The sequence below is a fragment of the Nycticebus coucang genome, chromosome 7 (assembly GCF_027406575.1).
Source record: "Nycticebus coucang isolate mNycCou1 chromosome 7, mNycCou1.pri, whole genome shotgun sequence".
Taxonomy (NCBI): domain Eukaryota; kingdom Metazoa; phylum Chordata; class Mammalia; order Primates; family Lorisidae; genus Nycticebus; species Nycticebus coucang.
The window spans coordinates 62,634,694-62,778,872 of record NC_069786.1 but is presented as its reverse complement, the minus strand read 5'-3'; the positions used below and the strand labels follow the sequence as shown (position 1 = coordinate 62,778,872).

Sequence of the window (144,179 nt, the reverse complement as noted above, 5' to 3'; positions counted from 1 at the left end):
CTGGATTGTTCGGTTAATTGGAGAAAATACATACCATTTGGGGGCCTACTGTTATGACTCACTTATCAGTCCGTTTAGCATGGAGCCTGGGTGGAGTGAGGACTTCATAGCAGGCAAAGGCTGCAGTACAGGCTGCTTTGCGATTCAGCAATGAAAGTGGCCGTGGCAGAGACCTTGCATGGAGCATCTGGTAAATTACAACGGAATCAAAGCATAGGGATTTGAACTAAGGTCACACACTCTTCTGCACAGCTCTTACATTGCTACTGAGACTTAGTAGAAGTGGCTCACTCAAGTTATCAGTCCTTTATGATCTTGGTATTATCTCTCTGATCACTGAATGATGAAGTTGAAAATAAGCAACAGCATTCCATGTTGAATTGAAAATATTTGTTAAAAGAATAAATCAATGTTACAATTTCTCATTTTCAAACATTTCATTTCCCTTTAACAACAGCTTGTTCTGACCAACACATTTCTTTAATTAAAAGGAAAGAAAACCATCAAGAAAATTAAACTTTCTAAAGAATGTCCAGACATTCTTAAACATTAACTCATATGTTACTAAGTTGAAGAAATAGCCTTACGGCCTCACCCAATATCCAGATTGGGTGAGATATTGATATTGGGTGAGATATTGATCCAGAAAAATAACTGGGTTCCTTCATATGCTCTTTGCTATACATTTCTTCTCTTTAGTGAGAAAAGATTGCATATAGAGAATTACCTTATCTGACATATGTAGCCATTCATTCACTATTCATTTATTAATAAGTAGATAGAGATATAAGTATAAAAGCTGAATCACAAGCAGTACAGTATATTTTAAATGATTCTTTATGACATTGGGTGTATAGGCTACTTTGGGAAATGCTTATAATTATACTGATTCTCTTTCTTCATCTCTAAATAGGGATAATAAATAGGGATAATAATTCCAAAGGGAGTAAATGTTAATGTTGTTTATTCATAAGCTTAATAGATTTTATCTAAACTAAATAAGATTTTGTTCTTAAAAACTGAACAAAGTATAACTGTGTTTACTATCTTTAAGATGATTAATTGGGTTAATGATGCTTAACAAATTTTAACAATATTTAAAACTATCTAATGGAATTTATATTAATTAAAAAAATCTGAGTATGCCTTCGACCCATACTAATTTAAAAATCCAAATATGCTATCAACCATGAAGATTTTAAATGATTCCAAATTAATTAGCTTCTGATGCTTAACCAGTCTTACCTAGTGTTTTTTAATCTAAATACACAACAAAATTTTTTTATGATTTAGTTATTTTGCTACTTGGATTAAGAGGAATAACAACAATAACCCTCATTTAATGAGGCTTACCTTAATGGAGCCTGAAAATTTTAATGAAGTTTAAGTTGTAATGACAGCCCCCTTTTGATTTCAGATTTACAGATTTTACTTAATATCTGGGAACTACCACAATTCCTAAAGAAATTATAAATACAAGAAAATATGATAAATCAAAATGACTTCTAAAAGATGCAAATGCTTTTTTGGACTGGATGAGAAGGGAAAATCAGGAAACTGAAAGAGGAACATTCCAATAAAAAGCCAATAATATAATAGACTCTTAGAATTTCGAGTGTTCTTTCCTTTCTTCCTGTAAGACCTTCTATCCAAGGCAGGATCTCTGTATATACTATTTAGTTTTGGCCACAAATTCTCTCTGATTCCATGTATCTGAAAATCTCTTCATTTCACTTTCCTTTTGAGATAAGTTTTTGCTGGATAGAGAATTCTAGGTTTATATTTACTTTGTTGTTAAGGGTGGCGATAGTACTTTTTGGTTTTTGCTTTTTAATCACTTTAAAGATCTTGTAACTTCGGTATACCTTGTTTCTAATGAGAAGTCATTCACTTTGTTTCTCTGTATGTAATACGATTTTTTTCCTGTGAATGTTTTTAGGATTTATCATGATTTTCAGCAATATGACTATGATATAGCTATGTGTGACTTTCTTGCTTTATCTTTTTAGAGATTTGATATCTTAGTTTTGTGGGTTACTGTCTTTCATGAAATTTGAACGATGTTTGACTATTATTTATTCGACTATCTTCTGTTTCGTTTTGTTGCCTCTCTGCCCAGGGTCTCCAATGACAGACTGCTCAACATTAGATTGATGGGTTTGATCTGTTCTGTTTTGTTCCTTTGCTTTTCAGCCTTGCCTTCCTGGCATTTTTCTCAGCAAAACTGATGATGGTAGTGGGGCAGTGCAGATAGTTGTTAGGACAAGCAAATTATCCTTTCATTTGAATGTCCTCAGGATTATAATCGCTCCTGCCTGTCCTCATCTTGACCAGTAGCACAGCTGGTCTCTCCACAGTCAATTTCTGATGGTTTGGTGTAGGCTTTCTCCTCTGTCTGCCTAGGCAGAGCTAGAAGATGCCCCAGAACCACTCTGAGGTTTGCTGTTCACACACTCTGCATCCCTCTCTCTGGGAATCAGTTCCTCAAGACTTTCTTGTATCCACTGTTCTTTAATGACCCCCACAGACAAGTATGATTTTGCATTTTTTGTGGATTTCCCTTTGTATTATATATGGAAATGAAGGCTGTCCAGAAGGTAAATCCCCTTTCAACTGGTTCTAATGAAGCTGTAATACATGAGATTTTTCTTTTGCTACTTCTGTTCTTCTATTTTAATCTCTGCTGCTGCTCCTAAAATCAAATTGTTAGAAATTCTGTACATGACTCTTTAAGTCATATTAAACTTGTAGTTAACTACTGTTTGGATCGCATTAGTCTGTTATAACAGAGACCAAACAATCATGTTTTGGCTTACTGTTACAGTACTTACTAACCAATTGAAGGGTTCTTTTTTTTTTTTTTTCCCTAAAATAAGGGAGTACCTTTGTCAGAGAAATATTCTTAATAAATTCAGAGATTAATTTTCCTTCTAAAGAATATAAAAGTAATTAATTTATTTAACTCATTAATACATAATGCCAAAGACTGCACTTATGATCTTCAATCCACTTCTTCCTTAAAAAAAAAAGTCAGCGTTTACCAATATTTGGTCTTCTAGTACACTGTTCAATGTATGTTATATCTAAAAGATTACCAAGAATAATGTTATAGTCAAACCTTCAATGCGTAGAATCTTTCAAAATTATTTAATAGAATTATCTTAATACTAGAAATATGTACAAATTTCCTTCTGTGGCAACAACAAAAAAAGTAGTAAATTGCTGTCTCGGTCTCTCTCTTTTCCTCTCTCTCTCTACCACCCCCTCCCCCAATTTCTTTTTTTCTTTATCATTTTAAAATAGGAAGGCTTTCTTGCTCTCTATGTTCTGAATATAGCCTTAAAAGCATTCATTAACTCCTAACACCCTTTTTATTTCTGGTCTATAAATTTTTACCCTATCCCTGCATGTTGCTTTTCTTTTGCAATATTTATGAAGGCTATGTGACATAGCTTACATCATTTGAAAATGCACATTTAAAATCTGAGCCTAAAAATGTCTTTCATGAAGGCACAAATTTCAGCTTTTTCTTAGTTAAAATCTTTTAAATCTGGAACATCCAAATTTTATTTTATTTAAAAAAATTTTGATGATACAAGTGGTTTTTTGTTTTTGCTTTTTCTGTTTGTTTGTTTGTTTGTTTTACATGGAAGAATTATGTCATACTGAATTCAGGGCTTTCAGTCTACCATAACCAGAATAGTATACATTGTACCCAATAGGTAGATTTTAATCACTCACTCCCGCCCTCCCCACTTCTTAGTTTCCAGTGTTCATTACACTTCTTTGTAAACATATATATCCCAAACTGAGCTCCCACATATAAAAAATAATGGTATTTTTTTCGTTCTTGAGATACTTTGCCTAAAAAAATGATCTTGTGCTTAGACCGATACCAATACTGAGATTGAAGAAATAATAAAAAATGTTCTAACAATAAACAGCCACAGACCAGATAGCTTCACAGAATTTTATAAACTTTTAAAGAAGAGCTTGTACCAAACTGTAAAACCTATTCTTAAACATTGAGAAGGGAAGAATCTTCTCCAACACATTCTATGTAGCAAATATCACTCTGATAACAAAACCAGGAAAGGACACAACTTAAAAGGAGAAATACAAATGAATTTCTTAATGAATATTGACTTAAAAGTACTCAATAAAATCTTAGCTAATAGATTACAGTTACACATTAAAAAAATTATACATCCTGATCAAGTAGGCTTCATCCACAGAATGCAAGGCTAGTTTAACGTACACAAATCCATACATGTAATCCACCGTATCTACAGAAGAAAATACAAAGACCACAAATCCTCTTAATAGATGCAGAAGAAGCATTCGATAGAATTAAGCATCCTTTCCTAACAGTAACACTTAAAATTACAGGTATTGGTTGTACATTTCTCAAACTTATTGAAGCCACTTATGAAAAACCCACAACTAATATCACACTGACTGAAGGAAAACTGAAAGCATTTCCACTTAGAATTGGAACCAACAAGGATGTCTTCTATTGCCACTATTATTTAAGACTGTGCTGAAAGTTCTAGCCAATACAATCAGGCAAGAGAAGGATATAAAGGACATCCAATGGGGACAGAAGAGGTCAAACTCTTGCTCTTTGTTGATCATATGATCTTATACGTAGAGAACCCCAGAGACTCAACCACAAGACTCCTGGAAGTGATCAAGAAATACAATAATGTCTCAGGGTATAAAATCAATGTCCATAAATCAGTAGCCTTTGTACACTCCAGTAATAAGCAAGTCAAGAAGCTAATCAAAGACACAATTCTTCTTCAATGTAGCTTTAAAGAAAATGAAATACCTAGGAATATACCTAACAAAAAAGGTGGAGGACATCTATGAAGAGAATTATGAAACCCTAAGAAAAGAAATAGCAGAAGATATTACCCTGTTTCCCCGAAAATAAGACATCCTCCGAAAATAAGACCTACTTACAGGAAAGATAAGACATTCCCTGAAAATAAGACCTAGCGCATCTTTGGGAGCACACCTTAAAATAAGACACTGTCTTATTTTCGGGGAAACAGGGTAGCAAATGAAAAACATACCATGCTCTTGGCTGGGAAGAATCAATATTCTGAAAATGTCCATACTACCCAAAGCAATGTACAGATTCAATGCAGTTCCCATTAAAATACCTTAAAGAACTGCAAAAACTAGTTCTTCATTTTGCATGGAACCAGAAAAAACTTTGCATAGCCAAGGCAATACTTAATAATAAAAACAAAGCCAGAGGCATCACTCTACCAGACTTCAGGTAATGTTACAAAAGCCCTGGACAGGATGACTTCAAACCGGAATTGATCAAAAGTGCCTGGCATTGTCACAGATATAAACATAGAACTGAATAGAAAACCATGAGACGAAACCAGTCTCTTATATCCATCTGATTTTTGATAAACCAAACAAAAGCATTCACCAGGGAAAAGAATCCCTACTGAATAAATTGTGTTGAGAACTGGATAACCAGGTGTAAAAGACTAAAACTTGACCCACACTTTTCTCCACTCACAAAAATTCACTCGAGGTGGATAAAATTACTTTGAGATATCATCTAACTCCAGTAAGATTAGCCCACATCACAAAATCCTAAAACCAGAGATGTTGGCATGGGTGTGAAGAAAAGTGAAAACTTCTACCCTGCTGGTGGGAATACAAACTAACACTAAACATCTTTTTGGAAAGATGTTTGGAGAACACTTGGAGATCTAAAAATAGATCTGCCATTCGATCCTACAATTCCTCTACTAGGTATATATCCAGAAGACTAAAAATCACTTTACAACAAAGATATTTGTACCAGAATGTTTATTGCAGCCCAATTCATAATTGCTAAGTCATGGAAGAAGCCCAAGTGCCCATCGACCCATGAATGGTTTAATAAATTGTGGTATATGTACACCATGGAATATTATGTAGACTTAAAATAAGGAGACTTTACCTCTTTCATGTTTACATGGATGGAGCTGGAACATATTCTTCTTAGTAAAGTATCTCAAGAATGGAAGAAAAAGTGGCCCACAGCTGAACACTATTAGCTCCGTTTGGCTCAGCAGCTCAGTCTGGGGCCCTAGACAACGCCCCAAGTTCTCTGCACTCTTGCTCAAGCTCTCCCCAAGGCAGTTCAACTGAGTGCCAAGTCCAAAAACACCAAAACAGTTCACAGCCCATCCCCCTCTAAGCACCCCAGCAGCCAAAAGTGACTCTTTTAAATAAAGTCAAGGCCCGGACCTTCAGAAGAGCTGCACAGCGACCCGTGATCGCCCCCCCACCTGGACCTCCGGGAGAGTTGGCCACAACCCACGATTGCTGTGCGCTCGGACCTCGGTAAGAGCTGCGCTGCGACCCGCAACCCATGCCCACTGGGCCTCCGCAAGCCCTGACAAGGAACTCAGGGAGCCACACAACCCCGCATCCTCCCTCCTGTACCCTCCCTGACTCCACACTGGCCCGCACCTCTGGCCAGGGACTCTGGTGATCGCATGGCCCCCAGAGCTCTCCCTGCCTCTGCGCGGAGCCCTTCAACTGGCCAGAGACTGCTGGAGCCTTGTGCTCTCTGTGCCAAAGTCACTGGGTGCCAGGCACTTCCAAAACCTTGCACACCACCCCCTGCCCTGTTGCTGGATCCAGGTGTGTCACACTCCAGAGCTGCTTCCACAACTAGAACGCCCTGGCTGGGGCAGCCCCAGAGGAGCTACACAGGGTCACTCCCTACAAAAATCCAGCAATGATAGAGTGATCCTGCTGGGGTCTAATCTTAAAGAGACACCTCCCCAACTCTGAGGATGGCCAGAGGCAATGGTGAAAACAATTGTGAGGTGAAATCAAATGAAAAAATCTGGAAATATGACTAATCAGAGTAGATCAACTCCCCCAAGGATCAACAGGGCACACATAGCACAAGATCCCATGCACAAACAAATAGTTGAGATGTCAGAAATCAAATTCAGAAGCTGGATAGCAAATAAGATCGAATTAGAATTCCAAGTAGTAACGCAAAAGATATCACAATAATTCAATGAATTCAAAGACCACGTGACCAAAGATTTTGACACATTGAGACAAGAAGTTGCAGCCCTCCCAGATCTAAGAAACACAGTAGAATCCCTCAGTAACAGAATGGAGCAAGCAGAAGAAAGGATTTCTGACATTGAAGACAAAGCTTTCAAATGCTCCCAAACTCTCAAAGAGGAAGAGAAATGGACGGCAAAAACATCACTCTCTCAGAGAGCTCTGGGATAATTCGAAGAAAACCAATATTCGTATTATAGGGATCCCCAAAAGTGACGAAGTGGCTTCACAAGGCACAGAGTCTCTACTCCATTAGATTATGAAATAGAACTTTCCGGACATGCCAAGAAATTCTGAAATTCAGATAGCAGACAGTTTCAGAACTCCAGCACGACTCAACCCAAATAAGACATCCCCCAGACACATCATAATCAATTTCACTAAAGTTAATATGAAGGAGAAAATTCTGAAAGCAGCCAGATGAAAGAAAACCATCACCTACAAGGGGAAGAATATTAGAATAACTGCAGTTCTCTCTGCTGAAACCTTTCAAGCTAGAAGAGGAAGGTCATAGACTTTTAATCTCCTAAAACAAAATAACTTTCAACCCAGATCCTGTACCCACCTAAACTCAGTTTCATTTATGATGGAGAAATTATATACTTTAATGACATTCACATGTTGAAGAAATTTGCCATAACTAAACCAGCTCTCCAGGATATTCTCAGACCTATCCTCCATAAAGACCAGCGTAATCCTCCACCACAAAAGTAAACCCACACAAAAAATTTTGATCAAATTCCAACTTCCACAGTTGCAAAAGGATTAAAAATGTCCACCGGACTCTCGAAAGGTTTATAAATATTCTCAATTAATGTGGATGGTTTAAATTGAAATCTAAAGAGGCATAGGTTGGTTGACTGAATACAAAAACTGAAGCCAGACATCTTCTGCATACAAGAATCTCCTCTTACATTAAAAGATAAATATAGACTCAAGGTGAAGTGATGGTCATCTATACTCCAGGCAAATGGAAAGCAGAAAAAAGCAGGTGTTGCAATCCTATTCGCTGATGCAATGGGCTTTAAACAACCCAAAATAAGGAACGATAAGGATGGACACTTCATATTTGTTAAAGGTAATACTCAATATGATGAGATATCAATTATTAATATTTATGCACCCAACCAGAATGCACCTCAATTTATAAGAGAAAATCTAACAGACAACAGACATGAGCAACTTGATTTCCTCCAGGTCTATAGCAGTTGGAGATTTTAACACCCCTTTGGCAGTGCTGGATAGATCCTCCAAAAAGAAGCTAAGCAAAGAAATTTTAGATTTAAACTTAATCATGCAACATCTGGACTTAACAGACATCTACAGAACATTTCATCCCAACAAAACTGAATACACATTTTCTCATCAGCCCACAGAACATACCCCAAAATCAACCACATCCTAGGCCACAAATCTAACCTCAGAAAATTTAAAAAAATAGAAATTATTCTTTGCATCTTCTCAGACCACCATGGAATAAAAGTTGAACTCAATGACAACAGGAATCTGCATACCCATACAAAAACATGGAAGATAAATAAATTTATGCTTTATATATACCAATAGATGAGATTAAGAAGGAAATCACCAAATTTTTGGAACAAAACAACAATAAAGACACAAATTATCACAACCTCTGGGATACTGCAAAGGCAGTCCTAAGAGGGAAATTTATAGCACTGCAAGCCTTCCTCAAAAAAATGGAAAGAGAGGAAGTTAATAACTTCATGGGACATCTCAAGAAAATGGAGAAAGAAGAACGCACCAATCCCAAACCCAGTAGAAAAAAGAAATAACCAAAATTAGAGCAGAGTTAAATGAAATTGAAAACAAAAGAATTATACAACAGATCAATAAATCCAAAAGTTGGTTTTTTGAAAAGATCAATAAAATAGATAAACATTTGGCCAACCTAATCAGGAAAAAAAGAGTAAAATCTCTAATTTCATCAATCGGAAATGGTAAAGATGAAATAACAACAGATCCTTCAGAAATTCAAAAAATCCCTAACGAATATTATAAGAAACTTTACTCTCAGAAATATGAAAATATGAAAGAAATTGACCAATAGTTGGAATTATGCCACCTATCCAGACTTAGCCAGAACGAAGTGGAAATGTTAAACAGGCCTATCTCAAGTTCAAAAATAGCAACAACTATACATAATCTCCCTAAAAAGAAAAGCCCAGGACTGGATGGCTTTACATCAGAATTTTACCAAACCTTTAAAGAAGAACTAGTACCTATATTACTAAACCACTTCCAAAATATAGAAAAAGAAGGAATACTACACAACACATTCTACGAAGCAAACATCACCTTGATCCCTAAACCAGGGAAAGAACCAACAAGAAAAGAAAATTATAGACCAATATCACTAATGAATATTGATGCTAAAATACTCAATAAGATCCTAACAAACAGAATCCAACAACACATCAAAGAAATTATACACCATGACCACATGGGATTTATCCCAGCGTCTCAAGGCTGGTTCATATACATAAATCTGTAAATGTAATTCAGCACATAAACAAACTAAAAAATAAAGACCATATGATTCTCTCAATTGACGCAGAAAAAGCCTTTGATAATTTCCAGCATCCCTTCATGATCAGAATAATTAAGAAAATTGGTATAGAAGTGACATTTCTTAAACTAATAGAGGCCATCTACAGCAAACCCACAGCAATATCATATTGAATGGAGTTAAATTAAAATCATTTCCACTTAGATCAGGAACCAGGCAGGGTTGCCCATTGTCTCCATTGCTCTTTAACATTGTAATGGAAGTTTTAGCCATTGCAATTAGGAAAAAAAAGGCGATCAAAGGTATCCACATAGGGTCAGAAGAGATCAAACTTTCACTCTTCACAGATGATATGATTGTATATCTGGAAAAAACTAGGGATTCTACTACAAAACTTTTAGAAGTGATCAAGGAATACAGCAATGTCTCAGGCTACAAAATCAACACCCATAAATCTGTAGCCTTTATATATACCAACAATAACCAACCCGAACAAACAGTCAAGGACGCTATTCCTTTCACAGTAGCACCAAAGAAGATGAAATATTTGGGAGTATACCTAACAAAGGATGTGAAAGATCTCTATAAAGAGAACTATGAAACTTTAAGAAAAGAAATAGCTGAAGATATTAACAAATGGAAAAACATACCATGCTCATGGCTGGGAAGAATCAATGTTGTTAAAATGTCTATACTACCCATAGCAATATATAATTTTAATGCAATTCCTATTAAAGCTCCATTGTCATATTTTAAAGATCTTGAAAAAATAATACTTCATCTTATATGGAATCAGAAAAAATGTCAAATAGCCAAACATTACTCAGCAATAAAAACAAAGCAGGAGGAATCACACTACCAGACCCGAGACTGTACTATAAATTGATAGTGATCAAAACAGCATGGTACTGGCACAAAAACAGAGAAGTAGATGTCTGGAACAGAATAGAGAACCAAGAGATGAACCCAGGTACTTACCGTTGTTTGATCTTTGACAAGCCAATTAAAAACATTCAGTGGGGAAAAGATTTCCTATTTAACAAATGGTGCTGGGTAAAATGGCTGGCGATCTGTAAAAGACTGAAACTGGACCCATACCTTTCACCATTAACTAAGATAGATTCTCACTGGATAAAAGATTTAAACTTAAGACATGAAACTATAAAAATACTTGAAGAACGTGCAGGGAAAACTCTTGAAGGAATTGGCCTGGGTGAATATTTTACGAGGAGGACTTCCCATGCAATTGAAGCAGTATCAAAAATACATTACTGGGACCTGATCAAACTAAAAAGCTTCTGCATAGCCAAGAACATAGTAAGTAAAGCAAGCAGACATCCCTCAGAATGGGAGAAAATATTTGCAGGTTATATCTCTGATAAAGGTTTAATAACCAGAATCCACAGAAAACTCAAACATATTAGCAAGAAAAGAACAAGTGATCTCATCTCAGGGTGGGCAAAGGACTTGAAGAGAAACTTCTCTAAAGAAGACAGATGCACGATCTACAAACACATGAAAAAAAAGCTTATCATCCTTAATCATCAGAGAAATGCAAATCAAAACTACTTTGCGATATCACCTAACCCCAGTAAGAGTAGCCCACATAACAAAATCCCAAAACCAGAGATGTTGGCGTGGATGTGGAGAAAAGGGAACACTTCTACAGTGCTGGTGGGAATGCAAACTAATACGTTCCTTCTGGAAGATTGTTTGGAGAATACTTAGAGATCTAAAAATAGGTCTCCCATTCAATCCTATAATTCCTATACTAGGTTTATACCCAGAAGACCAAAAATAACAATATAACAAAGACATCTGTACCAGAATGTTTATTGTAGCCCAATTCACAATTGCTAAGTCACGAAAGAAGCCCAAGTGCCCATCGACCCACTAATGGACTAGCAAATTGTGGTACATGTATACCATGGAATATTATGCAGCCTTAAAGAAAGATGGAGACTTTACCTCTTTTATGTTTACATGGGTGGAGCTGGAACATATTCTTCTTAGCAAAGTATCTCAGGAATGGAAGAAAATGTATCAAATGTACTCAGCCCTACTATGAAGCTAATTTATAGCTTTCATATGAAGGCTATAACCCAACTATAGCACAAGACTATGAGGAAAGGGTCGAGGGAGGGGAAGGGAGGGGGGAGGTTAGGTGGAGTGAGAGTAATGGGTGGGGTTACACCTATGGTGCATCTTAGAATGGGTACAGGCGAAACTTACTAAATGCAGAATACAAATGTCTACATACAATAACTAGGAAAATGCCATGAAGGCTACGTTGAACAGTTTGATGAGAATATTTCAGCTTGTATATGAAACCAGCACATTGTACTCCTTGATTGCACTAATGTACACAGCTATGATTTAACAATATAAAAAAATAATAAATAAATATAAGTCAAGTTATTCACTGAACAAATCCTTTAATAGCTTGCTATTTCTGAAAATAAACACCAGCATTCTTCCTGAGGCCCATAGGACCCCACATTTTCTGAACTCTTTCAAATAAAAAAAATTCAAATGAATGAAAATAAATGAAATAAAGTCTATATTCAATAAATGAAAGAATGAAAACTTCTGTCTAGCCAAAAACATTTATCGTGGATGTTCAATGATGATGACAATGATATAAGAGGCTGTAACTAGTCTGCATAAGCTAACATAACACAATATCATGGAGTATGTGGCTTAGACAACAGAAATTGATTTTCTCATAGCACCTGAGGCTAGAAGTTCCAGGTAACCAGCATTGGTTTCTAATGAGGCCTCTCTCAACTTGTAGATGGCACAATCTTGTTATGTCTTCAGATGGCCATTCCTCTGTGTCTGTGTAAGAGAGAGAATAAGTGATCTTTGCTGTCTCTTCCTCCTCCTTATTTATCAATGATAATGCTGACTGTAAACTTTATTGTATTAAATAGACTATAAGTTAAATGCTGTAAAAAAATAAAAAAAAAAGAATGGAAGAAAAAGTATGCAATGTACTCAGCCCTACTATGAAACCAATTTATAGCTTTCATATGAAAGCTATAACCCAATTATAGCCCAAGAAGAAGGGGAACGGAGAGGGGGGAGGAAGGGGTGGAGGGAGGGTGATTGGTGGGACCACATCTATGGTGCATCTTACAAGGGTACATGTGAAATTTACTAAGTGTAGAATATAAATGTCTTAACACAATAACTAAGAAAATGCGGTGAAGGCTATGTTAACCAGTTTGATGAAAATATTTCAAATTGTATATAAAAACAGCACATTGTACCCCATTGACTGCATTAATGTACTCAGCTATGATTTAATAAAAAAAAAATAAAAATAGAAAAACTGAAAAGAAAAAAATAAATACAATAAAATAAAAAGGGAAATATTTATGAGGGTTGAAGAAACTCTTATGTGAAAACAAGAATTCCCTGGGAAAGAATTTTGGTATATTAATAAGGTGTATTAATTGTACAGTACCCTCTTTAGATACATTATAAATCACATTTAGCTCATCTTCTTCTTTTTTTTTAAATCATAGCTTTGTACATTGATATGATCATGGGGCATCATTCACTAGCTTCACAGACCGTTTCACACACTTTCATCACATTAGTTAACATAGCCTTCCTGGCATTCTCTCAGTTACTGTGCCAAGACACTTACATTCCACATTTACCAAGTTTCACATATACCCTTGTAAGATGCACCGCTGGTATAATCCCACCAATCTCCTTCCCTCTACCCACCTCCCCCCTCCTTCCCCTCCCTTTCCCCCTTTCCCCTATTCTTATGTTGTAACTGGGTTATAGCTTTCATGTGAAAACCCTAAATTAGTTTCATAGTAGGGCTGAGTACATTAGGTACTTTTTCCTCCATTCTTGAGCAGCCCTATTCATAATTGCTAAGTCATGGAAAAAGCCCACGTGCCCATCGATACACGAATGGATTAATAAATTGTGGTATATGTACACCATGGAATATTATGCAGCCTTAAAGAAAGATGGAGACTTTACCTCTTTCATGTTTACATGGATGGAGCTGGAACATATTCTTCTTAGCTCATTTTCTTCAATTGCTTTGGTCATATGGATAAGAATAAAAACATTGGCTTCACTTTACTTCAGTGAAACAAATTATTCCCCAAACCTCTCCCAAATGGACTCTATGGGTTTGAAAGATGAACAAATGAGACTTTGTATGCATATATTTTTAATCTATGTTTGTACAAAAATATTCGAGAAAAGATTTATGTTACCTGGTTCTATATTGCATCAAACATATTACTATACTGGAAAAGTATTTCAAACAACATGCCCTACTAAAAGTGGATAAAGGGCATCATTCTATTTTACACAAAATATCAACAGTACTGTCCAGAATTGAGATATAGGAATGAAATAATTGTGAAATCTGAGGACAAAAAAGTAAGTGAGACAAAAACCAAAAGATAATTACTTAGATCATTTGGAGTTATTATGTCTGATAAAATCATCCCTAAGAGAGTCCATGATATGGTATAGGTGTTGGGTCAATGGTTTTGTATGATTTTTTTGTATGTTTATTCTCCTACAAACCTGGGAGTTATGTGCTATTTGCAGCATTTTAAAAATGAAGAAAATGAGACTTAAATAATTTTGTTAAGATGATAGAGTAATTAAATGGTGAAGTCAGAATACAAATTCAGGTCTTTCTAACTCCAGAGTTTATGTTATTTTCACATTTTATTCAGATGAAGTTGGTGAGATTTGTTTCTATGTAATCAGTTTCTGACTAGGCTGTTCTTCCAGGGTAATAATAGACTTAAAAATAAGCTAAATATTGTGAAAGATGGCTTATAATTTGTAATTATAAGTTTGCTTCATTAATAGAGTGAACAAATTTGGAATTAACTAATACTTTTCTTTTTTTTTGTAAATTACTAATTGCTAAAATCTAACACAGGACTATGATCACTCAAATGCAATTTAATTTAATATTAGAATTTATTTTGATTGTGCATCATAGGGAGTAAAATATAGACAATGTCTTTAATTTTAACACTAATACCTTTTAAAGGTAACAGTGACAATGTCTGTTGAAAACATATGCACTTAGCATTCTCTAAGCCTGTCAGCCACCCATTAATATATAAATACTTTTCTGATAAATACCTGAAAAGAATCATTTATTGAAATGACTATTTATAGGAGTTTTTCAAAACTCATACTACAGATAGTTACTCCACATTTCAGTAAGTATATATCTCATTAATATTAAAATAGGTCTATTTCTCAATAATCAAAATATTCAATATAATTATAAGTACTATGCTATTTTTAGTGCAATTTTAAAATTTTATCTATTGCCAATGGTGGATATTAAATCACACTTTCCAATAAAGAGAATGACTTGAATTAATGACTCCAAGTGCATTCAATTTTCAAGTTTTATTTTTACACTATAGATCTACTAAAATAAGTTTGATTAAGCAAGTAAAATAGGTCTATTAAGAAGTATTATTTGCAATTATGCTTTTCCAGTATGTCCTCATAGAAAAAAGGGGGCACATCACTTCTAAAAGCTGTAATTATGTCATTTTTTAACTTTAAAAGTTTTGACTAACAACTAGCAGATTAAAAAATTTTCAAGAGTTTAGAAGAATAATTTTTGAAACATCATTTAGAGACTTGAATATAGTTATACATTTTAAGGCATTGAGAAAATAGTTTATTTTAAAATTTACTTTCAGTGACTTTAAAAGAATCTCCCTTATAGTTATTTATTTGTTGTTTTGGTTTCAATGGGGGAAAAAGACAAAGAGGTCACTCTGTATATCAAAAAATATTGATTATTGAAACAATTCAGAAAGAAAAAAATTTTAAAGCATAGTACTTCTCAAAAATAAGATAAACATCCAGGTTACCAGAAATAGAATCAGATGTAAAAGCATAAAAGAGAGTCAAAACTATGTCTATTGGTCTTGACTTCAGCAGTAGGCAGAGTAGCTTGGGTGTGACAGTGATTAGAATTGCGTCATGGAAGTGGACATGGAATCCAGGCTCACTGTTTGAATTCAGGCCTGTGAAAGGGCAGTGGGCACAAACAAAAGCTGTAACCTTTCCCACGGAAAAGACTTGCATAATGAGGCATTCCTAAGGATGTGGGAAAAAATAGAAAAATCTTCCCACTGAGAACTAGTATTGAGCTGCTTATTTGGCCATGCTTTGACCTGAGAAAGCCCCAATATCCCTGGGCGATTAAAGTGTTACACTGACAATATTAGATCTCACTACTTTATAGGGGACTATAAAAGCCAAATTGAAACACTCAAAACTAAAGACAAGGGACATAGGGTAGGGCTGTGGGGAGGGGAGACACAGAGAGAGAAATGTCATAGCTGATTCTGAAAGCCAAATTCTGAAACACATGAGGAAGTGAAGACTAATAACAGCAGCAGAAGAAATCAAAATTTGAGAGATTGTCACTTCAGGTACAGTATAAAATAACAAATCATAAATGACTTTAAAATGAATAGGTTGCAGACTATCAAACTCATATGAAAAAAAGAAGCTATGATTAAGGATGATGAGCATTTTTTCATATGTCTGTAGGCTGTGCACCTGTCTTCTTCAGAGAAGTTTCTCTTCAAGTCTCTTGCCCAGCCTGAGATGGGATCACTTGTTCTTTTCCTGCTTATACATTTAAGTTCTCTGTGGATTCTGGTTATTAAACCTTTGCCAGAGACATAACCTGCAAATATCTTCTCCCATTCTGAGCGCTGTCTGCTTGCTTTATTTACTGTGTTCTTGGCTGTGAAGAAGCTTTTTAGTTTGATCAGGTCCCAGTAGTGTATCTTTGAAGCTGCTTCAAATTGCCCAGGGGGGTGGGGGGGGAGGGTCCTCCTCATAAAATATTCACTCAGACTGATTTCTTCAAGAGTTTTCCCTGCACTTTCTTCTAGTATTTTTATAGTTTTCACCATGGAATATTATGTAGCCTTAAAGAAAGATGGAGACTTTACCTCTTTCATGTTTACATGGATGGAGCTGGAACATATTCTTCTTAGTAAAGTATCTCAAGAATGGAAGAAAAAGTATCCAATATACTCAGCCCTACTATGAAACTAATTTATGGCTTTCATATGAAAGCTATAACCCAGTTATAACCTAAGAATATGGGGAAGGGGAAGAGGGAGGGGAGGGGGGGAGGATGGGCGGAGGGAGGGTTATTGGTGGGATTACACCTACAGTGCATCTTACAAGGGTACATGTGAACCTTATTAAATGTAGAATATAAATGTCTTAACACAATAACTAAGAAAATGCCAGGAAGGCTACGTTTACCAGTGTGATCAAAATATGTCAAATGCTATATAAATCCAGTGTATGGTGCCCCATAATCACATTAATGTACACAGCTATGATTTAATACAAAAAATGAATTAAAAATAAAAGAAAAAAGAAGCTATGAAACACCAGAGCAGGGCAATATAAAATAGAACTAGTTTCAAATGCTAGGTATTAAAAATATACTCAGTGAAATTAAGTACTTAAGAGAGTGTTCAGGTTGAAAATGAATATAGTCAAAGAAAAGATTAAAATGTTTGCTTATCATGTAAAGAATGCCCATCCATAAACCACAGAATAGATCATTGAAAAGAAGTTCAGAGCCAGAGGTCAAAAGATAGAGAATTTAATTTATCTGTAATAGTGAATGCAGGAGAAAAGACAATGAAGTAAGTATTGGACAAACAATACCCAAAGAATTAAGGCTGAGGGATATTTAGTATGGATGGAATGGATCTTCTGACAGAAAGCACACGGGAAACAACCCGCAGGATGAGCAAGAAGTAATCAGTGTGCAAATGCGTCAGCGTGAAACAGTGGGGCCGGTGGAGTCACCAACTAATAACAACAAACGACTGGAGTAAGAATAAGCAACAAAATAGAATTTCGTATTTAGAAATGTCAAGGGAGACTTCCTTCTCTTTAATATGTCCCAATTAATTAAACTGCTCACTTTGTTCCTTTTAAAATGTAGTATTAAATATAATGTTCAGAACTCCAGGTAGCAAACATCAGATACTAGGGTTTTATTTCCTGCCTTTCTTTGATTTTCTTTTCCCTTTCATTTGTTTTTCTGCTAGAGCTCAGTCTCAAAGATTTAGTTAATCACACTTTTAAATTAAAGAATACATTACCATAATCTATCTCTGTCTGTCATCCTTTTATTTTTGCCTTTCTTTCATGATCACTATTCTTATTCTCTCACCCAAAAGCTATGGTGCATGATCTATGCCCATAAATACAATTTTATAATATACGATGTGTTTATGGAAATATATATTTCATCTTATCCAGAAAGTGTAAATCTCATACTGTTTTCTACTTTATCTTACTCAAAGCTCCGATTAGAGATCTTTCAGTGTTACTGAAAACATGTTTGTTTATTTTTAGTATTTCGGTGAAACATAGTGAACATCTACTTTATTTCAATGTCCATCACCTTCATAGAACAGACTCTGAGATTACTTCCAACTGGCTGTCCCCACAACCAATACCACAATGAATATACGTTTTTTTCATTTAACTATAGATGTTTCTGAGAACTTCCCTACAGTCTATACACACCGTCACATATTTAATAATTTGAAAAAAATTCTTTCAGAATACTTTTCACTGCAAGTGACTGAAAACATTCCGTGTAAATTCACTAACACTTGATATTTTTATCATTATTAATTATAGTCTCTCTGATAAAAGCAATGTCTCACTGTCTTAATTTGCATTTCAATGATTATGACTAAGAAGTGTCTTTGTGTAGTATTTAGATATGCAAAAGTCTGATCTGAGATAGTTTATCTCTGTCATTGGTTCTTTTTCAATTTGAGTTTCTGTCTTTTCCTTGATTAACAATAGTTATTTTTATTTTCCAGATAGCAATCTATCATTAGTTTTAAATTTAGCAAAAGATTCCCAAATAATCGATGTTATCCTTCAGTGAAGAAAAAATACTTATTATTTTTTCTTTAATATTGATAACATCATAACAATCAGCTTCTTGATATTATGGTGTATACTTTTGTGTTATGCAGAAAGTCATTGTTACCCACTTTCCACAAAATTTTTCTGATCTTCTTCTCTTTGTCTATGTGCAAATGTCACATGCTTTGTCTAGAACATATTTAAAATCTGCTTTTCTATTGGGCATAAGAAAGGCCTAAGGGTAGGCTTATTTTTCTTCTTTAGAGAGGAAGTTTGCCTAGATTCTTCTAATCACTGATTTGTTGTGCAAGCTTCATAATATATAAAGATCCCATAAATGAATGCATTTATTTCTAAAGTTTCTGTCCTACTTCCTTTATATACTTGTCACTTCATACATAAAGATAATATGGGTTTTATAACTATATTTTTATAGAATGTCTTACTACTTAGTCAGTGTTGTCATTTATTTTCATACTTAAAGCAACACTGGGAAGCTGTAAATGCTAGTCTTCAATATAAAATTGGGTTCTTACACCATATTTTCAGCATAGTGTTTTAAGATTATATTTAATTTCCAAACTAATTGAGAGAAAATCTATAATTTTTACACATTTACTATACTAGGTCATACTAAGCACAAATTTTATATAGATTCATGTTATATAAATGTTACATACATATACATATCAACAGTCACATTTGTATGAGACCATTCATATGCAGTTCATAAAATAAAGCATATTAGCAGTTTAGTTTCAGGTTGAGCTTTCAAGTGAAACCCCTCGGGTTGAAATCCTGCTGTAATCACCAATGTGATCTATCAGCAGACTACTTATCCCTTGAGTCTCAGGTTTTCATCTATAAAGTGGGGGGAAAATGCCCCTTTTTGGCTAACATGAAATACTCTAAGGGAACCAATATATATGATGTATATGACCTACCAATAGTGATTATTAAGCGTATACTTTAAATTTTATTAATTTAATCATAGTAAACATAAAATCCTGGTCAACATAATCTAACATTTAGGAAACGAACATGTTGAAAGGAAATGTCTAAGAACATGCCCTGTGAGGATGGCTGAAAATACTGGGAGAACAGGCAGGTCCAATACAGTCTACCTCAAGGGCTCAGCAAGTCTTTTCAAACAAAGGTAAGTAAAAAAACTTCATTGAAAATTTGGCCACATTACTTAATAAATAAAATGAGAATGAACTTTAAATAGAACTATTTTTAGAGCATTTCGTCTCCAAATCACCAGATTTTTTAAAAAATAGAATTTAAACTTTGTAAATAAGTTGAGCTAGCAATGTGTAAATGCTGAAGCTAAAAGAATGTTTTTTTAAAATCCTGTGTAAGGGCAGTGCCTGTGGCTCAAAGGAGTAGGGTGCCAGCCCCATGTGCCAGAGGTGGCGGGTTCAAACCCAGCCAAAAACTGCAAAAAAAAAAAGAAATCCTACATAAAAGTGTAGCAGTTCCTCCATGAGTATGGATGAATTTGTGTTTGCATCCTTGTATGCAATTCCATTTTAAATGTTCCAGTAAAAAGGTAAAATGAGGAAAAGTATACGCTAGGAAAATAATGTTCATCCAGTGCATAACAATGGGGGGATCTCTGATACCTTCTCCCAACATCTCTTGGCTGTTAATATGAAGTAACGCATATTAGAAGTTAAGACCTTGAGCTTGAGCTTTTGAGTCAAACCTATCCAGATTGAAATCCTGGCTGTAATCAGGAGGCTCATCATCAGCAAGTTACTGAATCCCTTAAGTCTCAGTGTTTCAATCTGTAAAGTGGGGGAAATATGCTCCACGTTCATCTCAAATGAAATACTGTGAAGTAACCAATATATATGATGTGTGACCTGCCAAAATTGACAAAGAATGCACTTTATATTTTTATAATTTTAATCATAGTAAACATAAAATCATGGTAACCATAGAATCATGGTAGTTATAACATTTCTTATTTAGAGACTTGAGCATAAAGGAAGTGAACATTTTGATTTTCTGATCAAAGTCTGAACATATTGATTTCCTGAACCCCCCGCCCCATTTGTATGCCATTAATATGAGGTACAGGAAAAAAACGATTTCCTGAACACCCCCATTTGTATGCAGCCATTAATATGAAGTACAGGAAATAAACCATATTAGAAGTTAAGAGCGTGAGCTTGACCTTTTGAGTCAAACCTATCCACATTGAAATCCTGGCTGTAATCACCCATGTGAGCTTCAGCATCCTGCTAAATCCCTTGAGACTCAGTTTTTTCATCTATAAAAATGTCCCTTGGGTAGGGGAATGTCCCTTGTTTGGCTAATATGAAATACTCGTAAGAAACCAATATATATGATGTGTGACCTACCAATAGTGACTATTAAGCATTGTACTTTGTATTTCTATTAATTTAATCATGGTAAACATAAAATCATGGTCCTCATAACATAACATTTCTTGTTTAGAGACTTGACTTGAGCATAAAGGAGTAACATATTGATTTCCTGAAACATCTAAGAAAATATCCTGTTTGGATGGCTGAAAATATTGGGAAAACAGACAGGTCTACTATAGTCTTCCTCCAGGCTTCAGCCACTATTTCCCAACTAATGCCAATACATAAGCTTCATCAAAGATTAAACCACATTAGTCTAGTAAATAAAATTAGAATAAACTTTGGCCCTAGAACCATTTTGGGGGACATTTACTCTCCAAATGCCAATTTTTTTTTTAATAGACTTTCGACTTTGCAAATAACTTCATCTAGCCATGTGTAAATGTGGAAGCCCAAAGAATGTTTCTGAGAAACCTGATGTCCCAGTGTAGGAGTTCCTCCATGAGTATGAATAAATTGTATGTTTGCTTCCTTGTATGCAATTTCATTTTAAATGCTCCGGCAAAAAACTTAAAAAACAAGTAAATGTATTCTTTGAGAAAATTAGCAGTTAAGAGGTTGAGCTTGAACCTTTTGAGTCAAACCTATCCAGATTGAAATTGTGGCTGTAATCACCTGTATGATCACAACAGGCTAGTGAATCCCTTGAGTCATAGTTTTTCATCTCTAATGTGAGGGGAAAGGCCTCTGTTAGACTGAAATGAAATATTATGCAGGAAGCAAATGATGTGACGTGTGGCTTACCAAGAGTGATTGTTAAGCATGCAGTTTAAATTTTTATTATTTTAATCATGGCAAATGTAATATCATAGTAACCATAAAATCATGGTCATTATAACATAGCAATTTTTTCTAGATACTTGAATTGAGGATAAAGAAGGTCAACATATTGATTTACTGAACCAAAGGCAAATGTCTAAGGAAGTGTCCTGAGTTAATGGTTGAAAATATTGGGAGAGTATGGAGGTCTAACATAGTCTGCATCTAGAGCTCAGTAACTATTTCCAAACTAAGATAAGTAAATAAACTTCACTGAAGACTAATCACATTCCTTTAATAAATAAATAATCACATTCCTTTAATAAATAAAATGAGAATAAACTTTAGTCCCTATACCGTTCTTTGGGATACTGTTGCTCCAAATCACTGAATTGTTTTTTTTGTAATAGACTTCCAATTTTGCAAATAAATTGAGCTAGCAATGTGTAAATATTGAAGCTAAAAGAATGTTTTATGAAAAACCTGATGTAAAAGTAGGAGTCTCTCTATGAGTATGGACAAATTGCATGTCTGTATCCTTGTGTGCAATTTCATTTTGAATGCTTCAGTAAAATGTAAAAGAAAAAAATGACAAAAAAGTATACTTTGGAAAATTATATTCAACCAGTGATGAAAACATTGGAAAAATTCATTGAATCGTGTCACAATTGTTGGCTGATTGTAACAAGCGTAACAGACCAAGAAAACATCAACAGAGAAACAGGACAATGTTAACTGAAAATCTTGGCATGAGAAAGGTTTGCGCAAAAATGGACCTAAAGGAACTCACTGATGAATAAAAACAAAGGAGAGTTGAACTTTCCCAAGAGCTTTTGGAGATCCAGATAATATTCGGGGCACTATTACTACCGGTGATAAAACATGAGTATCCCAATACTCATGACACCCTGAAACGGTGTCAAAGTGCACAATGGAAGTCAGCCAATTCTTCAGGACCGAAAAAGTTCTGTCAGTCTAAATCAAGAGTCAAATGACATTGCTAAACTTTTTTGATATCAGAGGGATTGTTCATTACGAATTTGTCCCAGCTGGACAAATGGTTAACCAAGTTGACTATTTAGAAGTGCTGAAAGGCTTCCTGGAAAAGTTAGATGAAAACACACTGCACTTTTTGCCAACTCATGTCTCTTCCATCACAACAATGCACGAGCTCACGTGGCACCTTCTATGAGGAAGTTTTAGCCAGTAAACACCTGTATTGTAGCATCCTCCCTCCTCAACTGATTTGGCCACAACGACTTTTTTCTTTACCAAAAGATTAAGGAAATATTGAAAGAAAAACATTTTGATGACATTTAGGACAACATCAAGGGTAATATTCTCTTGGCCATTCCAGAAAATGAACTCCAAAATTACTTGGAAGGGTGGACGAGGCATTGCCATCAGTGCATGGCTTCCCCAGGGGAGAACTTTGAAGGCGACCATACTGATATTCGGAAATAAAGTACGTAGCATTTTTTTCCTAAGACGAGTTTGCAAACCTAATTGTCAGATACATGTATTAATTTATTATGCCTGTCATTTAATTAGTGAGTTGATCCAAGTAGAATTTTTTTTTTTTTGAGACAGTCTCACTCCGTCACCCTTGGTTGAGTGCTATGGCGTCACAGCTCACAGCAACCTCCAACTCTTGGGCTTAAGCGATTCTCTTGCCTTAGCCTCCTGAGTAGCTGGGACTACAGGCACTTGCCACAATGGCCTGACTATTTTTTGTTGCAGTTTGGCCAGGGCCACATTTGAACCCTCCACCCTCGGTATATGGGGCCAGTGCCCTACGCATTGAGCCACAGGCACCACCCAATCCAAGTAGAATTTTTTAAAAGCTACTTTACATTAGTTAAAATATAGTTACTCTGCAGTAGTATTCACAATATTGCTATGAACTAAATTGAGCCTTCTCCTTAGAATTCACATATTGAAGCCCTAACCTCCAGTGTGATTGATTATATTTGGAAATGAGATCTTTGGGAGGTAATTAAATTTGATGAGGCCAGGAGGGTGGGGCTCTTATGATGGGATTGGTGACTTTATAAGAACGGTCACCCATGCTTCCTGTTTGTCTTGTTGTCATGTGAGGACCGAGTGAGAAAGTGGTCATCTGCAAACAGAAAAAAAGGCCTTCGAGGGACTCAAATGGAAAGGCATCTTGTTCTTGGACTTCCAGACCTACAGAACCTTGAGAAATAAATTTCAGTTGTCGATGGTATTTTGTTATAGCAACCCAATCTGACTAAAACAGGCACTTTTCCAAGTTACTTTGCACGTTTTATTTATAACTTTTATTTCTTTTTTATTTTCCTGCCCTGCACTTTACAGATCAAATCTCCTTAGACTATTTTCAATTCATGCATTCTTTTTAAATCTTTTCTGGTTCATACCTCTTCCTTCAATTTTACTTTTTAAAAATTTTGCCAATAATATCTTTCTGACAAAAAGGGTAGACACAATACATTCTATTTTCTTGTGGTCCCTCAGCCTTCTCACAGCCTCTTCCCTTACCAAGTTCTTTCTTTTTCTTAGACTTTAAAGAAATGCATTTCAGTTGAAATACTTATTTATGAAATAAATGAACTTTAAAATTTTATGGAAATACCAGCAGACTTTATGATTTCACATGGGTAAAATATCTTTAAACCGTATTCCCTCTGAAAATGTGAGTAATTCTGAGTTTTTCACTGTGCTAGATAAGCAATGACCAAGTACCTATGGAGTCTTTTGAAATTTGGATGACTAATTCTAAAAGAATCAAATAAGTTTTACCCAGAGAGAAATCATCCCTTATTTTTGCAAATTTCTAAATCATTCTGAGAGTAGAGATCTGGAGACTAATAAGAAAATCCCAAACTTCATCTGAAGTTAATTTATATGCTGTAGAAATCAGATTCCTGGTCCCAGTTACACCAAAGCAGTATATGGGCAAAGAAGCATGAAAACTCAACTTTGTAATTTTCCTTGCACGTATATGGTTTTTGTAACATGAAACTTATAATGTATTAAAAATCACTGTGCAGGGCGGCGCCTGTGGCTCAGTGAGTAGGGCGCCGGCCCCATATGCCGAGGGTGGCGGGTTCAAATCCAGCCCCGGCCAAACTGCAACCAAAAAATAGCCGGGCGTTGTGGCGGGTGCCTGTAGTCCCAGCTACTTGGGAGGCTGAGGCAGGAGAATTGCCTTAAGCCCAGGAGCTGGAGGTTGCTGTGAGCCGTGTGACGCCACGGCACTCTACCCAAGGGCGGTACAGTGAGACTCTGTCTCTACAAAAAAAAAAAAAATCACTGTGCATATGTGCCTCAAGAAAGAGGCACAGAAAAAGAGAAAGATAAAGAAAAGAAAGGAAAAGAAAAGAAAAGGCAAACAACATACAACCTATGAGTTTGTTGTTGATTTGGGAGAAAACCCAGTCAGTGGCCAGTAGGAGAATCATTATGTGAGATTTTGGCCCCACCTAGCGTCCAATAATGGGATAATTTCTTTGAAGTGAAAACTCATACATCCCGGCAAAGACTGAGAACAGGCAACTAGGTTAAGACTGAACCTACTGATTCAAAGCAGGTATAGTCAAGGGGATGTTGCCCTGTGTCTTTGTCAACAGTTACATCCAAGAAAAGTCCTTCTTAGATCTAATAAATTAGCCAAGAATTTTTACAAGGTCATTCAATACAAGCACTAATTCATTTATCAACTTTAAAAATAGGAAGGTTTGAGATGATAGAGACTCTGATTTGGTGGAGTCAGAACAAGAAAGGTCACACACAACAAAGGGTAATGTATGTGTGTATGAATAAGGTCATAGTGTGCTTTTTTGTTGTTGTTGTTAGCTCAAGTGTAAGATTTAAGTGTATTTATTTGAAATTGAGATTGTATACAAAAAATGAGTAGGAACATAGAGACTATGAAAAATGAAGTTAATATATTTGATAACATAACTCTGGCCATTTATTGAGAGAGAGAAAGAGAAAAAGAATGTGTTAAATTCGCCAAATAGAGAATAAACATTATTGTATTTCTATAGATTATTTACAAAAGTTAAACATGTACTTAGCAAAAGTGAGTATCTAACTATTAAAAAAGGAAAGTGGCTATTCATTACATCCTAAAAATATAGTAAAAATAGAGAAAAAGAATACAAATGTAGAGTAATTATTTGGAAATTAAGAAGCACACATTTAATAAACTTTGAATCAAAACCAACATCAAAAACAAACAACAACAACAAAAAAGAAATTATAAACTGAAAAACAAGCAGGAGAATAATTTATAACAAAATCCATAAGATACAGAAAAAGTATAACTGAATGCTGTTATTAAATTAATAAATTTTAATAAATAATAATTAAAAAATAAAGGTCAAAAATGAGGGTATTGGTGTTTATTTTAAGATCCTAGAAAAAGAATGACAGACCCAAAGAAATGAGGAGAAAGAATTACTGAAGATGAAAATAGACTCATTTGCTTTAAAATATTTTATTAAGAAAGAATGATATAAAACAAAATTCTGCCTATTTATGTTTATTTGGGGGGTCAAAAGGTCAGATTATTTCAAAGTCATCCCAGCAAATTTTCCAAAGTCTGATTGACTCATAAACCCAAATTAGGAGGAATTTAACATTGTATCACAAGCTTTTTCAAAATGTATTGATACTCCATCTGATTTTGAGTTGCATACGTGTTTCTTACCACTCAAGTTGGGACATATGGATATCTCACCGACGTGCACAGAGGTTAGGAGGAGTTAGGAGAAATTTTTCTGTTCAGGGCCCAAAAGTAAACATCTCAGGCTTTGTGAGGCACATGGTATCTGGTGTCCCAACTACTCAATGCTGCCACTTAATGTTAAAAGCAGCTATAGACAATATATTAACAAATGAAAGCAGCTGTCTTTCAGTAAAAATTTGTTTATATGTTAAAATACAAATTACTATGAGAGCTAACATTTTAGTGAGGTCTTTCAATAGATCAGGCACTTCTTTATACAAGGCCTTCCGTGTAATAGTGTAATATCCACATCAATCCTTCCACTACTAATACCCTTTCCAGATGAAGAAACTAGGGTATGGATGCTAGATATTTATCCAAAGTTATAGTCAGGTAGAAGTATGGAATATAAAGTCAGATCTAAAGTCCTAAAGTTCTAAAAAGCTCTTAGAAAAATACTTGGAGGTCCAGGGTGACATATTTGACTGCATTTTTACAGGTACCAGGGGCTATTTCTCTTGCCCATTTTTCTATGGACGTTCCCCCACTCCACTTCCCAGGAAGGAACACTCTCCCACCCTCCTGCTGACCTTGTCTCAGCATTAAGTTCTCCCCCATGGTAAAAGAAGTCATAATCTGATCAAGAGTTTGCCATTCTTTGAATCATTTACCGAGTGTAGGATTTAATAATAAATAATAATCCAAACAGTATGGACCAATTCTCTCTTGTGCTTTGGAGGAAACCATGTTTAGAGAAAAATCTTGCTCTTGTAAATTCCATGGAGTAAATTAAAGAACAGGGTCTCTTTTAGAACCGCTATCCCCATCTGCAGTGTGCCAGACAGGTTAGAGATTTGAGGGTGTCAAGTTCTAGGTCAAAAAGAGAAGTAGCAAGATTCAGATATAAGCTTCAATACAGCTTTATTCGACAGAATTTGGAGACTAATTATTATCATATCATACTTAACGGCTCTTTGTCAGACATCAATTGGTTAAGTTTGAAAGACAGAAAGGGTGATTAATTAAACTCAGTCAAACTTTCTGACTACAGGGACCAGAGAAATTGTATCCTGAGGCTACATGAAAGCAAGTCCAGATCATTTCTGGAATGTTACCATCTGTCCAGAGGGTACCCAAAAGCTGAGTAATTCAAAACATGTTGGTTACTCCACTATTTGACAACTCTTAAGAGGGCTTCCTTAATGGTTGGCTATAATGAAGTTAATGGAAGACTAGCAAATTACAGTCTGACCATGAAATGGGCTGGAATTGCACCTAATGAGACAAAGGGAAATTACAAGGGACGAGGAGGAAGGAATGAATTACAAGCGGGTCAGTGGCAGTCACTACTTAAATGGATGGTTTGACATAATAAAGTCCAATTACAAAGTGATGACTGATGCAAGAACAAGAATGTAAAGGGAGGATAATCACCAACTCTGTTGTTTTCATCCAATGTCCATGTTCCTCTATACATACAAAGACTTTAACTCACGCACAAAACTACTGAAAGAATAGTGGCAGTAGGTGACTAAGAAGAGGAAAAACTCCCATTTATCTCAGATATTTTCAACAGCTGCCTGACCCTCCTATTAGATTTTAAATTCTGGGATCTTGCTTAAATACTTGCCTGGAGACGCTCAAAAGGCCTATGCTTTCCAACAATTGGCAGGAATAAGAGATTCTCTTGGCATCATCAGTTTCCTCTCCGCAGCTCTGGGAAAGCAAAAGATTTGAGTTGTGAGAATTCTCCTTGAGTGAGTGTAACAGAGGTGCGATGGCTGTCTGGCAGGCAGAATGTTCTTTCTTTAATTACTTGAAGTATTAAATTTGGAAATCACACATCATATAACAAGTACACTCAGAGGCTACTTTGGAATTATTTTCATTTTATTTATATAGCGTCAACAATAATACATAAAGAATACAGATTTTTCCAGTCTATCATATTTGTATATAAGATTATACCAAAACCTAAAATCATATATATATGTATATATATATAAAATACTAGGTATTTATCCAAAGTTTTATATATATAAACCAGATAGTTAGATAAATAGATAGATATAAAATTGGCTTTGAAACGTTTTGATCAGCAGATACAGAGATTAGTTGTACAAAAAGAAAATGAGAAGAAATCTGGGTGACATGGCTTATGGCTGTAATCTCATTATTTTGGAAGGCCAAGGGAGGGGAATTGCTTGAGGCCAGAACTTTGAGACCAGCCTGAGCAACATAGCTAGATCTACTATCTACCAAAAATAAAAAAAATAGCTGGGTGTGTTAGTGCATGCCTTGTAGTCTCAGCTACTTGAGAGGCTGAGTTTCAAGTTTCAGGTCAGAGTGAGCCGTGATTGTGCTACTGTTCTCAAGTCTGAGCAACAGAGTGGGACACTGTCTTTAAAAAATGATATTTTTTTAAAATGGGAAAAGATAAACATGTATCAATTGGATGTGAAAAATTCAATATTTATATCGCAAGTAGATATGATTGGAAAATATTTTCAAGTGCATATCCTAGTTTAAAATCGCATAAAGAGGAGTAATTAATATAGAGGACCCTGTAAATAATGCTTCTAGTTTACTAGAATAGTTTGGTTTGAATAATATGACTCTAGGATGCCTTTTTAAATTGTTTTAAATTTCAGGTTAATGTGGTGGTACAAAGAACTAGGTTACGATATTGGCATTTGTTGCGTAAAGTCCTCTTTTAGTTGTTTCCCACACCCAAAAAGTGTGCCATGTACTTACTTTGAGCCCATTAAGTGGGAGCACACCAAACCCCCTAGCTCCTCCCCTTGCCCCCCCAATTTGAATTGAATTGAGTTTTTCTCCTATGTGGGTGGGTATTAGATAATCTACTGGCTGCATGTTAGGATTGAGCACATAGAATACTTGCTTTTCCCTTCTTATGATACTTTACTAACAAGAATGTGTTTCAACTCCATCCAGGTTAATACAAAAGAGGTAAGGTCTGTATCGGGTTTTTTATGGCTGAACAGTATTCCATGGTATACATATACTGTGGTTTGTTAATCTACTCCTGGATTGATGGGCATTTAGGTTATTTCCACATTTTGGTGATTATAAATCATGATGCAATAAACAACCTAGTATAAATGTCCTTATGCTAAAATGATTTTTTTTCATCTATGTAGATTCCTAGTAATGGAATTGCAGGATCAAATGGGAGGTCTAGTTTGAGTTCTTTGAGGATGCTCCATACTTCTTTCCAAAGTGCCTGTATTAGTTTACGGAGTCCCACCAACAGTGTAAAAGTGTTCCCCTATCTCCGCATTGACACCAGCATCTGCAAATTTGGGACTTTCTGCAACTTTGGGACTTTTTGATGTGGGCTATTCCTCACTGGGGTTAGGTGACATATCAGGGTGGTTTTGATTTGCATTTCTCTGATGATTAGGAATGATGACCATCTTTTCATATGTTTGTTAGCCATTCATCTGTCTTCCTTAGAGAAGGTTCTGTTCATGTCTCTCGCCAAGTGATAGCAGGGATTGTTTGCTCTTTTCGGTGATTAATTTGAGTTCTCTATAGATTCTAATTATCAATCTGGATTCATAACCTGCAAATATCTTTTCCCACTCTGAAGGTTATCTATTTGTTAATTTTTGTTGTTGTTGCAAATGTCACTGAACTCGTATTCCTAACAACTTTCCCCAGGCCAATCTTCAGAAGAGTATTTCCCACACTTTCTTCTAGGAATTTTATCACTTCATGTCTTATATTTAAATATTTTATCCATCTTGAGCCAATTTTTCCACATGGTGAAAGGTGTGAGTCATTTCAGTCTTTTACATGTGGTTATCCAGTTCTCCCAGCATCATTTGTTGAATAGGGATTCGTTTCCCCAGTGAATGCTTTCTTTGGTTTATCAAGGTCAGGCTGGCTATAACGGACTGGTTTCATCTCCTGGTTTTCTATTCAGTTCCACATGTCTATGTCTCCATTTTTGTGTTAATACCATGCTGTTTTGATCACTGTGGACTTGTAATATATACTGAAATCTGATAGGGTGATGCCTCTGACTTTGTTTTTTATTTTTTATTTTGAGACAGCGTCTCAGTATGTTGCCCTCAGTAGAGTGCTGTGGCATCACAGCTCACAGCAACCTCCAACTCTTGGGCTTAAGTGATTCTCTTGTATCAGCCTCCCAAGTAGCTAGGACTACAGCCTCCAACTTTGTTTTTATTACTAAAAATTGACTTGGCTATATAGGTTTTTTTCTGGATTCATATGAAACAAAGAACTATTTTTTTCCATTTCTTCAAATTATGATATTGATCTTTTTTATTTATTTATTTTTTTTTGCAGTTTTTGGCTGGGTTTGAACCCGCCACCTCCGGGATATGGGGCTAGCGCCCTACCCCTTTGAGCCACAGGTGTGGCCTGATATTAGTCTTTTAATGATGATTGCATTGAACCTGTACATTGCTTTGGGTTGGGAAATTGTTTTTTATTTCTTTTCATCAGACTATTAAAAGTATAAATGTTTTGGCTATATGAATTGTTTTTGTACAGTTTGGTTCAAAGTAATAAGTATGCTCCTTCCTTGGATAGTGTACATGGTACCGTTAGGTGTGAAATTACTACCTTTTCTGCCCCCTTCCACCTGCTTGCTTTCTGTTGAGTTTTACAACCAAATGTCCACCTGAGTGTTGATTGATTAGTTCAAACTTAATAGTGATTATATGTGGTGTTTGCTTTTTCATTCTTGCAAAACTTCACTTAGAAGTTTAGTCTAAGAATGGTCTTCATTTCCATCCATGTTGTTACCAAAGATTTTATTTCAGCATTTGTTTTTTATGGCTAAGTAGTACTTCATGGTATACGCATGCCACATTTAATTAACCCTTTCACATATTGATGGCCACATGATGGGCACTTTTGCTCATTTTAAAGTTGAGAGATAACTAATACTTTTCCTTTATTTATTTATTCACCACATTATTAATGAGCCAAAATCATCATTCATATTCTGTGCTAGGTACCTGAAATATTCATGAGGAATAAATCATTTGGGATCTGTCTGTATTTTGTTTTGTTTTTGTTCAGGGAGAGCAAAAAACATCGATTGCATAATCAGCCATATCCAGATTAACCTATTACTGTGGTAACTGCTATAGTTGAAAAAGTAGGGGAGTTCGATCTACTCAGGATGGTCAACAAAGCTTCCCTGGGCTCTGAGAGATGCAGTAGGGAGGTAACACAGATCATTATAGGAATTGCAGGAAGCGGTATGGCTGAGATGTAGTCAGCAAGGGGTGTTATGGAGTAAAAGAAACTAAATGGGTAGAAAAAAGTCAAATCATGCAAATTGCATCAAAAATTTTGGTCTTTACATTTATGAAAAATGGATTGGTATATTCAGTGTCATAGGTATTGTGAAAATATTTTTCCTCAGAGACTATTTATAGTAAAGGAAGATATATGATGTACCTGTAAGAAGGGCCTTGCATTAGTAGAGGCAAAAGTTGATAATAGCAAGGAGGAGGGTAGTGATGTTGCAAATGTGGAATAATAGATGGACTTAAAAGCTATTTAAGTATTAAATCAGTAGGTTCCATTAGTAATAATGGAATAGATGTTAGATCAAAGATAAGAAAGGGCAGCAATGATTTCTAAGTTTCTGGCTCAAGTAACTAATTGGTTAAGTAGCAGCTCTATTCCTGGAAAGATAATTGAGAAGACTGGAGGGCCTGGAAATTGGTTTTAGACTTTTATTTTATTTTATTTTTTTTGAGTCCATGACAAATTTGTTTTCAAAATGCTTTTTTCAAAAGCAGATTTTTTCTAGGATTAAAATCCTCACTGTAAAGATAAGGTAACCATGAACATAAGATGCTGAGATTTACTATTGAAAAGCATGCAAGCTGATTAGACTTGACTTGTAATTTGGGAGAAAATGTTGTTTATCAAGATAAAAACATAAAATATTCTATAGTTTTTTTTTGTTGTTTTTGTTTCTTTCCTTGTTTTTTATTACATACAGAAGGCCACCAAACGGAAACTTCTTGGTAAACCTGCAAACTAAACAATATTTTCAATCTACTCAGAAACCTAATTTCTAAAGCAGTAGGAACTTTCTTGGCTAGAAGGAGAAGGTCAATACTAAATATGTCTGGATGGATTTAAAACCATCTTACTGTCCTGCTGTCTAAGATTGGATACCTGAAGACTGCCGGCAGCTGTATGGAATTTGAATATAGTTTGTGCTTCCCTCTACTGAGACTGAAGAAATTTGTAGTTAATTCTGTGCAAAGAAAAGGATAAAAGAAATTTGGGTTAAGAGAACAACATGCTCATGTAACTGAAAAGAGATGTAAAATGTTGAAAAAGCACAAAAATGCTGCCACTTAGATGGTCAGACAATGTTAGATGGTGTTCAAGCAAAAGATGCCCTTAACACACCAAAGGTAGTGCAGTAGCAAAATTTATAACAACTCCTTAAACAAGAAGAGTAGAAATAGCCTATTAGTTGCAGGGGTGGCCAATCTTTTTTCTTGTCTGGCACATTGGAAGAGAGAGAGTTGCCTTGAGCCATGTCGGTGTCGCTCGGCCGCCGGCCAGCAGGGACGAACACACCAACACAGACAGCTTTCAGCAAGTTTATTATCGGGGGCAAGCAGCTTGTCCGGGGAGAGCAGGATGGAAAAGCTCTAACCTTGTCCGGGGAGAGCAGGATGGAAAAACCCTCTCTCTCACCTTGTTTACAGCACTCTGTATATATACTCTAGGACACATCCTGTTATTGCGGTTTCTTGACCTAGATATCTCTCCAATGAGCGCAAAGGGCACGGGCGGCAAGGTACGCCTCCGCCATCCTGTTTTTGTGCCTGATCGATACATTGTATAAGGGCCCTCCACATCTCCCCCTTTTTATTTATTTATTGCGAGTTGTGACCATGCCTGTCTTAGGTTGTCCCCCTTTCCGAGTATAGTCTTACCCGTCATGGAGGGTACAGGCAGCAGTGGCCTGTCCTCTGTCTTAGGTTGATCTACATCGGGGGGGATCTTACCCGTCATTGGCTACTGGTCCAGCATGCTAATCCAGATTTGGGGGGAACCTCCTGCTTGGAGGGCGAGGAGGGCCTGCTGGACGATGATGCAGTCTTGTTGTTGTCTTTGGCGGAGGGTAAGGAGAAGTAGAAGTATAATACTTAAAGCCGCGGTGCCGGCCCAATTGCGGGCATGGGAGAACAAACTAGTTACTTTTCCTAGAATATCGCAAGCGGTAATTACTTGTACTGGAGTGCTATTGATACTAACAATATGATTCAACATTTGGCAGGTGAGGTTTTCAAATTCCGCATCCCAGCTCCCCAGAAGGTAATGGAATAGTTGCAAGGAAGCATTACGCAGGGTACCATTAGGTTCAAAAATTGTGGGGGTAACACACAAGGAACTAAACAACCAAAGGAGAGGCATCTCTCCACATCATCCACCCGCTGCTGCAAAATGTCCACTCCCTAATCAACCAACAACAGTCCCGCGCGAAGGCGTCCGGCTGCGGCGGCCCGGGTGCGCAGGGCCTCCGCAACTGAGGCGGACAATTGGTTGACAGCAGTAGCGGTGGGGACCGCGGTGGCAAGGGCTGCAGTGCGGTGGCGGCGGCTGCGACGGCTGTGGCGATGGCCGTGACAAGGGCCGCCGTGACTCCGAAGTCGTGCTTAGATGTGGCTCCATGGGCGCGGCTTCATCGTGTGAAGGGTTCACTGGACGGGTGAGTCTTTCCGGGACCCACACCGGGGAGCTCTGGTCCTGTGGAGAAACACAAACTGCACCTCGGTTCCAGATGAGAACCGGGTCTGGGCCACGCCATTGGCTGGTAAGGACATCCTTCCAGCGCACTTGCACTGGGGAGCTGGTTTGGTGACCAAGGCAGTGGCAGTCTGCTGCTATTTGCCCTTTGGCATCCAAAGTTAAAAAATTAAAAATGAAGAAAATTGTGTTGAACGAGGACAGGCAACGAACTGCTGTTCTCACTCAGACTCAAGACAAATACAACAAAAGGGGTCACAAACACCAGACAGTACACACACTTAACAAAAGACTAACACCCGCCACTATGGTCGTGGCCAATGACCCGTGTACACAATCCCCCGCTCTGATCGCGGGCCCTCGCTTTTGTCGCGAGCTGGATCCCTTTTCCTGGATCCCTTTTCCTCCCCCGCTTTGAACGCGGGCCCTCGCTTTTGTCGCGAGCCGGATCCCTTCTCCTCCCTTGCAAGCTCTGCAGCTACCGCAGAAGTCTCCCCCACCACTTATCTACCTGGTGGGGCTACCCGGACAAACCCGGCACGGGGGGCGGCTTACCTGTCAGCTGAAAGCAGTCTCGAGAGGGGATCCTGAAGTTCCCGGGTTTCGGCACCAGTTGTCGGTGTCGCTCGGCCGCCGGCCAGCAGGGACGAACACACCAACACAGACAGCTTTCAGCAAGTTTATTATCGGGGGCAAGCAGCTTGTCCGGGGAGAGCAGGATGGAAAAGCTCTAACCTTGTCCGGGGAGAGCAGGATGGAAAAACCCTCTCTCTCACCTTGTTTACAGCACTCTGTATATATACTCTAGGACACATCCTGTTATTGCGGTTTCTTGACCTAGATATCTCTCCAATGAGCGCAAAGGGCACGGGCGGCAAGGTTGTTGCCAGGGCCAGCCTGCAAGCAGGTTTCCTAAAGTACGCCTCCGCCATCCTGTTTTTGTGCCTGATCGATACATTGTATAAGGGCCCTCCACAGAGCCACACATTAAATACAGAAACACTAACAAAAGCTGATGAGCCCCTCACTCCAAAAAAAGTCCCTGTATACCTTTCAGGATACCTGTGCTTCACCATAGGTAAGCAAAGCAGACCTCAAATAGTTAGCATGTGGCCATGGGCTGCAGGTCGGAGACATTTATTTCTATTCCAAGTCCCAAGTCAAGGAGATGGTATTCTGAAACACGGTTAAAAGCTAAAACTAAGACGTAGAACATTATTTCTTATTTATTAATCACATTTTTATATCAGATTCACAGTAAATTATTATGTATAAACACATCTATATATGTTGGAACTTTCTATTCTAATGTATTTGGAGAAAATTGATATATATTTAAAATGCAGAAGCTTTACACTTACATCAAAAACTAAGGTGACCTCAAATCAACAAACTGACTTTATAATTTAAGGAAATAGGAAAATAAAAACAAAATAAACACAAAACTACCAGAAAAAATGAAACAATTAAAATTAAAATTAGAGCAGAGATAAAAATGAAATAGCAAACAGAAAATCAATAGAGAAAAAACAAAAAAAATCAAAAGTTGGATGCTTGAACCATTTGCTACATGCACTAAGAAAAAACAGGGAAAGATTAAAATTACTAAAATTAGACATAAAACAGGAGATATCAGTACCAATTTTACAGAACCAAAAAAGGATTATAAAAAAGTGCTATGAACAACTGCACACAAAATAATTGTAGATAAAGTGAAAAATTCCCAAGACAAAACCTACCAAGACTAAATCACAAAGAACTAGAAAATATGAATAGATCTATAAAAACTAAGGAGATTGAATCAGTAATAAAAAAGCTTTAAAGAAAAGCCCTGGACCTGATGGCTTTACTAGAGAATTCTAGCAAACATTTGAAAAGGAAATAACATCAATACTTCTCAAACTTTTCTGGAACATTAAAGAGGAGAGAAAACTTGTTAAATCATTCTGTGAGGCCAGCATTACCCTGATACCAAAGCCAGAGAAAGACACTGCAAGAAAAGAAAACTACAAAAAATATCTCTTATGAATATTGATACAAAATCCTCAACGAAATAGTAGCAAACTAAAGTCAGTAACATGTTAAAAGTATACACACTGACCAGGTGACAATTATCCCTGAAATGCAAGGATATTTCAACTGACAAAAAACTGATCATATTAACAGAATGAAGGAAAATAGACACATGATCAATTGGTATGGAAAGAAAAACACTTGTTCATGATTAAGACACTCAACAAACTAAGAGTAGAAAAACACTACTTCAACATAACAAGAGAAATATATGAAAAATCCACAGTGAATCATACTGATAAATCTAAGTATATCCTGTAACTATGTTACCAAATCTATTATTGGTTATTTAAAACAATAATAGTAATATTTACAAGTAAAATACATGATGAAGATAGCTCAACTTTGAGAATACAGCAAGAACACTTAAAGTGTTATGAGAAATTTGTACTACTTGTGAGTAACTAAAATAGACTCAATAAATCAAAAAATACAAAATGTAATATAATCTCTAAGAAATTCATTTCCCCCTCATACTAACAAAATCTATAGTTAAGTTAATGCAGGAAACATGGAAATATTAAAAATATATTTGATTTATAATAAGTAAAGAAAAAGGAAATAGGAACAAAAGGGAAAGATAGGTAAAAGAGTAAGCTGATATATCTAGATCCAAATATACCAGTGATAGAATTAAAAGATGAAGATTTTCAGTCTGGATGAAAAAAAGCCTAGATGCTGATTATAATAACCACACATTAAATATAAGAAAGAATGAAAAGAAAAGGATTCAAAATGATAAGCCATGCAAATTAACCAAAAATAAATAAGTAAATAACTTAAATAACTTTAAATAAGCAAATAACATTAAAATCATACCCAAAAAATCTAAGCAGGAAGCATCACCAGAAATAAAAATGACATTTCATAATAAGGGTACTCAAAATATAACTTCAAAATATACAGCCAATATTGACAAAATTGAATAAAATACACACTTCCACAATCATATTGTTTTGCAAACCTTTTTAAGGTATTCATTACCCAGATAACGTACATTGAACCCATTAAGTAATTTCAGTAACTCATTTAAAAAGACACAAAGACACCAAGAAGAATAAAATATTTCAACAACACCGTTATCAAAATGATCTCATTGTCATAAAGAACATCTCACACAATAATAGCATACACCTTTTTTCTCCAAGGTCCATGAAACTTTTAACAAAATAGTCTATGTTGTAGGTCATAAAACCCAAGGTTTGAAAATCATATGGAATATTTCCCTGACCACGTGGAATTGAGCTAGTTATAAAAAGGAATAACTGCACAACAAAAGGCAATTTCCAACTGTATAGTAATTATATAATTTACTTCTAAATAGACCATTGGACAAACAAATCATCAAAGAAATAAGAATATTTTCAGCAAAATGAAAATAAAAGAGACTACATAAAGCAGCCAAAGCAATGCTCAGTGAAATTTATAATTAAATGCATATTGTAGAAAGAACACATTCTGAATATTAAAAATTAAAGAATCAATCTCCAGAAGCTAAGAAAGTATTAGCAAATCAAGCAGAATTAAAGAAAAGAAAATAATAAAGAAAAAATTCACAAATAATAAGATAGAAAACGAATGAACAATAGAGGACTCTGAAATATTGATAAAATTTAGTTCTTAAAATTAAAAAAGGAAATAAAACTGATCAAGAAGAAAAATTATCAAAGCAAGAAATGAAAATGAGACAACACTACCTAGTCTATAGGCACAAGATGATAACGAGAGGTTATTACAGGCAAATTTATTCCAATATGTGAAGATTTTTATGAAATGGAAAATTTCTTTAAAATATAATTTTCAAAATTTGGCATGGGAGAAAATGGAAAATATGAATAGTTCTATACCTACTTAAGAAATGAAATAGGACATTAAATCATTACCCCAAAGAAATGCAGGTCTACATGAATTCACATGTGAATTTTTTAACATATACATTAATTCTTTTAGAAAAATAGACAAATTACTCAAATTATTTTTATACAGTCAGCATAAAGATGAATTCAGTATCTGACAAAAGTATTATAAAAAAGACAAATTATGTGCCAATGTCTCTCCTTGTCATGGATGCCAAAAACACTAAGCAAAATGTAGTATATCAAATCCAACATACACAAAAGGATAACAAACCACAGTCAAATTGGTGTATTTGCAAGAATACGAAGACGATGTGATGTCGGTAATAGAGTTCATGCTAGACTCCGTTTCCCGGGCCAGTCTTGCTGTCAATTGAATTCTGAACCATTCACCTCTTTCAGTTCATGATTTCTCAACTTCACTTTTTTATATTATTGTGTCTATTTTCCCCCTTGGCTTTTGAAAGTCTTCCTAGTCTCAAACTGGGGTAACTCACCACAATTCCAAATCTCCTTCTAACAGTACTCTTAAGTAAACAGTGTTGGGCATACAACTGTCCCAATTGGACCAGTTTCTGAGCTCTCTAGATCCACTTTCTCTGGTAAAATATATTCTGTATGGCCTTCCACGCTTCCTACAGTGGGACCTGAACAAACTCATGCACACATTGAAACTTGTGTCAAGACTGAAATGATGTTATTACATTACAGACAACCACATTGTCTTGGGTAGAATTACATGGAAATTGAACCGGAAGTGAAAGCTTATAAGCTTGATTTTTATTGAGATTATACCCCTATGGGAACAGTCTGAAGGATTATAATCGCCAGTAAAGCACAGGCTACTAAGCTTCTGCCGCAGGTTCTGATTTCTATAAACAAAGGAAGAACAGATTTACAAGAGTGCATTACTGAAGTGCCCGTAGCTTTGTAGCAAAGATTAGCTTTTACTTTTTCTGACTGCATATAGAGGGTGCCAAAATATGTATATACATTTTAAGAAAGGAAAAAAACTGTGTTAAAATTGTCATACGCAAGTTACTTTTGACTTTTACTATTAACAAGAAACCATATATAATATTAACAAATGTTACTGGTATATATTGAGTATGACAATTTTAACAGCTTTTTCACATTTCTTAAAATGTGTATACATTTTTTGCACCCTCTTTATTGAAATGAAAACATAAAAGATGGAACTACCGCATCTGAAATATTCCAAACCAGGAGGACATTGAGAGGGAGTTTAATCTGTTTACCTTTGGACTCGTGTGCCTCATTGATCCGTTTTTCCCATGGATATTCAACTTTCACTTCCACATGTCTCACCTCTTGTGTCTCTAATGAAGCCAAATCTCTCCAACTGCAATATAGAACTTTCTCTGGGTTAATGGTGGTGGTGGGAGGACCAAGGGTCATAAAATTTTGCATTAGTTAGTGCTAGTACAGTTAGAACAAAGTTTGTGTAAAGATGGTAGATTGACAGCAGTTAGGGCAATAGAATTGATCTTGGAAAAACAGATGACTTTCAGAACATCTCAGGAGACAATTAAGTGACACCAATTATATGCACATAGACCAAATTTGCCTGTTAAACTCTGGGAATAATCCCACGCTTTTACAATGTTGCCTTTCTAATGCGCAAAATTATTTGCTGGTTTTTAACTTGGTACCCAATTAACAGTGTTAGTTTAAATTCCTGACTTTTTATTGTAAATTCAACATCACTAATTTTTTTTTTTGCAGTTTTTTTTTTTTTGGCTGGGGCTGGGTTTGAACCTGCCACCTCCGGCATATGGGGCCGGCACCCCACTCCGTAAATTTTTAACGACATTGGTACACTTTCACGTATCCTAGAAGAACATACCAACCAAGTTAGGCTCCAAGATAATTTATCTTTCAGAAAATAAATTATAAATTTAAATTGTGGATATATTAAGAAAACCAGTGCTACTGTCAAACTTTATCAAAGCCAATGAGTTTACCCACTTTTTCATATTTTTTATGGCATGTGCTATTTTATTTTGTTAACATTTCTTGGGTGTACTATGAACTTCTCAGACATTATAAAACTTGATGTATTCATTAAAATTTCGTTCTATTTAGATGGTTATAAATGATACTCACTGTAAAATAAATTTAGAAATCAATGAAAGTAGGGAGCAGATGGTTAGAAATAAGAAATAAAAACGACCAATATACTAATTGGTTTAACAAGTTGTTTACACATTATATTCAAGCTATAATACTGGGAATTTTTTTTTTTTTTTTTGCCAGAAAAGATGGCTCCTTCCTTTGGTATTTTCATTTAATCATGTTCAAATGGATTCAAATTTAACTTGCCCTCATGACTCTTAGTAAAGCTTGGAAAGAGCTGCTTTTCAAGTCTCCACTCAGCAATCCCAGTGGGCCTGACAGGAGTATTTGTTCTTCTGAGTCCTGGCATAACATTCTAAGAAGACGCCAGTGCTAAGCCAAGGAAGTTACATTAGGAACAATGTGTGTGTGAAAGAAGATGGGCAGCCTTCTTGCATGAGTCCCTAGGAAGGTGACTGGCTGGTGCAGGGCAGACATACAGGGAGGCAGCCCCTGAAGGATGGGGTATAAGCAAAGGAGCTGACTTCTGTAACTACTAGTAAGCAAATAATGTAGGTTCCCAGCACAGAGATTTACTCATGATCCTCACCAGACCAGTAGAGCATGATACTTCAGTGTGGCTAAACTTGGGATCTTTGATGTAAAGTGTAGATGCCTGAGCCCCACTCCATATCTATTAGATTTTTGAATAAGTTCTTTAAGCTTTTTAATAAATTAATAATTTTATTATTAATTATTAATAACTAATAAATTAAAACCTCAATTTTAATAAAAACTGATGTTTAGGGGATATGATTGGCTCAGGATCTAAAGGCTAAGAGGCTGTCCTCTAGGAATAAGAGTATGAATTTACCACTTACATTAAGAGGACAACCTTATTTTCCTTATGAACCCTGACAATAACATTATAACATGTTATGTGCTCAGTGAATGCTGGTGATAATGACAATTATCAAGCCAAAGCTCTTTACTGTCAATGCCTTTATTCCTTGTGTGTTGCCTTTCAATATTTATTTCCTCTTTAAGAATTCTCTTAATGATCTTTTTAACTGAACTTGAAAACTACAGGATTAAGGATGTTGTTAGTTGAGAAAATTAAGCATTCCATAATTTTTTAGAGTCAAGAATATCTTTATTATGCCCAGTTCCTTCTCCATACATGGGAAAGCTTCTTTAAATAGAAGTATTTTTTTTTATTATTAAGTGTTTTCAATTTGGGTGCTGAGTTGCCCCCCAAAGAACTGGGGCAAGGTAAGAAATTTAGGATTCCTTGAAGTTTTAAACACCTAAAGACTTGATCTCAGATGAACGAGGAAGGAAGGAATTAGATGAGGAGTGAAGAACTTCACTGAGAAGAGAATCCTGGCTATTTTCAAGCAAAAAATCAATTGAGAATACAACCTTCTGCATTATTCACATATTCCATTATACTTCTGACTTCAATAAATAACTAACCCTCCATTAAATGAACACCATGCATACTGTATATAATGTCAATAAAAATGTGAAACTATAAATATTTTTAAACAAATAATTTTAGGTAGAACAAAGCCCTTGTGCTCCAGGAAATTGTGCTCCAGAAATTGTTGAGTTCTTAGATAATCACAGTCTTTCTGGTCTCAAGGTCCCCAAGTCTCAAAGAAACTACTAAAGCAGTAATATATTTCTTACATTATCTACACTAAGTGCTTCTACAGTTTTTATTTGCTCTTAGACTATTGAAAATCATTACCATTGCAGCAAGACTAATTTTTGTGCCATTATAAATACTGACATTTCTTTTTAATGACTCTGAGTGTGGATGCCAAAAAGCAATTGCAATCGATTATACACAGAAAGTTCTTTTAGTCTCAATTCCAGCATTTGTAAAAATTTAAAAATCTCAGATATAGATATCTCAAATGATAAATTCTCAATTATCAGTAAAATACAAAATACAATTTTTTAAAGCAATTGTTTTTTCTTAAAATAATTCTAGAACTTATGCCAAATTTGGACCCCCAACAGGATCTTCTTTCTCTCTAGATTCCAACATTAATGGTCTTTCTGTTTAGCACCCTCCCACCCCAAAAGTATAGCAAAGATTTCCTTGCGTTGTCAGTTCTCTAAATAATTTTTCTTCCTAAAGTAAAGCTTGCCATTTATTTTATATAAATTCCCCATGGTTTGCCTAGAATTTCAAATGTGATTCCTTCTGAGTGTTATTATTTCTTTACTAAGGTGATTTTAAAGCTTCTAATGTCTTTCCTATCATTTATTTATCTCCCTTCTTCCCTTACCTTTCCCTGGGACTGAATTAGGGGAGGCCTAAGTGTTTAATCAGGAAGAGAATGAGTTACAAGTTTATTTTTTTTCTTAACACTCCCATCCCTATTCCCAGACAAATATGATCTCTAGAAATATAACCCCCTATCTCTTATAGCTCATAGCCAAATTTCTTGCAGATAAAACTAAGCCAGCTTTTAAGAATTTGTTGTTAAAATTGCTGCATTAGTTAAAGCTGAGTCATTACCTTGGATTTGTTTTGTTTGTTTTTTTTTTTTAAATTTCTGTCATATAGATTTAGAACAAGTCTTCTTTATCCCCCATAGCTCTTCTGTTTGTTCTTCTAATATGTGTATAACATACTATTCATCCTATTTATTTCTCTATATCCTCTATTAGAATTGTACCTAACACAGTATGTGGCACATAGCAGGTACTTAACAAATATTTTTGTACAAAGCAATACAAACTCCCTTTCTGCTCTCCAGTGAGAATTGAGAAGGAAAAGTCCTGCATGACAAATAGAAACTGTAACAACTCTGTTATTGGCATCCTGTTACCTTAAATGCCTTTACGAAATACATGTTAAATTCTACAATGAGAGTGGAGCTAAATGCTGTCTAGAGATCATTATCAGATCTGAATGTCTAATAATACCTGGTTTCTGATGTTCACTTTAATTACAGCAGAACCTCTATAGTTGATCACCTCCCTGTGTTGACTGCATCCTTAAATCGACCTAATTTTCACAGACCAGACATACACCACACACACTCAATGGACTTTTCTTATGTCAACCACCTCTGTATGTTGAGTAGTTCGTTACAGTCCCTTGAGTAGTCAACTTCCAGAGGTTCTACTTTGAACAGGAGGAGCAAGCAGCAATTTAAATAAATACATATTTTGGACATTTTAAAAAGGTATGTATATAAACTAAATATAATGGTTAACTATTTGTCTATGTGGCAAGGTCATGGGGTTCCCAGATATTTGGTTAAACATTATTTTGGGTATGTCTCTGAGAGTATTTCTGGATCAGATTAACATTTGAATTCGTGGACCGAGTAAAGCATGTTTCCCTCCTTAATCTTGCTGGGCTTCATTCAGTCTGTTGATGACTGAAAAAGAAAGATTTCTCTCTGTGTTAAAACAGAATAAAAGGCTGAGTAAGAATTCTTTCTCTCGCTGCCTGATTGTCTGCCAGCTGGGACATTGTCTTCTCCTGCTTTTGAACCCAGACTCAGGGGGAACTATATCGTCAGTTATCCTAGGTCTCTAGTTTTGATGACTGCATTTCTTGGGACATCTCAGCCTCCATAATAATAAAAGCCAGCGGCTTAGATAAAACCCTCCACAGATCTTAGGTTTCTTCCATAATAACTTGAGTTGATTGCTTTCTCTCTGTGTTATATACATGTGGGTATATACACACACATATATATTCCAGAGAATCCAACTTCATGCAAGTAATTAATGAGAGGAATAGGAGATAAGAGGAATAAGAGAGAGAAGGGGCACAAGAAAAGAAGACAAGTTGCAGACCCTGAATTTTAGACTTTAGACTGTTATTTTAAATGTACTAATTGAATAAACTCAAACATATCAAGTTTAATTACTATTACAACAACAGTCATAAAGCTAGAACGAAAAATAGCCGATTTCTGAACCAAAATTATGTGTAATTAGGTGCATACCTCCAATAGGAAAAGGCTTAATAACAAGGTGGGACTGTGGGACTGTGAAGAGGTAACTGCGAAGCCGACCAGGCTAAATGTGAACACCAGGGGGCAGCAGGACATTTTCTTATTTAAATACAATGCATCTAAATTCTTCCTATAAGGAAGAACTTAATTTGAGATATTTTTCAATAAGCCACATTTACTAAATTCCCACTGTATACACCTTTGAATATGCTATGACCTTTGAATATGCAATGAAAAATTCTTAAGAAGTAATATATACAGTTTGTAAGTAATTACGATGGACTTTTAAATCCACTATGGATCCTATGTTTTTTCATTTGGGTAAATTCTTGCTAATTCAGGTAAGACCAACTAATACGCATGTTCCTTCTAGCAGCAGACTATACTTTCTTGAGGGGCATACTACTTTCTTCGTGCAAATTCTCTCTGAATAAATGGCAATAACTAAATGAAGGTTAATTCTCTTCTCTAATATTCAAATTGTTTCAAATCATAGAAAGAAAAATGTTCAGAATTAATATTTTTAGGAAAATATCATTTCACGTGAAGACACACAAGAGAGATTTTAGAGCTAGAATGTAGGAAATATCATTGAAATCAACATGTGATCCCTTTATTTTGTAGATGAGGCCACTAAGAAGAGAAATAAATATCTTCCGAAGATCACATTGTTTTCAAGGGCTATGCTTCTGTCCAATGTGGTACCCTCAATAGCTGTTGTCATTTAAACTTAAGATTAATTAAAATAAAATAAATTTTTTAAATGCAGTTTCTCAGTTTCACTAGCTCTATTCAAATGCTCAGCAGCTACCCATGGCTGCTGAGTACTGTATTGGATAGACAAATGTGGAACATTTTCATCACTAAAGACAGTTATTTGGAATATTGCTGTACTAGGGAAAAAACTGGAAGGAAACCACATCTCTAGAGAAGATGTGCCAAGTCAATGGAGCCAGGAAAGCATTGTGTCAGCAAACACAAAGAAAAAGATGGTTTCGAGAAGGAAATAATGCAACAGGAGTGTTAGGCAGACGGAAAACAAAAAGCATCTATTGACTCTTCTGTTCAGGGAATTTGGTTCATTGCACTCCGTGTGCAGGGCCTCCCACTTTACAGTGTCCTAGCATGGTGTGATTTTCCAAAGAAAGAAAATGATTATAACAAAATGAGAATTTTAAGGTATGATAGTACATAATATTAATTAATTAGCATTGAACCGTGCCCAATTTACATTTTTAATGATGTAATCTGGAACAATTTTGTAGAAATGAAAACAGAAGGGAAAAAAAAAAACTAATATGGGACCCACCGAGACATCAACCACTATCACTCATGTAAGGTACCTTATTTGGCGACTTTGGTAAAAAATGAAGAAAAAGAAAAAAAAAAACTAATAGGGGACCCAGGAAACATCAACCACTACCACTGTGTACCCTTACTCATGTAAGGTACCTTATTTGACTACTTTGGCAAGAGAATTTAAGTAGGAAAGCAAGTGCCTCAAGCCAAATTTCAGAGTAGAATGAAAGAATAAATGGAATGAAAGCAAAAATATCAAGTGCAGAGCATTTTTTAAAGAAGATGGAAGAAGAGGCCAGGCGCGGTGTCTCACGCCTATAATCCTAGCACTCTGGGAGGCCGAGGCAGGTGGATTGCCTGAGCTCGCAGTTTGAGACCAGCCTGAGCAAGAGTGAGACTCCGTCTCTAAAAATAGCCAGGCACTTTGGTGGGCGCTTGTAGTCCCAGCTACTCTTGAACCCAAGAGTTTGAGGTTGCCATGAACTACTGAGGGCAACAAAGTGAGACTCTGTCTCTAAATAAAAAAATAAAATAAAATAAAAATAAGATGGAAGGGAAGAAAGAGAGGATTGTAGCTCTCTGGAAGCCCAGGAAGTTGCTTTTTTTGGTTGTTGATTTTTTTTGGTATCATCTACTTTAAAATTAATAGATGAGTTTCAGACAAGTTTACGAATCTTATGCAACTAAGTACAAAACTTTTTATGTTTGCTTGTGTCTTCTTTGATAGATTGCATAAGATATCTGTAGATTAGTTGACTGAGAGAATTTGGAAGTAAAGACAAAGGGGTGAAAATTAATTATGCAAGGTCCCAGAGGAAGCAGGTAAGGAAAGGAATCAGGAAGAGAGGGAACAGTAAATCTTTGCCCGCAGAGGACTAAAGTATCAGTTCTGGTTGTCAAAGAGAAGAAAGGCAGAAAATCAGATCACGAAGTCCTGCGCAAGTCTTTACAGAGATTCACATTTCTTCTTGATTTTTTTCTCCAAACGTTCTCCAAAGTGTAGAATTTTGCTAAGTGTAATCTTTACGTAAAAATTATTATCTGTAAATAATATATATTTTATAGAATATAAAATTAACCGGAAACAACTGATTATAAACTAATTTATCAAAAATATTAAGTAATATAAGCTGATTGTGATTCGTGCTATTTTTTTTTTTTGTAGAGACAGAGTCTTACTTTATGGCCCTCGGTAGAGTGCCGTGGCCTCACACAGCTCACAGCAACCTCCAACTCCTGGGCTTAAGGTGATTCTCTTGCCTCAGCCTCCCGAGTAGCTGGGACTACAGGCGCCCGCCACAACGCCCGGCTATTTTTTGGTTGCAGTTTGGTCGGGGCTGGGTTTGAACCCACCACCCTCGGTATATGGGGCCGGTGCCTTACCGACTGAGCCATAGGCACCGCCTGATTCGTGCTATTTTAATGTTCTTACATTTTTACTTGTACCAATGCTATACCATGCAAAGATGCAGTATCACTTAAATGATTTACAAACATTTAGTACATTTAGGAGTCTTACTTTTTCTTTGCTACTCATGATTCATTTCTACCTTTCTCTAGCATGTTCAAGATTTTTTATTTTGCTTTACAATAATCAGTCAGTTCCTAGGAAACCTATGTAATAACAACATGTCATTATTTTTAAAAACTGTCCATATTCATTTTAACTAAAGTAGAAGTTTGGAAATGGCTTTATGATTCTATTCTTGGTCTCATTGTCCTGAAATAATAAAACATCTAATAATATTACATATGACATTTATTAAGTCATTATATGTTAAAGTGCTTTGCATTAAGTGTAGCATTTAATTTTCCAAGTGACTTTATTTATTTATTTATTTTTATTATTAAATCATAGCTGTGTACATTAATGCGATCATGGGGCACCATACACTGGTTTTATGCAGTTTGATGCAAGATGTGGGCACTGTATATTATTATCTTGTTTTATAGATGACTAAATATGGGTAACAATTCTTTGGTCTTCAAAGCTCGTAATTTTAGCTGTTCACTTCTAGGGTCTAAAACCAACCCACAAACCATAGATACATCTGTATGTCTAAAACACTGAGATGTAGTGATAAGAAAGAGATATATTCTGTGACCCCTTGGGTGATACATCCTGGAAAGAAGATACAAATTAAACAATGACACCATTAATAACTTCATTACAATAAGTAATATGAAAGCCCATGACTGATTCTGCTAAGTCAAGGATAGTACTGCAATCATACCTCTTTACACACACGTTTTTGGGTTTTTTAGAGTTTTAGAGTTATCTTGATAACTGTTTACATTTCTTATTTTTTTAACTTCTAGCTAATTTTGATACCTTCAACTTTTCTATAAAGTGCCACCTGTCCCTCCACCTCCAGTCTAAAGGAGGTGCTCTTGAGGCTCCCTGTGTACCTCTCTTTGGGAACATCCATTCACATCATCCGTGTATGGCCCTGTACATTTCTCGTGTGTTAAAACTGTGGATTTGGGATCCCAGGAAGTTTTGTATATTGCTCCCTTTTTGGATATATCATATCTTCCAATAATGTCTCAAGCAAGAATGCATAGGATATAAAAATGCATGGCAAATAAATTGTTTAGAACCTCCACGTCTGAAATTATTATTCATTTTGAATGATGGCTTTGCTATGTGTTTAGAATACTAGATTGGAGATCATTTTTCTCTAGAAATTTGATTATATCTCTCCATTGTCTTTGGTAAAATACCACAGAAGTGGTATTGTTATCTTGGTATCTTTTTGGCACCTTATATCAGGAGTGCAAGTCTTATTATTGGCATTACTGGTGATGTTAACTTGGTTTATAGTAGAATATACCAAAAAGGGCCAACTTGATGAAATAAACCAAGTTAACTTCACCAATAATACCAATAATAAGACTTGCACTCCTCATACAGGGTCCTGAAAAAAATATCAATTACCTTCATAATTAATATCTATCCTGTAACTAGATTTTTTTTTGAGACTGAGAATCTTGTTTCTTGTTACACATTTTTGCACTAATTTAAGCATCCATCAATGAGTCTCGCCTACACTGAGGAACATTTAAGATGGGAACATAAATATTTAGAATTGAAATGTCCTCTTGTTGTATTTTTCCCTTGACCAATGTGACCCGTCCATCTTTGTAGTTTTGGGAGATGGGTTTTAGGAGGAAGATAACAGAGATCAGTTGTCCTTTTTATCATGTCAGATCGCCAAGGCACATACTATCAACATGATTGATGACTGTGGAAGCTGACCTGGATCACCTGATAGCTGTAAAGTGTGGCAGATTTCTTTACTGTCAAGGTAACTATTGATTTCTTTGTCATTTTTTCCTCACACATTCTTGGTAACTTCCACAATTTTATTATTCAAGGACTTTAATAATTATAATATTAATAAGCTATCACATATTGATTTTCCAAGCGCTCTTTCACATACTATTCACTTAATTCCTTTTAGCTTTATTGAGGTACAAGGTCAGACAATTGTGTTTGTGAACACATTGGCAAACAGTGCTACACCCCTAATTGCTGAATATCACTATGATCACATTCAAAGTTTGCCCCTTGGTCATCTGGTGACCACAGTGATTTTTAGCAATGAGGTATATAGCACTATTTTTAGGATAAGTTTGTGAACTTAATTGTCTGACCTTATATAACTAACAAATAAAAGTTGTATATATTCAAGATATACAAGGTAATAAGTTGATATATGTACACAAGTATTATATATACATTCTATAATGATTGCCACAATCAAATTAATCAGCAAATGCTTGCCACACAAAGTAACTCTTCATTGTATACGCGTGTGCTGTGGGGAGTGGCGAGGAGACGTAAGACCTACTCTCTCAGCAAATTTCAACCAAATACAGCATTATCAATGACAGTCACCATGAAGGACATTAGATTCCAAATGTATTCATTTTATAAGTGAAACTTTGTGGTCTTTGACTATTATCTCCTCCACTCACATTTCCTAATCCACAGTCCTTGGCATCTGGTTTGACTCTCTGCTTCCATGAGGTAAAACTCTTTCAGATTTCACATGTAAGTGACATCATATAGTATCTGTCTATCCTGTTCCTTTAAAATAAACATGGTATTTGAAAAAAAAATTCTCTTTTAAAAAATGAGCACTTTTTCTTATTCCATTGATCTATCACTCTTATTTATCACATTAAGTATATTGTCTTTAAGTTTTCTTCTATACCCTACCTACTAGACCACCATTGAATTACTTCCTCAAATAACTGGTTTGATTCCTCTCAGTCAGGCATTCTTCAAATATATGCTTATTCTTATTGAGTGATAACTAAGAAACCAAGTGAATACGCTTTACATTTATGCATGCGTTGGGAGTTGGAGAAGTAGATCTCAGGGCCTAGAAAGTTTTATTCTAGGATGATCCACTGCTTAGTTAACGTTCTGGTTGAGGACCCCAAAATGCCAGTATCAGTCGGTCTACCCTGTGGGGCAGTTGGGATATTTCTGAGGAAGACTTTTAGAATCTCCTTTCTAACATATAAAATGTGACAACCGGACTTCTGAGTGTTAAGTAAGAGAAAGAATGTGAAGTGAGGGGGAAAGGCTCATCATTTAGAACACAAACTTCATCCTCCTCTGCGTTTAATGTTTTAGATGTAAAGACTCTATGATGCAAATGGCTCTATGATTCGTACTTCTAACCTTAAGGTGAGAAAGACTGCAGTTGGCAGGGCAGACTGGAGCTGGACTTTCGGTGGCCTAAAGATTTTCAAACAACTTTCCAATTTCAGAATCCAACTTTGTTTTGTGGCAAGATAAAAAGGTGTCTTTAACAGTTGAGATATTCTGGCTGTCTTCAGAAAGAATTAGCTTGATTCTCTAATCAAGCTTGATTAACTTGAAAGAAAGTTACACTTTCTTTCACTCTACTAAAAAGTTTATTATTTCTCCATCTACATTTTCTTCACATAGTGTTGTTTGATGACACAGATATTTCATAGTTTTGTGAAAATGTAGATTAGAATTTCCGGGTTTTATATTCCTTTTCTTGAAAAATTTGGGAGAAAAAATATAGAAGAAAGCTTTTTGAACTGATATCTTGTTATTAAACCAAAAACAAAGTGGTAGAAATGAATGAAATCATGTGATTGTGAAACTTAATTAATTTGAAGAAACAAAATACAATCTATTACTATAGTGTTTAGTGTAGTAGAACTATGCAGAAGAACGGTGAGGGGCTGTTCTTCAATCTGAATTCCTTCCCTGATCAATCTATTTTAGGTGAGGAGAGATGAGAATTGTAAATTTGGTCATGCTCTTGTAAGTTCTTAACTCTTTGAAAGTTACAACATTTTTCTTTCTAAGTTGGCAGGGGCATCCAGTCTAAATAGAATGCCAACTGCAGACGAGGTATGCTTAGTCATCCCCCAATATTTATTGTTACTTTTATCCATATTAATAGAAACCTTAATTTTTAGCTGACTAAATAGGCAGCAAAATGAATGTGAAATTTGGCAGTCTTCCCCATAACCAGTTGTGTCTATGGGTTAGATTATAGTCAACATGATATGAACTTAAGAACGTGTATGTTAGAACTTCCGATTTCCTTTATTTCATTTTCCCACTGACTAGGATATAAATGTCTTGGTAAACCATTCTGAACCATGCATATGAGGTAGCACACTAGAATATGGTAAATCCACAATATTGAAAGAGCCCTATTCCTTGGTATTGTGAAGCCTAAGATACTTATTCTTGGAATACTAGGTTTAAGAGAAATAAACTTCTGTTGTGTTTAAGCCTTGTTATTTTAGTTTTTTATTACAGCAGGAGTCAAATCAGATTTTTGCACATGGCATGCACATATTCAATTATTTCACAGATATACACACAAGTGGCAATAACACTTCCAGATGTGTGACAAGTGGCAAATTGATAATTATCTGTGTTTTCCATTTAATTTTTTTACTTGAAAAAACAGTATCCTGGGCTTTTGACAAGGCTGCTTTGGGAAGTATTTGATAGATTATTGTTAGACATGAATTCACAAATGTATTTCAATATATTATGAATATTTTGAATGCAAATTCAAATATGCCTGAGATTTTTGTCACCTGATCCTTTGACCAAGAAAATATTATTAAATACATATAGGCATAAACCAGTCCAACTTAACGCTATGTGAGTGTGAGTTTTCTCGGTTAGATCTTTGACATATTTTCTCTACTGATTAAAATATTAAATTTGACTTTCATTCTGATTATCTTTCCCTGACTATGCCTACCTTGTGAAGATAAACATAGCTGGGAAACACATCACAGTAGATTAGATGCAGTAGCAGATATGAGAACCAGCTGTCTTCTATTAAGCCAATTTAAAGAGCTTTGCTAAAATGTAAAACAATGTCACCCTTCTTTCTTAAATATTTTTCACAGGAAGTACTAAATTAACATGTAATATTTTTATTGTATTTTGCATTTTTTTCCCACAGTTTTTGGCAGGGGCTGGGTTTGAACCCGCCACCTCCGGCATATGGAGCCGGTGCCTTACTCCTTTGAGCCACAGGCACCACCCGAAAAATTGTTTTTAATTTAAAAAAATAGTCATCCTTGGCAATTTGACTGTGTATATACTTCAGAAGATCTGAGAAATTGAAACCAGTTTAGAAATTTATCAGCACGGCTCGGCGCCTGTGGCTCAAGTGGCTAAGGCACCAGCCACATACACCTGAGCTGGCGAGTTCGAATCCAGCCCGGGCTGCCAAACAACAATGATGGCTGCAACCAAAAAATAGCCGGGTGTTGTGGCAGGTGCCTGTAATCCCAGCTACTTGGGAGGCAGAGGCAGGAGAATCACATGAGCCCATGAATTGGAGGTTGCTGTAAGCTGTAATGCCACAGCACTCTACCCATGGTGACAGCTTGAGGCTCTGTCTCAAAAAAAAAAAAAAAAAGGAAAGGAAAGAAATTTATCAGCTGAGAATGAATTCTCTAAAATGGTTTTTACCTACTTTTTCTGGAGGAGTCCAGGTTATCTCTTACTGTCTACAGCCTGATCTTTTGCTTCTGAGAATCCCTAAGAAAGAAGCTTTTTATTTTGTTCTCTGCAATGGTCAAACAGCTTTTTACACTTTTATTCACAGATCAGGTCCAAATTTTTATGGTTCTGAAACTTAAGGCAGGCAGGGTTAAAGACTATGGCAAAGAATTTTTTAGAGCATTTCCAAGGAACTCAAACACATAGATAGTCAGAATTATGAGTAGAATGCTGTAAACATAAAAATCCTGGTAAAGCACCGATTCTAGCAGGCAACACTGTGTTTGTGTAATTATGTAATAGGGATTGCCAGTAATACTGCACATGAAACTTAGAAAGCTAATTGACATTTGCAAAATAAAATATAAACTCTGAAGAATGATATAGAGAGACATGTTTTCATAATACCATTTATATTATATTTGTCTTTAGAAAATCTAGACCTGAATTTTGACAGTGATCCAAAACTAGTATCTATTTCTTATTATTCTATAATAAGGGTAAGGGATTGTCCATCTACCTTTCTTTCTTTTTTTTTTTTTTTTTTGGAGATAGCATCACTATATCACCCTTGGTAGAGTGCTGTGGCATCACGGCTTACAGCAACCTCAAACTCTTGGGCTTAAGCTATTCTCTTGCCTTAGCCTCCCAAGTAACTGGGACTATAGACACCCATCACAACACCTGGCTATGTTTTTGTTGTTGTTGTCATTGTTGTTTAGCAGGACTTGGTCAGTTCGAACCCACCAGCCCCATCCTTGTGGCTGGAGCCCTAAACCTGAGCAACGGGCACCAAGCCCCATCTACCTTTCTGACATGGCCATCTTAGAGGTTAGAATAAACAGCCCCCATTTAAACAAGCTGAAAGGAAAGGAAGGTCACCCAGGGGCCTATCCAGTTCAAGTGCTGTGTGATAGAGCCAGTTTCCCTCTTGACAAGGCAGAGAACACAGCTCTAGAGCTTCCATCTTCTGAGTATATATTTATGAAACTCACTTTCTTTGCATTTTATTTTATTTATTTTCAATTGACAAATAGTAATTGTATATTTGTTGGGTATAATGTGATGCTTCTATTTGTACACGTTGTAGAAAGATTTATTTAAGCTAATTAACATATCCATCACTTCAACCGTTTATCTTTTTTTGTGCTGAAAACATTAAAAATCAATTCTTTTAGCCACTTTATATGTTATTATTAACTATGTCACCAAGCAATCCAATCTCCAGTATACGATTTTGCCAGTATAAAACCTTTTAATATTATTATGGATACATAATAGTTGTATATCTTTATAGTGTACATGTGATTGTTTGATCCAGGCATACAATGTGAATTAATCAAATAAGGGTAATTTGGATATCCATCACCTCAAGCATTTAACACAGTCTTTTGATCAGAGTCTTCCATTTGTCCCCCTACCTTCTAGAAAGGTAACCACCATTCTAATCTCTGTTTCAATGAGATTGACATTTTTAGATTCTACTCGTAAGGGATATCAATCATATATTGTTTATATCTCCCTTCCTGACTTATTTTATTTAGCATAATGCCTTCCAATTCCATCCATTTTGTTATGAATGGAAAAATTTCCTACTTTTTCCAAATCTGTAGTTTTATCAACTACAATCACCAAGGATGTAGAGTATTCTAGTGCATATTCTATCAAATACCACATTTTCTTTAATGGACACTTAAGTTACTATTACATGTAAGCAACTATGAATAATGCTGGAATGAATATGGGACTGCTGATATACCTTTGACATATTAATTTCAATTTCTCTGGATATATATCCAGAAGTGGGATTGTTAAGTCATGTAATTCTGCATTTAATTTTAGGGGGAACCTCCATATTATTTTCCAAAATGACTGTACTAATATACATCCCCATGAACAGTGTACAAGGTTACTCTTTTCTTCACAAACAATTATTATTCTTTTTGATAATACCAAAATAAGACATTACCTCATGCCTATTAGATTGGCTATTATCAAAAACACCTTTTTTTTTTTTTTTTGCAGCTGATTGCTTTATTTCTCTAAGCTTCTTGTCATTCTCCATAGACAAAATTAGGCTTTCTTACGCTTATCGTTTCTTTCCAGGCATGTCTGTGCTTTTTTGTATCACATGGGAAATGATTATATCCACATATTACAGAAGCATTAAAGCACATCAATACCACAGATTAGGAGGAATGAAAACAGATGAACAAACAGTTCTTGTGTTCTTTGCATTACAAGTGCTCTATGCTCTATTCCTTCAGAGAATCACATTCCCCAGGAAGCACATAGTGGGTTTAGGTCATGCGTGCTGCTTATTCTTTTAGAAAACTTACTGGGTACTTACTCTATTAAACCTCTGTTCTAAGCATTATTGTGTAATAGGGAATCACCAAGTGTCAGCTGTCACGCAGCATCCACTCTAGTGGAACAAGATGGAAAATGAATCAATAGATATTTAGTGTGACAGATAAGTGCTCTGGAGAAAACTAAAACAGTTGCTAATTATGGCAGGATTCAAAGTGTGGTGTGGGGATTAATAGCTGAGGTGAGGTGGAGAAAAAGACCATCTACTAGGGAGGAAATCAGGAATTAAGCTGTTGGATGTGCCCCCAAATGGGTAAGAAACTTGTTAATGAAAGCAAGAGTTCGAATGCAAGGAAAGACTGCCAATTACAAAATACATTTAAAAAAATACATTTTTAATATTTAATAGGTAGGAGTGTCCATAAAAGTAGAGAATGATTGCTACCAGAAGATGAAAAGGAACATATAACTAGAGGACATATCTTCAAATGAAAGAGTTTTGATTTGTTTATGTTTCAGGACAATTGTTTGCTTGTCTCTTTTACAGGAGGTTTTGTTAACCCTGGATGTGACAATGTGGGCCATGAATAAAAACACCGGTTCCATTTGTGATCCTGACACTGACATCTTTGAGGTTAGAATCAACAGCCCCCATTTTAACAGGATAACAGGAGAGTGATGCTCCCCAGGGGCGTATCTGGTTCCAGTGTCAGTGATAGGGCAGGTCTTTCTCTTGACTAGGCAGAGCATGTGGGTCTGAAAATTCCAATAACTGAATAAGTACTTGGGAAACACAGCTTAGAACATCTGATTATAAGATTCTTAGGCAAAGTGTGTAAAATACGATCTCTCATGCACTGCACACTTCCCCCCCTGAGAGGCTGAGGAGGATGGGAGGTTCCTCAGCTCTTTATTAGGAGCATAAAACACGCCAATTTGCTGTTCAGATCCAACCTAGTAATGTTATCTAAAAGTGGCAGCAGAATGTTTGTTCCAGAACAACAACAACAAAAAAGTAATTGTCCAACTCAGAAGATAAATCCAGTCCTGTTGGGTTCCTCCTCTTTTTCTCTTGTGAGTTTGCTCAGCGTTTTGGGATCCATCTCCTCCTCTTTAAATTATAAAAGGCAGTATTTCCTTTTGCTCATTTCAGATGTTCAAGCTTTAAAATATTTGGTACTAAGTTTGTTAAATAGATATTATGTTTGATTGTACTGAACGGCATATAGAATTTTACTGGCGAAAAGGGACACAGGGGGCTATTGTGCCAAGGAAAGTTTGAAATTCTACGTGCACTGTAACGACACAGGCTGGGGAAGAGCAGCTGGTGTTCCATAAATTGTCTATTAAAAAGAAATCAAGTGGATGTTTGACCCTACAAAATGATTTTTGTTAATTGTTAGGTGTGATAATTGTGTTGGATTAAATTCTTAAGAAGTTCTTATCTTGCAGAGCTATTTGGTGATATACGTATTTTTGGAGAAAATGGTGCGATGTCTGGACCAGGCAGGGTTGCAGAAGGCCAGCCCTAAGGTGTGGCGAAGTCATCCAAACTCCCTGCGGGCAGTAAGACCCAACACCTCTTTCCTTCACCCCCCAAAAGACACTTAATGCCCTGGTTTTCTAAAATATACATATTTTTCCTCTATTCCCCGTGTTTCAAACCACCAGAGTCGGAAAAGATACCTAGAGGGAGAAGGCGGTAGCAGCTGCAGCCGATTCCCTCCAAACAGCCACACACCTGCACGCAACACCAGCACAAACTCTCAGCTACCGCAGCGCCCAAATTGGGGTGCTGGAGGCTGACGAGAGCTCCGCGCAAGCTCTGCTGGGGCAGCCAGGGAAGGGGAGAGAGACCCCTCTGAGTTCAGACCCCGAGTCTGCTGTCCCCCCGCGCCCCCCGCACCTGTCTCCTCCTCGCCCTCCGCTGCCCACTCCTCCCCCCCCACACAACTTCGCCACACTTCTCCGGTCCCTCAGGCCGCTGTTCTCCAGCCCTCCCCTTCTTTCACGCCCTCCAGCTCCTCGCCCCACTTGGCTCTTTCTCGCTCCCTCCCTTCCCGGGCAGCCGGCGGAGGCGCAGCCCCAGCCCCCGCGGGCCGCCTTTGCCGCCTCTGCGGCCGGGCTCTGCCAATATCAGCCGCCCACGCCCGAGACGGAGCGCCCTGGCCTGGAGATGCGGGCGGGGGAGAGCGTGGAGTGGCTGCGAGCGGAGGGCGGGCTGCGAAGGAGACCAAACAGCTTCCAAGCAGCGGGCGCCGCTCCAGTGGCCATCTGGGCAGGAGGGGTCTCTGGATCAGCGGCCGGGGAGCCGCCCAGAGACTCGGTTTCTAGCCAGGATTTCAGGGGGGCCCCTCAGTGAGGGCAGACGTCAGCCTAGCCGCACTTCCTATGCAAGCAGAGCTCAGAAAACCCGAAAATCTGCAAAGAGAGCGAAGCCCAGGAGGAGGAAAGGGCTCCAAGGAACCCTGTGGCACTGGGTCCCCTCAGGCACTGGTGGAGACCTGTGACTCAGTAGCAAGTAAGTGCCTTTTTCTTGCTGTTCCGTCAGTCCCGGAAAGGTGACAGCCTCATCTGTTCAGTCTCTCCCACCCACTGCCACCTGCCCATCCCATACACACCCTTAGGGTCCCCAGCAGGAGGATGGGGGCTACGATTCTGGATGTGCATTAAGAGAGCTACTTCAAGAGCAGCAGCGGTCTGTGGATGTTTGCAAGGTTCGTGTTGTCAGTTATCTTATCCCATCAGGTAAGCTTCTGATACCAACATCCTCTATAGAAATCCTATTTGGCAATGATTCATATTACATGATACACTGGGAAGATAAAAAGAATGAAAGGTTCTGCAGGTTGGTGTATACTTCTAGGAACCTTGTCTCTTAATCTAAGCGACTTTGTGATTTGAAGATCCGTGCCTTTCACATAAGAATTGTCAGTATAAAAGAAGAATCCTCTATTTGATATGATTGAAACGGTGTGCTAAGTTTAAACAGCTGGGCATTTGGGTGTCTTTTGGATCGACACAGTTCTTTTGCTTTGTTTTGGTTTTTTGTTCTTGCATTGTTTAGCCCTGTAACGTGAATACCTTCTGGATGTTTTCTTTCAGAAGTGATGGTCTGATTCTAGTTATGATACCTTCCAAATTTAGCACATTGGTCAAAGCAAGGCAACTGAGGAATCCGGGTGGAATGATGGACTGATGGGTCTCCTTCATTAATAGGAATGATGTTGTCAAGTTTGGATACTGGCCAGAAAAATATCTTGAGATGGGAAGGAATTTGGGTGGTGTTCCATGGTATTGCCCCCCCCCAGTATTGTTCAGAGCACAGTTTGTGATAAAGTGGAAGGAAACTGGGCCCTGTAGTAAACAATATCCTAGGGACCATACCTGCTATGACTCCCCCTAATTAAGGACTCTATAATATAATTCGGCTCCTATTGTTATACGTGAGGAAGATAAGGCTCATAGGAGAAATTTGCTGCAGGTACCTGGCTCATCAGTGACTGAGCTGCGTGTCCAGTGAAGAAGTGGTTGGTGTAGGAGAACAAATTCCAGTTGCCTTTTATGAAATAATGATTGTGGAGAAATGTGTAACCAGTGCATTCTCATTGTTCTTGACCTTTTGGTTATTTGCTATGGCGCTGTGATAAAGGAAAACATTATGAGCCAGAAATAGTATGTATGGGAAACATGCAACAAAGACATCTCCAGATAAGCATTAGGGACAGGATCGCCAAAGCAGGAGCAAAAGTGACTGACACGTGACACCGACCAAGGCATGTGAAACTATAACGAAGTAGCAATGAGGAATAAGGGTATGTGTCAGCAGCTACATTCCCAACATTTGCAACAACAAAATAAATCACTTAGCTAGGCAGAAATAGCTAAGGCAGACACCAGTCAGACCAATAAACAGGAGGTGTGGGACTATCAGTTCCAAACACCAAGATAAAGCAGCCCAGAAAAAGTCACGTCTGCACATCCTGCACTTCCTGCTATATACATCCATGACATCTTTTGTATCTTTTTTCTTGTAACTTTTTCCTTACACTTCTTTGTTTGAATCTCAATAAAAACCCCTTGGAACCTGGAGTCAGGGCCACACTGCCATACTTTAACAGTGTCTGGTCCCCAAGACCCTCAGTTGTAAGGTTGTATCACATTGAACATTCTGTGCTGTTCCCAGAATCCTAGAGGCTTTACCCCGCCAGGGGTCATCTCAGTTGGGATTTAGAATTGTAAAATTTGATTTCCATTTTTGTGCAAATGAAGCCAATTGTTTAACATTATTAAGGTTTATTTTCTTATTGATAAGTGTCACATAAAAAATCCTGCTACAAGACTAATTGACAGAAAAAACCTGAAGGGTTTTATGAAAGTAATATATGTAGCTGTTGTTTGTGCAAGGAATTATTCTGTTTTTATCTACTTCACTATTCTGGTTCTCATTCTAAAGCTAGTTCAATCTAAGAACAAAGGGGGCTTTGTTAGGCTTCTCAAGAATGTAGGGTTCAATCTTTCACTTGCCACCTGTATAGCTTAAAGTATACTCTAATCTGTAAACTTCTATCTTTATAAGAGTGTATGCTTTGGCTAGTTTCTCATATTTAAACACCTTTTAATATTCTTTAAATAGGTTTTACTCTCTCTTTTTAGTTTTAAATTTTGTTTTTGGTGTGCGGTCCTTTTTCCTAGGGATGAAACAATGAGTATATTGGATATTGGTGAATTGATTTGGTTCATTAAGTAATATAAGAGAATCAAAGTTGATACATGAATACTCTACTCTTTACTGTTAAGATTTGTTAAAATCTTGCATTTGGGAAAGAGGTACTGTGAGCCCCTTCTTTCCCATGGATATGTTTAAAGTGATAAGAGAAAGGCATGACCTTGGATATAAGCTCAGAAAATGGGGCTGATGGAGCTCGGATGTCACGGACCTGCGGCAGTAGCTCAGTCTCCACTGGAGAACTGGAGGCACAGCTAAGCACTGAGGAACTGGGCACTGGTCTCCAAAACCTCATGTAGGAGGGGTTTGGTAGTTGATATTCATGCTCACTGATTTCGACCGCGTAGGATGAATAAATTTCTAAAGCATACTAGAAATGAAAACAACATACTACACCCAATCCCTTCCTTAGAAAAGAAGTATGCTAAACACCCCAGCCTAGATTTCACTGGCTTAATATCTGCGTCACAACCAGAGACTCACCAACAATCCTCTACGCACCACCTTAAACTCTCTCTTGAAAGCTTATGGTGGAGATATATAGTTTTCCTTGATGCATTCGTCTGTTGATGAATACTTCGGTTGCTTCCGTATCTTGGCTCTTTCAAATAATGCTGTCACAAACGTGGACATGCAGATAGCTCTTTGACATACTGATTTAAATTCCTTTGGCTATATACCATTTGTGACATTATGGATAGACCTGAAGGATGTTATTCTAAGTGAAATATGCCAGACATAGAAAGAAAAACACTGCATGATTTTGAATACATGTGGAATCTAAAAAAAATTAACTCATATAAGTAGAGAGTAGAATGGAGGTTACCAGAGGCAGGAATGGGAAAAGGAGAGATGTTGGGCAAAGTGTACAAAGTTTCAGCTAGATAGGAGAAATAAATATTGGAGATCTGTTCCTCAGGATGATAATTATAGCTTGATACTGCATCGTGTATTTCAAAATGCTACAGTAGATTTTAAATGTCCTTACTGTGAAGAAATAAGTATGTGAGTTAATGAATATGTTATCGTTGATTTACTCATTCCATAATGTATACATTTATCATACCGTCACATTATACCCCATAAATGCGTACAATTATTATCAGTTAAAGATAAAATAAAACTTTAAAAATAACATAAGCATACTTATGCTTTTGAGAAAGTTGCTTATTTATAATTTTCTTCCTCAAGATAACATATTCTAGGAATGTATTGGTTAGAATTGTCCGAGTGAGGGAGTGGAGTGCAGAATTCAGTAGATATAATGAAGAATGGAACCTAAAGCCAATAAGGGTTTGACGTGAGGGCAAAACACAACTGCAGGCAGAATCCAGGTTCAGGGACAAAGTGGCAAAAGTCAATTAAGCTAGGCTAGATAAAGTTTATGTCAGAGACAAGCAAAAGACTAGGTGTCAGAGAATCAAAGGCAAACTGGAAGTAACCAATCCAAGTGGAAATTGTGCAAAAGCAGAAAATTAAGTGGGTTGAAGTCAAGGGGAATGTAAAGAATATTTATTCACACACATGATTGCAAAATTTCAGGCGGATTGGTGCCATTTCAGTCAAGCTGTCCTTTATTTCTCAAATGTCCCTGTGCAAATTTTTGATTCTGGGCTTCAATAATACCCAGAGTGTATTACAATGCAAGCAGTATAGAAATATTAGCTGAAAAGCAACAGAATCCCCTGCGCCCTTTTTAGTTCCTTTCTATAGATGAAATAGTTTATTTACTTACAGAGGTGGAAACATTACGGACACAATAGCACATATAACTCAGTATAATCATCACAAAACATCTTATTCAAAGGTGAGCAATGCCAGTTGCCATGTCTATATTTTTCACTCAACATTTGATTGGGTGGAACTTTCCATATGAGCAGAAATAGAACCATCTCACTCCTGTTTCTTGTGATAGACATTTTGTTTCCAACCTTTGAAATTAAAAGTATGTTGTGATAAACATCTTTAAAATATGACATCTGGAACTGCAGAAAGAATTTTCATAAGGCAGCTTAATTTCTGGGCCAAAGAGTTCATGAAACTTTATTTGAGAAACTATTGACAAATTACCCGTAAAAAAGAACTGCACCAATTTACATTGCCACATGAACTGTGTGAGGCTGCCCAGTGCCTCCATATCACGGCCTACAGAATTTCATATTCATGGAAATGAGTCTTGATTGTGTCTCTATGGGGTTTTACTATTGAAATCATTGATTGTGTTAATTTTGTGCATGCTCTGTAGAATTTCATTAGCTTCAACCCTCCTTGTTCATGGGCTTCTGCTTCCTAAAGGTCAATTGACAAAATTTGTGTAGCTTTCCATAAAAAAAATTTTTTAAAGCAATATGTCTAATATCTTTTGAGTTCTAAACCCTGGGTGTTGCAGGGTAAGATTCCAGTCAGAGACCTCTAGGGAAAAGGCTTTGCATCTGAGAATTTAGCTGTCAGTCATTTTGGAATGTGGAAAAGATGAAATACAAGCCATAATGCATCCATTAAGTGCAGTCAAGCAGTCCGAACCAACAAAAACGGCCATCTAAATTGGTCACTAAATTACTAAATTGGTCAGCAGTTACAATTCCTACATTCTCAACAATATAGACTCTACTTAATGATGTTGTCAACTCTATTCCCAAATTAACTTATCAGCCTTATCATGTGGTATTATCATTAGGTTTTTTTTTTAATATAATTATCTAAATGTCCTTGGAGCAATAGACATGATGCATTATTTGTGTCTGTTAGGGAAAATTTTTTCTTTCTTTTTTTTTTTTTTAGAGAGACAGAGGCTCATTTTATCACCCTTGGTAGAGTGCTGTAGTGTCACAGCTCACAGCAACTTCCAACTCCTGGGCTCGGTCAATTCTCTTGCCTCAGCTTCTGGAGTAGCTGGGACCACAGGGACTGAGTTCGAACCTGCCACCCTTGGCAGGCAGGGTGCCCTACCCACTGAGCCACAGGCACCGCCCTGTCAGGGACAATTTTGAAACCTATTGCATGTCACAGTGAAATTGGCATTTGAGATATCCGTACTCCATTGATCCACTGTCCTTAATCTTTTTCATTTTTTCTAATTTATGTTATATTGTTTTGAGGTCTACGTTTCTGCATATACACCAAAATCTTCTCAGAAATACACAGTGCTGACACATGCATCTAGTAAAGAGTGGAGCATCTCACAATTCTACATGGCAAAGCTAGTCAAAAACTTATTTTCTCTTCTCTAGGAACAACTTTGATTTCCCAAAAGCATGCCAATTGATTCAAAAAAGCATAATGTTTAGTTTGAATTCACTAAGTTAGGAATAAATAGGATTGAAGAGGCTGTGATGCCTGCCCAGTGATCAGGCATCTCCTGCAGGTGGAGAATCAGTCTCCATAGCTTGATGGAATTACTGTCAGGCTCTGCTCTGGGAATCAAAATTGAGGGACAGGGTAACTATTGGCAGTAGAAGGAAAGGGGAAACCATTGACTTTGGACATCCCTTTCTTCCCTGCCCTTCATTATCTGACTCAAAGAAGATGCAGCTGCAGTTGCTGAAACACAATGGTGTTGACACAGCCTCCTCACTGGAAACTGAGGCTGGGGGGTTGTGTAATTCATCATGTAACTCAGGATGCTTCTGAAGAGGAAAGAAGATGTGATATCATCCATAGTCTTCAACAACAGGCATAAATCCAAACTGTCCCCAGTAGCCCGGAACTTCTGGTCATGTTACTTATAGATGAAGTTGGATGGCTTGGAAGGGAGAGGACAGAGTGGGAAGAAAATATTAGCTTTTTTATCCTGGAGGCCCGTGGGAGCTGCAAGATAAGGTGAATGTTTCAGTTGTTTTGCTTTGATTTTAAACTGCTTTGCACCAGGACTTCTGCCGCCTAAGGTCATTGCCATATAGCCCCTTGCAGCCCTGAGGGAAAGCAGGTGCCCAAAGAGGTGAAAAGAATACGGATCTTCTGGAGAAGGGATGTCATTGAGCAGGTATTTGTCTCAGCAACTCCAGAGTATGCTTCATCTCTGGTATTTGGAGTATTGAATGAGAAAGAGAGAGAGAGAGAGAGAGAGAGAGAGAAAAGAAATGTAATGATGTGTCTGCTTGCTTTACAAAGGTGGAAAGGTGGTTGGGTGAGACTTGGCTATCAGCCAAAGAGATCTTTCTGCCTGGTAGGCTGCATTAGATTTATCTCAAGGGGCCCGTAAAACAAGATGTTCTGAAATAATCTGTCTGCCTTGGGCTGCTGGCTCCTAGATTTTTAATAATAGCCCCAGGAGACTTCTGATATGTAGTCCAGAGCTAGTATGACTCAACTCAGCTGTGCTGAGAGGTTTTTCTTTTTCTGCAGCTGTCACTACCAGGGTGTTGATCACTTTCCTATCCTCTTAGAGGCTCCAGGATTTGTGACCTGCAGGTCTGGCACTGTTGTGTATAGTCAGCCTGGAGGCTGTCCTTCAATTTTGATTCCCAGCCTTCAACATTGTTAAAGGTTTTGTGTCCATTTCAAGGTAACGTAGAGCTGGACTCTGTGCTAGAGATTTATGATTGGCCTTATTTGGCAACTGGTTCAGAATCCTTCTGTCTTCTCACAGAATTAGGGTAGGGTTTATGGATCTGTCCCACAGCTAAGGAGAAGCTGGGCACCAGTGAAGGTTCAAGTCTAACCACAAATTAAGAGGTCCACTAGTTCTGAGAAGACCTCAAAAGCTCTAGGGATGGTTGCAGTTTTAGAATGTCTTAAACAGAAATTGAGGTCAGGTTTTGCTCCTCAGGGGAGCAAAGTTGTACTAGGGACTAAGTACCAGTTGTACTAAGGACTTCAGAAGGGAGGGTAAGATAGTCTGGTAGCATGATAGACCCTCCTTTGAATTCCTTTGGGAAGGAGCAGAGGACACTTTTCTTTCATTTTTTGAGTCCTAGTTTGGCCACTCTCCAGAAGGTTTTGATCAAAGATCTAATTGATAGGCTGTGTCTACCAGAAATAGAATTCTAGGCCAATCCTGGCTCTTCTACAACTTGCTCATTTTGGCGGGATCACAAGGGATAATTTAGAAATTTTAGAGGCTGATTTCACAACGCAATGGAAGTTTTGAGAACATCTGGACAAATTGGAGACAGCGAGTGGTTTGGAATGTTGGGTTAGACACTTTCTCACGGACACTGGTGGGGAATCAAAGACCTTTGTTATGACGAAGAATCAAATAGGAACATTTAAGGCAGATCCAGCTTTACTTTGTATTCATGGAAACTTTCCTTTCTGTTCTCTTTTTCACTGTCATAGACAGCAATGTGTCTTCCTGAAGCCTGAGGCCTTCAAGAGGATTTTATCACCACTGATCTGTATTCTTTCCTAGTGTTTCAACTACCACTAAGCTCTCCTGGTCGTCATTGCTCCTAGTAAATTTGCAGTCAGATGCAGAAAGGTGGATTTGGTTTCGTTGATTATCACTGTTTGTGGATTCCTAATCCACGTATCTGTTGACCTTGTCATTCTGCAACTTAGTGTCCTGGATGTTCTATTTCTCAAGAATAGAGACATTAATTGTTCTCACAGTATTGGAAAGTTTTATGTAGGATCCACCAGTGTTTAGAATTATTTTAGTTTCAGTCTCTGTTCTTCTTGAAACTTTATTTTTAGGGATGAACAAGGTAAGACTTAGTTCTTACTTGTTTACAAGTATGCAACCAATTGTCCTTAAATTTAGTGACTATATTTTATTAACATTTCCAGTGCTGCTGCCTGGTACCATGCTTGTCATTTAAACATTGTATGTTCCACGAATGATTGCTAAATAAATGAATATCAAAAAACATAACACTATGGTTAACCTCATCACCATATATGATTTAGCAAACTGCAAGAACAATCTCTTAAAGAAAAGGTGGAGCTCATTATAATATGACTGAAATAAGTATGTTAAAGTACATAATTATAAAAGTAAGTGAATATGATTATATTATAAAAAGACTTGCTTGTTTAAAAATTCTTTCTGGAAGATAGCATATTCCAGTAATAAGTTTTGAAGGGGTCTGGGAAGGGTTAGAACAGGAAAGTAAGGAAATTAGCTTTATGCAGTCTGGAAATCACGAGCTAGGAAAAAGCCTAAAACTGGGACCAAAGCAGGATAATCACAGGTCCTGCAGATATTCTGAGAAGCCTTAGCCAAAACTGGCTGAACTGTGGGCGGAACACAAATGCACAGAATTTAGAGGAAAGAGCCAAAATCAGAAGTCGTAAGTCAGGAAAGTGTGAGACAATCTCAGTAGCAAGAAAAAGAGATTGAATAGAGGAAACGTAGCTACACTGGAGTAGAGAGATGCAAACACACGAAGAATCCAAGACTATCAATGAGTTATGCAGCAAACGGAGTGAAAGCTGGCGCAGGCGTGGAGCTTAGAGCTTGTGTACTCACAGGAGCGCATGACTATTTTCTATCAGACATTAGATCTGTTCAGCTGACTGACTTCTGGTCCAGTCTTCCCCCATAGACATAGTTCTGCCCTTGGGAGCTGTTCTGCTTAAGTAACCATTATGACATGTTTAGGATTACACTTATGATAAAAATAAATATCATCAGCTTCTTCTAAACCTGACGGGAGTCTGGGAATCTAGAGAAAAGTGTGCTATGACTAATTTTTCCAGGAGCCATCCTCCATCAATCCCAACCCACCGAACTATATCTAGGGACAAGAAAATAATGGGGTATCAGGTAAGGAGGGGAAATAGAGCAGAGGAGGTTTCTGAGTAGCCAGAAGTTTTACCAAACAGTTGATTTTTTTTTCCCTCTGGACATTGTGGGCTGCCTTCACAGTCCATTATCATGGTGTGTACACATACCAGGTTGGAGACAATTGAGAGAAGAGGAAGCAGATATTAACAAGCAAATTGAAAGTAGCAAGAATAAAATCTAAAGGTCTGATGATAAAAAATACAAAAATATAAAGCAGTAGAAATGTAGAAAACAGAGACCTTGGAGTTTTATTTTATTATTTATTTATTTATTTATTTATTTATTTTTTGAGACAGAGTCTCACTGTGTTGCCCTCGGTAGAGTGCTGTGGTGTCACAGCTCACAGCAACATCAAACTCTTGGGCTCAAGCGATTCTCTTGCCTCAGCCTCCCAAGTAGCTGGGACTACAGGCGCCCGCCACAACACCCAGCTGTTTTTTGGTTGCAGTTGTCATTGTTGTTTTTGCAGGCCTGGGCTGGGACCCACCACCTTCAGTGTAAGTGGCCGGTGGCCTACTCACTGAACTATGGGCACCAAGACATGACCTTGGAGTTTTAGAATTATTTTTACATGTCTAGATATTATACATGATCAGTGTCATTAAAAATTTTACTACTTTGAGTTATCAGTTAGAAATTGTATCTTGTATTATTCTCTTAATAAATTTAAGGATGTAAGGCAATTATTTCAATTAAAAAGATGACTAAGCATAAAATTAGCCTTCTTTAAAGGATTAATAATAGGAATAGCTAATATTTACTGAGTGTGTAGTACCTGGCAGGCACTGTTCTGGGTGCTTTGTATTTCTAAATCGCTTGATACTCACTTTACTCTATGAGGTCGGTACTTCTTATTACTATTTCGGAAACCGAGGTGTAGAGAGATTAAACACCTTGCCTAAAGGTATAGTTAGAAAGTGAGAAAGCCCTGATTTGAATTCAGACAAACCAGCTGCAGAAGTAAACATTTTCTCAAACATCTATGATAAAAAATTTAAAACACACGGGAAGGGGGTGGTGCCTGTGGCTCCAAGGAGTAGAGCGCTGGCCCCATATGCCGGAGGTGGCGGGTTCAAACCCAGCCAAAAACTGCAAAATAAAATAAAATAAAATAAAATAAAACACACAGGAAGATTGACAGAACTGTATGATGAATACCTATATACTCAACACCTAGCGCCTTCAATTACATTTTGTATTTACTTTATCACATATCTCTCCAAGTTTGCATCCCTGAAACCATGCACGTATGCATCAATTCTTTTTTTTTTTTTTTTTGGTGCCTTTCAAAATAAGTTACAAGCAGTAGTAAATCTTGCCCATAAACACTTCATCATTTGTATAATTCACTAGAATTCAGTATTTGTTTATAGTTTTGTAAAGATAAAACAAAGTAAAATGCATACATCTTAGAATATCATTCTACCAGTTTTGACAAATGTATACACCTGTGTGCTGCAAATACCTAACAGAATGTTGAACATTGCAGTCCCCACAGAAAGGTCCATTACACAGTCCTAGTCCATTCCTGCCCTACTCCCAGAAATTAGTTTTGTCTCTTCTGGCACTTTATATAAATTGGATCATCTGGTTTTAATCTTTATGACAAATTTATTTCACTCAGCACAGTGTTTCTGGGGCTCAATCATTGTTATATGTACTAGTAGTTCATTCATTATTATCACTGAATTGTATTTTATTGTATAAATATACCACAGTATTTATTTTTAAAAATCTATTCTTGTCTTGATGGAATGTTTCCAGTTTGGTGTAAGTATGCCTTTTCTTTATATTTTCATTTTGTTCATTTCTTCTCAAAGATCTACGTTTACATTTGAAACATCTAAAAACGTACATATTTAGTCTTCATTCTTGAAGAGTATTTATGCTGTATATAGAATTCCGTTCTACATTTCCTTCAACTTTCAACACTTTAAACATATTTTCGTATTGTCTTCTAGTCTTCATTTTTAAGAAAGTGATAAGTCAGTGATTATGCATATTATTATTTCCTAATGAATAATGTGTTGTTTTGCTTTTACTGCTTTCAAGATTTTGATTATGATATATGGTACGCAGTCAAAGGATATGACTCATGTGACTTAAAACATGTATTAGTGGTGATAAAATCTACTGCTTTCTCAATTTTTTATCACAAGTATTAAACAATGGTTAATGCTTCTTAATGTGCTGTCCTTGAAATCATTCTATAAAAAATTTCACACATTTTGAAAATTTGCGTAATCTTTTTTCTCTCTCTCTCTTTTTTTTTTTTTTTTGAGACAGAGTCTCACTTTGTTGCCCTCGGTAGAGTGCTGTGGTGTCACAGCTCACAGCAATCTCCAGCTCTTGGGCTTAAGCAATTCTCTTGCCTCAGTCTCCCAAGTAGCTGGGACTACAAGTGCCCACCACAACACCCAGCTATTTTTTGGTTGTAGTTTGGCCAGGGTCGGGTTTGAACCCGCCACCCTCGGTATATGGGGTCGGCACCCTACCCACTGAACCACAGGCATCTCCCGATCTTTTATTTCTTGTTTTTGGCCCTGTATGCAGCCACATATACAAATATATAAATTGGTATGACATTTGTATATAAACACGTTTGTATAACAATATGCCATATATACACCGTCTGATGTATATACACACATGTGTACATATCTCCGTGTATAAAACACATTTAAATGCACATACACTTTAATTAATCTTTATATTTCCAAACCCATGTTTCCAACTAATCTTTGAATTTTTGCTTTTAGGTGCTTCAGATGTATCCAAACACCCAAAACACTATCTTCTCCTAATCTCTGAATTACTTCGCCTGTAGCATATATTCTCTGTATGATAGCCACACAAAGCAGATCTTATACGTGCAGACTTCATTGTCAGAACCTATGATCTATGTCCATAGTTAGAAATCAATTTTTAGGGTTTTTAAAAAATGTATAATGATATTAGGAAGCACAGAATCCTTAGCTATCAGTTTTTCTATTTTAAGTAATTCTACGCGCCTATACTTTTAAAAGTTGATATAGTTATAGAAGCATAAAAAATTGATAGTGGTCCCTTATAAGGATGCACTTATTATTATTTTGCATTATATTGGTGATTATTTTGGTGGGGCGGTGACTGTGGCTCAGTGAGTTGGGTGCCGGCCCCATATACTGAGGGTGGCAGGTTCAAACTCGGCCCCGGCCAAAGTGCAACCAAAAAATAGCCAGGCGTTGTGGCGAGAGCCTGTAGTCCCAGCTACTTGGGAGGTTGAGGCGAGAGAATCACCTAAGCCAAAGAGCTAGAGGTTGCTGTGAGCTGTGATGCTACAGCACTCTATCGAGGGTGACAAAATGAGAGTCTGTCTTTAAAAAATAATAATTATTATTTTGGTGACTGCACATGAAGTACATGTTGACTGGTTCTCTTATTAGCTATAAAAATTATACTGCTGTGAACAATCTTGTATATGTTAATTGTTTTGGCATGTGTACCTAAGGGGTGTGTTCCTGTTGCCTAAATTGCTAGAATAAAGCATACCCATTTTCATTTAGAGAGCTAGTGCCAGCTCTCTAAGTGAACTGTCCTTCTAGAACAGTTTTATTGGTGTATACTACAAAAAATGTTTTATCAGAGTGTTTTCTCATATACTAGCCAGCACTCTGCTTCATTAAATTAGGATTTCTATTTTAAATTGTTACAAATAAATTAACTGATGCCTTCTTGTGTATGTTTTATTTTTTGTTTTTTTAATTTTATTTTGAATTTAAATAATTGAGCCACCTAGAATTTATTTGGATGCAACAAGTATATAGAGCCAAGAATAATGAGAACTGCCCAATTCTGAATCTTCCCTTAGATGTTCTACAAACTACACCACAGGAAAAAAAAGACAAATACAACACAATCATATACAAAACTTCACAATTAAATACAATAAACCTACACAAAACCCACAGCATCAGCAAAACTAGAGGGCAGAGAATGCTCAAACTTTAAAATGCTCATAAAAGAAAAGTAAACCAAAATCCCTTAAGTAATACCATATACTCCAAAGCCTTTATGAAAATTAGGCCATAGAGAATAGAAAATGTGGCTAGCAGGGACTAAAATTGATTTAATATGATGGGTAGAAAGAGAATGCCCATGTCACTATGAAAATACTAAGGGAAAAGCATTTTTCACAAACTTCCTTGTACCAGTTATTTATTGAATATTCTTTATTTTTTTCTCTCTAATTTGAAACAAACTATTCCATTTTGGAGTAGATTCTATCTTAAGCTAAGGCTTCATTATGCTTAATGTCAGTAACAGAATCAACATGAAGGAAATAAAATCATATACTTAGAACCTAACACTTAATAGTCTTCAGTCTGCCGAAGCACCAAGTTTCAGCCAAGACCTAGCCAGTATCAAATTGCAAAACCAGTCTGTGGGCATTAATAATACCTCAGCCTCAAACCACCAAAGTGCAGCACTGAACCCTGTTCCTGGCTCCATTACTACCACTGCTCCCTAAATTACTGAAAGTTGCTGCTAAAGCTTCTGCTTCTTTTGCAAAAATGGATCATCCATTGCCCTTCTTACTTTGTTTCATTAGATCTGAATTCAAAATATTGTGCTGGCATACTCAATTGGCTTGCCTGCAGTCATGAGATCTAGGAGTGATATTATCTGCATTATCTGGCTCTTTCTTCACTTCTATCGCAGTTGGTCTTCAACCACAATTAATACAATAATAAATTACCTAAATCTAGATAGTGGATTGCTATACTAGGCCGTGCTATGTTCTCTCCAAATAAACATTCACTGTGCTTGGTCAACTTCCACCTAACTAGCTATATAATAATGGAGAAGTCATGAAAGTGATCAAACTTCGTCTCTTCTTTTGTAAAATGGTAATAACAAGGATTATATGCAAGAAAACGAGATGATATACTATAAATACCTAGTACAGTACCTTGAAAATGGTAGTCACTCAGTAAGCCTGGCCATAATTGTGATTGCCATATATTATGATACATGTTAGATCATACTCAAATTTTAAATTTGTTTTAAGGAGAATATATTTTTCTGTAAGAATTCATTCATGTCCCATACTGTTGCTACTTCTGCGATTTCAACTGATACTGAAGAGAAATAGTTCTACTTCAATCATAAAATGTTGGTGCAACTGGATTTTTTTGAGTCCAAGTCTAAATTGACTTTGTTACAATTATTTCCAAAAGCTTACTTTAGCTATTCAATTTTTCAGAAGGCAGTCTAATGGACAGATTAACTATTAATCTTTCTATATTTTTTAGGTTTTAGCGCTGTATTAAGATAGCTCACCAGAAAGCCTAGTGCCTGGACCATATTATATAAATTCCCCACAGAAATGATTTTGCTGAAATATGATTTAATGATTAATAATTTAAAGCCTGCACTCAACCATCTAGAATTTGGATGCATGCCAGTTCCATTTGATAAGTGCTTGCATTCCTTTGCAATGCCATAGAGGACAACACCCACCATCCATTCATTCATCCAATCAACAACCCAGGGCATTTTCATTCAGCATCAAAGTAATCATTAAAAAATCCTGAGTAAGTTACTGGATTGGGAGAGAGAATTAGTACTAATGAAAACAGTACTGTGGTCCACGTTTTCTGTGTGATCTGATTTAATCTTTATGACCTTGTGGGATACATGAGAGATTCCAAATTTTGCATATGAAGAAAGTAAAAATCAGGGAATGTTACTAAGGTTTCATAGATGGTGAGTAGCAAAATCAAGGTAAAATATTAATTTACTAGGTAGTTGTAAAGGGAGGAGAAAGGAGAGATTATACTTGGGCTATGTAATAAGAAACTCGTTCAGCAACTTGGATCTTAAGGTTTCAATAAAAGGTGTTTAAACTATTTTACTTAATGACAGTACTTTTGAAAAAAGTTTGCAGCCTCTATGTCTCCTTTTATGGACATTACATGTAACAAACATACATTTAATACTTTTTGTTTGCAATCAGAATGGTTCACTAAAAGTATCGGATATAAGAATTACTCCTATTGTGATCCAAAGAGACTTTGATTTTATTAATTTAATACTGTGTAAGTTTAGTTTAGCTATTTTTAACCTAAACTTTTCCGTTATGTGATAATGTGCAGCAAATTCAATCCAAGGATCTTAACATTAGAACATTCCAAAATTACATAGTATCGAACTTATCAATCAATATCTGCATCTATTTAAATCATCCCACACAACTGTCAACAAGTCTGTGCTTCCACATTACTAATCAAGGGGAAGGTCAGCAGCTTATGTTCTTGACAGCTCTTTAGGAAGCTATTTATTATTCTGAGCCAAATCTATTTTGGGTTCAGCTCATTGATCTTACTTCATAGTTTTAGAAAAACACAGAAGCCTAATTTCTCTTCCATATTAGAATAATTCAGATACTTGGAAAGAGTAGGTTTCCACTACTTTTTTGCCTCAACTATGCACCTTCCATTCTTTCAACTTGTATATGATGTCATTTTACTTTAATCCCGTGTTCCAGTACCATTTGAAGGCCCTCCAGTTTATGTACATAGTTTTTAGATGTGTTTTGCTTGGATTACAGCATAGTACCGAGGACTGCCGTCTCCTTCTTCCTTCAGTGCATAAAAAGATTATATTAGCAGAAACTAATTAGTATGAATTTACCAGTATAGCAATTACTGGTAAGCAAAGTCCCTTGACAGTTTTTTCTGCTAAAAATGTATATTTATCCCTACTATATTTGAGTAGATCAGTTATTTCAGTTCAAATTTTGAAGTCTTTTATTATTCTTATGCTGTTTATATTAAATTTGGCCCATCATTCTATAAGGTTAAATTTTAACACCATTAAAAATTCAAAATTGTATTTATTTAATATATCAAAAATAAAAATATTTCCCATAAATTTGTGCCAGTCACTGTAGTCGGCATTTTCAACCATATCATTTTATTTTATCTCTATCCTGAGAAGGACTCCTAATTTTATGACTAAGGAAAGCTCAAAAATATTAAATAATTTGACATAGAACATTAGTAACAGAGATTAGGATTTGGATGTAGGTCTCAGTTCCAAGTTTATGATTCTATTTGTTTTACTTATTTCTTCTAGGCTATTTTCCTGCTACCATTGAAACTGTTGACAGGATGAATAAGTTATAGAGAATAGTGAGAGCTAGAATGTTCATATCCATTGGGCAAAGATTCCGAGCCCTTATAAATCCATGTAATTATAATACTATCCAGCAGATTTTTTTTGCATTGTAATACATTATATAAATTGATTTACTATGTATATATATACCATAATATATAGGAAGCTACTCTAAAAATCTATATATTTTTTAACCTATAAAATAATCAAGGCTGTGGTGAGAAAATAAAACATAAATAGGATAGGTTCACCTACACAGAAAAATATCCTGAGCAGCCAGTAATTGCCATAAAACCTGTGTCTTTTTTTAAAAGGTCAAATCTTTAGTTCTTCACCCAGAAAATTTAGTTCTTCACTTCCTACAATAAAAGGAACACGTTAGAAATACCAAAACAATATCAAGTCCCAGCTGATTGCTAAAGAAGGAAACAGAAGGACTTTAACAGCATACAGAATTGTTCAGTAATTGCCTTTGGGAGAATCTCTATATTATCATAATATAGTAATTAATGTTTAAAATAATAACTATGAGTTATGAAGAAACTATATAAATATAAGGATTTCTGTGTAAGGAATATAACTTTGAAAGGCTAATTAAATATTTTAAAGGAAAAAGATTTTGAATGTATTGTAAGAGAGTATTTAGTTGTTTGTAGCTTATGCTTAGAAATTGTACCTATACGAGGCATCTTAACTAGCCTTGATAAGATTGAATATGTGTTACTATGCATGTATGTATGTGCGTATTATGCATATGAATACATTTTAGAAAACTTTTTAATAAGTCTCAGTTTTGCACATGGCATTGAGCAAGATATTTAAAAATAAGTAAATTTTAAGGTGAAAACTAGTGAGTTTTTTTATACCATTCATGTTGAAGGCGAGTTCAAGTGGACATATGCTGGTCTTCTGCACCCTACTCCTGAGAGACTTGGGTATTAGCAGCCATTATTGCAAAAGTTTTCCTCTCTTTGATCACAAATCCCTGAACCAAAGGTGAATGAATTCATAGGTTAGGCCAGGACAATTAGAGTATATTTCTATGTACCTTCTTGTATTTTTGAAATATACATTACAGGTATACTGTGAGAACTTAAACTGAGAAGTCAAAGTTAAGGCTGGAATGATATTTTGTTCTATCATATCCTCAGAAATAAACAAAGGAAGCCATTCTTCAGGTGGAATGCAGTGGCTGAAAAGTGAAGCCCAGAAAACACGTGATCCCATGATAGGCATAAATGGTCATCCTAGTATTTTATTTCCATTTTTATTCCTCATTTTTATTTTCCATAGCACACTTATGATGCAGAGTTATACTGTGTCCTCTCTTTGAATGTCTGTAAGATTGTCTTTTGTGTATTTAAAATGTCTCCCACCCACCATTTACTTAAGCTAGCAGTGGAATTCTTATACTTAACAATCAGTGGTGCTCCATTAATATGACCTAATTTAAGAAATATTACCTAAAGGTAAGAAAAAGATAGCTTTTTCTTAGGCAAGTTATTTATTAAAGTAACAATTCATTTTCACAACAGTGGGAAATTCTAGAATAGAATGTGTGTGTGTGTGTATGTGTGTGGGTGATTTCTATCTTAGAAAATTTTCATACAAGGACCTCAGCTAGTGCTGGCACTGCAAGAAAAAATATACACATACAAATAATGCCACAGGATCAAGAACAAAATTCCTTGCCCTTAATTATAATAAAATTACAAACAGGTTTCAGGCAAGCAAAGAAAAATCAGTCATTCAACATCAAGTAGGATCATGTGAAGAGTACATTTTAACAGAAATTGGGCTGGAACAAATCGGCAAAAGAACATATTTGTATACGTGAAAAAAAGAAAAGGTTCATGAATGGGGGATTGATGTAAGGAATTACATTTGATAAATGCTATTTTGAATGGCCTATAAAATGACTTGAATAGGTAAAGACTAGAATTGAAATATGCGAAGACTACTGGAGCATCTCAAATATAGAATTACTAAGATGAATCCCTTCAGGTATATATGTAGGTCATATTCAAGATTCATAATGGAGAATAGTTGGAAGAAAATTATTTGTGAGAATAGGTTATTGATGAGAGAGAGAAAAACATCACAAGCAGTTTTCAATACCTATGTGGTATTTGATAATGAATTGGAGTTTTTGTTTCTACAATAGCTCAGAGTTCAAAGAGCGATTCTTTTTTTTTTTTTTTTTTTTTTTTCTGGTTTTTGGCCAGGGCTAGGTTTGAACCCACCACCTCCGGCATATGGGACCAGTGCCCTACTCCTTGAGCCACAGGCGCCACTGGTTCTAATCATGTAAAAAGACAAAAGATTTTGTTTTACCTGTTAAGCAGCTGCCATTGTCGAAATCACCACACAGGCAGTGGGGCCAGCAGGGAGAAGGAAGTGTTTTGAGAAATATACTGGGTATGTAGTGTTTGAATAGAGTAATTAAAATTCTGTGTTTACCCATGCATTCATCAGAACGATGGATATAAGTGAGTAGGAAAGCAAAACTTCAAGGAATATAAGAGTAAAAATACGGGTTAAAATTTGGCTTGTATTAAATATGAGTCAAAGGAAGTAATCAGAGATATGAAAGGAGATAGGATCATTATAACCTGGGAGTTTTGAGATTGCTATGACTTGGGCTGAAGCTGCTGCATTCTAACCTGGGCAATAGCATAAGACTCTGTCTCAAAAAAAAAAAAAATGTATAGAGAGTTGTTAAATAAAGTTCATGAGGAAATAATTGGATTTGATTAGAAAAACAAAATCTCTAGCAGCCTTCGAACCACTTTTATTAGAGTAGTATTTAGTTCTTTGTTGAACCTTTTTAAAATTTGACATTTTTTAATACGCCCAACTTTAATATAGAATTAAAGAAAAAAATTAATTTCTTACAGGAACAAAATTGGAAATGTTAGCTTCACCAGAAGCTAAGGGCCTTGTCCCCTTCACTAGAGAGTCTTATGATCTTATCAAACAACGTATTGCTAAAAATCACAATGAGGAACAGGAAGAAGAGGATTTAAAGGCAAACCCTGATTTGGAAGTTGGCAAAAAGCTACCATTAATTTATGGAAACCTTTCTCAAGGAATGGTGTCAGAGCCCTTGGAAGATGTGGACCCATATTACTACAAGAAAAAAAATGTGAGAATTAAGTGAAATCATTGTGATTACATTTTAATGTTATTCCCAACATGCAAACGAGATGATTGAGATAGGGTATGAAAAGAGGATGGTGAACAGCGAAGAGCTGATTTTAAATAATAGAGAAATGCATAAGATATTTTATTTGGGGTGCACACATATTTGAGATTTTTATCAAAGCTGATATTTTATTTGGTGAGTAGTTTTGGTAACTTTACTTCTTAATATAGGTATTGATATTCCTTAATGTAAATGACTTTTTTAAGGGAGCATGATGATTGACTATTTATGGTTACCAATTTTAAAGTAACTATAACACGTCTACATAATGGAGGTCATTTAATATGATGATCGAAAAGATATATGTGATGAATGCAATTTTTAAATAAACTTAATCTGGCAGAATTCTGAATTACTATTGCTTGGAAAGGATAGGGTCAAAAGATGAAATAGGAGAGAGAGTAATCCAGGCGGGAAGTCAGTGGGCCTGAATTATCCATGTAGGAGCCAGGAGAGAGAGAGAAAACAAACTTGAGAGGAAACAGCAGGATTTGATTGGCTAAAAATGCCAAGGTTTTTAGCTTGGAAGAATGGTGGTGCCATTGACCTGAAAGAAATAATTATAAAGAAGATCAAGTATGTAGGAAGTGAGGATTAGCCCAACCATGGACAAATGTAATTGTCCAGAGTTAATTATGGTCTAGTTTTATAAAACATCTAGGGCAAAAACAGCAAGAATAGCTTAGTATAAAAAGTACTATTATCAATGGCACCAATCTATTTAAACTTTTAAATTGTGTTCAGTTCATTCTATTAAAGAAGGCATAAAAACAAAAAAATTATAAATTCATAAAAAAATTTCAGTTTTTAAAGTTGGGAAATTGTTACCCTGTTTCCCCAAAAATAAGACATCCTCCGAAAATAAGACCTACTTACAGGAAAGATAAAACTTCCCCTGAAAATAAGACCTAGTGCATCTTTGGGAGCACACCTTAAAATAAGACACTGTCTTATTTTCTGGGAAACAGGGTATATCCAGAATTACTCATCTCCTCACAAGGACAAATATTTTGGCTGCATTTACATTACATGTTCTGTGAAGTTGGATTTGTTCTGGTAAATAGCATGGAAAGAAACGTTAAATACTCATATTTTTTGGCTTTTTATTATTTTTATTTTCTTTTTTCATTTAAAATAGAAGGGGGGAAAAGAACTGCAGTGCAAGCCAAAGTACTCACAGATTTAGCTTGGAGAAGTGTTTTATTAGGAGAATTATATCACAATTTGGTTTTCATTTAGAGCACTTATTCATAAATAATGGTGAATATATATTCATATTAAGTAATATATTTTTCTTTATATACACACATATGAATTTCAATAGTCATTTCTGACTATATAATCATAAAATATATAATATTGTAGCATGTAATAATTATTCAATATATAGTTTTAGAATATTATAATGTATCTCATTATGTTATATGTTATATATGAAAAACATTGTTTTATAATGTTATCCATAAATATACACTATATGTTATGCATATCCCACAATAAAAATATTTTTTCAAATGAATACAAGTAGGGAATTTATATATTCACACTTTCACTGAATGTACGTATACACATTTACAAATTCAAAATATACACACTTATTCATAACACATAAATGTACACATACATGTACATACACAAACATACATGCATGCATATGTAGATATATCACTCTATGTAATTTTTGGATGTTTCTGATTTTCATTATTTTGCTTTAGAATTTCATGCTTTATTATCCCAATATGTTAGGTCTACATAATAGGAATTTCTGGTTTAGATATGTTTATGTTATCTCTCAAATAAGTTGGATTTTATTTCATACAATATTGTTTATGATTAGTATATTATTTTCACACATTTGATTTTCTTCACTACTGTAATTCCACATTTGCTATGCTCTGAAATAAAATCTGACTTTTTTTATGTTCATTGAATTCTGAGATATACCACATCGGGTACTATCTCTGTGAGCCTTTGGGACATAGCATTCTTCCTATTACAGTGGAATCTGAGGAGGTGATGTGTGATCAATAATTTTTCTTAAGTATAAGCAAAAAAACCCCAAACAAACAAAAAAAAAGAGAAAAACTGTAGAAGAGCAGATATAAACATTAATAAAAACAGTTAAATTTTTTTCCCATTTAATGTAACCTATTGAAAAAAAATCAAAGGAAGAAAAGTATGTAACTGTAGAATTCAAGACTGTAGGGATCATTAACATGTTGCATAATTGATGAGATTATAGTTCTGGGTTGTAATTTCACTTGATGTTTTTCTTCCTACAGACTTTCATAGTATTAAATAAAGACAGAACAATCTTCAGATTCAATGCTTCCTCCATCTTGTGCACATTGTCTCCTTTCAGTTCTATTAGGGGAACAACTATCAAGGTTTTGGTACATCCATATCCTTTTCTATTGGCTTGTCAACTGTGCTTTAAACTGTGCGAACACCAAATGCAACTCTACTACTATTCACATATTGCTGCAGTATTTTTCTCTTTTGAATTTATATATCATAATAGGTCATATTAAAATCTACATTACACTTCAATAAATGTTCCATATTTGAAAATCATATAAAATATATTTTCTAGTACACACAACAGTAGTATTAACAAATATGAATTCCCATTGCTGTTCAATAAGATTAATAATTTTTTAACATTGAAGAAAATTCTTTTCTTAAAGAATTAAGAATTAAGAATTTTTAATTATTCCTTTAAACCTTCAAAATATTAAGGAAGTAAAAAAGAAAAAACCTAACAAGGACCATCCCAGTTCAAAAGTCGTTCATTACAAAGAATATTAGTGATACTGTGAATGACTAATAAAACACACACAAAGAAAATATTTTATCTCGTAAGTATATAAATATAACAGATTGTAGGACTATGTCATTTCCATTATTGTTTGTCATCTATTATTCCTTCATAATAACTTACCTTATTCTGCCTGTTAATTTTAATTAGTGTCCTGATTGATTGCATATTTATGACCATGACTGATTTGCCAAAATGGGGACCAGCATTAGAGTAAGTTACATAATTTTATTACATATGATATCATATATAATTATATTTTATTTTAACTTTTGACATTTAATTCAGTAACATTATGTAATATACTATATTTTCTAACATTATACAATTTAATATGTAATAGTGATTAATTTAATATTTTAATGCCTCAGTTCTGTCTTCTTTACAATTGGGACCCTATACCTGATTTTCTCTGATTCAAATAACTCTGATTTCTTCCAATTTATTAGGAAAACTTTTACTTTCTCTTCCTTTCTGTTCTACTTCTCTGCTCTTTCCTAAGAGACGGGAGTAGTCTGACTTGCAATAATCTACAATGACAGAAGGCTCATTAAATTTTCTAGGGAAAAAAAAACTTTCTTGAAGTTACCTTTTGAGTTCTTAAAAATATTTGAATTTTGAAGGGAACTGTGACACTCATTCACCATAAAAAATAATCTTTATATACGGGCAAAGTCGAATTGAATCTTACACACTCCTTTAATTAGTTAAAGTTATTGTATAATTCCTACAGGCAGCAAATTTGATACTCGATGTTTTTATCATTTACTTATATAATGCATAAAGACTATCAACTGTTAACTCTGACTTAATGGAAAAATTTGACAGTCAAATTTCCTGGCTAATGCTCTAAAACATAACATATCCTAGATGTCTTATCTAAAGCCCTGGGCTAAGGTTTAAGGGCTTTAGATAGGACTTGTTTTTTTTAACTGTTGCCTAGCCTGGTGAGTATATGGTTTTGGCCTGCCAAACAGACCTTGTCTCATCTTTCAGATGACTCAGTCTCAGATATTAGGTGGTTACCATAGACACAGTATCTCAAAGATAACGATGTATTATTCTCACCTTTGATAGTTATATGAACATTTTTCTGCAGGAATACTTTGCTTGGAATTTATACATTTGAAATAATTATAAAACTCTTTGCAAGAGGTTTCTGGGCAGGATCATTTTCTTTCCTTGGTGATCCGTGGAACTGGCTTGACTTCAGCGTGACTTTGTTTGAGTGAGTACTTCTTTAAATTACATGCATCTTCATATCTTGTTAATCAAATGCTTCCCATAAGAAATATTTCAGGTCTATAAGCATTTCTGCCTGCAAATATGCTACAAGTGAAAGAATGAGACCTCAGAGGATGTAATGAAAAAATCAAAGGAATGGGATATTTTCTGTTAATTTTAATAAATGTCCTGATTGATTGCATATTTATGGCCATGACTGATTTGCCAAAGTAGGGACTAACATTAATCCAGAACTAGAATGATAGAGACTGAATTTGTATATTTTAAGTGATCTTTTTAGTGAGTTATGAGCAAAGAATTCCCTGAATATTTATGAGAGGATCCTAGCTTATTTGATTTTCAGTCTCCAATCTATGTCTAATATAGCTACATTGCTTAACGCAGTAAATATATATACTAGATATCAGAATATAAATAAGGTATTTTAAACTCTCATTTTACCCCCAAACAATTTCTAGAGTGTTACTTATAATCCTAATGATTTTATGTCTATTTCTTTTTTTTCAATACTTCTGTTCAGTTTTTCTGTTTAATAGCTATGGAAATGAAGGCTGGCATGAACTTCCTGTCATAAACAATTTAAAATGATGATCTATTTATAGAGTCTGGTTATTTTTTAAAAATAACCTTTATAAAAAGCACAGTGTCTGACATGTTGAAAACCATCTAATATAGTTCCTCAGAGCATTGTAATTATTACCATTACTACTTTTAACGTTATTATTATTTCTTTTGGCTACTTTTGCTGTTGCTGTCAGCTAATCTTAGACAGCCCTGACTATGCCAGCTGGTCTTCTATGTACTTTACGTATGCTAACTCATTAAATCCCCGCAAGAAGCCTCTGAATCAGTAAGTCTTATGTACTCCCCTTTACAACCCAGGAAGCTGAGGCAAGAGAGATTTAAGCACTTTTCCCATGTGGCACTGCCCTGTTAATGGTGAAGCCTAGATTTCTACACGGGCAGTTGAGCTCCAGAGTCTGTAGCCCTAGCCAGTACACAGTCTGCCTCCTACCATCACCACCATCGTCAACATCACTATCATTGTCATAACCATCACTGTCATTCTCATATCATCCCCCATCATCATCATAAGTTTAAATGCTTAAAAAGAATCTCATTATTTTAAAAACTAGCTGTTAATTTTTCTTACTTTAACTTTCTTTTTAGCAACTAGATAACAAAATATGACCATAATTTAAAATATGTGCTATGAAATTAAGGGTATTCACACTGTCAAACATTTGTAGACTCTCAGAATTAAAGTTTGTGGATTAATATTTACCTGGCCACCAGGCACTGTGGCCGTCTTTGTCTTCAACTCAATAATAAAACTATTTGCAAAAGTGGAATAACGTGAGCAAGGGGATGGTATGAATATTTGATTTTAAAAATAAGTTTCAAAAAGTACAAAAAGCCATGAATAAGTAGCATATGTCTTATAAATAACTTTAATTTCACAGGTTTATAACAAAATGTATACCTCTACACTACATTCTAATGCTTCAGAAGGCAAGAACCTTGAGAATTTTGAAAATTATTCCTTTAAACCAAGGTAAGAAATGGTATTGAATTTCTTCTTTGTATTTTGTTTAGTTATTGCCATATATTCATTTATACTCCCTTGTCGTTCAAAGAAAATGTAAAATTAAACAGTTTCCACTTTGAAACCAGTAAGTTATCTGATGTTTAAATTTATTTATCACTGCCAGAAGGAAAGGGAAAAAATAACGCTTGACTGTTGCTTAATACTTACAAAACTGAAGTAATAGAAATCAATCAAATATATTTTTACTTGTTAAATAAAAACTTATAAAATTGTCTGTAGACTTCTGAGGAAAATAGCAGTCCAAATATATGTTTTATTTGTCTCCTCTTCCTTGTTTCATCAAGAAACCAGCTGAAATGAACAAAGTAATATAAATAAGGGAAATTACCCTTTGCTGTGAGTGCTTGGATGGTGTCCATTTCACCTGCCACAAAATTCAGGGAGGTCCTACTAATAAGGTACAGCTGCAGCTACTTTGATGTAAGCTAATGAGGACTAATTTACAGCTCTCATTTCTGAAGAGTTCCTCACAGAAGCCCACCAACACCTTCTAATGCAGGGGTCCTCAAACTTTTTAAATAGGGGGCCAGTTCACTGTCCCTCAGACGGTTGGAGGGCCGGACTATAGTTTTAACAAAAACTATGAACAAATTCCTATGCACACTGCACATATCATATTTTGAAGTGAAAAAACAAAACAGGAACAAATACAATCACACCGCCTCATGTGGCCCACGGGCCACAGTTTGAGGACTCCTGTATACTTTGTTCTGAATGAATAAAAACAATCAGATAAGCGCTCTGATTTGAAACTTTGACTGCTATGAAAAACTTTGGCTGCTATGAGTCTGAAATATTATGAAATAGTTGTATCAAAAAACAAATAGCAAGCTTAATAAAACACAAAATAAGATTTATGGGCAACTTCAGTGAACTGGAATTTTGATATCAAGGATAGACTGAGGTATGCTGTGACTTGAAGACCAGGATGAGCAAAACCAACAGATTGGAGGTCGTAGTCATGAATTCATAACCTGTGAATATCCTAAAACATTGAATCATACATGTTAAACTGGGGAATTGTGGGGTTTGTGACTCAATCTTCATGAAGCTATTTTTAAAAAATGGTCAGTGGCATGGAGGCTTTACCATATCTAGGGAAGAAAACAGAGAGTTACCAGAGTGAAAATTTCCTCAGTTCTGGCCCCCCATACACCCAAAATGTGGCTACAATATAAGGCTGCACCTGCATTTTTATCTTAGGATCAGAGTTAAGGATTATAAAAGAAATCAGAGAATTTAAGTTAATACAAGAAGAATTTATTCACTAGAGTTGGAGTTTATAGGCTGGTAAGAACTTATTACACCTATTTATAAGGGAGAATATACAAGGTGTATATTAACAATATGAAGTGTATAAAAATGCTTTGCAATACAGAAAGACAAATATACTATTTAATAGAAGGAAAGTCATCCTCTTCTTTTTAAAAAAAAATTTACTTTAATCATAGAATCAAGCATAGAAATCATCTGTTTTGTAGTCCTAATAGAAGAAAATCTTGACTCTCTCAAGAAGAAAATGAAAATGAGATAATAAAATATGCAAACACAAATAACTTTAAGACAAAAAAGTGAGAAAAAATATACTCTAGGTGAATATTCATTGTTAATACAAGGAATGAAATATATAGGATTATTAGTGCATCAAACAAGTGTATTTATTTAAACAAAGACTAGAAGAGTTCTATATTATTACATTAAAACAAAGAATGGGATGGGTTAATGAAGGAGAGAAAACTAAATTCCATCCGTGGACAATTGGTGATTCTGAAAATAGGCCAGAATAAATGTATAAGAGAAATTATTTAAAAATACAGTGGGAAAAAATCTAAATTTCTTTTTTTTGTGTGTGGTTTTTGGCCGGGGCTGGGTTTGAACCCACTACCTCTGGTATATGGGACCGGCGCCCTACTCCTTGAGCCACAGGCGCCACCCAAATCTAAATTTCTTAACTGGGCAAAGACTTTACAAATGAATGAGCCCATTTCATACTATTAAATAGATTTAGGAAAAAACCCTCAAAGATGCACTTAGACATAAACTTTTATAAATTTAAAGAATTAATAAAGGTTATGAAACCCTGCAAACAAAAAGTCAGGGAAACAAATCTTATGGAAGGTCATGCTTAGAACTTCTGGTACTAGTAAATTTGAGAAGGCAGAGGAGTTTCAGAGCCTGGCAGGGAGAGCAGACAGAGAGGCTGAGACACAGAGTCCAATTACCTGTGTGTCATTCGTATGTGAAATCAACAGAAAGACATCCTCAGCCATGCAAGCGTTCTGACATTGTACACAGGCATCTTTTCTGAATATCTGCTGGAAAAAGTATGAAAATAAAATATTCAACAATGGCAACGTTTAGTTTCAAAGTAATCTCAAGGAGCTCTGAAACCATTTCAGCAGAGAATGGATTACAAATTGCTTTTATTATTTTGTTGCAAAACAGAATGCAAATATTATAGATTAGGAGTTATTGTGTGGACACCTAGGGGACATTCTTGAATGACTTTTTTTTTGTTTGTTTTTAGAAAACTCTGAAATAGTTATCAACATTATTAAACTTCTTGTGATTTTGAAGTAAAATCTAAATTAACTTGCATTTCTGAGTGGCAACAACCTGCTGTAGATGTTGAGCATCTGCCCCTTCAAGGTTGGGCATGTTCATCCACATCCCTTTTTCTACCTATTTGCATTAATTTATGCTTCCTGTCAAACTTTTGAAAGAATCTGAGTGTTACCCTTTATATAAATCATGAAAGATAATATAGAATGCAAAAAACATAATAATTCAACAATTATAATTAGAACAAATGTCCTAAATTACATTAAAAACTGAGAAATGGAAATATAGAAATGTGAGAAAGTAAATACTATTATTTTCTTGTCTTATGTGGTAGGACTGCAGTAGATACAGCCTATTTTTGATGTAGAGATTTACATGTTTCAAAATAGGAACTTAAATTTGATATGTTTTAAAAATGGAGGTGTTTTGCTAAAATAGTAAAAATTATTTTAGAAAGGATAGGAAACATATTAAATTGTAAGGGAAATAGAGATGTCAAATAATAAAATTGTAAAAGTATATCTGAAAGTAAAGCTAATCGATGATAGTAAATGCAGTTGGGTTAAATTTTTTTCTATTAAGGAGGCAGAAACTTTAATGACATAGGAGATGTAAAATTAAACTCTACAAGAGACATACTGAATTAATATGATAAGAAGTTAAAATTAAAATGAGGAAATTATACCAGAAAATTGAAATTAAACTTGGCATGTGACGTGGACCTTTCCAAGAATAACTAAATGGAAGATGATAATGAACAGAATTAATAAATTTTAATTCTGTAAAAATTTGATAGTGACATTTTTTATCTTCAAACAAAATGTAACTATTAAAAGTAAGGAGCCACAAGAAACTGAGTATACGGTGGATACTCGGTATGCCTATTATATACGTATATATTCTTATTTAAGAATTGCTCTTTCCCATTACTGGGCATCTACCCAGAAGAAAAAAATCCTTTTACCATAAGGACAGTTGTGTTAGACTGTTTATCACAGCTCAATTCACAATCGCCAAAATGTGGAAACAGCCTAAATGCCCACCAACCCAGGAATGGATTAATAAGCTGTGGTATATGTACACCATGGGATACCATTCAGCCATTAAAAGAGATGGAGACTTTGCATCTTTTGTATTAATCTGGATGGAGGTGGAACACATTATTCTTAGTAAAGCGTCACAAGAATGGAGAAGCAAGAATCCTATGTACTCAATTCTGTTATGAGGACAATTAATGACCTAGTACGTGGTGGTGTGGGGGGGGATGGGAGAATAGAGAGAAGAAAGGAAGGACGGGGTTGGGGGGGGTCACAATGTGTGACACAACTTTTGGGGGAGGACACAATGATAAGAGGGACTTTTCCTAACAAATGCAATCAATGTAACCTGGTTCTTTGTACCATCAATGAATCCCAACAATAAAAAAGAAAAAAGGAAGATAGCAGTTAGTTCTAATAATATAGTCCAGAGATGAGTAGTCAACAGTTTAGTATTTACCTTTGTTCTATAATTTTATAAAAACTATATTTTATGATAATTTTATAATACAATAAATTTTGAGGGGCTGTATATATGTCTCTATCCAGTCTCCCAGTATGCTTAGTGGTTTTTAAATTACTTAGAAAAGAAAAAAAAGAAGAAAAGAATTGCTCTTTTCTAAACACAACTCTAACAAAAGAATGAAAAAATTTCAGTATAAAAATATACAGAGGACTCATGGCATAAATCAAATAAGTACACAATACCTATGTGCATATTTTTAAAGTTTATAATGGTAACCACAGAAATTACACTGAAGCAGTCTTATTTATTTCAAATATATTGGCACAGATATTTTTTTAAATGTCCCAGATTTGGCTAAGGCTCATGATCTAATTTGTACCTTGGTTGAATGTGTCTTAGAAACAATTTGAACTTATGTGTGAAATACTAAAATATGGTTGTTAGAGTGCCATGGCATCACAGCTTGCAGCAACCTCAAACTTTTGGGCTCAAGTGATCCTCTTGCTTCAGGTGACAAAATGGGACTCTGTCTCAAAAAAAAAAAAGAAAGAAAGAAGGAAAAAGAAAAGAAAACGCAAAAGAAAGCAATAAGAGAACGATGGATTAATCAATAAATATGCTAGAATAACTGGCTATTCACAAGAAAAGAAAACAAAAGACTCCTAGCTCGTGCTGTAATAAAAATAAAACCTTAATAAAGTCCTAAATGTGAGGTGCAAAACTTTTAGATGAAATATATTGGTAATTTCTTTATCCCCTTAGGATAAAATGTGACAGAGACTATTTCTTGTCTGGAAAATCCATAGTCTCATTCTTACATAAGAAGTATGTTGTAGTTGGGCATGGTAATAAAATTAAGTTCTCACAATGGCAAAAAAATAAATAAATAAAATATGGTTGTATATTTGGCACCAATTAATATAGTTCTATCATATCAATATTTTATTTTAATTCTTAAAATACTTGCTGATAATTTAAAAAAGGATAATTCTAAGTGTTAAAAGTAGACAATATGCACATATGCCAGTATAACATTAATAAAAATTGTATATTTAATCTAGGTTAGCACATTTCTCCCATCCAGGTACTAATCAGGCCCAACCCTGCTTATCTTCAGTGATCAGAAAAGATGTAGTGTATTCAGGATGGTGTGGCTGTAGACTAGACTGTGACATTTCTTTAGCCACAGGAGTAACTTTATTTTAATCCTGTCATATTTCACATAAGAATTCTAATCAGCTAAAGTCATTCGAAGTACTAGATTTTCAATTCTCACACTAATATATGAATTAGGTATTATTATTAGTCCCAAAGGTGATAGTAAACCCGAGGTGTAGAAATGTTGGTAACTTGTTCAACATCAACTCCAAAAACTGAATTTGTATAAAGGGAACTAAAGAAAAATATAGAATGCTTGTATTTCAAGTTATATCTTGTTTCAACTACATTTTCATTTTGACTTACAATTTTACACCTTTACTTAAGCTTATGAACACTGGTGGTGGTAGCAACCAAGAGAGAAAGGCTGTCCTGATATAGTAAAGAGGAGCAAACAACTAATATGTATGTAATATTATGCTAGAATTATTTCGTCAGGTGTTATAAATAAGCAGTAGACTTATTATTAGACCTGAATATTGAAAATAAGATTAGAAGACACCAAGCTATTGATTTCAGTAAAGCATAGGCATGAAAAAGTTTCCCTAATACTGCTTTACTAACACGTTTGATTTTACCAAGAACAAACTTTTCTTGTTTCAGGTCTGCGGTCCCGCATGGGGACCCTGATCCATTGTTTGAAGAAACTGACAGGCGCCATTATCTTAACTCTATTTTTCCTGAGTGTATTTTCTCTAATTGGAATGGGGCTCTTCATGGGCAACCTGAAGCATAAATGTCTGTGGTGGCCCCAAGAAAATGAAAATGAAACCCTGCCCAACAGAACTGGGAATCCGTACTACAGTCGAGGTAAGAGCCACTCGCCATGTAAGTAAACAATGAAACCTTTTCTTGAAGGCACAGCAGTTTTGCCCTGAAAAGTTGAGCACTCACCATCTTTCTGGACTTCAAAAAACTTTTTGTCTTGTGTATCAGATGTTAAGTTAAAAAGGCCGGGATATGTGATCCTTTTTTCTCCATTGCAGAGGAAGATGGTTATCTTCTGTGGAGATTGAAATAGACCTCAGATATGCTATTTGCTAGAGATTTGATATAAAATATCATTTCTTATCTATTTTTCAGAAACAGAAAGCTTTTATTACTTGGAAGGAGAAATAAATGCCCTCACTTGTGGTAACAGAACAGATGCTGGGTAAGTGGCGTTCGTGTTTTCTTCTATCAAGTCATCACTTAACAATATTACTTACTGATCATTGGTTTTATTGATGATCCCTGTTTGATTATATTATCCTTATTTTATTGCCAAAACAGTGCTGAGAATTTGCCTTGGTGCGATCAGGCTGCTATAACAAAATGCCATAGACTGAGTAGTTTTAAAATAGCAACCATTTATTTCTCACAGTCTAGAAGGTTAAGTCCAGGTGAAGGGACTAGAAAATTTGGTGTCTGATGGAGTCCATCTTCTGGTTTTTAGATGGTGTCCTTTTGCTGTTTCCCTATGTGGTAGAAGGGGCAAGGATTTCTCATGGGCCTATTGTCTAAAGGCACTTATCAAACTCATGACCTAATCACCTACCTCCTAATAACATCTTGGGAGTTAGCATATAATGTCAAGAAAACACAAACATTCACCCATAGCAGAAGGATGGAACATGGAATACTATTAACCCAATTTTATAGAAAAAGCAATAGGTAAATTAGCAAAACAATTTATTTGGTGTCAAGAATCTAGCAAATGGCAGAGCTGAAACTTCAGGATCTGATTTTCTGTTTTTAATTTACCCAGGACGAATTAAAAAGAAAGACAATATAAATTGGTCGTTTGAACGCTTTTGGAGAAAAGAAATGTCAGGGATATGTTACCATTTCACTTATTTCGTGTCTTATATATCTTTTATGGCTATAATTTACATTAATAAAATGGTGGTTGCTCTTAAACACAGTATTTATAAGTAAGTTTTCAGTGAGATGACAAACTCTTGTATCTTATTATCCTCTAATTTCCATTAAAAATTATAATCCAGAAAGTAGAAATGGAGCACTTCTCAGCAGTGTGTGACTCATTTAATTTCTTTGTGTTGCTTTGCTCAGTGGTAGTGACCCTATGCTCAGCGCCTTCTTAGGCTCTGCCGTCCAGGTTGACAAAAGGCACATGGTGGGAGGGAACATGACCTAAATAGGTTAGCTAAATTCAGCTGGTTCAGATGTCTTATCGCTTGCTTAGTTGTTGCTCAGCTTCTTCTGGACTTCCATTCCATTCTCTAATTCTAATTGTGAACTCATCTCATATAGCTAATCTGTTGTATGTACATTCATACTCAAATATGACCTGAAATGCATTTTGAAGATACTTGGTCATGGATATTCGGAACACTGTGATATATTTCAAGGCAAGAAGGGAGAAGTCATGCAGTGTTTTGCCTGTGGCAGTCAAATGTTGCATGCATAGTGCATGGTGAACTACTCCAAAACTTAGTGCCTTAAAACAGCAAAGCTTCATTTGCTCAGGCTTTGTAGGTCAACGACTTAGCAGGTCCCAGTACACAAAGTGCTTTCTAAACCTCTGCTTGCTCCAATAACAAATCACATGACCATGCCCAGAATAACATAGGGGGGGCCTGGGGATTGCGAAGCAGGATTGCCCCTCAGTAGATGTAAGTTATGAGTAGGCCCTGAAAGGAAATGAAATAAATATTTAATCTGATCTATTTCCCCAAATGCAAACGCTGCTTATAAATTATTGATGTGATAAATGTTTTCTCACCCTTAAATAATGGGCTCTAAGGGTTTCAGATGGGATCATTTGAAAATTAAACCCCAACTACTGCAGTTTGATTTTCACCAGGACTATTTCCATCAGTTATAATTTCGCTATGACATATTGATACTGGATAGTAAGACCATAATTAATTCAATGCACTCTGTTCTTGAAAATTTCTAAGACAATATGTTTTAAATATTCTCATGACAGAAAAAAGTGAGATAATGCATATGTTAATTGGCTCAATTTAACCATTTCACAATGTATACATAGTCCAAGCATCATGTTTTATACAACAAATACATACAAAAAAATTAAAATCATAAAATTTTTATTTAAATAATACAAAAAAAGGTTTAGCAAAACCACTTGTGAGACTGTATTTTAGTGTAATTAACACTATTCACGTGCATCCAATTGAAACCTGATTGATTTGCAGTTTATGGCTGGCTACTGGGGGGAACACTAATTACTCCCTGTGAAAGAGGGAGCCCTCTATTACTCACGGACAGATGTTCTCTATTTATAATTTGACCATAATCTGAAAATCACCTAACAGTAAGCAGTTTTCTCTTCTTTTTTTCCTTTAGTCAGTGTCCTGAAGGCTATGTGTGTATAAAAGCTGGCATAAATCCTGATCGTGGTTTCACAAATTTTGACAATTTTGGCTGGGCCTTATTGGCCCTATTTCGGTTAATGACGCAGGATTTCCCTGAAAACCTTTATCACCAGGTGAGAACAGAGAGCATCAGTGCTGCTCGTAAGAATGACGCCATTCCCTCCCTTCTAAAATAATGATTAAATGTAATTTCTTTCATTAAACTTTTATGTGGAAAACAATTTAAGGACAAAAAAAAGAAAACCAGAATTATTGAATGTCAAACTATATGCTGGCTGCTGTGCCAGGTTTGAGCTTTTGTATTTGATGTATTACTTAATCTTTGACTAGTGTAAGTGAGAGTGGTTGTGTGTGTGTATCTATACTTCTTTTTTATATGTAGACACTGAAACTCAGTGAGGTTGGATAGCTGCCCCAAATTCACACGTGAACCATGAGAGCTCAGATTACTGTCCTGCTACAATGCCTGTGAGAGTATGCCTTTGATGTTAACCAAGTAAAGAACAGTTCTGGATAGTATTTTTTTAGTTAAAACACTTTGAACTTATAATATTACCACATTTTAAGCATTCTTATTGTGTGTATGCGTGTGTAGATATATATACACAATGCTCTATTTCTTTTTATTCTATTTCTTCTCATTTCCTTTTACTATTTAATCACGCTCTCATCATGATATCAGAAGGCTTGCTGTAAGTTCACTTGAAATTTAAATTTTGAGAGTCTGCCTTTATAACTAATTATATGTGTGCCATAGTTTCTCAGAAAGGCATAATATTCATTACAATGCAGATTCAGTTTTTCTTTGAAGAGAAGTTCCATTACAGTAGATAGAATTTGCTTTGATTTGGCCTGAATTTGTACTCAGAGCATTGCCCTAAACTGAACTAATTATGACTACAGAAATTTGCACTTATTCCCAAAGAGAACAGCTTATGTTCAATATTTTTGAATTATTATTTTCTAATAATTCAAAAATATTGATTTGATTCATGTATTTTTAATACAGTTTGGGTCCACATATTAATTAAGACTATTCCCATTTGTTTTCTTAAATTGTTCTTGTACTTTTAATCAATGAGACTAAATCAGCAAGTAATACTTTGCATTTTTAATGCTCTACTTACAATTTTTAATCTTTAAATTTTCTGGTGAACCTTAAGTAATTATTAGAAAATAAAAGCTAGTTGATGCTCAGTTTTTAAATCTGAAATTTTATATTTTTCTATCCACAAGTATCACCTCTTCTAATGACTATATATAAATGAATTAAATGAAATTCCCATTGGCTTGTCTAAAGGTTCTTCTCCAAAACAGGTACTCTTCCAGTCATAGAAATATTTCTGCCTCTGGCCCCTTGTATAAACAAGATTTTGCATTTTGCTGTGACTTTTTCATAAAGAAATGTTCAGAAGAAAGTGATTCACAAACATCCTCTGATTTGATTAAACGTCATACATTTAAGCATTCTACTCCTGAGAAAATAACTTTCTGTGTCAAGACTGTCCAGCTTCTTTACTGAGAGCTGATAGTTTTTCTTTCAGTGTTTTTCCTCAATTTTTTTTCTCTTATATAGTTTTATATAATGTACTTATACAAATGCCATAACACATTTCCAAATACTCACATTAAGAAATAAAGCATTACCTATACAGTTGAATATCCTATGTATCAGCCTCCATCTGACCCAGGAGAAATCATTAAGTATAATTTGGGTTTTTTCAATGTTAGCATATTTCTTTGCATATTTATATGTAAAAAATGGGTATAAGACATAAAAGTCAAATGCTCATCCTAATTAACTGAATTATTATGATAAATTCTTCCTTTGATTTTATATACCTTTACACATGCCTCACGCTGAAGAGCTTTTTGTTTATTCTTTCAGGTAGAGCCAGTGCTTAATCTGTACTGTGATTCTCCTCCACTTATGGCTAAATTATTTTCATAACAGAATTTCATTTTTAGCCTCAAAAATGGAGAATGTGGGATGACAAATAATGTTTTTCTCTTGTGCTTATATTCTACCTCTTCATAGATACTTTATGCTTCCGGAAAAGTCTACATGATATTTTTTGTTGTGGTAAGTTTTTGGTTTGCCTTTTATATGGCAAGTTTATTCTTGGGCATACTTTTTATGGCCTATGAAGAAGAAAAGCAGACAGCTACTGACAATACTAACAAGACTGAACCAAACTTTCAAGAGACTGCAGAAGAACTTCAACAAGGAAATGAAGCAGCTGAGGTATATATATATATTTTTAATGCTTCTTAGAACCACAATGAAAAGAGATATCTTTTCAAGGTCTTGGAGTATATTGCCTTCTGGGGGATGCTTATATCAATGTGTGGCATATTATTGGAAGATCAAAAATTATTTCAATAAGAGAGCTCGCTTTTACTACATAACATTCTCTCCTTAATACCCTATAGTGAGACTGACAGAATCTTTAAAGATATTTTTTTTAATATACACATTTGTTGTATCATAATGTGTATTACTATAGCTGGTAAACTATGGACATATGTTTTTGAGAATTTGACTTCTCTCAATACAACAGTTTATTAATTCAAAGGTATTTTAAACAATATATTAGAATTAACGTTGGAAAATGTCTGTGTTTAAATCAAAAGTGATAGTGCCTTCCGTAATTTAGAAATTATGAAGCACCCAAAGGATGGATAAATGCACAGTACTAAAGTAGCAAACAGAGAAAAAAGGTACTTCCAGGCTGTCTTGTTCTTTCAAGAGGAAATGCACTGTCCATCATGACGTAGGAATGATTTTATCTATGGAATCATTAAATACGTGATTAGTAAAGACTAATGATGTTTTAGTGTAATTTCAATTACATTGTATTGCTTTAAGTTTATTGCAGATTTTTAGTTTCATAGCAAAAAATCTGATCTAGTAGTAGCATTAAGGAACTTAGTTTTAGTGTAATTTAGTGTAATGTTTTAGTGTAATTTCAATTACATTAGTGTTGCATTAAGTTTTTTGCGGATTTTTAGTTTCATAGCAAAAAATTTGATCTAGAAGTAGCATTAAGGAACTTAGGGGAAGTTATCTTGAAAAATTTAAACTGTACCAGAAGTATACTAAAAGAAAGCACCAGAAGAAGTTTTCTTATATTCTGCAAGCAAGCTATCTCTCACCTCTTCTTCAAGCTGCCTTCCTGGTAAATGGAATAAAGTTCTGGACTGACGGCATGAGGTAGAGAGGAACCCTACCTAGAACCCATCCGTATAAAGAAGATTAAAAAAGAAAAAGTAAAGTTGCAACATATATTGTGGCACTATCTGAATGGGGAGTGAGGCTGCCTAAAAGGTTCATTAATACCAGAGGTTCCCTCTAAGTCAAAAAGGAGGAAATGTTAACTCTCCTATATTTACATAAAACCTTTCTATTAAGTTGTCCTCTGGGAAGAAGCTTTTAGGAAGCCATCATACCAAAAAGGGGGGACTGTAGAACATGATGTAGAGTCTTATTGAATTGCTTGATAAACACTTACATGCATGCCATTAAAGGAAAAGCCATTATGGGCTGTGTGAAGAAAACATGTATGAAAAGAGGCTATTGAGAATTACCATTATATCACTCTTGAGTAAGTCACAGAAAAACAAATTTCAAAAGCTTTCTGTCTGACAAATGAGTCCAAGGTCTTTCAGATTGAATGATTAGGGTCTGAAGGATATGTTGAATGTGTAATTTGTTCTGAAGTGGCATTTCAAAATCTTAAGGGCTGACGGATGCACTCAAATACATCCAAGAACATGACAATACTTCTCTTATTCTAAGATTAAATGATCTAACTCTGCTCAAGAAGAACTTGGATATTTCCCAATTTTGTAATATCTTCATTCATTTTTCTGCTCTGTATTACATAAGGCTTTTATGGTTTTAATTAAAGGTCTTTAGTGATAAAGAATGTCTTTCCCGTAAGAGTCCTAGAACATTTTATCATGCAGAGTTTTCTCTGGACTGGGAATATAAACAATTTTTATGAGATTTATTTTATTTTCCTTTCTTAATTTATAAATTAAAAAAAAATTAGAGAAAAAAGAATTTAAAGTGGAGCATAATGAGTATTCTTTAGGTGACTGAGCTCATTGAATGCCAGATTTTAGTTTCAATGCTAGAATTACAGGGAGAATAATTAGATTCTTTATATTCTCACATTACAGGAAGGCAATAGAACAAACTGTCTAAAGCACAGCTATGCAGTCACATAAATATAGATTGCAGTGCATTTTATCCACTTAACAGATTTATGGTGTCTGTGAGTTCTGGTAACCTTTCTAACTCCAGCTTCTTTATCTGTAAAATCCATATAATAATAGTTCCTGTCTTATAAATGCTTATAAGGCCCAAATGAAATAAAAGTATGAGAAGCACTGAGCAGTGTTTAGAGTAGACTAAGCAACTGAAGAAATGGTATGAAAAATATTAGTTAAAATTATTGTAACATATATATATATACATCATATTAAAGATAGCTTTTACTCAAAGTATCATACCCAGCAATCCACATTAAGACCAAACTATTTTCATGGGGAAAAAAATCTGTATTTGAATAAACTCATATTTCAGAGGTAAAGTATCTTATAACATAATTAATAATATCATATAAATGAAATTAATATTACGTGACATTTATTGTTTATTGACTGTGTGTCAGATTCAATGCTAAATATTTTATATACATTACTTATTACATCACCACTATGACAACCTTTTGAGGTGTAGGAATTACCCCAATAACTTACATGAGAAATTGACATTCAGTCTCCAAAGTAAGAAATGTAGAGCTAGCTGTAATATTTAACCAGATATTAAAATTGTTTATAGTTGTGCTTTGTAAAATTTAAATCACATATATTATATATTATAAGGCATTAATAGATAGTTATGGGGAACATGAGGAAGCAAATACAAGAAGGTATCACTGTCCCAATAGAGGAAAACTCATCAGCATAAAATTCTTAAGTCTTTGACTATATTTAAAGATAGTTAAAATAAAAATGACGATAAAAGTAGCAGCAGCCTACCATTTTTGCTGAATATCAACTATGCACCAGACATATAATGTGTCTTCATAAATTCTCAAGGTTAATCCTCATTGAAGAGTTCTAGCTGTAATGTTTAATCTATCCTCAATGTTATCTGATTTTCAACCCTGAGGAAGAGAACCTCTTTACTTCCATGTTCTGGAGGCTAAGTGCTGAAATGATGTTATTCCATCAATTACACAATTTTGTAGGTATGACTTTCCTTTCAATTGTCAGCTGCTGTCACAGGAAGAGAATCAGATATGTAAAATTGTAGAAATACACTTATTTAAAGAAACTTGTGCTACATTTAAACTAATCTTATAGCTCATCTAATTAAAATACTGACAATTGCACTAAGCCCTGAAGATAAACATTTCTTAATAAGTACACATAGCATGTCAATTCTCATGAAACTACTGGTTTAATGGGGAGATAGGCTATAACATTATCATTCATACCAAATGATATCTCTGGGATAACAAATTATGTGTTTCCTGGTGTTATGAAATGGGAAACACAAAGCACCACATATAATATATTCTTCCCCAAATCTGAATAAGTTTTATAAGGCTCTTGATCTAATTTCTTTCTTCCAGAGACTCTAGGGGAGAAAGGAGCTCATTAAATTACCCTGAAAGGACATAATCTGCCAAATCAAGAATGTGGGAAGTTGTAGTACAAGTGACCCAGTATCTTTAATAAATAAATAATGTAGGAAAAAAATCATTTAAAGTGATAAAATAATTAATATACATGCCAACTAAATGCAAGGTGTGGACCTTGTTTGTATTTTGATTGGGAAAAATTAAATACAACAGGATGTTTTGGAGCAATGACATGAAATTGAGTATAATTGGGGCATTTGATAATGTTAAGGTATTACTCATTTTGCTGGTTGTGGTAATAGTGTTGTGATTTGTGTTTTTAAAAAAGCTTTATAGGAAATGTACATGATGTCTAGAATTTGATCTAAAATATTTCAGAAAATGAGGAATAAATGAAAAAAGAAGAGAAAATGTGATCAATTGTTGAGGCTGGATATTGGATACTTGATGGTTCACTGTATTGTTCTTTATCTTAATAAATTAAATGAAATTGGAGCAAGTGCAATAAAACAGAGACCTGGTGCATCAAGAGCCTTTAAGAAAAGATTTCTCTGAGTCAGAGAAGGTTTCATGAGGAACTGACACTTGTGCTGAGAGGTGAGGAATGTGCCTGTTTGAAATAGAGAAGAGGATCGGGGTGAATCTGAGAATTAAGGTGTCAAGCATGGCTGCAGTGGAAAAGCATCTCCAGGTCCAAGAGAAGCATGTCAGATCTTCATAGGCAAGTGCAAGAAATACAGCTGGTCCTTCCTTACTCATAACCTTCAAAGAAAATTTAAACTAGTTCTGAAAAGAAGAACTCTGCCCCCTCCTTCTAGTTTAGTTTTAACATTGGACTGTCAAAATTTTAAGCATATGCTCTTTTGGTGTATAGTTTAAACACAACACCAATTTATTTCTCACTGACACAGAATTCGGTGTGGGATCAGCCAACCTTCCAGAGAGTTTTTCTTCATGCAATGCCAAGTCTCATGGAGCTCAGTGGTTGAAATGCTTTGTCGTATAATCAATGGTAAAATAAAAGAGAAAACAGTCTAAATATAGGGGAAGGGGAAATGTTCTATCACAGAAGAGCCATTGCTTGATAGAGTGATCAAATTCAGTTGGTGTGGTGGAAACATTGAAATAATGAAATGGAAATTTAAATTCTACAGAAACTGGAATATGCCCCATTTTTTGTACCAGGCATATGCTCTTATTAGATGTTAACCTTCCAAAACTAGAGTTTTCAAGTTATAATTTCCTCAATTTTGATCATGAAATAGCTATATTCTTAATAGTTGGCCAATTTATGGGCATTCATCCAACATTAATGAGATGCTCAGGTTATGCTTCTGACAAGTCTGATAACTAGAATCCACAGATAACTCAAACTAATCAATAAGAAAAGAACAAATAACCCCATTTTTATGTGGGCAAGAGATTTGAACAGAAACTTCTCTGAAGGAGACAGGCGCATGGCCTACAAACACATGAAAAAAGGCTCACATTTGGGGCAGCGCCTGTGGCTCAGCGGGTAGGGTGCTGGTACCATATGCCGAGGGTGGAGGGTTTGAACCTGGCTCCAGCCAAATTGCAAAAAAAAAGAAAAAAAAGCAAAGAAAATGAATGCTCACAATCTTTAATCATCAGAGAAATGCAAATCAAAATCACTTTGAGGTATCATCTAACTCCAGTAAGATTAGCCCACATCACAAAATCCGAGAACTACAGATGTTGGCATGGATGCGGAGAGAAAGGAATGCTTCTACACTGCTGGGGAGAATGCAACTTCTTTTTGTAAAGAAGTTTGGAAAATACTCAAGGAACTAAAAGTGGACCTACCGTTTGATCCTGCAATTCCTCTACTAGATATATACCCAGATGATTAAAAACCATTTTGTCACGAAAACATTTGCACCAGAATGTTTACTGTGGCTCAATTCAAAACTTCCAAGTCATGGAAGAAGCCCAAAAGCCCATTGACTCACGAATGAATTGACAAATTGTGGTATATGTACACTATGGAATACTATAGAGCCATAAAAATACGGAGAGGGGTGGAGATAAGATGGCTGACTGAAACCAGCTTTCCACAGAGGCTCCCATCCAGAAGGAGAGATAAAGGACAGAAATTTAGCAAGTAACTTGGTGGATTTGAGCAGCACCAAGAGAGAAGGTTGAAGAACGCACATCAACCCCACAGAGGTGAGCTGCAACCCCAAAGATACAAACAAAAGGTACAAAATCCATCACCAAGCAGACAGGAGTCCCCTCTCCCATGAGAATGGCTCAGATTGCCTCACAAACAAACGAGCAGAGTTCAAAGGTCCTCCCACTACACTCCAAGGGAGAGACCCTCTAAAAACTGGACCTACCTCCCCTACTAGGGTGCCACGGCATTCTCCTGCCAGGCATAAAACTGTATATATTCTCTACCTGCAACACTGAGCTCACAGCACTCCTTCCACTCTCACTCTGAGGTCTGGAGGCCTGTCCCCCAGGAGTCCAGATTCTTGGGTGATTTCTCGAGGGGCATGGACACACGGGAGTGAGGAGAGGACGGTCAGCTGAAAGGGAACCACACCCGAGCGGCGGTGCCCCAAGGCACAGAGCAGCAGCTGTCTTTTACCAAAAATAGGGCTCAATCATGGATATTCCAAAGACACAACCCCTGTCCCCATGGGCAACCAGAGGAGGCTGGGCATCTACTCAGGTGGCAACAACCACAGAACAGATCTGGGAGGGAAACGGAGGCCCCATGAGTAAAGGGTTTGCCTGAGGAGGTACCGGCCTGGGTGGAGCGTGGGGACTAGAAACACACGCACAGAGCTAGAAAGTTCCCAGGTAGGGGATGACCCAGAGGAATGCTTTACTGAGCCTAAGACACACCTGGCCCTCAGAGGATCATCAGCCTATAGACAAAGGAAGACAGGAGGCTAGAACAGCCAGGTAACCGAATACAAACCTGCAGGATCAAACACAGGGGAATTTAACAGGGACAGAAACAAATTCCTGCAAAGTGGTTCTGTTCTGTTCTGTCAGTAACATCAATCAGGGGCGGGGCTGGAACTGAGTGAACACCCTGCCAGCCTCCATCAAGTGCCCGAGGTTGTCAGGCCTCACCTCCCCCTGCTGGATAGAGGCAGAGCGCAGCAGCCTGGCTGAGCAGAAATAGATTTCCTTGTGATTCAGGTAGGTGCAACCCCCTGGAGTATCTATTCACTACAGGCAACTGGGTCAAAGCCCTGTGGGACTATCAGTGACTGGGTGTGACAGAGGTGCAAGGTGGGGAAGGAGGCATCAACCTTCCCAGACTGATCTATTTGCTAGGTGGCTCCTCCTGACTCCATGGAGCACTGGAGCAAGCCATATCAGAGTAGTCACCAGACCCCTGTGATCCAGTTGCCAGAGACCTTTTAAACTCTCCCACCTGAGACAGGTGCTGACTGAGACAATTGATTTGGACCTGTTGAACTGAGCCAATCGCTCAAGGACTACTCAGTTGGTGCCCTGGGGGTGCGTTTGTAGGAAGGTTTGATACTCCTTTTCCAATTGTTGCCTGTGGGGGCGGGGTGACTTAATTGCTGGTATTTCTCCACAGCTGAGACTTCACCCAGAGTGTTTCACTAGGGTTGAACAGAGACCAGCTGAAAACAAGATAGAAACACTTAGCCCCACCACACCAAACAGGTCCCAAGTTTCTCAGACCATAGTACTGTACAGGTCCTCAACAATGCTCTAGGGGAAAAATCAAACGGTGTAAAATAATCATGGGGCGGAATCAGCGGAAAAACTCTGGTAGCATGAATAAGCAGAATAGATTACCCCCCCCCAAGGAAAGATATATGGCAGATGTAACTGAAGATCCCATTCATAAACAGCTGGCCAAGATGTCAGAAATCAAATTCAGAATTTGGATTGCAAATAAGATTAATAAAATGGAGGAAAATTTGGAATTAGAAATTCAACCAGCAATTCAGAAGTCAGAATTAGAAATTCAAGGAGAAATTCAAAAGTTGTCTCAAGAATTTAACAAATTTAAAGACAAAACCACTAAAGATTTTGACGCACTGATGCAAGAATTTTCAGCCCTCAAAGATCTGAAAAATACAGTAGAATCCCTCGGTAACAGAGTGGAACAAGCAGAAGAAAGGATTTCTGACATTGAAGACAAAGCCTTTGAATGTTCCCAAACTCTCAAAGAGGAAGACAAATGGAGAGCAAAAACAGATCATTCTCTCAGAGAGCTCTGGGATAATTCGAAGAAGGTTAATATCTACCTCATTGGAATCCCTGAAAGTGATGAAATGGCCTCGCTAGGCACAGAGGCCCTTCCCCATGAAATTATGAAAGAGAATTTTCCAGACATGCCAAGAGATTCTGAAATTCAGATAACAGACAGTTTCAGAACCTCAGCACGACTCAATCTCAACAAGACATCCCCTAGGCATACCATAATTAACTTCACTAAAGTTAATATGAAGGAGAAAATTCTGAAAGCAGCCAGACGTAAGCAATCCATTACCTACGAAGGGAAGAATATTAGAATGACAGCAGATCTCTCTGCTGAAACTTTTCAAGCCAGAAGAGGGTGGTCATCGACTTTTAATCTCCTAAAGCAAAATAAATTTCAACCCCAGATACTGTATCAAGCTAAACTGAGTTTCATTTATGATGGACAAATTAAATGCTTTAATGACATTCATATGTTGAAGAAATTTGCCATAACCAACCCAGCTCTTCAGGATATTCTCAGACCTATCTTCCATAATGACCAACCCAATCCTCTACCACAAAAGTAAACTCACTCAGAAACTTTTGATCACACTCCAACTTGCACACTGGCAAAAGGATTAAAAATGTCCACTGGACTTTCGAAAAACTCGATACCCAAAATTTTACTAGACTTATCAATATTCTCCATTAATGTGAACGGCTTAAACTGTCCTCTAAAGAGGCATAGGTTAGCTGACTGGATACAAAAACTCAGGCCAGATATTTGTTGCATACAAGAGTCACATCTTCCCTTAAAAGACAAATATAGACTTAGGGTGAAAGGATGGTCATCCATATTTCAGGCAAATGGTATCAGAAAAAAGCAGGTGTTGCAATTTTATTTGCAGATACAATAGGCTTTAAACCAACAAAAGTAAGGAAGGATAAGATGGTCACTTCATATTTGTTAAGGGTAATACTCAGTATGATGAGATTTCAATTATTAATATCTTTGTACCCAACCAGAATGCACCTCAATTTATAAGAGAAACTCTAACAGACATGAGCAACTTGATTTCCTCCAGCTCCATAACAGTTGGAGATTTCAACACTCCTTTGGCAGTGTTAGATTGATCCTCCAATAATAAGCTAAGCAAAGAAATTTTAGATTTAAACCTAACCATCCAACATTTGGATTTAGCAGACATCTACAGAACATTTCATCCCAACAAAACTGAATGCACATACTTCCCATCAGCCCACGGAACATACTCCCAAATCGATCACATCTTAGTTCACAAGTCTAACCTCGGTAAATTTAAAGGAATAGAAGTTATTCCTTGCATCTTCTTGGACCACCATGGAATAAAAATTGAACTCAGTAACAACAGGAATCTGCATACTCATACAAAAACATGGAAGTTAAATAACCTAATGCTGAATGATAGCTGGGTCAGAGATGAGATTAAGAAGGAAATTGCCAAGTTTTTGGAACAAAACGACAATGAAGACACGAATTATCAGAACCTCTGGGATACCGCAAAGGCAGTCCTAAGAGGGAAATTTATAGCACTGCAAGCCTTCCTCAAGAGAACAGAAAGAGAGGAAGTTAACAACTTAATGGGACATCTCAAGTAAATGGGAAAGGAAGAACATTCCAACTCCAAACCTAGTAGAAGAAAAGAAATAACCAAAATTAGATCAGAATTAAATGAAATTGAAAACAAAAGAATTATACAACAGATAAATACATCAAAAAGTTGGTTTTTTGAAAAGGTCAATAAAATAGAGAAACCTGTGGCTAACCTAACCAGGACAAAAAGAGTAAAATCTCTAATTTCATCAATCAGAAATGACAAAGACAAAATAACAACAGACTCCTCAGAAATTCAAAAAATCCTTAATGAATATAACAAGTAACTTTATTCTCAGAAAAATGAAAATCTGAAGGAAATTGACCAATACTTGGAAGCACATCACCTTCCAATAGTTAGCCAGAATCAAGTGGACATGTTGAACAGGCCCATATCAAGTTCTGAAATAGCATCAACCATACAAAACCTCGCTAAAAAGAAAAGCCTGGAACCAGATGGCTTCACATCAGAGTTCTACCAAACCTTTAAAGAGGAATTAGTACCTCTATTACTCACCCTGTTCCAAAATGTAGAAAAAGAAGGAATACTACTCAACACGTTCTACGAAGCAAACATCACCCTGATCCCCAAATCAGGAAAAGACCCTACAAGAAAAGAAAATAATAGACCAATATCACTAATGAATATAGATGGAAAAATATTCAACAATATCGTAACAAACAGAATCCAGCAACACATCAAACAAATTATACATCATGACCAAGTCGGTTTTATCCCAGGGTCTCAAGGCTGGTTCAATATCCGTAAATCTATAAGTATAATTCAGCACACAAACAAATTGAAAAACAAAGACCAAATGATTCTCTCAATTAATGGAGAAAAGGCTTTTCATAATATACAGCATCCCTTCATGATCAGGACACTTAAGAAAATTGGTATAGAAGGGACATTTCTTAAACTGATAGAGGCCATCTATAGCAAACCCACAGCCAATATTGTATTAAATGGAGTTAAATTGAAATAATTTCCACTCAGATCAGGAACTAGACAAGGGTGCCCATTGTCTCCACTGCTCTTTAACATTGTAATGGAAGTTTTAGCCACCGCAATTAGGGAAGAAAAGGCAATCAAGGGTATCCATATAGGGTCAGAAGAGATCAAACTTTTGCTCTTCACAGATGATATGATTGTATACCTGGAAAACACCAGGGATTCTACTACAAAACTCTTAGAAGTGATCAAGGAATACAGCAGTGTCTCAGGTTACAAAATCAACATTCATAAATTGGTAGCCTTTATATATACCAACAATAGTCAAGCTGAAAAAACAGTTAAGTATTCTATTCCATTCACAGTAGTGCCAAAGAAGATGAAATATGTGGGAGTTTATCTAACAAAGGATGTGAAAGATCTCTATAAAGAGTACTAGGAAACTCTAAGAAAAGAAATAGCTGAAAATGTTAACAAACGGAAAAACATACCATGGTCATCGCAGGGAAGAATCAACATTGTTAAAATGTCCATACTACCCAAAGCAATATACAATTTTAATGCAATCCCGATTAAAGCTCCATTGTCATACTTTAAAGATCTTGAAAAAATAATACTTTGTTTTATATGGAATCAGAAAAAACTCGAATAGCCAAGACATTACTCAGAAATAAAAACAAAACAGGAGGAATCATGCTACCAGACCTCAGACTATACTACAAATTGATAGTGATCAAAACAGCATGGTACTGGCCCCAAAACATAGAAGTAGATGTCTGGAACAGAATAGAGAACCAAGAGGTGAATCCTGCTACTTACCATTGTTTGATCTTTGACAAGCCAATTAAAAACATTCAATGGGGAAAAGATACCCTATTTAACAAATGGTGCTGAGTGAACTGGCCGCAACCTGTAGAAGACTGAAACTGGACCCACACCTTTCACCATTAACTAAGATAGACTCTCACTGGATTAAAGAGTTAAACTTAAGACATGAAACTATAAAAATACTAGAAGAGAGTGCAGGGTAAACCCTTGAAGAAATCGGTCTGGGCGAGTATTTTATGAGGAGGACCCCCCCAGGCAATTGAAGCAGCTTCAAAAATACACTACTGGGACCTGATCAAACTAAAAAGCTTCTGCACAGCCAACAACACAGTAAGTAAAGCAAGCAAACAGCCATCAGAATGGGAGAAGATATTTGCAGGTTATGTTTCCAAAAACGGTTTAATAATCAGAATTCACAGAGAACGCAAACGTATAAGCAAGAAAAGAACAAGTGATCCCATCGCAGGCTGGGCAAGGGACTTGAAGAGAAACTTCTCTGAAGAAGACAGTCGCATGGCCTACAGACATATGAAAAAATGCTCTTCATGTTTAATCATCAGAGAAATGCAAATCAAAACTACTTTGAGATATCATCTAACTCCAGTAAGATTAGCCCAAATCACAAAGTCCCAAGACCAGAGATGTTGGTGTGGATGTGGAGAAAAGGGAACACTTCTACACTGCTGATGGGAATGCAAATTAATTCATTCCTTTGGAAAGATGTTTGGAGGACACTTAGAGATGTAAAAATAGATCTGCCATTTAATCCTATAATTCCTCTACTAGGCATATACCCAGAAGACCAAAAATCACATCATAACAAAGATATTTGTACCAGAATGTTTATTGCAGCCTAATTCATAATTGTGAAGTCATGGAAAAAGCCAAAGTGCCCATCGATCCACAAATGGATTAATAAATTGTGATATATGTACACCATGGAATATTATGCAGCCTTAAAGAAAGATGGAGACTTTACCTCTTTCGTGTTTACATGGATGGAGCTGGAACATATTCTTTTTAGTAAAGTATCTCAAGAATGGAAGAAAAAGTATCCAATGTACTCAGCCCTGCTATGAAACTAATTTATGGCTTTCACATGAAAGCTATAACCCAGTTATAACCTAAGAATGGGGGAAGGGGAAAAGGGAGGGGAGGGAGAGGGGAGATGAGTGGAGGGAGGGTGATTGGTGGGATTACACCTGCGGTGCATCTTACAAGGATACATGTGAAACTTAGTAAATGTAGAATGTAAATGTCTTAACACAATAACTAAGAAAATGCCAGGAAGGCTATGTTAACCATTGTGATGAAAATGTATCAAACGGTCTATAAAACCAGTGTATGGTGCCCCATGATCGCATTAATGTACACAGGTATGATTTGATAAAAAAAATAAAATTAAAAAAAAAGATGGAGAGTTCACATCTTTTGTGTTTACCTGGATAGAGCTGAAACATATTCTTCTCAATAAAGTATCTCAAGAATGGAACAAAAAGTATCCAAAGTACTCAGTACTACGATGAAATCAGTATATAATCACTTACACATTCATAGGAATGGTAAAACATAACTATAGTGCAGAAGAAGGAGGGAAGGGTACAAGGGGGTAAGGGAGGGTATTTGGGGGACCTCATCTAATGTGTATAATGCAATGGCATGTATAAAAACTATTAAGAATAGAGTATGAATGTCTTACCACCATAAGTAAGTGAGGAGATGGTTATGTTAAGCAATTAGATGTAAACATTCTGCATTGTATATCAAATCAGCACATTACGCCCCATAAATGTATTAATGTACACAGTTATGATTTAATGAAAAAAAGAAAATATATTACTGGAGAAATATGTGGTTCATTAATTTTATATTATAAAATCTACCTATAGTTCAAGACAAATTAATAAAAAATTGAGTATTAATTATATCAACAACATTATTATCACCTCCTCTGTATTCCCCCACCCGCATGCAGTTATCTTTATGTTGGTGAGATTCCAACATACATTGTTACTGTCTGGAACAGCTCTATAAGAAGTAATTTCTCTACATCAAGGGTAGAGTTGAGAATATTATTTACTATATTGCAAAGTGTAATTGTCATGAAGATAGACATCTGAGAAATCCCTGTCAGATCTTAACAACAAAAAATTTTACCTTTATTGGCTTTAGCGCATGAAAATTTGGAATGGTACACGTTATAACTTACGTGTCATAGAGCCCTGTAATTCAGCTAAAAATATTTCTGAAATAAGTGCACTTGTGTATGTAAACCATCTTCATATCCAGAGCTGTCAGCTTACTTTTTCAATTAAAATAAGTGAGGGACCAGCACTCTATAGACCTGCAGAATCTGCCGTTTTTCTGATAAAATTCAGTACATAGTGCAGTTGGTTTTAACTTCCTCTAGCTCTAGTGTTTATGAAATTAGAGGGCACTTGATTGATCTTGAGTGAGATGAATATTATAATTCCCTTGATAGCTACTTCAGATATCCAATGGCCGAACTTGCCAACTTGAGTTTTGAGTTAGGTTATCTGCCAGCTTCAACCACTAATTCCCTCAGTGCTAGCACAGCAGAAGCTCCCAGGTCAGTTAACTTTATTCAAGAGCAGTCTGACCTATTTATTGCAATTTAACAAATATATAAATATTACTATTTTTCATGTCTTCTAAAGAATGGAAATCATTATAGTGTAATATCATTCACCCATTGTCAGGGTCTTAGAGTTTAAATTCAAATAATATTTTAAACATCATTAGAAGCATCTGTGGCTATACTTGTCATAGTTATTAATGTAACTTCTAATAACTTCATCAAAGCCTAATTTTAAGTGCCTTTTCAATGCAAGATCACATAAAGCCATTGCTTATGTGACTGAAAAACAGAAAGTGATTCCTTTATGAAATCATGCCTGCTCTACTCATTTAAGTAGCATATGTGCTCAATCTAAGGAAACCCTTTTAAATCCATTCTATTAACTGATATTCTTCAAGATTTATTTCATCATCAAAAAATCACAAAAATCATTTTGATGTTTATCAAGATAGTTTACAAAGTTATAAAGTTAACATATCCTTAAGGAAAATATTTAAGGTGTTAGCAAAACATTCTGGTTATTACTCTGTAGTAGTATGCTTAATGACTAGATATTTCACAATAATCCTAAACTATATTTGGAATTCTTTATCAAATATGGGTGATAGCACTATTATTCCATGTTCATTACTCTTTAAATAGTTAGCCTCATAGTATAAAATTTTATTGAGTTTCAATTTGTACACGTTGACTTTCCAAATCATCCTAAATCAATTTAATACTGCCTGTAGTATAAAAAGTGGAAATGATGGGACCCAGAATGGCCCCAGGAATGTAAATTACAAAGCCACTGTGGAAACAATATGGAGATTCCTCCAAAAACTATAAAAATAGAAATGCTATATGATTTGACACCATCACTGCCAGGCAGGTATGTATCCAAAGAAAGGAAACCAATATACCAAAGCAGTATCTGTGCTCCCATGTTATTGCAGTGCTATTTACAATAGCCAAGATATGGAATTACCCTAAATGTTCATCAGTAGATAGATGGATAAAGAAAATGTGGCATATATACACAATGGACTTTTACTCAGCCATAACTCAAATGAAATTCTGTCATTTATAGCAACATGGATGGAATTGGAGATCATGGTGTTAAATAAAATAAGCCAGGCACAGAAAGACACATATCACATGTTCTCTCCTATGTGGGGTGCTCAAAACGTCAGTCTCATGGAGGTAGAGAATTTATTGGTGCTTACCAGAAGCTAGGAAAGGGAGAGGGGTATCCAAAGAGCTTGCTTAGTGGGCACAACAATACAGTTAGAAGTAATAAGATCTAGTGTTTAATAGTAGAGTAACTACAGTTAGAAATAATTCACAAAAACAAATGAACAAAAAGAAACACTTCACTATGTTTTTCAAAATAGCTGGGTAACAGTAATTGGAATGTTCCCAACATATGAAAAGATAAATGTTTGAGGCAATAGATATCCATATTACCCTGATTGCTCATATATAGGGTATGAATGCAAGCAAATATCACATACACCCCCAAATATGTACAACCATTATGCAATAGTAAAAAAAAAAAAAAGAAAGTAAAGAAAAATGGAGCTCTCAAAGGTTAAGAGTCAGCATTTTCAGCAAAGTTATACACTTTATATATCTATGGTCTTGGACCTGTAAAGGGTTGAAGTTAATATTATGCCCATCAAATTTCTTTCCAGACCACAACCACAAGAATAGAAATGAAGAAAAAGTCACCAACTTCCACAAATGTATCTTTGGATATGTTGGAAGATGCTACCCTCAGAGATAAAGAAGGTAAAGTAAAATGTATTCAGATACTCACTATGGAAGGCACATCAGACTCACTTTTAATGAAATCCAGTAATTTCTCCAGAATCTTAGATGGAAATATCCCAAACTTAAGCAATAACGTGAGCAATAACGTATGAATAATGCATACAAATTTCAGAAACATAGCATTGGAAACATTAGAAAGGGTGGCCAAAGTACCAAGAAATTTCCCTTAACAGTAAAACATACTAAAATATAAATTTGTGACTAAAAATACAGATTGGAGTATATCGCATTAATATCTCAAGGTCTTTTCTAGTCTCTACATTTTTTACATATAACTAAGAATTCTTTATTATGAAAATACTGAGACATTATTTTGTAAAGCATGTAAGTCTACAAATTATAAATAATAATGTTATTCATAATATTCAACATTTATTTTCTTGAGGGACACACCTACATTTTGCTTCTAATACACACTTTGCCTTATTTTCATATGTCTAACTTCTCTCTGACTTTTCTATTCTTTCATTTCAGAACTTAAAAAATCCAAGAAGAAATGCCCATTGTGTTGGTATAGGATTGCAAAACTTTCCCTGATATGGGACTGTTCTCCTTGTTGGTTGAAATTGAAAGAGTTTGTTCACGGGATTATAATGCACCCATTTACTGAGCTTGTCCTTGCCTTATGCATAATTTTAAATGTATGTTTTTTGGCCTTGGAACATTATCCAATGAATGAAGAAATCAACAATCTTCTCAGCATTGGAAACCTGGTAACACCCTGACTGTATCTTTTCTTCATTTGCAGTTTCAGCATTTCTTTATTCATCATTATCACCATTGCCTTATGATTCCAATAGGTTACAGTGTGTTTTATAATTATATGAAGTGTTGCATTAATGCTCTGTGCCCTCCAACCTCATGCTTTGTAAATATTCCTAACACGGAATAGTTTGACAGCTGAAATTTAAAATTCTGCCATTTAACTTTCAGATTCTCAGTCAGTTGCTTGGCAGTTGAGTGGAAATTATTTACTGAAATTAATTACCTCCCAAATACACAGTCTCTTGGCACCGTTGTCTCATGGATCAGAGTAGGGTAGATGTGAAATGACAGATACATATAAATGTTTCACTGACACCTGAATTCTGAAATCCAGACTACAACAGCCCTTGGCCTTGTCTGTTCTAACCAAGATCTATCTTTCTATAGATTGAGGCCTATCAATTTGGCCACTTATTTTTGATATTCACCTGTCCCCTTTCACATACAGTGCAGATTTCTGTGAGTTTAAAAATAAGTCACATTCAAGCAAATGGATATTGTTTAAATTTCTTTGCTTTTATTGTTTTTGTTGTTTAGTTGCTTAGTGCATAGTACCAATACAAATAGCCAAACCGATACCACTTTCAAATTATATGTTTGCTTGGTAATGAAACATTGATTTTGTTATTTATGCCAGTATTGTTTTTAAAAGCCAATTTCCATAGGTTTACTCAAGGTTTTTTTATGTATATGTATAAATGTTTGAGGCAATATATATGTGTGTGTGTATATAAATATATTAGTTTTTTTCTTTCACAGCTTAAAAATTTAAATTTCTTAATATTTATTCCATATCCCAAAAAGTACTTTTCAAAATGGAAAGATTTCCACCTTCAAATATTGTTTTATTTTCTTTAAGGATGGCTTATATTAAAATAATCAAAGAGTTTATATTCAGTATTGGATATGGGTTGTATGAATCCGTCCTTGTAATGCAGACTCCAAAACAAACCATAGCTTGACAGAGAAACTGTGAGTTACCACTATGTGTGAGTTAAGGTTTGTGGAATTTGTGGAAGATGTTGATACAGCTATTGAAATTCTATTCTCACCCATATGTTTATTTTGATTTAGGTTTTTATTGGAATATTTACAGCAGAAATGATTTTAAAAATAATCGCCATGCATCCATATGAGTATTTTCAAGTAGGTTGGAACATTTTTGATAGTATAATTGTGTTCCTTGGCCTAATAGAACTTTACCTAGCAAATATTCAAGGAATCTCTTTTTTTCGATTATTCAGGATGGTAAGTAGAATCTCAGAATTAATTTTTATTTTAGCAGAGTTTATCTGTTTTATCAGATATAAAAAGAGGGGATAATAATACCTATTTCATTGGGATTTTGGAAGTATTAAATGAACTAATTCACATGTAGAGAGGTTAGTGCCATGAAAAAGAGTAAGTAGTCTCCAATGCTGTTCTCTGAACAAATCATTAAAGGAAATATGACCACATGTGCTGCAAATTAGAGCTATAGGAACCGGGGTCAGTTTTGAAGTGCCTGGATAAGTTTTGAAGAGCAAGAAATTGAAAAGTCCCAGAAGTGAAATGCCAATATGTGACTAAGTAACTGAATCAGTAAGTATTTCTAATTGTAGGGTAGGAAAGACCAGTCAGACCAGCAAAATATTATGATAAAAATTATTAGGTCAGAATCAGAATATATCTACAATGTAGGGTGATGGTGAGATTCAGAAAGTCATGCAAATAATGTAACTAGAATGGTATTTATGGGAATGTTAAATTTTGATAAATAATGTATTGTCACATTCTGGTGACAGGTTGAAGGGATGTCGCAGGAAGTAAGAACAATTAAGTAGATTTTTATCTTATCTTAATGATTACTTCCTAGACAGAAACTTCTTCAGAACCCGGTCTTAGCTCCTTATTCAAAAACTTTTCCAGTGAATAAGAGAAATATATACAGAATATAGTCATCAAATTTATGGATGAAACAAGATTGGCAAATGTAGGGTGGCGCCTGTGGCTCAGGGAGTAGGGCGCCGGCCCCATATACCGAGGGTGTCGGGTTCAAACCCAGCCCCGGCCAAACTGCAACAAAAAAATAGCCGGGCATTGTGGCGAGCGCCTGTAGTCCCAGCTGCTCAGGAGGCTGAGGCAAGAGAATCACGTAGGCCCGAGAGCTGGAGGTTGCTGTGAGCTGCGTGTCACCACAGCACTCTACCGAGGGCAGTAAAGTGAGACTCTGTCTCTACAAAAAAAAAAAAAAAAAAAAGATTGGCAAATGTAGAAAATACAACAAAATATAGTATTAAAATATCTTAAATGCTAATATTGGACTGACTTTAAGGTGATCAAATTTTCCGTAGATAAATGTCAAGCTTTTCTCTTGAGTCCAGGAAGCAAATTACCCACTAGAAAAATTCAGGAAGACATAGCTCATACAAAGATGAAGCATCAGCTATAACTGCACTGTGACACAGTGACCAAAAATGTTAAAGTAATTTTATGCTGCATAAATAGAAATAAAAGTCTAAGGAGAATATTTAGACTGAACCTAAAATGTTGTGTTTGATCTCTGATGTGTCATTTTTAAGGGAAAATAAACAACAGGACCTTCAGTAGAATTCAGTAGATCCTGACAGATTTTCAAAATCATCTGTATGTCAAAATGTAGAAAAAAGTATCCAATGCATTTTAGAAACCAAAAGAAAGAATGGGCACTTGTTTACCAAATATTAACACATAAAACTAGAGTAATTATAACAGCATAATATTGACTGGGAATTGACAGATACATCAATTGAAAAGGATAGGATTAGATTTAATTTACAAAATTATAGAATATGTGAGATGCACTGAGTTGCACATAAAGTGAATATTAAATGATTCATATTAATAATGTTAAAACTTTAAAGGATGTATGATACTGATAAAAAATTTTAAATTCACATTGTAATAAATAATGAGCAAGTTTTTTGTTCTTTTATATTGTTCTATTAGTTGAGGATTTTCAAGTTGGGGAAATATTGGCCAACATTTGAGAATCTGATGCTGACTCTCATCAACTCACTGGCGGCCCTGGAGGACCTGGTTCTGCTGTTGTTCACGTTCATCTTCTTTTCTGCTGTACTTGGCATGAAGCTGTTTGGTCAGAGTTACGAAGAAGGTGTCTGTCGCATAGACAGAGACTGTCTGGTCCCACGCTGGCACATGTATGACTTCCTCCACGCCTTCCTGAATGTGTTCCGCATGCTCTGTGGAGAGTGGATAGAGACCTTATGGGACTGCATGGAGGTAGCAGGCCGAGCTTGGTGTATTTCTTTTTATATGATGGTCATTTTAATTGGAAACTTCTTGGTAAGTAGTCTATGCTTTTACATTTTCTTTTAAAAATTGGTATAAGATATTCTGATATTTTCATGGTGTGGATTGATAGGATCCCGTGATCTACCCAATCTGGTGATCACAAGCCATGTGTAGCTATTAGCAGCTAAAATATAACTGCTTCAAATTGAAATGTACTGTGAATGTAAAATAAACACTGGATTAAAAGTTTTACCTGAATCGAATGTAAATTATTTCATTAATAATTTTTATATTGGGTGCATTTTAAAATGATAATACAGTAGTCCTCCCTTATCTGTAGTTTCATTTTATGCAGTTTTAGTTAACCATGCTCAACTGTGGTCCAAAAACATCCAAAGAAAAATTCCATAAATAAACATTTATAGGTTTAAATAGCCTGCCATTTCGAGTGACATGATGAAATCCTCCTCCATCCTATTCTTTCCTGCTCTAGACACGAATCATCTCTTTGTCCAAACATATCCACGCTGTTGATGTTACCTGCCTATTAATCATTTGGTAGCTCGCTGGGCTAGCAAGTTTCAGGCATCTTCTGCGGGTCTTGGAACATAAAGAGAGGGGAGACTAAAGTTATATATTTAGTTAAATAAAATGCATTGATCTCACGTGCTTTTATTCATGCTTTTTTATATAGTTTCTGGAAATTTAAAATTGCATATGTGACTCGCATGATATTTCTGATGGGTAGTACTAGTTTATAACCTTGCTACTCAATGTACTATTGACATCATGTGGGAGGTGGTTAGAAATGCCGACTCTAAGATCCCTTCTCAGACCTGTGGGAGAACACTCCACATCATCACCAAGTCTTGGGCGATTTGTGTGCACATTAAATTTCAAGAAGCACTTAAATGTAAATTTGCCTGTGCATTGGAGTTACCTGAGGAAGTAATAAAAGTATGCTGATGCATTGGATCAGTTTCCAGAGATTTTGATTTTACTGATATGAGGACATGGTCCGATGATCAGGTTTTGGTTTTTAATCCTCAGTTGATTAAATTGTTTAGCAAAGATTGAAATTCACCGGTTTACTGAAGTGTTATGCATTAGCTAAGGGAGAAAGCGTTCACTTTTAAATTTCGTAAAATTGAAGTGGTGTTACATGAATTAAATAAGAAGCTTTCACTGCTTCTAAGAAACGATATGGCTTATAAAAGAAAATGGTTCTTACAGGAAGTGAAAGACTTAGCACTTGCATTTTATTCCCGTGTCATAATGATCAAGTACATTTCCCAAAGAGTTAAAGAATCCCCACAGGTTAGACTCGGTCTCATCTGTGTCTTTCCTCATGGCTTCTGTTTCACCCTGGGAATACCCTTGTCATACATTACCATATTGATATTGTTAATGTACTTGTCTGTGTTATTTCACTGTAAGCTCCTCAAGGGAAGGGCCTATAACTCTTCTCTATATCATAAAGCCTAGAATATGTATCAAACATGTACAAATACTTTAGTACCCTGTGTCTTTGTTGCTAATTACTAGTACACTTTCAACTCCCAGCGATGTAAAATATGGTTCTAACTTGCTGAAAAAATTATCATATAAATCAACATACATCACTCAAAATATGAGCTATGGCATGGCACAGATGTTCAAAGGAGATTATTAAAATTGAAATTGACCAGTTTATAAAAGTGTTATGCACTAGCTAAGGGGGAAAGCATTCTTTAAATCTTTAAAGAAAGATTCTTTAAATCTCAGTTCTACCTTTATACTCCTTTCTGGCTGGTATCCCTTGTTTTATCAAGATGTCTGCTTCAGTCTCAAGCTTCACATCTTCATATCACATCAGGTCTAGCAGAAGGCAGATTTTCTTTCCTAGAAGCCACAGCAAACTTTTCCTATTGTTTCATTAGGTCTGAGTCACATGCCCATTTTTGAACTAATTTCTATTGCCTGGGGTGTGGAATACATTTAGTATGTTAAGCCATTTATAGCTCTGCCTTAGAACTGGAGATGGCATCAGACCAAACCCAAATCACATGACTAATAACAGGATAAGGGTAATTTGCTCAAATTAAGTGTACATTTCTGTTTCCAAAAGGAATGGCCATGGCTGTTGAGAAAAGCAACTGATATACACAGAGTTCAAAAGCAAAGGAGCAGAAATGTTGAGGCAAATATATATATTAAAATAAATTTATAATATCTCAACATTTCTGTGCCTTTGCTTTTGAATTCTATTCTATTTTTCTAATTCATAGTGACTTGAAACGTCAAGACACTATTCAGGAGAAATTCAGAATAAAATGAATTTATATGACTCTCCATTTCCAAATGGTTAGCCATCATATTTCTTGTCTCACTTATGGAAGCAGGTAGACTGCTTGAGCTCGGTAGTTCAAGACCAACCTGAACAAGAGTGAGATACCATCTCTACTAAAAAGTGAAGAAAACTAACTGGAAATTGTGGTGCATGCCTGTAGGCTCATCTACTCAGGAGGCTGGGGCAAGAGGATCGCTTGAGCCCAAGAGATTGAGGTTGCTATGAGCTGTCAAGATTTCATGGCCCTCTACGCAGGGTGAAAGAGTGAGATTCTGTCTCAAAACAAACAAACAAAACAAAATAAATAAACAAACAAACAAAATGACCTTTCTTCATAGGATAGGGCCTAAGTAAATTGAGTTGCCTGAAGTGACAATTCATTTTCTCATCCTAGGTGAGACAGTGGCTCCGTGAGAACATAAGTTGTGGAATAAGGCAGAGTTGAGTCTAATCTGTGTGATCTTTGATATTTTATGTCCGTTACTTTTGCTTTTTTAATGTATAAAAGAGAAACAAATCATCTACGTAGGATGTTGTATGTTCAGGGTATGTTCTGGGTATACAAACCCCTGGTACAACAGCTTGTAGTTGAGTAAGAACTGAGTGCTATTTTAATCAATTTGTTCAGTTTCATAGCTCAGGGAAGCTTTTTAAAGAAATTATTTATTTTTTACATTGACTATAAAATTGTATGTATTGTGTACAACATGGTGTTTTAAAGTATACATAGATTATGGAATGATTAAATATAGCTAATGAACAAACATTGTGCTTTCAGATAATCATAATTTTGGTGGTGGAAACACTTAATATTGACGCTCTAGAAGTAGAGAGCAGAGTGGTGGTTACTAAAAGCTGGGGTGGTTAGTGGGGAGCAGGGATTGGGGACATGTTGATCAAAGAATAACTAATTACAGTTACATAAGAGGAATAAACTCAAGCGATCTTGTGTGTGACAAAATAACTGTGGTTCAAGACATGATACTGACTGTATTTTTGAAAAAATACAGATATTAAGTGTTTTTAATTCAGCTATTCAAATATTTTTTGTTTAGAAGAAAACAGAATGAGTTACATTTAGACTCGTTTTACTTCCTCATTTAGATACTTTACCTCTTTCTGGCCTTGGTGAGCTCATTTAGATCATACAAAGCTGCAACAACTGAAAAGAACAATGAAACAAAAAATCTCCAGCTTGCCCTGACAAGAATCAAAACAGGAATAAACCACGTGTTTCTTAAAATATTATGCAAAAAACAAACTATTCCGAAGGAGACATTGGACCATGCCCTTTCTGAATTGAGCAACACCCAAGATTTCCTCACGGATAAGGAAAAACACAGTGGCACAGAGAAAACCACAGTGACGGAAAATGAGAGTCAGTCACTTGTCCCCAGTCCTAGTGTCTCAGAAACTGTGCCAATTGCTTCGGGAGAATCTGATATAGAGAATCTGGATAATAAAGAGATTCAGAGCAAGTCAGGTGATGGAGGCAGCAAGGAGGTAAGATGTTTTAATGTCCTGATTGCTTACTGATTTATGGTATTGGTGGTAAGAAAGTCAAACAGTGCTGTGGTGCCGCTGTTAGCTCACCCATTCAATCCTAGCTCCACCACTCCAGCTCCTGATTTTATGCTTTTGGTCAAATTACTTAAACTTTCTAAGCTTCAGTTTTGTCATCTGCAAATGAAGATAAAATTATACTTATGCCTTATGGAAAATATAAGAATTAAGAAAAAATAGTTTAATAGGACATAGAACAATGTCTAGTATGCAGTGAGCACTTAGGGAACATTAGGTAATATAATTGTAAAATTTTTTACTTAATAAGCAGGCAATTGGGGGTTACAGAAAGCATATTGAGGGAACATTTTTGCTTGCTTTTTAAAATTCTAAGTCTATTAGTTCATTTCCACAACATGTATTATAGCATATATAATTAAGTTGGACTAAAATAATAATAAAAAAACCCCACCCTTGGAATCCACCAGATCTCTGACATTTCTGGTACCATCTTATTTTCAGTCTCTGCAATAATTTTGCAGATTGGTCTGCTAACGGGAGTTTAGTTTCAGTTATTCAAGATCCTTCCAGCATCTACTGAACGCATCTTAATTTTAGTTAGAGAAACATTTTCCCTCTACATAACCAGTTTATTTACCTTTAATTACTACCACTAATCGAAAAGAGGGAAAACTTCCCACCCAGCACACTTCTCTATCTTCACTGAAGACTTTGACTACCGTATATTTCTGGGTGAAATTGCTGTTTACTGTAGCATGTCATGTTTGCCTGTCTCTTCAGAAAGGTTGAAGAATGAAAATATGCAAGAAAGCTGTTACTTGAAATAACTGTACATGTAAACATTTTTAGAAATTGTCATTTGTGCAGTGTAATTATTTGGTCTTGGTTGGTTAATTACTCACAAAAGATTTATTCATTTACTTATGTGGTTAGTTATACATTTAATTTAATTAGTCAGCCACTTTCAAGATTTTGTAGCCTGTGAGTTCTTAGAATGTTGATCTACCAAAAGCAAAAAAAAAAACAAAAAACATAAAAACCACCTATGATCTGATAATTCACAGATACAATAATCGTTTCTTTTATTTATTTATTTATTTATTTATTTATTTTTATTAAATCATAACTGTATACAATGATATGATTATGGGGCATCATACACTCACTTCATAAACCATTTGACACATTTTTATCACAGTGGTTAACATAGTCTTTCCGGCGTTATCTCAGTTACTGTGCCAAAACATTTACATTCTACATTTACCAAGTTTCGCAAATACCCCTGTAAGATGCACCACAGGTGTGATCCCACCGATCCCCCTCCCTCTACCCACCCCCCCTTTTCCCACTTCCCCCTATTGTTAAGTTGTAGCTGGGTTATAGCTTTCATGTGAGAGTCCCAAATTAGTTTCATAGTAGGGCTGTGTACATTGGATATTTTTTCTTCCATTCTTGGGATACTTTACTAAGAAGAATATGTTCCAGCTCCATCCATGTAAACATGAAAGAGGTAAAGTCTCCATCTTTCTTTAAGGCTGCATAGTACTCCATGGTATACATATACCACAATTTATTAATCCATTCGTGGATCGATGGGCACTTGGGCTTTTTCCATGACTTAGCTATTATGAATTGGGCTGCAATAAACATTCTGGTACAAATATCTTTGTTTTGTTGTGATTTTTGGTCTTCTGGGTATATGCCCAGCAGAGGAATTACAGGATTGAATGGCAGATCTATTTTTAGATCTCTGAGTGTTCTCCATATATCTTTCCAGAAGGAATGAATTAATTTGCATTCCCACCAGCAGTGCAGAAGTATTCCCTTTTCTCCGCATCCACACCAACATCTCTGGTCTTGAGATTTTGTGATATAGGCTAGTCTCATTGGAGTTAGATGATATCTCAAAGTAGTTTTGATTTGCATTTCTCTGATGATTAAAGATGATGAGCATTTTTTCATATGTCTGAAGGCCGTGCGCCTGTCTTCTTCAGAGAAGTTTCTCTTCAAATCCCTTGCCCAGCCTGCGATGGGATCCCTTGTTTTTTTCTTGCTGATGCGTTTGAGTTCTCTGTGGATTCTGGTTATTAAACCTTTGTCAGAGATATACCCTGCAAATATCTTCTCCCATTCTGAGGGCTGTCTGCTTGCTCTGCTTACTGTGTTCTTAGCTGTGCAGAAGCTTTTTAGTTTGATCAAGTCCCAGTAGTGTATTTTTGAAGCTGCTTCAATTGCCTGGGGGGTTCTCCTCATGAAATACTCACCCAGACCAATTTCTTCAAGGGTTTTCCCTGCATTCTCCTCTAGTATTTTTATAGTTTCATGTCTTAAGTTTAAATCTTTAATCCAGTGAGAGTCTATCTTCGTTAATGGGTCCAATTTCAGTCTTCTGCAGGTTGCCAGCCAGTTCACCCAGCACCATTTGTTAAATAGGGAATCTTTTCCCCACTGAATGTTTTTAATTGGCTTGTCAAAAATCAAATAGCGGTAAGTAGCTGGATTCATCTCTTGGTTCTCTATTCTGTTCCAGATATCTACTTCTCTGTTTTTGTGCCAATACCATGCTGTTTTGATCACTATCGATTTGTAGTAAAGTCTGAGGTCTGGTAGTGTGATTCCTCCTGTTTTGTTTTTATTTCTGAGTAATGTCTTGGCTATTCGAGGTTTTTTCTGATTCCATATAAAACGAAGTAATGTTTTTTCAAGATCTTTAAAATATGACAGTGGAGCTTTAATAGGGAGTGCGTTGAAATTATATATTGCTTTGGGTAGTATGGACATTTTGATAATGTTGATTCTTCCTAGCCATGAGCATGGTATGTTTTTCCATTTGTTAACATTTTCAGCTATTTCTTTTCTTAGAGTTTCATAGTTCTCTTTATAGAGATCTTTCACGTCTTTTGTTAGGTAAATTCCCAAATATTTCATCTTCTTTGGCGCTACTGTGAATGGGATAGAGTCCTTAACTGCTTTTTCAATTTGACTGTTGTTGGTGTATATAAAGGCTACCGATTTATGAATGTTGATTTTGTAACCTGAGACGCTGCTGTATTCCTTGATCACTTCTAGGAGTTTTGTAGTAGAGTCCCTAGTGTTTTCCAGATACACAATCATATCATCTGCAAAGAGCGAGAGTTTGATCTCTTCTGACCCTATATGGATACCCTTGATCGCCTTTTCTTCCCTAATTGCGGTGGCTAAAACTTCCATTACAATGTTGAAAAGCAATGGAGACAATGGGCAGCCTTGTCTGGTTCCTGATCTGAGTGGAAATGATTCCAATTTAACTCCATTCAATATGATTTGGCTGTGGGTTTGCTGTAGATAGCCTCTATCAGTTTAAGAAAAGTCCCTTCTAGACCAATTTTCTTGAGTGTTCTGATCATGAAGGGATGCTGGATATTATCAAAAGCTTTTTCTGCATCAATTGAGAGAATCATATGGTCTTTGTTTTTTAATTTGTTTATGTGCTGAATTACATTTATAGATTTACGTATATTGAACCAGCCTTGAGACCCTGGGATAAAACCAACTTGGTCATGATGTATAATTTGTTTGATGTGTTGCTGGATTCTGTTTGTTAGCATCTTGTTGAATATTTTTGCATCTATATTCATTAGTGATATTGGTCTATAATTTTCTTTTCTTGTTGGGTCTTTTCCTGGTTTGGGGATCAGGGTGATGTTTGCTTCATAGAACGTGTTGGGTAGTCTTCCTTCTTTTTCTACATTTTGGAACAGGTTGAGTAATATAGGTACTAATTCCTCTTTAAAGGTTTGGTAGAATTCTGACGTGAAACCTTCTGGTCCCGGGCTTTTCTTTTTAGGGAGGTTTTGTATAGTTGATGCTATTTCTGAACTTGATATGGGTCTGTTCAACATTTCCACTTGATTCTGGTTAAGTCTTGGAAGGTGGCGTGCTTCCAAGTATCGGTCTATTTCCTTCAGATTTTCATATTTCTGAGAATAAAGTTTCTTGTAATATTCATTAAGGATTTTTTGGATTTCTGATGAGTCTGTGGTTATTTCGTCTTTGTTGTTTCTGATTGATGATATTAGGGATTTTACTCTTTTTTTCCTGATTAGGTTGGCCAGAGGTTTATCTATTTTATTGACCTTTTCAAAAAACCAGCTTTTTGATTTATTGATCTGTTGTATTATTCTTTTGTTTTCAATTTCATTTAATTCTGCTCTAATTTTGGTTATTTCTTTTCTTCTACTGGGTTTGGGGTTGGAATGTTCTTCCTTTTCCAGTTGCGTGAGATGTCCCATTAAGTTGTTAACTTCCTCTCTTTCCGTTCTCTTGAGGAAGGCTTGCAGTGTTATAAATTTCCCTCTTAGAACTGCCTTTGCAGTGTCCCAGAGGTTCTGATAGTTTGTGTCTTCATTGTCATTTTGTTCCAAAAAATTGGTGATTTCTTTCTTAATCTCATCTCTGACCCAGCTATCATTCAGCATAAGGTTATTTAACTTCCATGTTTTTGTATGGGTATGCAGATTCCTGTTGTTACTCAGCTCAAGTTTTATTCCATGATGGTCCGAGAAGATGCATGGAATAATTTCTATTCCTTTAAATTTACTGAGGTTAGACTTGTGACCTAAAATGTGATCAATTTTGGAGTAAGTTCCGTGGGCTGATGAGAAGTATGTGTATTCAGTTTTGTTGGGATGAAATGTTCTGTAGATGTCTGCTAAATTCTAAATATTGGATGGTTAGGTTTAAATCTAAGATTTCTTTGCTCAGCTTCTTTCTGGAGGATCGATCCAACACTGCCAAGGGAGTGTTGAAATCTCCAATGATTATGGAGCTGGAGGAAATCAAGTTACTCATGTCTGTTAGAGTTTCTCTTATAAATTGAGGTGCATTCTGGTTGGGTGCATAGATATTAATAATTGAGATCTCGTTATATTGAGTATTACCCTTAACAAATATGAAGTGACCATTCTTGTCCTTCCTTACTTTTGATGGTTTAAAGCCTACTGTATCTGCAAATAAAATTGCAACACCTGCTTTTTTCTGATTACCATTTGCCTGAAATATGGATGACCATCCTTTCACCCTGAGTCTGTATTTGTCTTTTAAGTTGAGATGTGACTCTTGTATGCAACAAATATCTGGCTTGAGTTTTTGTATCCAGTCAGCTAACCTATGCCTCTTTAGAGGACAGTTTAAGCCATTCACATTGATGGAGAGTATTGATAAGTCTGGTGGAATTTTGGGTATCGAGTTTTTCAAAGGTCCAGTGGACATTTTTAATCCTTTCACCAGTGTGGAAGTTGGAGTTTGATCCGAAGTTTCTGGGTGATTTTACTTTTGTGGTATAGGATTGGGTTGGTCATTGTGGAGGATAGGTCTGAGAACATCCTGAAGAGCTGGTTTACTTATGGCAAATTTTTTCAACATATGAATGTCATTGAAGTATTTAATTTCTCCATCATAGATGAAACTCAATTTAGCTGGATACAAGATCCTGGGTTGAAAGTTTTTTTGCTTTAGGAGATTAAAAGTTGATGACCAGCCTCTTCTTGCTTGAAAAGTTTCAGCAGAGAGATCTGCAGTTATTCTAATATTCTTACCTTTGTACGTTATAGTTTTCTTTCGCCGGGTTGCTTTGAGAATCTTCTCTTTCATGTTAACTTTAGTGAAGCTAATTATGATATGTCTGGGAGATGGCTTATTGGGGTTGAATCGTGCTGGGGTTCTGAAGCTGTCTGCTATCTGAATTTCAGATTCTCTGGGCATGTCTGGAAAATTTTCTTTCATAATTTCATGTAGAAGGGCCTCTGTGCCCTTGGCAGCCACTTCATCGTTCTCAGGAATCCCTATAACCCTTACGTTGTTTTTTTTTCGAATTATCTGAGAGTTCTCTGAGTGAGTGATCCGTTTTTGCTCTCCATTTCTCTTCCTCTTTGAGAGATTGGGAGCGTTCAAAGACTTTATCTTCAATGTCAGAAATCCTTTCTTCTGCTTGCTCCATTCTGTTACTGAGGGATTCTACTGTATTTTTCATATCTTTGAGGGCTGTAAGTTCTTGTTTCAGTGTGTCTAAGTCTTTGGTGGTTTTGTCTTTAAATTCGTTAAATTCTTGAGACAATTTTTGAATTTCTCCTCGAATTCCTAATTCCATTTTATTGATCTTGTCTGCAAACCAAATTCTGAATTCGACTTCTGACATCTCAGCCAGTTGTTTATGAATGGGATCTTCAATCACATCTGCCGTATCTTTTCTTGGGGGGGTTGATCTATTCTGGTTATTCATGTTACCAGAGTTTTTCCGCTGATTCCGCCCCATGGTTTACTCCCTTTGGTTTTTCCCCTGGGGTTTTATCGAGGGCCCGTACAGTGTTGTAGCCTGAGAAACTGGGGCCCTGTCTGGTGTGGTGGAGCAAAGTGGTTCTGTCTTGTTTTCAGCTGGTTTCTGTTCGATCCTATTGCAACTTCTACTCTGGCTTGAAGTCTCAGCTTTTGTTTGCGTCCTTGTGATCACAGCTTGCCTCAGCGGTGTTGATGTGCGTTCTTCAGCCTTCTCTCTTGGTGAGGCTCAAGTCCACCAGGATACTTACTAAATTCCTGTCCCTTAACTCTCCTTCTGGACGGGAGCCTTTGTTGAAAGCTGGCTTCAGTCCGCCATCTTGTCTCCCCCCCAATAATCGTTTCTTTGTTATTTATACTTACAGTCTTTCAAAATTACAAATAGGATTCTATATTATTAAAAATGTTAAATTTTATATCATGCTTTATAATGTGTTTTTATAATGTAATAATCCATCGTGGTTACTTTATCATACTAAATAATCTTCTACCAAAATAAATAAGTTGTAATATTGAATCTTTATTTACTTGTAAAATTAGTGATTCCTACTCATGGGTTTTTGGGAAAAATCACATCAAAATAGTGTGTGCTATTATTAAAGAGGTTTTAAAAACTCTTAAAAATATATACATGTAAAGTTTATGACTTTAATTATTGGGTTCCAAATATTATACTTCATTTACTTATTTATTGTTTACTCTCAAATAGATGCATTGTTAATAGCCTTTATTTCATTAAAATTAAATTTTATAAATGTACAGTAAATTGAAATAATAAGAAAATCTGTTTAAGGGTAATATTCTGCTGGATTTTTTAAATTGAGAATTATAATGACTTACTGACAATCAATGCCATAAGTACTAAAGTAAACAAAATATTTTATTTCCCTGTCACTTATTTTGCCTAAGACCAAGAGGTAGACACAATATTTATAATTACCTCTTTTTATTGCTTGCTACTTTACCAATATATTTTTATTTAATTTTTAATAATACTGACTGTATTCCAAATGCTTAAATGTGCTTATCTTGATTTGTTTTAATTAGAAAATATTATTTACATACTATTAACTTGAAGATCTGAATGATTTTAAAGGGATAATATATCATGTACTCATTTTTAAATAAATTATTGCAAGAAAATGATTTCAAGTAAAGGCAAAGCATATGATTTGCATTATTACCTGTGCAAAGCAATGGCCACCTTGTCCTAGACAGACTTTACTCAAGAGCAGAGTGGGAAAGAAAGTGAGTCTACCTCTGGGCTCTTTCCCTAGGGTTTCTGCCACCTGCCCAGGCCAGTTTTGTTCCCATTCATTGTGCCTTTTCCTCACCTCCCTTCATGATAAGCTCACATCAGTCCCCTCCTATGATGACATACACAAGAGTGTTTCAACTGGATTTTACAATCAATTCTGAGAGCATAGATAGCGAACCATCTTTAGCATCAAGCGAGTATTTGTTTTGATGCTACTGATGTATTTAAAGTAGCATACACATACGGGAACCTTGTAAGTAGCTTCAAGAAAACTTTAGAAGCCCAATCCTTTTGTAAACTGAAGGTAGCCTATGTTTCTTTTATAAGAAAAGTGATATTAAGTAAATGTTAATTTTAAATTAAAAATGATTTAATTATTCTGAAATATTTTTTTAAAGTTCAACTTATACCAATGTGGATACATTGGTTGCATTTTAATATCAGTCACGAAATCAACCTCAAGTCTTTTAAACGTGATAATATTTTTCTGTATAGAATTATTCTTACTTCTGAAAATGAACTAACTTTTAGCTATATGGAGTAAATGAAACTTTAATCACAATTTTTTGGGTGGGACTTTACTTTTTAGAAAATAAAGCCATCTAGCTCATCTGAATGCAGTACAGTTGATATTGCTATTTCGGAAGAAGAAGAAATGGTCTGTGAACGTGACAGGCCAAAGCATCTTAAAAATGGTAAGAAAAATATTTCCTTGGTAATTTTATTGAAATTAGACTACATTGCTCTTAACCTAATACTATTGGATACACTTTAAATTATAAAGAGTTTATTAATATGGCTAAGGGGGTGTGCACATAAGTGCCCTTATCATAAGTGTGCAAAAGTAAGTCAACATTGGGAAAAGCAGGAAAGGACCTAGTTTCTAAGTTCTAATGGAGTAGTTCAGAGGGTTGACTCTGAAATCAGACAGCCTGAGTTTAATTCCCAGTTTTACCATTCACTTACCTTCTCTCTGATTCAGTTTCCTAATCTTTAAAAGGAGGATTATAATAATGTAGCTCATAGGACTGTTTAAAATATCAAATTTGTGTACATACAGGTGTGTGTATAATCTTAGAAGAGAAAGAGAACCTCGCCATAAAGAAAACAGCATCTAATAATAATATTATCGACATCATCATTATACTTCATTAATTCAGTTTTCAGAGATATTAGTTGATATAGTTAATGCAGATTAAAGCTATGAGTAGTGTTAGGTGAGTAGAATATTATTGATTTTGTTGATTCCTGACATATTTTTTGTGCTATAAGTAATATTGGGCAAAATCATACAATATTCATATTTAATTTTGTATTGGTAGCTGTGTAACTATGTACATTAGAACAGAGTATGGTTTTGAAGTAAAACAGAAAATCATTACAGTTAAAGCAGTTCTGAAAATGCATATGTGTACTTTTATATATACATATATGTGCACACACACATTCATGCATATAGATCTTTATGTTGAAAGAGAATAAAATATTTCTAGACCTTATAAAATGGAGTCAACATTCAAAACACTCAGATGGAAACATCCTATAACTGTCATAGAAAAACAACTTCTAATTTGTTTTTAGACATGAAATTATTAACATGAAATTAACATGAAAACTAAGAACTATATTATAAACATTCATGCAGATATAGTACACGAACCTCTTGATGTTCTGTAATTCAAATTAGTTTTCTGGAAAAATTAGCTCGTTACTGACATTTTGGACTTCCATAATCACTGGCAAGCAATCAAAACAGTAATTGCTAAATGCTCAAATTTTTATCTGTTAAATAAGAATTTGTTCTCAGTAGCTTGAGTTTTAGGATATTTTGTCTTTAAACTTCATCTACTTCATCTACCTCCATTTCTTCTTTTTTCTTATCTGTTTATCAATCTCTGCTCAAGTGTCAAGTTTTCCTTCTGTTATCCCTCTTGTTCAGCACCACACACGGGTACCTAGTTCAGATAAAATCTCATTTCCGGGCAACTTAAGAACTGAAATCAAAACAATTTAATTGATTTAATAATATGCCTCTCGATATCTTATATGTATTTATATGTATTTTTAAATGTGAATGCTCGCTATTCCGTGTGAATTTTTAGAGGGTGAATTTTCAGCCTTTATATCAAAATGTAACATTTAATACATATACATTTTTGTTGGGGGTGGTGATTAAGTTGTATTCCCAGATTTTCTCAGTCAGTGGATGCTTAAGTCACCCCTGCTTTTCACAACTTCTTTCCTCTAATTACTTACCAAACCTACAAGTTCATTTTTTCCATCTCTTCTCTGTGATTGCAGTGTAACTAGAGCATGGGTAAAAATCAACTTCATAAATAAGAGACCACCTATAGCAGAATATCTAAATAAATAATCACTAAAACATATGGTAGAATGTTTGAGATACATACTTTTTCATGAGTTTTCCACATTTTTGTTCTTCACGGTGCGTTTCTTGGCAGGTGACAGACGGACATCTTCACTTGGTCAAATCGGTAGAGAATCCAAGAAAGGAAAAATCTGGCGGAACATAAGGAAAACCTGCATAAAAATTGTAGAGCATGAATGGTTCAAGTGTTTTATCAGCCTCGTCACTCTGCTCAGCACAGGCGCTCTGGTAAGTGAGCAGCCCGGGTGTGTGATGCTTTTATGGGAACAAATGTTTCATCATTCTGTTAATTCAGAAAGTCCCCAGCCAGGTAACTTTTCCAAGAATACACAGTATAGAACTAAAATCTGTATTCTGTGATGTTAGCTTTAGAAACTAAATGCTAAACTTTCTCAGAAAGTCTGTATGCGCGTCATTCAATATGAAATTTAATATGGCTATTGAATTGAAATATACATCCTAAATAATATAATTTCAAAATATATGATTAATAGTTGGAAAAGGAAATGTTAACGTATATCGGATTCCTCTGATTTAATGAAGTTCTATTTGTGAAACAGAACTTTACCAGGACTCCAGAACGATGTTCTTAGCCTTCAACGTTACCTCCCGCTCCACATGGGCAGCCAGCCTGTGGCTCTGGACTGCCATAGAATAGTTATTTATCTTAATAGATTGATGAACTGATTTGAAGGGAATATCAAAACAATTACAAAGCTAAGATTAGTCTCTGTAAGAAGTTCTGGGATCAATTACTATTTCTGCTACAGACATGGAATCAGAGAATTTGTGTTTTGTCAATAAATCCAAGCAAAGTGAGCCAGCCCTTGGGGCCACAGCCCACGACAGTGCTCTCCTTGTGCTTTTGGAGATGGGATTTCATTCCCTTCTATGTCAAAAGAGTTTTTAGAAATTACATATACACCTAATTCTTAATTTTTTCCCACAGGTTTTTGAGGATATATATATTGATCAGAGAAAGACTATTAAAATTTTATTAGAATATGCTGACATGATCTTCACTTACATCTTTATTCTGGAAATGCTTCTGAAGTGGATGGCTTATGGTTTTAAAGCCTATTTCTCTAACGGCTGGTACAAGCTGGACTTCATGATTGTTATTGTAGGTATTTTAAAGAAAGTTTAAAAGACTATTTCATTTACTTTCATTTCTTTGCTCATATTGTTTCATTTCCTCTCTCCTTACTTAAATCTTCTTTTACCCTTTCTCTACATTTTTAGTCATCCACATCCCATCTTTCTTCATGTACAATGTTTACCATCTGTCTTTTTCTTCTCATTCTAATCTTTTAAAAGTTCAGTACTTCCTTCCTGTTGGATTGTAAATAAATCAGCTATGAACCTACTGCTAACCAAGAAGTTTATTGCGCAATTATCTTGACACTATCCATACCCTAAAACCTGTAAATTCTGTTAGCTTGACTTTTAAATGATATATCCACAATTAGACTACTTGTTATGACCTTCACCAGTACCAAACTCTCAAGATTACTCATTTAGATTAAAGTGGTAGAGTCCAAATTGGTATCTCTGCTTCTGCCCTGCTCTGCCGTCCCTCGTTTTGTTCTCTGCACAGCAGCCAGAAGGACTGCTGTGAAATAGAAGTCAGGTCACATCTCTTCTTAGACTCTCTACTAGGACCCCATCTCCCTGTGAGTAAACCTGCCGTCCTTGTAAGCTGCGACCTGTGAGCCTCTGTGTGTTCAGATCTTGTCTGCTACTACTCGCCCTTTCCCTGTCCAAGTCTATCTCCTGAAGCACCAGCACTGGACTTCTTGAGGCTCCTGTATACCAGAATTATTCTCATTTTGGTGTCTTTCCACGATTTTTTACTCCACCTGGAACTTTTACTGGCATTTATATGTTAACTGAAATAAAACCTTCAAAGTTAGGCTCTTCCTTACTACCCTATTTAAATCTGTCACTACTCTAATATTTAATTTCCCTTTCTCCACTTTCTTCATATCCATAAACCCTGTTAATATTATATAATTTATTCACTTGGCTCATTGACAGTTTTCTCCCACTAAAGGATAACATCCATTAGAGAAAAAATTTTTTTTTCTTCCTTCATCTCCTGGGCCTGGAACACTTACTGTCACATAGTAGGTGCTTAGTAGTATCTGTTAAATGAATGAAATGGCCTTCTATCCTTTTAACAATAATGGACGCTCATCAATTTGTAATTAAAGACTTACAATAGCTGACCTGTCTTCTAAATTAATTCATATAAATTAGTCTTCTATTTTAGTCAAACTACACTATACCTGCAATTTACCTTTCCATTTCCTACTCATTGTTCTTATATTTTCCATATTCATCTATTTTTATGTAAATGAACCTTTACTTCAAAGCCTACTTCAAGAACATTTTTATAGTACAGGTTAAGAAGAATAAATATTTCTTATCTGTTGATTTGAAAATACAGTAGATCCTCTGTAAACTGACACTCCAAGGGACTGTCAACAAACTAGCCAACATATGCAGGAAGGAAGAGGCCTACCATACTGATAAATACATGTGGTGCATGTCTGGTCTATGAAAATTATTTGATTTACTTTCCCTTCTTTGCTCATATTGTTTCATTTCCTCTCAATGTGGTCAATGTAGGGAGATGGTCAAACAGGAAGGTTCTTTTATATAGAAAAATAAAGGTTCGTCATAACATTACCACCTTGCTTAATATTTATTACCTTGAATCATTTTTGGATACACACACACACGTATATATATTTATTTACTGTTAGAAATTACCTTAATATCTGGTTATGTTTTTCATTGTTTGTACTTTTGAATTTATAATATTCATATCCTTCTTGATTCCTGTCCTCTGAAATTATGTTTTCTGTATTAATTATAATCAAATATGCATGCATTTGTAAGCATATCTCAAATTTTGTTTTAATGAATTTATTTCATACAAATGTTATATTGCAAATGGTGATAAAACTGATTCTTAATTCAATTTCAAACTAAAAATGGTTATAAATAATAATTGTTGATCATAAGAATGCAAAATAGACTAATTTTCTTCATTCTGATAGCATGTTTCTTCTTACCAGAAAATAGTTTTGTTTCATCTTTGTTAAGTGATTTTAACACAAAATTATTTTCTTTTTTTTTTCTTTTTTTTTTTTTTTTGTAGAGACAGTCTCACTGTACCGCCCTCGGGTAGAGTGCCATGGCGTCACACGGCTCACAGCAACCTCTAACTCTTGGGCTTACGCGATTCTCTTGCCTCAGCCTCCAAAATTATTTTCTTAACTTTCGTTATTACTATTATTTTCTTAACTTTTAGTTATTACTAAAATATTTTATAATATATGTCAAAGTCTTCCACAGATTTATTTTTGAGCTTTGATTATGTTATCTCTTTCATAATAAATGCAAAATTTATTCTACATATATTAAAATGGAATTTAATTTTTTTAATTAAATGGAATTTTAAAATATGTAGAATAAATTTTGCATTTATTATGCATTTATCATGAATAAATAAAATAAAATTTAAAATTTATTCTCCATTCTATTAAAATGGAATCCTATTCCTTTTTTAAATATGTGTATAGGTATTTTGCCTTAGCTTAATAGGCAAATCTCAAGAAGAACTAAAACCACTTACTTCCATCAAATTCCTTCGGGCACTCAGAATTCTATCTCAATTTGAAAGAATGAAGGTAAGAGAAAAGTTCCTAAACTAATCTTTAGATTTTTATTTGAAATTACTTAATTTCCAAAAATTAACAAGCTTTATTTTCTTCTCATTTGTGCCTTTAACAATATTAAGACAAAAAACTTACATTCTACTGCTTAAAAATAGAAAAGAATAGGGCAGTGCCTGTGGCTTAAAGGAGTAGAGCGCTGGCCCCATATGCTGGAGGTGGTGGGTTCAAACCCAGCCCTGGCCCAAAACTGCAAAAACAAAAAGAGAGAGGAATAATTATGTTACTTATGTTTATCAAGATTTTAGGTCCTTATTGTTCATAAGACATTAAAATTAATAAAGATAAGCAAAAAGAAAGTAATAGTTGACAGAAAATATATTTTAAAAATATTTTTCTAACCCACGAATATATGACTCTCAGAAGATGACACTCTGGATTTGTTAAACTTTTTTTTTTTTTTTTTTGTAGAGACAGAGTCTCACTTTATGGCCCTTGGTAGAGTGCCGTGGCCTCACACAGCTCACAGCAACCTCCAACTCCTGGGCTTAAGCGATTCACTTGCCTCAGCCTCCCAAGTAGCTGGGACCACAGGTGGATTAGTTAAACTTTTTAAAATTATAAGAACATTGTACACACCCAAACATTACCGAATAAAAGAAAAGCTTGGATTTTAAAATAAATGTACTTTTTAAAGTTTCACACCATAAACTAGGAATTCTTGCCTGCCCTCTTTCCCTTGCCCCCATATTAAAGTAAAACTTCTTCTGAATAATGTAAAGAAAATGAATAGATTAAATATTCTGAAATGGCCAGTGTTCAATATTTTGTACCTATCTAGGACATCTCATATGATTTTATCTAACAGAAAAAAATGGAGTCTATGACCACCACAAATAGTATAAACATGTAAGATATACAGTGATCTTTGTATTCAGAAATGACAGAAAAGTTTCAATTGTACTTTTTATTTCATAATCATACATTTGTGAGTTTTTACATTATTTACATAAATTAAAGAAGATCAGCCTTCCTAATGAAAATTACCTAATATTACATATTCAATGCTGTGGTAGGACAAAGCAGCCAAATTTCTGGCATAAATACAACTTAATATAGAAAACTTCATAGAATATTCCAGGACTACAAATTAAAGATGGCCTATTGATTCAAAACTTATAAATGGTCACACATATATATATGACTATAACTTTCTTAATTATAAAAACATTTGGAATAATTTCGGTTTTTTCTTTTACTAATATATTTAGATATATAGGGTGAAAACAAAGTGTTAAAACCAGCAAAGTGTCCACTTTAAATTAAGAGAAATGCAGGAAGAGATTTGCCTAGAAAAATGACTTTGTCAGAAATTAAGCACTGCACCATTTGATGTCATACTTTTATTAGAATTGCAATGAGATAGTAACCATGGACAATTCAAGGTCAGGAAAATAATAGCCATAGTTAGGTCAAGATCAGATCCAGACCTAAAGCCTCATCTCAACCTCAGGAAATTCTGTAGTTAAATTATCCCTGAAGATACAGCACTGGGTATGTGAAGGAGCTCCATGTTCACAAAATTGACGTTTCATGTACTTAATAAGCTTGAAGTCGTAGGTGCTCAAATTCTCAAATATTTGTGTCAACCATATCCTCTTGTTTTTTATTCTCATATATGTGGATTTTCTGATAGAACTGACATTTTTTTTCTGCTGCAACATCAGTGGACATCTCAAAATGACTAACTTAGTAACAAAGGATCTTTGACTTCATCTTAGAAATAAATTGTTATTAAAGGTATAGTTAAAAGTTAACATATTAATCTAAGAATAGATAACTATAGAATATAAGCAAGAAAGTACAACCATAAATAATAATGGTTGAGGGAAGGGAAGGTTAGAATGGTACAAAAGAGAATCAGTGGTACTTCAGGGAAAATAAATGAAAGATGGAAGGTCAAGGGAGGGAAATCAAAAGTATAAATACTAAGAGAAAGAGAAATAAATAGCATAAATATTGAACATATTCTATTGACTGTTGCAACTGGTTTATATTTGCCATAACATCTTCAGTGGAGTGCTAAGAACAAACATCTGATTTTGGTATTAAATAGTAAATGGTGTAGAATGAAAGAAGACAGTGATTATAGACTGTTGCTGGTGTTCAAGTTTAAGTACTTTATTTATCTCCCAACCTTTCAACTCTGGAGTGACTCACCTGTGGCACAGAATGATTGAGGAAGGAGGTTGAGGCTTTGTGAATACAGCAGCCCATTCAGTGTTTCTTGAAATGATCTCTTCCCTTGGCCTCACTGACAGTACAATCTCTTGACCTTCTGATTCCCCCAATTTCTTCACCGTGTCTGCAGGCTTATTCTTCCTAAAGTCAAAATCCTCAAGACGGTTCTAGTCCCATTCCCTCTCATTTATGTGCTGTCTAGGTAATTTCATACATTCACACAGTTCAATTGTCTTGAATTATCATTTTTGGCACAATATAGGAAATCAATGAGTGTGTTAAGTCAGTGAAAAAATTATTCTAATATTTGCACTAATCAACTCTGTTACCTTTTAACAATTTTTAAGTACAAAAATTTTGCGACTATATTTTTAAAGTATTATTTTTCAAAATTGAATTGCTGGTTAAGTTATTCCAATACTAGCATATTGGCTATTAAATCTTTATATATGGCATTTCCTGTCTTCTCAGTATGATATGATATCAATTTGTATTTCCAATTTGATCAAAAATTAAAATACTTCCACATTTCTTACCTTACGTTACATGTTCATTTCTTTACATGCCAGGTGGTTGTGAAAGCTTTGATAAAAACAACTTTTCCAGCTTTGAATGTGTTTCTTGTCTGCCTTATGATCTGGCTGGCTTTTAGTATCATGGGAATAAACTTACTTGCTGGCAAGTTCTATGAATGCATTGACCCAACCAGTGGAGAAAGGTTTCCTATATCTAAAGTCGCAAATAAAAGTCAATGTGAACGCCTTGAATTTAATGAATCCATGCTGTGGAAAAATGCAAAACTGAACTTTGATAATGTTGGAAATGGTTTCCTTTCTCTGCTGCAAGTAGTGAGTACACCTTTGACTTTCTCTTATCAATTATACATTCATCCATATTGTAGGTTGAATGTAAAGGACAAAATGTGAATGATTAATATATTCCATTATAAAATATTTTGGCAATTAGTAGATAATTATTATAGACATACCATAGGAGGCTCATCTGGACAGACAAGAGTAAAATACAGTCCCTGACCCTTTAGGGCAACAAAGTGAAGGTGAAGATACAGCTAACAGAGGTAATGCAGGTATTGGCCAAAACTATTTTTAACATCACTGATCAGGTAATAGGGTCATAATTTTTCAGTCCAATTCAGTTTACTACTTTCTTTTCTCCTATTTAGTGCTTTAAAGAATGATAACTCAATGATCCACTATCTAACAGATTTAAAAAATATGGGCCATTCCTTTGTCTTCCCCGCAGGAAAGCACATGTGTAACAGCTATAAATAGCCATAACAGGAATAGGTGTTTATTTAATATTTAGCGATCTATTTCCCTATTGCTCTATTTATACTATCATAAAATATTTTATTCACTACAAATAAACTAAGTATTTGAACAGTTGTTAACAGACAGTATAATAATGAGAATGTTAAAGATCCTGATTACACAGAATATTGAAGTATGGCAAGCTTGCTATCAAATGTTTTACTATATTAATAACAGATTGAGTTCTTACTCTTTATGTGCCATGAAGCTTCAATTTACATAAGAATTACATACATGTCATTTTTTTACAGGCAACCTTCAATGGGTGGATTGATATTATGAATTCAGCAATTGATTCTGTTGAAGTAAGTACCATATAATTTTAAGGCCATTATTAAGGTTCAAGCAAAGTTATTTTTGCAATACAATCACAGGATAGCAACAATAATCAATAGAAATCAAAAACATTTCAGATTGGGTGTTTGTGGGCAGTGAAATCCTTCAAGGGTTATAGTGATTGAGGTCTAATAGAGCAATCTGAAGCATTACCAGACTTTGCAAAAATGATTAAATCAATGCAATAAACTTTAAAATCCAAATAAATTAATGAGACCATCTTAATCAAAAAGCAAAAGGAAAACAGTATCTCGAAAAGCAGTGTTGGATTTTCTTGTCATACATTGTTTCATAAATCTTAATTTTAAATGTCAATATCAATAATTTGCTATTTTTTTTAATTCTAGGTAGATATGCAGCCAGATTTTGAATTCAACATCTATATGTATTGTTACTTTATCAGCTTTATTGTATTTGGATTATTTATCCCTTTGAGTATGCTGATCAGTGTTATCATTACAAATTTCAACAAGCATAAAATACAGATAAGTATATTCCTCATTTGTTCATCAATGTCTGAGAAAATAAAATGTATTTGTAAACATTTCCTGCTTCAAATAATTGGTTTTATATTCACTTAAATGTTGTTTTATCTAATACATATCTTAAAAAATGATTACTATTCCTGCATATTGATGAATATTGCTGAAATGTTCATCTTTACTTTGCCTTCTGTATTTAAAATATACACAGACAAATTTAAAAGTTAAAAATAACAAGTACATGCCTTAAATGATGTTCTAAAATAAATAAGCATTATTGTGTATCTTCACAAAGACGTGAAGGGATCAAGAAGAAAATACCCTTTTTTACTCTCTGATATATTCAAAACCTTTGGAGTCATAATCAGCATGGACATCTTTTTATGTTAGAGTAACGTTTTCTGCTAGAAATAGAGCAATAAATCCTGATTAGACAGCCTAAATAGAAGTGATGGTGCACAGTAAGAGAGAATTCAGAGGCGGATTTGAACAAGAACAGTTTGGTGCCATTTCTACATAAAGACTCCCTTCAGGGCCTCCACAAATGCAAAGGCCTCAGAGACATCTAAATCTACGTACTTTAACCATGGAAACCTGCACTCTACAGGGTATGAGAAACCTTCAAAAAATCGAAAGAAAGAATAGTTTAATTTGAAATTCTGTTCTCAGCTATTAGCAATTTCTGGTATGGTAGTACCTCTCTATCCACCTGGGATATATTTCAAGGCTTCTAGTAGATGCCTGAAATGACTGTGAACAGACCTATCTCAATTGCTGTCAGTCAGAACACATTTCCACTCATGTGAAGATGCCTTTTACACTTTAACTAAGCACTTACCACATACTTTGACTTTTACAGTTTGAGATATGACAGGAAAACCAGCAAAAATTTATTTTTTCTTCCTAATATTTTCATGGATACAAGATTCGTCCTTACTGTATATTTTAGCAACCTCAGCATACAATTTTTTCCTTTCCTTATTAAGTTGAGAATTTTTACCTTTTCACTTAAAAAAAAGCACTTTATGGATTTTCTTTAGCAGGTCCAAATTGCCAGCATCACTGCCCCCTTTAAGTGACCAGGTCCTGATTTAGGGCAGTAACAATTCCCAACTCCTAGTTTAACATGACATTACTTACTTGACTGATTTCATATAAGATAATGAAGTGAACACAAGAAACACAAATATGAATAAACCATAGATGGTGCAATGAAGCAATAAGCACAAGGTACTTTTAGAATAATTGCAAAAATTACCTTCTTATAGTATTTGGAAAATAAAGCAGTATATAAATACATATATGAACTATTTTATTTATTCTTGCTTATTAAAAGTCATAAATCTACCTTTATTGAGTTAAACCTGTGGTAGTAAACCTTTTCCAGATGTCCACTGCTGTCTCTTTTTTGTCCCTTTTTAATAAGAGGTAGGCCTCAGTAGCATGAAAAGTGGAAAGAGAGTTGGCCACCAATAGGAGAGTACACCAAAACATGGTCAAATACCCGTCCTCATCCGCATGTGCTCTACATGTGTTCTACATGGATTTTTGAACAGATTTTGAACAGAAAGACATGTTCCAAGATGATTTATTCCTCACAGATACACTTTTGTAAAAGGATTAAGTCGATAATTACCGGATGAGTTTTTTAAAATGCATATTAGTGTAAAGGAAGATTTGGAATAAATGGGTTTTTAATATCTTTTTCTTTCATTTCTTTACCAGGGAGGAGCAAATATCTTTATAACAGGACAACAGAGGAAACAGTACCGTGTACTAAAGAAGCTGATGTGTGAAGACTCTCAAAGACCAATACCTCGCCCAAGAGTAAGAAAATATCGAGATATATTTGATGAGTCAGAAAAGTTTTCTTTTCTATTCTTTTTTTAAAGTAAAAGGATGCTGTTAAAAATTTGAATAGCTGGAGTAGTGGCACACACCGTGGTCCCAGCTAATCAGGAGGCTGAGGCAGGAAGATAACTTGATCCCAGGTGCTGGAAGCCAGCTTGGGCAACACATCAAGACCTTGTGTCTGAAAATAGAAAAAAGAAAGAAGGAAAAAAAAAAAAAAACACTAACAAATGCTTTTGACAAAATTTATAAAATATGCTCTTTGACAAAAATTTTAATGGTCATTTATTTTTGTTGTTTATTTGTTTTGACTATGTGCTGTCATTAGAGTTTGGTAAAAATTTAAGCCCTCTCTTATTCTCCTATTTATGTGGGGAGGAAAGGTGTAGAATCTCAAGACTGTGTGTGTATATGATTCATAAGACTATTACACCTATTTTTTTATCCACAGAATAAGTTTCAAGGATTCATTTTTGACTTGGTAACAAATCCTGCTTTTAATGTCATCATTATGGTTATTATCTGTCTCCAAGCAATAATCCTTACAATAGAAAGTGATGAACAGAGTCCTGAAAAGGAAACTGCTCTCTACTGGATTAACTCAACTGTTGTTCTGCTATATGCTATAGAATGTGTGCTGAAGCTCATCTCTTTTCATTGTTATTATTTCACCGTTGGATGGAACATTTTTGATTTTATGGTGGTCATTTTCTCCACTACAGGTAAGATATTGTTTAGTTAAATTTTCAGTTGTAATAATATTAATTCAGTCAAGGTAAATGTCTCTGGAGATACAATCTCATAATTAGTGAAACAGTTAGGGATCCTTTTTATTCCCCAAAGGAATGCCTCACATTTTTATAGATTTTATATCGCAAGCCACCAAATAAATGCTTAGTTTCTCCTTCAATACATAACATACTCATAAATTAGTTTCCTAGGATGACACTAAAAGAAGGGTCTTTTTTTCTGAGGATGATATAACCTTTTAAGTTCACTATTATTTTTTTCTTCTCATCTCTGAAACTATTAACAACTTTTACAACATCAGAGTTTCAGACTTTAATAAATGTTTCACTAGTTTTCTTTTACTTTTTTATTTGACAAATACAGAAGGTGACAAAAATGTATACACAATTTAAGAAGGAAAATACTCAATTCATGTTTGACTTCTGCGATTACAGGAGGCAGAAGAAGAAAATACATGAGATCACAAATGCTATTGCATAATTGAGCATTTATAATTTTAATACAGTTTTTCCTTTCTTAAAATGTATAGCATTTTTTGCACCCTCTCTATTTTTGATATCTTTGTGAATATTTGCTGTATGCAAATAATTTAGTAGTAAACAAGATAAGCATAATTTCTGCTTACCTAGTTTATAGCCTAAGAAAGGATATAGATAATAACACAGTGCATTTTAATATTGTGCTATTGTTGAGGTTATGGTAGGGGAAGTACAGGGCACTGCAGCAGCGTAACAGAAGAAAAGCATGTCATCGGTAAGTACAGGTCAGAGAAACCTCTGTGGAAGAAGCAAAATCTAAATAGAAACATAACTGAATGAAGAGATAGCCAAGCAAAGAATTTAGGATCAAGAAGTGTCAGGTGGAAAGAAGTTTATTGCCTGCCTCCCCATCACACACATACCAGAATGTAGTTTCCGTGAGAATAGGGGCAATATTTAAGAGTTTTTCGTGTCAAGCCCTACTCTATGTATTCAGTAGTGCAAAGCATAAATACACTATTTTTCCAGTTGTACTATTACAAAAGTCACTCGTTCAGTTCATGGTTGAAGCCATGCAACTAACTATTGAGAGAAAATCACAAGAATCTTGATAAAAATGTACATGACTACAAGAGAGGAGATAGTAGGATTTATGGCATTAAAGAGCCCTGTGAGATTGAAGTGCAAGTTACTTACTCAGAGAGCTAGAAGGAAAAAAGAATTGCGTTTAAAAAGAAAGTTGTTGAGTTTCAAAAATTTAAGGTGTCCTGGGTCTTGAATGTGGTCACAGATTTGGATGACTGAAATAAAGTGATGGATTATAAAATTTGACAAGTCCAAAGATAGAGAGCCTGGCCTTTGGGTTGGTGATGACGAGGACTGAGGTGGAATGGGAGACACTGGGCCAATGACTGAGATCTTACTGAGCACAAGTGAGGAATGAGCAAATCACGAAGCCAAGGAAACGTAGGCGTGGGCCAGGGGAACAGCGTGGTCTACAGAGTGCCAGACATGTTTGCAAAAATGGTGGGAAGGAGAAGTGTCCAGAAATCATATTGGAAAGAAAGATATTTCTTCCATCTGTCTACTCTGAGGAACGTGAAACAATGAAGAATGTGCTGCTTGCGCTTAGGAGGGTCATAAGGGAAAGAATGTCCTCAAGATAGAGTCAGGCTTTAGAGAAGAAAGGAGGTTAAAAAAATTGATGATTTGAAGAAATTTGTTATCAATCAATAATAACACCTGCATAGTGGGAGAGTTGGAATTCTGAGAAGAAATGAGAGTTTGGGTCGAATCTTTTATTAGATTCACTAAAGCATTATGGAGATAAAAGGATTGATAGGATAGAACCGTCTTAGGCAGTGGGCTAAGGTTCACAGAAACATGAGGCCTATCCTTCTGGACTCAGCAAACATACATCTTATTTAAAAGGCCTCATGAGACTCTCCCCTTCACCAACTTCTCAACTTTAAATGACCCACACTTTCTCCAGTAATTCCAGAGAATAGTCCTATGCTTCTTATAGAAATTATAATTTTACCTTGTTTGATAGTACTCCCCTTACTTCCATGCTTCCCTCACTCACCTACCACTGCTACCAAAAAGTTCTAAGCAAAGAAGCAGTTATTCAATTCACATTCAAAGCTTCTGGGGTCAAAAATACTATTTATGAAATAAATAAATTAAGTTCCGATTTATGAATCACTAAATACCAAACAACTTTTAATCGTATTTACCAATTAGGTTTTTTTGCTCTGTATTATAACTATTTAAAAAGTCTATTATTACTAGTTTCTAAATTATAAGGTCTTTGAAGACTGAAACCATGTTATTCATCTCTGCATATTGGCATGGTTTTTATTAGGCATTCAGTAAAGGTTACATTGAACTCAATTTCTTGATACAACAGCAATCAGAAAAAATTATGACTTGTCCTATATTATGGCATGAGTGATTCTGAAATTATTAGATCTATGATACTTTTAGGTGAAGAAGAGAATTCTCTTCCAGTTTTTCTACATACCCTGAGCATTGACACAATTAGTATATAGCTAATAATAATAATTTCAGTGATTCTGAAATTATTAGATCTATGATATTTTTAGGTGAAGAAGAGAATTCTCTTCCAGTTTTGCTACATACCCTGAGCATTGACACAATTAGTATATAGCTAACTCAAGCTTTCCATATGCTAACTCTTAAACAGGAGAGATTAATAAAAGATTAACAAGATAGTAAAAAATGCATAATAACTTATATTCTTCTACATACAGTTGTATTTGAACTGAATACAGTTGAACTGAATTCTTCTACATACTGTTGTATTTGAATAACTTTATTGCCTACTTTTCTTTTCACAAGGACTACTTCTGCCTATGACAGTAGGCCACTTCATTGTGCCTCCTTCCCTGGTGCAGCTGATACTCCTCTCACGGATCGTTCACATCCTGCGCCTTGGAAAAGGACCAAAGGTGTTTCATGATCTAATGCTTCCCTTCCTGCTGTCCCTCCCAGCCCTGCTGAATCTCAGTCTTCTCATCTTCCTGGTCATGTTTGTCTACGCCATCTGTGGAATGTACAACTTTGCCTATGTTAAAAAGGAAGCTGGAATTAATGATGTGTCTAATTTTGAAACCTTTGTCAGCAGTATGCTCTGCCTTTTTCAAGTTACAATATTTGCTGGATGGGATGGGATGCTGAAGGCAATTTTCAAAAGTGAGTGGTCTGACTGTGATCCTGATAAAATTAACCCTGGAACTCAGGTTAGGGGAGACTGTGGTAGCCCCTCCGTTGGGATTTTTTATTTTGTCAGTTACATCCTCCTATCATGGCTGATTATTGTCAACATGTACATTGTTGTTGTCATGGAGTTTTTAAATATTTCCTCTAAGAAAAAGGTTAAGACCTTAAGTGAAGATGATTTTAAGAGATTCTTTCAGGTGTGGAAGGAGTTTGATCCTGATAGGACCCAGTACATAGACTCTAGCAAGCTTTCAGACTTTGCGGCCTCTCTTGATCCCCCTCTTTTCATGGCAAAACCAAACAAGAGCCAGCTCATTGCTTTGGATCTCCCCATGGCTGTTGGAGACAGAATTCATTGCCTTGACATCTTACTCGCTTTTACAAAGAGAGTTATGGGTAACGATGTGAGGGTGGAGAAAATCCTCTCGGAGATAGAATCAGGGTTCATGTTAGCCAATCCTTTTAAGATCACATACGAGCCAATTACAAGTACTCTGAAGCGAAAACAAGAGGCCGTTTCAGCGACGATCATTCAGCGTGCTTATAAAAACTACCGCTTGAGGCAACAGGACAAAAACACAATAAATATCCCTCAGAGAGATGCCGATAGAGATGTTCAAGCTACCAAAGAAGGTGTCTACTCTGACAAAGCTGAGGAAAAGTCAACTATTCAAAGCCAGACCTAATCCCACTTGCCACCTCTTTACCTTCTTCATATAGCTCCAAAATTGGATGTTAAAAGTGTAAATCAGAAATTTATAAAAAGATCAGAGAAAGCAGAGATAATAATCTCTTATTTATAAGCCATGGAAGTTAAGCTTGTATTCATAAGACTCTGTGCTAAATTCACTTTTTTGACACTATGTATTCAGTCTGACCAAACAGGAAATACAACTCCGTAATATCACTGCAATGATTTAAAGTGGCCTGAGGTTTCCATTTGGCAATCCAATCTTTGTTTTCTCTACGTGGCATATGGTGTGTCCCTCTTCTGGAGAATAGGGGAAGGTGATGAGAGAGATTACAACAAAAGGGCCCTTCTTCCATATTTTATTTCTAATTTAGTGAGCTTCCAGGCTCACTTAGTTATAAATCAACAGATATTTTCTTAATATGGGATGGTGAAATGCTATAGGCCATTAAACCATACACTTGCCTAAACAAATACCAATCAGGGGAAGAGAGAGGGTAGTTCTTTAGAAAGTGCCTTTGAAATCAATGACAGAGACTGTTAGGCTGGTTGAAACCACATGGAAAAGGATTGGTTGAAGTTCCAAGTTCATTTTTGTTTTTTCTTGTTTTATTCTAATTATTGGTACTGAAATTAATGTTGTTTGTTGTTCTCTGGCTTCTGTTTTCTCATTCTTTGGATAGTTCTATCTAAGCTCTGGCTCTTGAACAGGATAAATCCATAAAACAAGAAACATAAAGGAAAGTACAGCTAAGGTACTATATTTTAGTACCTTAAAATATAAAGTAATCTATATTTTCTTCATTTTCCTCTCACTTACACTTCATTAAAAGTATACACATCACTAAAATAATGTATTGATTAAACGTTAACAGACTCAAGCTTTACCCTATGATAAAACTGATGTTTTTTTGTTTTGTTTTGTTTTTTACTGTTTATCCCTATTGTACCAGTGAGTATGTAAGATCTGGTCATAAATAACCTAAGAGTTCAGAGCTACCATTATGTCTAGGAACATTCACAGTGTTTTGAGAGTTATTTGAGAAACTGTGGCCACTTTAAAGTTTCACTATACTTTATATTTCTTTATTACTCAGAGAAGGAAGATGATCAAAGTCTGAGGACTATGAATGACAAGATAAAAGTGTAAGATTTTTGTTGTTTTATAACATTAGTGTATATAAGTTCGTTTTCACTTACACATTTATTATTCCAAGATTTTTTTATTTTTGTCTCATCACAAACATAATTACCCTAAATAATGTTATATTCTCAAAAAAACTTTAACATCCTGGACATTAGTTTTCACTATTGAAATCATCTATAAAGGATAGGCACAAAGAGTTGTTGTTCAGCTTCTTCATATCAATGCAGTCATTTACCTCCATGTAGTTTGAGTTTCTATTATTTACTCCATCTCTATGATGATTGATTTCAATGTGCCTAGAAAGTCCTAAGAGAGTCAAAAGGAACATCTGTATGCTACTGACTCAAAATGACATCCTTTAAATATATTGATATTCAATTACATTTGTGTACCAGTAATTATATTTCGTTTTGAATGCATTATCTTGAGCCTTAACTGTTACAATATTTTTCTGCTCCTCAGAAAAGTAATAACCTTACCAAGTTGCCTTTGGGGGATCCCCTAATTAAATGTAATTTCAGGATTCTGTTTCTATAAGCTTTTGTCTTTTTCCCCTCCTGCTCTCCGTGTGATGGAGACCAGAGAGGAATCAGTGTTTACTTGGTGACAGTGTGGCAGATGGTGCTTTGTCTAAGCTTCTCAGTTTTCCATTTCGGGGAAATACATTAATGTAGAAACTGCTTCAGATACTTAACTGAGTCATAACTTGCTTCTGTAAATTCCATAAGGACAACAAACTGATTTTACTTTGAAAATCATAGCTTTTAAGTATAAATTAGGTTTACCTTCTAAAAATTGTAAAGAATTATTTTTAAGAAAGTCTTACAATATATCTTACTTTTTAGATATTATAAGAAATAATAAATACAACCTGTTAATCACACTAAGCTTTGTTTTGTTTTGTTTTCTTAATTTTTATTTGATAAGCCAGAACGGGACAGTAATAGAATTTTTTAAAATAAGCTTTACATTAAAGTTTATTCATTTATGCTAAAAATTCAAACCTGGAAACACTTGTGTTTACTTATATCAACTTAATTTTATGAAATAAATGTTAGTTTATCAGAGTCCCCTAGACATTGACAGAATGTACGAAGCACTTTTCTTATTAAAATCTTCACTGTAATTTCACTGGGTATGGTACACTGTATTTCACTATTATTAGAATTTGCTTTATGAAAGATAGTGGTGAGGTTAAATTTATTGATACACTACTATTATTAATTTCCACTTCTTCAATTTTTTCTGTTTCACTAATAAATATAATAAATTTGAAGTAATTTTTATTTATTTTTTTCAAATTAATGTGAGGTTACAAATTTTTAGGTTACATTGTTCTCACTTCCAAGGAAAAGTTCAAGTTGTTGGAGAGCATTTTACTCACAGGGCATGCTGAACACCCTCATATTGTACATGTTGGGTGAGATCCCACCAATTACTCTCTTTCATCCTGCTGATAACCCTCCCTACCCCTTGCTAGACTATATTTGTGTTTTGTCATTCACATGGGCATCTAATTGTTTATATATTAGTATTGAGTACGTTGGATTATTTTCCATTCTTGAGATATTTTACCCAGAAGAATGTGTTCCAACTCCATCCAGGTAAACATAAAAGATGTCAAGTATCCATCTTTTCTTATGACTAGATAGTATTACATGGTATACATACGCCACAGTTTGTTAATCCATTTGTGGATTGATGGCCATTTGGTTGCTTCCATAACTTGGCAATTATGAATTGAGCTGCAATAAACATTCTGGTGCAATGACTTTGTGATAAAATGATTTTTGTTATTCTGGGTAGATACCTAGTAATGGGATCAAATGGTAGGTCAACTGTTAGTTCTTTGAGAATTCTCCATGTCTCTTTCCATAAAGATTGTATTAGCTTGCATTCCCACCAGCAGTGTGAAAGTGTTTTCTTCTCTCCACATGCACACCAGCATCTGCACATTTGGGACTTTGTAATATGGGCTAATCTTACTGGA

General features: G+C 35.4%; 1 protein-coding gene across 2 annotated transcripts; it reads left to right on the top strand.

The window, feature by feature from the left end:
* Window positions 1–57,151: 57,151 nt before the first annotated feature.
* SCN7A (sodium voltage-gated channel alpha subunit 7) lies at window positions 57,152–143,939 on the top strand. Of its 2 annotated transcripts, XM_053598052.1 has the most exons (25): window positions 57,152–57,391; window positions 76,385–76,632; window positions 78,975–79,093; window positions 79,634–79,723; window positions 80,610–80,738; window positions 82,219–82,310; window positions 88,191–88,397; window positions 88,671–88,740; window positions 90,900–91,041; window positions 92,967–93,173; window positions 108,468–108,564; window positions 109,081–109,319; window positions 110,446–110,619; window positions 112,339–112,695; window positions 116,078–116,476; window positions 124,657–124,762; window positions 126,530–126,684; window positions 127,406–127,579; window positions 130,047–130,154; window positions 132,950–133,228; window positions 133,963–134,016; window positions 134,395–134,532; window positions 136,252–136,356; window positions 136,832–137,102; window positions 139,971–143,939. In XM_053598052.1, exons 1-25 carry the CDS (start codon window positions 57,262–57,264, stop codon window positions 141,035–141,037), a joined length of 5,157 nt encoding a protein of 1,718 aa, XP_053454027.1. In that variant the 5' UTR covers window positions 57,152–57,261; the 3' UTR covers window positions 141,038–143,939. The 2 variants fall into 2 exon arrangements, with proteins under 2 accessions (XP_053454027.1, XP_053454028.1); XM_053598053.1 differs by lacking the exons at window positions 57,152–57,391; window positions 78,975–79,093 and having other exon boundaries at window positions 76,574–76,632; window positions 79,661–79,723.
* Window positions 143,940–144,179: the final 240 nt, after the last annotated feature.

Bases quoted from the DNA above. Each gene is read 5' to 3' on its own strand.
- SCN7A (XM_053598052.1), top strand. From the start codon at position 57,262: ATGCAAGCAGAGCTCAGAAAACCCGAAAATCTGCAAAGAGAGCGAAGC. The intron at 116,477-124,656 runs GTAAGATGTTTT...TTTACTTTTTAG, and splicing joins GTGATGGAGGCAGCAAGGAG to AAAATAAAGCCATCTAGCTC. The intron at 127,580-130,046 runs GTAGGTATTTTA...ATATGTGTATAG, and splicing joins TGGACTTCATGATTGTTATT to GTATTTTGCCTTAGCTTAAT.